At 39.9% G+C, this 143,286-nt stretch overlaps 3 protein-coding genes across 11 annotated transcripts; 2 read left to right on the forward strand and 1 right to left on the reverse strand.

Annotated features, from left to right (window-relative positions):
- The first annotated feature begins 659 nt into the window (after positions 1-659).
- Positions 660-87,363, forward strand: BLTP1 (bridge-like lipid transfer protein family member 1). 9 transcript variants are annotated; one of them, XM_058837435.1, is made up of 87 exons: positions 660-749; positions 8,240-8,369; positions 11,077-11,193; positions 12,574-12,652; positions 13,284-13,348; positions 16,469-16,655; positions 17,734-17,815; positions 18,503-18,696; positions 20,937-21,016; positions 21,427-21,577; positions 23,154-23,310; positions 24,076-24,154; positions 24,440-24,531; positions 25,387-25,504; positions 26,271-26,426; positions 26,833-26,930; positions 27,918-28,096; positions 28,252-28,358; positions 30,346-30,554; positions 32,996-33,223; positions 33,784-33,921; positions 34,180-34,356; positions 36,005-36,133; positions 36,300-36,419; positions 38,017-38,294; positions 38,398-38,648; positions 39,087-39,345; positions 39,744-40,587; positions 41,383-41,453; positions 41,958-42,131; positions 42,421-42,541; positions 43,377-43,523; positions 43,872-43,999; positions 44,113-44,315; positions 45,712-45,909; positions 46,543-46,754; positions 46,994-47,145; positions 48,022-48,172; positions 48,899-49,051; positions 50,289-50,529; positions 51,159-51,307; positions 51,738-51,957; positions 52,612-52,770; positions 53,752-53,927; positions 54,019-54,194; positions 54,811-55,517; positions 56,720-56,947; positions 57,316-57,409; positions 58,418-58,468; positions 61,302-61,508; positions 61,620-61,858; positions 62,424-62,668; positions 63,196-63,301; positions 65,252-65,349; positions 65,456-65,641; positions 66,279-66,447; positions 66,947-67,158; positions 67,799-67,997; positions 68,598-68,657; positions 69,514-69,740; positions 70,215-70,415; positions 70,618-70,748; positions 71,601-71,724; positions 71,882-71,991; positions 72,667-72,757; positions 73,371-73,433; positions 74,971-75,215; positions 75,812-76,027; positions 76,134-76,314; positions 77,175-77,367; positions 79,255-79,416; positions 79,519-79,658; positions 79,802-80,003; positions 80,179-80,382; positions 80,498-80,677; positions 81,106-81,243; positions 81,505-81,765; positions 82,171-82,321; positions 82,604-82,761; positions 82,882-83,074; positions 83,270-83,487; positions 83,679-83,930; positions 84,482-84,685; positions 84,922-85,116; positions 85,553-85,687; positions 86,129-86,294; positions 86,649-87,363. In XM_058837435.1, exons 2-87 carry the CDS (start codon positions 8,273-8,275, stop codon positions 86,863-86,865), a joined length of 15,261 nt encoding a protein of 5,086 aa, XP_058693418.1. In that variant the 5' UTR covers positions 660-749; positions 8,240-8,272; the 3' UTR covers positions 86,866-87,363. The 9 variants fall into 9 exon arrangements, with proteins under 9 accessions (XP_058693418.1, XP_058693420.1, XP_058693424.1 ...); XM_058837437.1 differs by having other exon boundaries at positions 81,508-81,765; XM_058837441.1 differs by having other exon boundaries at positions 77,175-77,271.
- Positions 87,364-88,320: 957 nt separating this feature from the next.
- ADAD1 (adenosine deaminase domain containing 1) lies at positions 88,321-96,066 on the forward strand. The gene is made up of 11 exons (XM_058837713.1): positions 88,321-88,507; positions 89,376-89,549; positions 89,969-90,136; positions 90,651-90,725; positions 91,221-91,343; positions 91,465-91,588; positions 91,780-91,917; positions 92,688-92,914; positions 93,415-93,652; positions 94,072-94,204; positions 94,337-96,066. Exons 1-11 carry the CDS (start codon positions 88,321-88,323, stop codon positions 94,448-94,450), a joined length of 1,701 nt encoding a protein of 566 aa, XP_058693696.1. The 3' UTR covers positions 94,451-96,066.
- Positions 96,067-132,157: 36,091 nt separating this feature from the next.
- Positions 132,158-137,023, reverse strand: IL21 (interleukin 21). The gene is made up of 5 exons (XM_058837733.1): positions 136,877-137,023; positions 136,717-136,752; positions 132,766-132,903; positions 132,275-132,355; positions 132,158-132,172 (listed from the first exon to the last, which is right to left on the reverse strand). The coding sequence occupies exons 1-5, from the start codon at positions 137,021-137,023 to the stop codon at positions 132,158-132,160; spliced, it is 417 nt and encodes a 138-aa protein (XP_058693716.1).
- Between the last annotated feature and the right edge of the window lie 6,263 nt (positions 137,024-143,286).

A 143,286-nucleotide genomic window follows, 5' to 3' on the forward strand; every position in this document is an offset into this window, starting at 1 on the left:
CATCCTCCCTGGGCGATTCTAAAGAAATGTGTGTACTTATATTTGGCTACACCGGGCAGTCAAGCCACAGCCACACGTGTTCAAAAACGTCTGGAAATTCACATTTTTAATCTCGTTTCGGGGGGACAGCTTCCTTCACCTGCTTCGGAGGGCACAAACAACGGGCGGGAAAACGAACAGCCCCTTACCGGGCGGCTCGACCAACAAACCCCTCCGGTGCCTCGCAGTTAAACGCTGCGAGGACAAGGGCGAGCGGCAGGTGCCGCGGGCGCGCAGGCGCTCGCTCCGCCAGCCGCCGGCGGGCGGGCAGCGCCCCTTCTCCCGAGGTAACGGGCACCCAGCCGCGCCGGGGGCGGTATCCATTAGCGGGACTCCAACTTCGGGCCCCTGTGCCCGCCGGCCCCGCAAGGTATCGGCTCCGGCCACGCCCGCGGGGCCAAGCGCGCCGCGCACATCTGGCGGCTCCAGCTGTGCCCGCGCCTGCGCGCGCCGCGGAGGGGCGGGCGCGGCTCCCGCACACACACACGGGGCAGGCGCCGCCCCTCGCCATTGGCGGAGCGGCGCCTCGGTCCCGCCTCCTCGGGGGGCGGACGGCTCCGCCATTGGCTGCGCGGGACGGCGGCGCCTCTCGGTTGGCTGCGGAGGCGCCGTGGGCGGGGCCGCGCCTTCACCGTGAGGTGCGGGAGGGCCCCGGCCGCCGCCGCCGCCGGTTCCGGGTCCGCGGGGAAGAAGCCGCGGAGGGCGATGGCGTAAGTGAGGGGAGGGAGCCGGGAGCGGGCTGCGCTCCGCTTCCCGCTGGGATGGGCCCGGCGCGCAGGGGTCGGCCCCGCCGCTCGCCCTGGGCCTGCCGGGAACACGCAGCCGCCCCCGCGCCGGGAGGAGCCGCGGTTCGGCGCGGGGCTCCGCCGGGCCGGGACGGGGAGGAGGCCTGGTGCCTACCCCTCCGCCCCGGAGGGCGGTGTGGTGACCCCCGGGTGCTGGTTCCGCCGTGCTTCCCGTGGTGCCGGCCGCTCCACGGGGGAGCGGTGCCAGGAGAAGCCCCTCCGGTGTCGGGGATTCCGTGTTTTCCCTTTGGCGTGGGTTAACGCCGTGCAGAAGGGTGTGAGGCCAGGGGGCGGGAGCACAGGCGCCTCCGCTTGTGTTTGGCCTGCGAGGGAAGTTTCTCTGTGCTGGTCCCCGGGCGGTGAAAGGCGATCTCTGCCAGTGCCTCTGGTCCTGAGAGGGTTTGAGACACACACAGGGATTTAACAGGACTTGCACCTGCTTTTTGGTGCGTCTGAAGCTGTAGTGGTAATGATACGTAATGATGTTTTGATAATGCGTTTGCACTTCGCATTATCAATAAAAAACCCGATGTAGTTACATTACGGATCTAATTAATACATAACATAACACTGATACCGTGGAGGTGTGTTTTAGAGGTGGCCATGTAGCAAATATCCCAATCACAATCTCTGTCTGGACTGGTTTTCCCATCCTAAGACACATCTCCACAGCAGCCTTCACCCAACTTTGTGAAAACTTCCCAAGCTGGTAGTTTGCTGCAGCGTGTAACTTTATATTCCATTAGCTTAATATTGAAAAGGCCACAGTTGTTGCCACGTGAGTTCTTCTGTTGTGTCACTTAATCCAGTAATTCTGCTTTTCTGGCTTGTTCTTTTAATTGTGGCAATGTAAGGTTTTTTTCCTGCCCTCTGCTTTTTATTTGTAGTGACCAGCTAAACAATGGGGCCAGAAATTTTGGCAACTGAAAAGAAAAACTGGCGTGGAGGAGGGAGTATTCCTCTTGTTTGTAAAAGTATGTTAATAGGTTATTCAAACAGCCATTGATAAAAGCAGTATTGAGCGTCCAGTTAGGCAGTTGGCTCTGAATGGATGTTCGGGGATGTTCGTTTAGGAACATGGCCTGAGTTTTGCACATTCTGACAGTGTTCATGAGTAGGTTTTTTTGTAGTGGATTGTCTGGGCTCATTGTGTGAAGGTATGGACGCATTTAGGGAGATCTCTTATCCTCGTGCATGGCGTGCTGAAGTCACTCACCCTTTTGGGAATGCTGTTAGAGAACTTTGGCATGTGAAATGTGCATCAGCTGCTGTTTGGTGATTGCTCTTTTGCATCGTTTTATCCCGTGGGAAATAGGCAAGAGGTTTATGCTTTTGGTTAGCAGTGTGCAGAGTTACCTTGTGTTTACTGTGACACGTAATACCTTCTGCTAGTAACTTCTTATCTCCTCACATAACTTGTTCTAGCACTTGTTACTGCATCAAAATCTTTGTTGTGACTGGTCTGGTGTGAACCTGTAGGTAGTTCCCTTAAGGATGGAGGTATTTGTAGCTACAAGACTGACTCTTAGTTTGATTGATGGCAAAGACTTCCCCTTTCCTCAAATTGTGGTGATGTGTCAGAGGAGAAATTTAGAGGAAGTATACTTCTAGAAAAATTCATAGGTATGGAGTAGATTACTTAGTTTCATAGAGTATTTCAAAGGTACAGTGCTGTGCTCAAATTAAAAAAAGGGAGGAAAAGAAGAAGTTATTGCCTTGTTGTTAAGACCAACAACAAAGGCCCCAAAGGCAATAATTTTATTTTTCTCTCTAAGCTGAGGAGTGTGCATGAGGGAAATCCTTACTTATTTCTACTTCTGTGAGCCTTTAGGTTCTGTTTTTTGTGGGTTTTGGGGTTTGTTTTTTTGGTTTTGTCCTTTCTTTCCTCTTCAGTATCAAAGCCTGGCAGTGTGAGCAGGAAAAGAACCAGCTCTCCTGAAGAAGTCTGGGAGGCAAGGTTAAGCAGTATTTTTTTACTTTTTAAAAGGTAAATTAAAAACCATCCCAATCAGGGATTCCTAGGCTAGCAGTGGTGTGTTGGTTGCCATAGCAGGAGTTTGTCTTTTATCTTTTCTGCTGGAAAACTCATGTCATGTACTATTAAAAATAGATAAATAAAAGATACCACTTGTGCTGTGAATCTCTACCTCATTGGGTAGGCTATTGTGAGAATGATTTTTATCTTGTATCCTACCGTTTCTTTGAGCATGCTTTAATTCTGATTTAAATGGTTTTGAAGCAGACCTGTTATTTACTAAGCTACTGTAGTGCAAATTTTGTTTGACTAAGGCTGTCCATACACCGGCTCAACCAGGTGTGGCTCTGCTGGGCTCTGCTTTCAATGCAGCTGCTTCTGCTGGGGATTGTAGCAGGATTTCATTAGTGTAATTAAAGCTCTAGTTTATTTTGTTTACAGTTTACCGCTAGTGGGACTTCAAGCGCTGGCAGACAGGGCAGAAAGCAGACCTGAATCTTTGCTGATTTTTTGCAAAAAAACTCAGACCTGCTAATTTTAATTTGGTACCAGCTATGAAGGCGATGCAATTTATCCCGTGGCAGAATTGCTCTGTGGCTGCTGTCACTTCCCTTGGTTTTTTTGTGTGGGCTTGTTGGGTTTTTTTTTGAGAACAACCTTCCTTCTCTTCCTTCCTCTTCCCTTTGCTTGTTGACTGAAGAGTAGCTGAATTTCCTAAGCTGTGCTGGGATGGGTTTGAAGTGTTTGACCTAGCTGGAGAGTTTTGGGACAGGCGCCAAGGTTGGCAGCTTTTTGTTTTGTGAGATGTGTTTAATGTGCCTCTGGGTGCTGACAGTGTAAGAGTATCCTGAGAGGAAAATTGTGTCTATGTTTGTGAGCCTCCTTTATAATATCATTTACTTATCTAAACCTCTGATTTCACAGCAGGAGTGCTGCAGACCCTTTGAAAGGCAGTGATGGAGTGGGTAATGCAAAAATGCCTTTTCTTTCCCTTAAGGAACTGCCTTAGGTCTGTCTTCTTTTTTGAGATGAGGCATCCAGACATGTTATGTACATCCATTTATTGAGACATGGGGGACTTGCCTCCTGTCATTTAATGTGTCACTTTGGGTGTAATCATCACTCCACCAATTACTAATTGCTGTAGAAGCTGGGAGTGTCCTCAGAAGGATAGTTAACCTCTGATAACACAAATTTAACATAAACTCGATAAGCACGTGATTTCTGTGAAGATCTGAGGGATATGTCTGTCAAATTTAAACTCCTGATTTATTCCCCCCATGAATTCCAGAAGTAATAAGGGAATTGGCCATGTCAATTATTTCCCTACCCACTTCATGACCATATAAAAGTATTTCTTCTCAATATGAAATGCCTACTTTTCCCCCCACCTTTGGACACCCTTTTTATTCAGCTGTTTCTACAGGGGCGTGCCAGGAAAATGACTTTACAAAGGATGTGATAAACAGACATCTATTTTTCTTTCTCCTCTTCTTGCCCAGCTCAAGACCCACATCACCTTAATGCTCCCAGGCACTGAGTGAAACATTTGTTGCCTTTGTGCCCATCTGTAGGTGCAGGACAGACCTTTTACAGGTGGGTGCAGCTGTCCCTGCCAAGTGGCTGCACTCTGGTCACCGAGTTTCTGGTTTCTCTCCTGCCAGCTCTTGCATATATGCATGCCTCCTGTAAATTTTTAATGACTTAGCTCAAGCAGAGGTTTGTTCTTGGTGTTGAGTTAATTTGCCAGGCTGAGGTTAAAACGAGTTTACCTATCTGATGTGATTGAAATGAGTTTATAGAGGTTAGGAGCAGCTGCTTTTGAGTATTTGGCTTTTTAGGGATGGAATATTTGCAGTGAAAATTGGATCGGGTTTGTAATACTGGAAGCAGGCTGAAAATTAAGTGCCTCCCCCCAGGATTTTAACTTCCCTTGCATCTTTTTGGTACTGTGAAGAATGGATTATGTGTGACACAAGAAATTAAAATTCACTTTTTAAAGTCTGTTAAGTATGTGTTTTTGCTATAAAGACAGCCTGGCTGACTACAAGGTGCAACTTCACAGTAAAATCGAACCCTCATACCTTTAAGGCAGTCCAGTGTCTCCCTTGAGCTTGCTAAGTGCTCCAAACACGCACAACCTGAAAAGCAGGCCCCTAGTATTTCAGTATGGGCATCATAAATAAGGGATTTGGCCTTTATCTCTTCTTGCTTCAGATATTAATTTGGAGAAAGATGACTACTCGACACCCTAAAGGGCTGCTGTGAAGATAAAATACGAGTATCATTGTTCTGTCACCTCAGTGCCACAGAATACTCCTCTTCTCCTGTCTTCTTCCCAGGAGAAAGCTAATACATTTTTTATTTATTAATGTGGTATGTGGTAAATGAGAGCCACAAGTGACATAATGAATAGTAAAAATGTGTTTAAAAAATAAGGCAGGGGGGAAAAGCAAATAAATCCAAACACTTAGGGTTTTGGACTATATTTCAGCGTGCTGACTGAGCTGTTCATCACAGAACAACAGAGACCTTGAGAAAAGATGATAAATAAATGCAGAGATACGAATGTGAAGTTCTGGGTTTCTGTTCCTCTTTGTTATATTTTCTGATGTGTTTTTTGCATGATTGGCAAGAGTCAATTTCACACCTTCCAGTCTTGTCATTCCAAGAGTAGCTCCTGGTAGAGTTTACTTCAGAGAATACAGTAGGCAGTATGAAGGAGCATTCCCGGCTCAGCAGCCTATGGATGACTGTTCCTGGAGAGCTCAACCATTCGCTCTGATGGCAAAGTTGAGTTTGCACGCAGGAGTAAATGTAGCAGAGTGTGGGCAGTGAGAGGCCTGGGGAATTCACACCTATGGTTACAGTGTATAGGGCTTGGCAGAGGAAGGCTGAGAGGTCCAGGGCTTAAACCAATGGCTACATTGTATAGGGGGTGGAAGGTGCGGGTCTGGGGACCCAAAGAAATGCTGGATACTGAAAGTAGCAAATATTTGTTCTGAAAAGATTGCATCTCTTCCTCTGAGCAGTCTTGATGGTCTGGGTCCATTGCTGCTTCATCCTCTGGACCTTATAAATGCACGGGGACATTATGAGCAGTGTGTACTCCTTAATTCTCTGCTTGTATCCCCATTCTATTACAGTAATTCATAATCTGAGTGGATTAAGGACCTGATTCCTCTGAGAGGTGTGTTGAGAGTTCACATCCAGGGCAGGTGTTGCTACTGCCTGGTTTTGGGTGATTATGCTTTTATTGCCAGTATCCTCCCTCAAGGAACTTGATCAAGGGCAAAGACTTACCCTAATGAAAAAAAAAACAAAAAACCACCAACAAAAAAATCGTTGGGCCAGAATGTTAAAGGATCATCTTTGAAGCTCAGATATCTTGTATTGACACATGATGAGTGATGGAGAATTCCTGAATTTATTTGCATGCAGGTAGAAAATGTATCCCAGAAAAAAAATTGAAAGTATGTCCAGTTTATGGTTATGGATAGTGATGACAAAAAAAAAATGATGAACACTATTTAAGTAGCTATGTGTCAAGACTCAATGATTTCAGTCTCCAAGTTGTCTTGCCACAGTCCTATTTAATGATTTTTAATCATGTCTTAGTATAATGTAATTTTGGATGATAATTTCTTAGGAAAAAGCCATGGTTCGCTTCCTTGGCAAGATAAATATTGGTGGTTGAGGCAATAGAATGACAGTCCTCACCTATTGACAACTTTTCCATGGTAGCCTTGGTCACAACAGAGTGACCCTGTTGCCCCTTGGTGAGAAAGGGAGAGAACAAGTTCTTCCATCCTTTTATGCTGGAAGTGTTGATTTGGCTTTCTCTCTTTACCCTGTGATTCAGGGGTTAAAGGCTCCTGGAGGCTGCCTGCAGAGGCATCATCTGCCTCATCATACAAGCTGACATGTGCCTTTTTTATTAGGGTACTTTTGATGTCTTAAAGCAAATCACAGTGCCATTATGGGATTTAATTTGCTGTTCTAAAGTCCCTTCTGAAGCAACAGCTCCTTTCTTAGTCTGTGTACATGTGTGTGATGTTTACTCCTCTTATTCCTCCCCTCGTAAGGGAGTAAGTTGGTAGCTTTTTTTGTCATCCCTGCTGGAAACTGGTGTTGGTTCACTGTGTTTCTTTGTTGTTTCTTTTTTGTTTCTTTTATTCTGTGTCCTGCTTTCATGTTCTTCCCTCTGCATTCCATTCCTTCTTGCAGAAGGGGTAATGGACAAATTATGAACACTTATTCTTGGGACTGTACTCCTGTTGTAGTTCTAAACACAGGCTGTTGGTTCAGCAGGGTACAACAGGAGAAACAAGTGCATTAAAGGCAGCTTTTTTCCAACTTCTTCCAGTTAAAATAATGATAGTAGTTTCAGTATTAAAGGAAAAAACAGATGAATTGCTACATTTATTGCTAACATTTGCAAATACCGACAATTCCAAAGCTGTTATGCTGCTGAAAAACTAAGGACTCATCAATATGAGTTTTATGTTCTAAAGCTCTTGATGGAGAAACCAGCAGAGACTTTGTAAGAGAGGGCAATAAAGTCTACTCATTTTTTGAAGGTTGAATACTGTCAGGAAGACAGGCTGCCAGGAGCTGGAAGGTGTTAGAAAATAAAAAAAGAAGCAGAATTAATGCTTCTTTTTTTGTAAGAAGATTTGACAGATAAGGTCCAAGGGAGAAGACTTCAAATAAAACCAATGCAACAAAAATACTGCTGTGTAATTACAGATGTTGCTGAGTTGAGCAACTCCCTGCTAATCACATTTAATTAATATAACCCAGTTGCAAGGTGATTTATGGGTGATTTAAAGAAGTCAGAAGAGGTCAGGACTGGTTTTCTGTTCTCTATAACAGATCAACCAGGTAGTCAGTTTTTACAGAATGATGCAAATCAATCCTTAAACAGAATTAATGGATACAGGAGGTTTTGGGAATTTTCTGTAACTGCTTGAAGTGTCTCCTTTGGCCTTTTCTTCTGCAAGGGCAGGGGTTTAATCTTGTTGCATTTTTGCATGTTAGTAAGCTTAATACAGCCTTATTTTAACTTGTATGTTCAGTTGCCTTTTGACTTACTGCTGTTGCACAACAGTTTTAGACATTTATTTGCTTTTGTATGCTGTAGAGGGCATTCAGGGTACTAAATTTGGAGAGCATATTTTGGTATTTTGTTGATATGTAGTTTGTTTGGGGCAGTCATGTGCCTGGAAACTGTTCCAGCAGAGATGAGTGGAAGCGTTTCTGGAGCTCTGGAGTAGAAGAGGTAACTGAGAATCATGAAGATGTTATTGAAGAAATAAAACAAGTACATTTGTATTTGTGTTAAACAGACTGCTGGAGATGATTCAAGATGGTACATAGTCCATTTTTTCCTGTCCATGTTACTGATTTTGATTTTGAAATGGTTTTCTTTTTCCTTCAGTTCTATAGGTGCTGATGCAAAAACAGTGTAGCAATGGATCAAAGAAAAAATGATAGTTTTGTCCCAAGTATCACGCAGCTGGAAGACTTCCTGACAGAACATGACTCTAACGTGGTTTGGCTGTTAGTAGGTAAGGTTAACTCTTCTGTTTTGGTTCTTTTATGATACCATAACAAAGGATTAGCATGACAGTCAGCTACAATAACTTCCTTATGCCAGTATGTGCCTACCTGCCATTTAATCTGGTGTAGTTTGGAAAGTGATCTAAGGACTACTGTGTTTAATGACACAGCTTCCAGACTGAATTGTGTGCCACAATGAGCCTTTAAGCCAAGCTTTCATTTAATCATTTTCAAGCTGGATTTGTAAACATGCCTGATTTAGTTATGCTGATTTATTTATTTTTTTTAATAGCACTAGTGCTATTGCTTATATTGGTGTAGGTATTATTATTTTCTGAATCTATAAACAAGCGAATCAAGGACAGGAAAATAAATATGAAGTTGTATTCAGGTCCACATAAGAATACTGAAAGTGTGCAATGAATTCAGACTTTTCCAAAGGTAGCTAATGCCTGCTTTCCAGCCTTGACTCTTGGACTTGGAGTGAGGGGCAACACAGGATCAACTTTATTTTTTCACTTTCACTTCTGATAAGTTAAAGCAGTCTGTTGGCTATTGACATACTAGAATTATTTTTCAGTAGGCCAAATTAAATAGAAAGGACATAGATAAATTATTTGAGGGTGCTTACTTTTTGTTATTTATTTCACTTCTAATGTGTCGAAATGGAAAGTTTGTGCTCAACATAGATTTCTCAGTGTAGTCAAGATGAAAATAGGGGAAGTCGGTGGTAGTAGCTCATGGTAAAACGTGGGACAGATGCAAATAGATCTGAAAATTTTGGTTTCAAAAGCTTTGACTTGTTTTCTGTTATGAAGTTTGGCTAGAAACACATTTGAATGATTGAGTTTATTAACTGACTCAGTTTCAACCAGCCTTTCCTCCTTTGCTTTTATCTACTGACCTATGGCATTCTATTATAATGGACCATAAAAAGATATCAGTAGTTTCCTATCCTGAATGCTGAAACAACCAACTACTGGTCTCAGTAAAAGGTGATGAATTCCAGAAATGAACATGCTCCTCAAAGAGCTGTTGCTCACTTCTGGAATAATTTCTAAAAGTCACATGCAGTAAGACTTCGGAGATGCAATTTCCAAAACTTGGTTTCAATGAATAGGCTTGAAAACATAAGAGTATAATAATGAAATTAATGAAGTTTGTGGGATTTGGTGTAATCTAGTGCTGAAGGCAATGGATCAGGACTGGAAACTGCACTGGTTTCCCAATTTTTCTCAGAACGTTTCACCTGAAGAGGGCACCCTCTTGACTTGAGCCATCTAGCAGTGTCTAGTGGAACTTGAACCTCAAATTAAGCTTTATGGACCCTCAGAGTAAGGGTCCCCCACCTTTCTCCCTCCCCACAGGGCACCAGCTGTGAGGAGCTTACTCACCTGAAAGTGGGGGAGGTGAACACTGTCCTTGGAGTGTGCCTGCCCTCAATGCCAGCTGGAGTTTCTTTCCTGGGATGTAGCCTCCACCCTCCCTGCTCTTTCCTGTGTGATCACCTACACAGATTTGGTTTGTTTAATGTGTCAAGCAGCTTATTGTCCAAGGGTATGAGCTGCTTGAATTTTGGTCACACTGGATCCATTTCCAGAAAGGAAAGGACAAAAGTCATGGGAGCCATTTTCACTTTCTCTTTCAACGAAGTTTTGTTATGAAGCACAGTTGAGTATCCAGCTGAAAAAAATTAAAGGGACAGTGGAAGAACAGACTTTTTTTTGTATTTTTTTTTTTTTTTTTTGAGTAATCACCTGAACTCTCTTCAAAGTGAAGGTGTCATGCTCCTATGCCAGTCTGCACTTCAGCATTTCCATAAAAGTTTTCCATTTTTAACATAAATGAAAAACTTCTGTTACAAGGTTCAGGTTTTTTTCCCTACTCTGCTTTGGGTGAAACAGAATGGTAATTATCAGTAAGGTGAATTGGAAGTAGTCCATTCCTTGGCATTACCATTCCTTTTGGGTTTGTCCTTCTGGAAGCTTAGAGAACCCTTGTAATTAGAATCAGGTTACTAGCTCTTAATCAACTAAAGTAAAAATTACTTTGGGGATTAGCAGACCTAATTAAAAAAAAAAAAAAAAAAAAGTGTTTCTCATTGGATTGCTATTTCCTTTTTTCCCTATCAAATTCCATGCTTGAACTGTTGAGATATTTTTGCTAACCCAAGGGCTGCTACGTTTCTCTCAGGATGTAGTATCGTAGGAAATGGTTTCATGTATGATGTTTCCTGTGATAATATGTGAAAGACTGGAAATTTAAGTTACAGTTCACAATTTGGAGAAAAGTAGGGAAGGGATGTAGTATGACTTGGGTGGTGTTGGGGTTTTTTAGGGTGTTCTGAAATAAATGTCCCTGTGGGACAATGCATGTTACAATTCAGTCTATAAAATCTAACTTCTCAGATGATAAGTGATGTAATGAAATAATGTGGTCCTCTGGGAGGACAGGTTTTTTTTTTTACTGGGGAATGGAAGAGCACTGAACAGCCTATATTTTTCTGGCCTTCCTATTTCCCCTTTTTTTCCCCCATCTCTTCACACCCTTCTCGCACCAACTCTCTAAAAACACCCATTGAAGTGTCCCATCAGTTTCAATATTTTTGGAAGAGCAGGAAGAACACTGCTATGCCTCATAGTCCTAATAGGTAAGGTTTTTATCTGGGTCAATGTACTTTAAAACATGCTTTAATTCACTGTAATCTTTCAACAGCAACAATATTGTCCTGTGGATGGATTATCTACCTAACTTACTATAATTCCCGGAACATTGGACTCATTTTAACGCTGGTTCTTAACAGATTATATAAACATGGCTACATCCATATTGGTAAGTTGTGATTAATGTAATGCCACTCTTTGCTGCTTTTTATCATACCTCAGTTTGCTAAAACCTTGAAGTAAACTCAGTGTTCCTTTGTTAAGGTGATTTGAAAACATTCAGTGGATTCAAAGCAGAGACTCAAGCCTTGAGTCCCTGTTCCAACACTGTCCTTGCTTTCTAAATAAGTTGTCAGAACAACTAACCACCGGTTGATCCATACTGGGACTATGATATGTAGAATTGATACTGGCTAGAACATTTTGCATCAAAATCCATTAACTTTTTATTAAAATATTTTAAACTTTTTTTCAATAAAACAGGTCAGTGCAAATCACTTGGGCACTCACCCACTTACAAAAATATCTGGTGCTGAGTCACAGAGGGCTGTAGCCTACAACCTCACTGATCACACTTTTAATTTTCTTTACTTGCTCCTCTGCCTTCCTCTGTCTGCTTCACAGAATAGCTATGACTTTAGTTCTGGGCTTTTTCCTGCAACTATACATCATAAACGTAGTGAAAACTTAAAACCAAAAAAAATCCCACTCACACTTGGCCTGCCAGAGACACCCTTGCAATTTATTTGCTTATGTCTTCAAGAATCTGAGAACTGTGTTCCAAACCATGTTCAAATCCAGCTTTTTTGAAGAGCAAAATAGATTAAATACTCACTGGCTGCTACACTTGATCTATAGGCTTTTATTAAAATTTATCTGTGAAATTGCCGTTGAGTAAGGCTAGCTGACATGGCTCAGCAAATATGTAGTATTCTTTATAAACCTCATCAGTAAGTAGAACATAATGTTAATTAAATCCCATGATTTACAGCTTGGTTTCAGTTGTTTACTGTTGATTTTTTTTTTCTTTTTTTTAAATTATGGTGTACTTAACTTTCTGTGTGTGAGGTGAAAAGCCTTAGGAAAAATTTGGGCTGTTGCATTACTTGCTGGTCTTTTCATACTTATTAATCCTTCTTGCTGTAAGCATAATTTGTCATAATAATTGGACCAAAATCCTTACAGCCATTTAAAATTTTTGAAAACAGTTCATCAGGAATCTTCGTTTCTCTGATTATGGTCTTGCACACAATGGCTTGAGACTGTAAATGTTCTAAGCAGCTTTTCTAACTCTCTTGAGCTTTGCAAGGCACCTGGATGTTTCTGAGTGACTCATGTGCCTCAGGGGCTTGATTGTTTTGTTGTGCCAAACTCAGCATCCTTTAGTTGTGTACTTTGTCTTCTGTGTTGTGAATCTCTGACTTCCCTTCTAAGGGAAAACTCAAGATACTCAGTTAACCCATTTCAGATAATTTAATGCTGTATTCTCTCTGTTCATAAAATCAAAAGCTTTAGGCTAATAAATATTTATTTTTTTTTATATAATTAGGTTCCTTTTCGTTCTCTGTGCTGTCTGGAAAAGTCATGGTGCGTGAAATCTATTTCATCACAGAGGACATGTCCATCAGGTACAAACATCCAAGGGAGTACCCCTTCTAAATAAGTATTTTAAATACAGGTCTAAATAGCACAAATCAAAATGTAGTTTTTCAAATGAGCAATTTATTTATAAATGTCAGACTGTCTCTTTTGGTGCTAGCATTTACCACTCCTACGTACTTGTGAGCTTGTTTGCTGCTTTAGCTTTATCATTTGGAAGTGAGAGCTGGATAAGATGGTAGTTGTCCTTAACATTTGTCAAATAAACAACTTTGGAATATGAAGGGTAACTTTTTTTATTTATGTCTTTGACTCCCTTGTGCTTCTGCTCTTAAATCTGGAAGCTTCATGTTGGCCAAGTAGTTGGCATGTATTTGCTGGGATTCAGAGGAATTTGTTTCGTGAACTGCACGCCAGCAAATAGTTTGTAGTTTTGATTCTTGCTATCAGATTTGGAAAGCCTTGAGGAGGCAGTGGATATGGGGTTTTATACAAGTTTCAGCTAAAGCAGGAATTGTGTTATACACTGTGTAATGTAATGCTTTGTGCTTTCATGTTGCTTGTACACTGCCTCAGCTGCAGATCTCTGCACAAACTGCATGTGGGATGTTGGATTGTCACTCTCTCAGCTTCTCTTTTATTCCAATTTATTTGATTCAGAATTCAAGATGGATTTATCATTTTTCGCTGGTGGAAGATGTACAACCCTAAGCAGAAGCAGCACGGTAGGTTTCAAAGTTTAAATTTTCAGGTAGCCTACAGGAACACACTTCCTTTGCACAATCACAGGCATTCAATTGCTTTGTAAATATGTACCTGAAGTACTCTGGATCCTCAGAAGGTATGGATTTGTTCACTGGTTGCAGAGTAGATGAAATAAATACAGGATTCATTATCGGGGACATGAACCCTTCTTGACCCAAACCATTCATTAATCTTAATAGTAGCTTTCGTTAGCAGGAGTCCAAGCATAATTGTCTCTGTATTGAAGTTGATAACTGTGATGAATAGAGATGTCTTATGTTCTGTAAGTGGCTTTAGTTTCTGGCTTTCAGTGAGTGTTGTGCTTGCAGTGTTTTAGGTAAAGTGTTATGGGAAGAGGTGTTCTTAATATTTGACAAGCCCATGTCTTGATGACATCTGTGGTTACAGAAGTGGGGAAGTGTGAAAAATTAATTTATTTTTCTTCCTTATCTCTGGCTGAAGATGGGTGATTAACACAGATGCAAGAGATGAATTGTATCTGCAGAAAACACAGTGAAAAAGTAGCCTAGGGCTGTATGCTTAATCATTTATAGGAGTAAAATCTTGTTGAATGGGACTTGGGTCCTGCCTCTTGTGACTTTTGGAGCTGTCACAGCTGCGTTGCTTATTCAAGGAGGTCCAGAAATGTTAGCTGTCTACAGCTGAGTACACTTATTAAGAGGGTCATTGAACTTTAGAGGGCTTTTTTTTCCTGTCCTTGCCTTTAGGAGTGGTTTCTGCTGGTGTGAAGCCTCTTAGACTTGTCAGCAAGTTCGTGGAGCTGTTGCTGTGTCAGTACGAGCTCAGCAGTGGCAGAAGTACGGCAGGCAAAATCAGTCAGGTGAATGTGAGACACAGCTCTGGGCAGTGATAGGAGTTTGGAAGAGCTGCTCATTTTTATTTACTGAGGCACTGCTCACCCTCTGAGGTGGTAGGGCACAATTCAAATTTGTTATGCCATGAAAACGTCATTCAAGAAATGGAACCTAGTCTTACAGTTAATTAGATATTTCCAACCAAAGGTTACTTTCCAGCAGGTTTTCATAGGATTGTCCTCATCTGCTAGTTAAAACATATTTCTCTAGTGGATCAGAGAATGAAAAAAGGAATTACATTTAATGCAGTGAAGATGGTTGCCTGTCCTTTATGGTGGCATTTTTGCTTTGCAATATTGCAAGGCTTTAAGGTTTCCTGCTGGCATTTAAAGCTACTTGATTAGTGGACTTCTAACAGAAGTTAGAGGTGTCCAGGTCTGACAACAAAGTAAGATGGCTAAAATACTCTTTAAATCATGCTGGGGCTTGAGGTTTTGTATATACTTGAGAAGTGGAAGTGGTTTAGGAACAAAAACTGGAGGATCATGTTGTGGACAGGGCACACCCTGATGACTTGGCTTAGGTGCCACAGCCCATTATCAATTTTCACATTGTGAAACAATCTGGTGGTTACTTACACATAACCTACATAAATGCTTCTTTGAATCATTTAGTGTCATAACATTCAGATTTGCTTGTCTCTTTTTCCTTGCCCTTTTTTCTTCTTTTTCAAAAGTGTTTTAGCCAACCAAATTGATGTGTGGAGGTCAAACCTTGGTTTTGTTGTTGGGAAGAAGAGATACTTGTCTCTTTAAATCTCCTTTAAAGAAATGAATAAGTACATATGATTTCATTTAGTAAATGAAGTCTAATGCTTGCATCCAGGAATTGAAAAATTACATTTATTTGTGTTCTTGATGCTACTGAGATCTCCCGGGTGAGCAATTGTGTGTCCCGATCTTTGTCCGTGTTATTCTTTGTCTGACTCTTATTGATGCAAGTTAAGGTTGGCAACAAATGGATTTGATGGTGCTTTTATGAAAACAGGAAGGAACTGAAGCTGGCTTATTAACTTTCCTGTCTCCTGATCAAGAAAACTGTGATGTCAGTGTGTTCTGGAAGCTTGCTTTCCATATGTATATATTTTTATAATTATATGGAAATACCTGGTACTGTAGGTGTGATGGGGAAAAAGTGGGTTGTTGTTGGGACAGTGTTGCAGAGATGTGTGATTTTGGGGGACAGATGAGTTTTTTATTAAATTGGGTGCACTTAATCAAGCAGATATCTCTAAACCTTGGATCTTGGGCATCTGCATTTCTTCTTTTGACCCTGACCACAAATGTTTGCTCTGAGTTTTAATTTCTCTTTTCTTTGGGAAATGCTGTCTTCAGTTTGTACCCCCTGAGTTACAGATTGGGGACTGCTGTAATAACCATTGATTCTTCAGCTGCCTGAAGTCTGTTTGACTTAGGAAGACCAGATGAGGTTTTTAGAGCAGCTCAGGTCTCTTGAGTCAATGTGTAATGGGCACTCTTTCAACTGGGTAATTAGGGGGAAGTGGTGTGAGCTTTTCCCTCACATTAACTGCATAATTAGGTCACACTTTCTGAGGCAAAAGTATGTCAAAGTATGTCACAGTCAGCTCTCTGTTTCATCAGCAGATGTTAAAATAGGTTTTAAGGATCAGAGAGCCAAGCTGATAGAACAGTTGAAATTTTAATTCAAAATTAATTTGACTGATTACACAAAATTAGTATGATCCTGTTAGTTCTGCATATTAATGTTTTCTGTTTCTCTGTGAGAGAGAGCTTTTTTCCACTTCAGGCATGCTGTACCAGGGAGCTTGGCTAGAAAACCATTTGGGTTTTGAGATTGAATTGATCTCAGTGATATCTGTGCTAAAAAGCAGAAATTTTCACTGATGCTTCTGGTCTATGCATAAAGAGGGGTATTTGTTTGTTTGTTTTCATACATGAGACTGAACAACTTCATTTACCATTTTGTGCAGTTTCTGGCTGGATTTATTTTTGCACTGTGACCTAGGGGTGAAATGCCTTTCAGATTTAATGTTTTGTATGCAGCTGTCTTATTTGCCAAGTTTTACTGATTTGCTTAGAATGCTTCAATTACTTTGTGGAGTTTTTTACTGCTTTTTAATATATACTTCAGCAGCTGTTCACTACTGTGTGGACTGGTTTTGCAAAATGTGCAAATTTGAGAAACTAAATATTCCACGGGAGTGTTGAAATAGAATTAGAACCTCTTTTCCTACTATTTGATTAGATCCAAAGGCAGAAACTCGACTGTATATTATGGTGAATGACTTTGAATTTCACGTGTACAACCGCTCTGAACTTTATGGACAACTTCAAGAACTGTTTGGCTTGGATCCCACAATAATTCCAGCAAAAAAAGATGATGAGAGAGCACAAGTGAATGGGAGGCAGAGAACACATGCCAATCTTGAAAGGTAAATAATTATTAATTTTGATATTTTGTTGATGCTTTGTTCTGCAAAGCGCTGAACTAATTGGGGAATGTTTTGTTAATGTGTGCTCTGGAGGCCAAACAAGGGAAGCATAGCTGAGAGAAATTGTACTGACAAGCCTGACAGTCTGAATATTTTCCCTTTCCTCAGATTTCTTACCAATAATAATTAAAAAACACAGCCCAACACACCAAGCAGTCTTGTTTAATGATCAGAGAGACAGGCTGAAAAATCTATTTCAAATACAGTGTGGAGAGGAAGCATGTGTTGAAGAGAATTATGCTGGCAGAATAATAGCGGTTTTGCTCAGTAGAAGTAACAGCTGCTCAAGACATTGAGAAGGCAAAATGTGAGGATCTGTATGGTCTTGTGTACAGCACACAAACTGTCTTCTGTTAATTCCTCTCTTTGGGGTATCCCAGAAAACATGGTGTGGAAATACAAGAAGTTTTACATGGCTTATGTGCAGTGCCGTCAGAGGTTCAACAATCAGCCTCTCTTTGGGCAGGACCACACCAGACTGATTTACTGTCATGAGCAGAGGAAATCTAATGAGATTTGAGTCCTGCCACTGCTGCTGGCCAGTGGGCAGCTGCAGGATGCTGTGGCAGTCCTGAGTTTGAGTAAGGGCTCTGCCTCCCAGCCAGTCTCATTGTGTTTTTATCTCAAGCCCTTATTGACAGGCACAGGAAGGATTTCTGCCTTTGAGGAGAATGTGTCTTGGGAAATGAAAAATCCCATGCCTCAACAGGAGTATTTAGAACAGGCCAAGATCCCATGAGGAAGATTTATTTAACTATTGCTCTGAGTTAAACAAGGCATGCCTGTTTCCTACCTGTGTCAGCACCAAGGTGTCAGCTGCATGTGCTTCCTGCTGTTCTCCCAGGCTTGGGAAGCCTGGAAAGTTGTCTGCTAGCAGGTCCTTTGCAGGAGGCACCTCCTCTGGTGAAGGAGTGTTCCCTGAGATTTGTGCCCTGAAGACCTCTAGTTGAAAAATTTGGTTGGTTCTTCTGCAGAAAAGACAAAATAATAACCCCCTTTTTTTCTTTTTTTAATGTAGTGTTAAAGTAAAAACAGAATCTCAAGACCCCTCTTCTTCATGGAGATCACTTATTCCGGTCATTAAAGTCAATGTGAGCACGGTGAGTGAAAATACCCTTATAAGGAAAATATTTATCAGTATTTGCTTAAAAATTACTCTTGCCATTTATTTTTCTTACACATTCTATTTAAAGTTTTTGTTTGCCTTCATGATTTAAAGAAGATAAAATTATGCCATGAGCATTCCTCTGACACAGTCACAAATCCTGCTGGTGCCCATGGAAACACATTTATGTTATAGCTTCTGGGAAATACTCTTGCCTTAGACTTAGTAATGATTTTCAGAGTATCACCAAGTAATTAAATTGTGGGTGTTGTACAGTATGGGGTGTGTTGGGGTTTTGGCAGGTGTTTGGGGTTGTTTTCCTTTTTTTTTTCCTTTGCATGTTTTAATAGCAGTATTTGGACATATTTTTTAAAATCTGAAGTTGCATCCCAAAACTACACTCCCCCCCTCAAAAAAACCCAAATTAACAACAGCATGAAAGAACCAGGAAAGCTGTTACTGAGGTAATAGAAGAAAAAATTCAGAGTTTAACAAATAAATATTTTTAGGTATGCACAGGTCATGGCCAGAACTTTTATCCATGTTTATTTTCACATAGCTGGTTCAACTGCATTATTGTAGGTAAATAAATACTTAAATGTAGGAGATCAGTGTAAATAGGTATTTAGATATAAGACATCAGTGATTACCTGTGAGTTACTGAGTTTGCTTTTTGGTTTAGGGTCGCTTGGCATTTGGGAATCACTATCAGCCACAAACACTTTGCATTAACTTTGATGATGCCTTTTTGACATACACCACAAAACCACCTTCAAGCCACCTCGATCAGTTCATGCACATCGTGAAGGGAAAATTGGAAAATGTTCGAGTCATGCTGGTTCCAAGTCCAAGATATGTTGGTCTTCAAAATGATGAGTAAGTTTGGGGTATTTTTGTATCCATATTATTTTATTATTTATTTTAAGAGCACAAAGAGGAGAATGTTTGTTGTGCTTCAGTGTCTTTATTTTACTCAGTTGCCGTTTATTACCTGAAGCTCTGAAGGTTTTTAATTTTGGATCTTGAACAAATTTCATTTATGGAGAAAAGCGCTGTTTTTTGTGTTATTTTGGGTTTGTATTTGTGTGTGTGTTCTGCTCTATTATTAAACATAGAATCATAGAATAGTTTGGGTTGGAAAGGTTTCTTTGAAGGCCATCTAGTTCAACCCCTCTGCAGTGAGCAGGGACATCTTCAAGCAGATCAGACTGCTCAGAGCCCCTTCCAGCCTGGCCTTGAATGTTTCCAGGAATGTGGCATCCTGTGTCCAAGGTCTGTTTTCCTTCTCTCAGGTACTAGAGCTGTAGCCAGGCTTTGCCAGCGCTAAATTTCTAGCTGAAATGCAAGGTTTAAAGTGTTGATTTCTGTAAAGCTGATTGATGGTTTAGGAAATACTGAAAAAACACCCAAACTGGGAAAAAGTTGTGTGATATTTCTAGAGGGGAAACCATGTTATCTTTTGAAGACAGATTGCTGATCCTTTTACCTCTGTGTATTCTGCATAAGTGAGGTTAGGCAGCTTGAAAAAACTGAAGTCAAACACAAGCCTGAGTGCTTGCATGAAGTAATAAAATAAACTGTACATAATTTGTACCTTAATTGGCTTTTTATCAGCCAAATGCTGCTGTTTGTAACATGCCTTTATGTTTTTCAAAGAACATTCGGTGGCTGTGTACAGAATCTTACTCTTCCAACATGACGACAAAGGAAATTTCTGCAACTAATATTGAAAACAAACAAGATTAAAACAAAATAGGATTAAGATACTCAAACTATTAGCTTTCCCTCCTGCTTCCTCTAAGTATTTGCCTTTTTATGCTCTTACCATCCCTGCAGTTCATGATGGCTGAAGGATGGCATCTGTGCACAAAATGTGCACTAATTTACTGGGCAAATTCAAATAATTGCCCAATTCACTGGCAGTGGAGAATGTTTGACTCTTTAGAGCCTGCCCTCTTATACTGCTTTGGCTTAAATTTTAAGTTGGGTGGTTTAACTTCACCTTGAAAACTGACATTTTGTACTGCAGACATCCATCTCAATACTTTTATCACTCTTTGCAAATAAGTCCTCTGAAATTCAAGGAAAGAGCAAAAAGTGGTGCTAGGTAAAAGAGGTCAAAGTAGAAGAAGTTTGGAGGCAGCAGGCTCAAGGTGGTAGTTCAGGATAGATATTAGGGAATACTTCAAAATGATAATAATAATAATCTCATTTTAATTTACTGCCATTATCTTGTTTGTTTTAAAGTATTTAATCTTTCACTGCTGTCATTACAGTCAAAGTAAACTTAGTTTCAAGGTTCCTGCTCTTTCGCTTTTGAAGAGTTTCTGGCAGTACATGATCTCTACATCTGCTGTCTTCCACCTTTTCTAAGGCTTCCTGCCTTTGAAAATGAGCTGTGATAAAATGGGCAATGTGCTCTAACAGGTCACACTCATAAACTGTCGTAGGAATTGTGTTTTTTTGTCAGGAAATGACAGTTTATGAAAGTGGCTGAGAAGCTGCAATAGTGTATTCTGCAGTAAAACCAGAATTATTAATATGTAAATTAACATGGAAAAGGGATTGTAATATACCAATTTTAAAGTGTTAGGAGAAATGTTTCATCTCTTAGTTTTATTACTTAGATCCTTTTATATTGAGGGAAGTGTTATTGAGGCAGAACAGCTTTTACTTTTCTATTTTTTTATTAACTAATGGTCTAATTACCAAAAGTCTTGTCCCTTTGGTGTAGAGGGCTATTTTAGTAAGAAAACAATTAGCAGGTGAAAGAACAATATAGGACAAGGAGAAAGGAACTCTTGACTGGAAGAAACACTGAAAGTAAAACTCCAGTGGTTACTTGTGGTTTAGAATATCTGAGAAATACCTTTGTGGAGAAGAACCTGGTATCTTTGTGCTTGAGTTTACTAAACTTTTAAGTTATTTAAAGTAATAGTTATAATAATAATAATAGCAACATCATGATCAAAGGTTTGGGGTTTTTTTCCCTCAAATAATTTTGCAAATCCATTTTGCATAATATGTTGTCTTTAAAGTAACTTGAATTCTTATAGATCTTAAATAATCTCAGCTTGTGGATTTTTACTCTTTATCTTTGCACTCTTTCCTTGCAGACCACCGAGGCTGATGGGTGAAGGTTTTGTTGTAATGCAGTCCAACGATGTTGATATCTATTACTATATGGATGAACCAGGTACAATCTGTTAAATACAAAGATAGTTTATTTTTATTTTTTTTTGATGGCAAAAAATCTTTATGCTGAGAGAATTAATGCAATGTTTTGGAGCCAATAGAAGTATCATAAATACGCTTTTGCTCTGACTGTCCTTAAAATGTTGCCTGAATCTTGAACAAGAACAACGCATTTCAGTAATGGTGTGTACAGGTGTAGGGTAGGTGGCAATTTTGGATTATTTTTGATCATATTTCTTGGCCTTCCACTGGAAGTCTGCCTTGAATTGTGTCTTCATATTTATATACTGTAGTGCTCTCCAATAAAACTGTCATCAGGACTCTTAATTGTCTTGTGCTTAAGCAAACATTTCTCATGCTAATTTGAAGCAGCTTCCTTTAAGGATGTGTTCATTATTTGATGTAATACAGGTCTCGTACCAGAGGAGACAGAGGAAAGTAATGATGGAGAAGCCAGCAACGAAGACAGCAAGTTACAGGACCTGCCACCATGCTGGGGTTTGGACATTGTGTGTGGAAAAGGGACAGACTTCAACTATGGGCCGTGGGCTGATAGGCAGAGGTATGACAGTGATTTACAGCTTTCATCTTAATATCCAGTACTGCTGAGAAAGCTTTCTCAAGTTTCCATTGTGTGATTGCTCAGACTTTTCTCATTTGTGTGTTTTGGGATAGACCAAGTCTGAAAGAAGAGTTTTGCCACAGTGGTTTAAGATTAGTAAATTCACTGGAGTTTATCATGTTTGCCTTCCAAAGTTGGGATTACTCTCGTTATAAAATTAATAGATTATGTTCCCTTTTTGTAAGCAAAGTATTTTTACGGTGTATTAAGTGTTACATACCCAAAGGTTTTAACTTGTTAATTGGTGATCTTTAGATTTATCAAGCTCCTGTTAGACTAATATGGGAATAAACTGCATATTGATGAGGAAATTTTAGGGAAGCAGAAATCTGGCTGTGAAAATAATGAGGGAGGAATAATTTATCCCTGCTTAACATAATCAGCTGCTTGATGTTATCTCCAAAGTATTTATTATCTAGTTACTTCAATACAAGATATTAGGCTAGAGTTCTACTCTTCTTCACTTGTCCCTGGGTGTTTTGCATGTGAGCATTTTTTGTGAAGACAATAGGATTGTTTAGAGAGTAAAGGACTATTAAGCAAAAGTGACATAATCAGTGCTTTCCCTCTTTTCCCCTGTTAATTACAGGCTTGTACTTGGCCTTCACTAGTCCTCCTGTGTAACTGTTATGATTTACTGTCTCTCAGGAGTGTGAGGACGGCAGCCCAAAGAGTAGTCATTAGATATGATAGTGCATTTAAGAGAAAATGTCGCTTTCTAGAACCCTTTGCTAGAAATATGAGGTCAGTGAATCATTAACGGTCCTTTTAATACTCCAAAGAAAGCTTGCCCAGTAATGGAGTGGTTTTTTCCATCTTAACTGGCTCAGTAGAAAGCAGGTGAGTGCAGAGTGCATAGAGTTCCTAGATAAATACTAGGAACACTTTTGTGTCTTGCTTTGAATAGATCATGGATGTCTGGAGACTTTTAAGCTGCTACAACAGCCAGGTGTTGGGTGCAAGAAGGAATTCCACTCCTTTGAGATCTATGCAAGCTCTGCTGTCTGTGCTTCAGCAGTCTTCTGTCTTGTGCTTCATCTTCATCTGTTGTGTTTCATGGCACATTCAGCTATAAATCTGTACATGTGTGGTTTCCATTCTGAGGTCCTAAAGTTTTGTATTGTCTTTATTTCTGGGCTTACATCAATTATTTAGGCAGAAACTGAAGAATAAATAGATGACTTCCTACTTTGCTTTTGCAGCAGATTTTGTAAACCAAGGATTAGAAATAAGAAGAAAAACATGGTTTGTTTGCCTTCTGAATTAAAATGTATGGCTTTTGTCTGAAAGTTAACTTTTTGCCATTGATGCTTTTGGAGGTTTCAATAATGAGTTGGAAGGCTCCCGTGATGAAGATTTTCAACGAACATTCTTCCTTATCACATCCACTGGTTCTCTAAAGACTCAGCTAAGAGGAATATAGTTAAATGAACCAAGTAAATGCATAAAAACGTATATATATTTCTTCTGTGAACCAAAAACAGCTCTTTTTTTTTTTCTTCTTCTTCTCCATTAGGGATTGCTTGTGGAAGTTTTTCTTCCCACCGGACTATCAAGTTATGAAAGTCTCAGAAATTGCTCAGCCTGGGAAACCAAGGCAGATCCTTGCTTTTGAACTGCGGATGAATATCATTGCAGATGCCACCATTGATTTGCTTTTTACCAAGAACAGGGTAAATAATGAAACCTTATCAAGAAATTAACTTTGTCTAGTGTGGTTGTACTGTGCTTTTTGATTGTGCACAGTTTGACTTGTCTTAGGTGTTTGTTCCAGAGCTGTGTTTTAAAAGCTGGGTGATTTTTGTCTTTGTTTTTTATAATTATGAGCAAACTCTTTAAAGAGAAATGTATTCTGAGAGGCATTATTTTAAGATGCTTTTAAGCTTTCAAGGTACATCTTAAAGCCTGCCAGCTCCTACAGTCTTGGGGCTTCATGATCTGGGTATGTCCTGTGCGATCTTACATTCTGATGAAGAATTTCACCATGATGAAAAAACAATTGCTTCTGATATTGAATGAAGGAATGACACTGGGGGGAACAAAACTTGTATGTGTAGGAATTTGGATTTTTCTTCTCCTTGTTGCTACTCTTCTAAATGGGATACAGCATCACTTCATTGTACACCTGTTCTGTTGTTTTGTGGTGGGTCTGAAAGGGTCAGAATTGTAGTGTCAGAAATGTGTAGTAGTCTGCCCTCCCAGGCCTTGGATCAGAGTATTTTATGCTCTTTCTCTAACTGGACTTCAGTCAGTATTTGTTCAGCCTAAAAACTGCGTTATTTTGTATCAATGCATATTGATAGTTCATTAGTGATTTTTCTGAAGGCAAGAAAGATTTTAATCAGCAGGTGCTTTAATCCAGGTGTGAATAATGACAGCCAGAGGCATAAATAAACCTAGAAATCACATTTGCACTGTTTTACTTTCTTGCAATGCAGGAAACAAACGCTGTACATGTAAATGTTGGTGCAGGATCCTATTTGGAAATAAATATTCCCATGACAGTGAGTGAAAATGGTGAGTTGAGGCTAAGGCTGGTTTGTTTCCCTACTGTTTTTCCTGGATAGTTGTCATAATTCCTGTGTGTGTGAATGTCTTTAAGTGTTTTTCCTTTACAATCTTGGGATGTATATTCCTAAGGAAAGGAACAAAAATACTTCCTTGTACAGTTCACTGCAAGATATTAAGGCAAATACCCATTAGAATACTTCTTGTGGAATGCTGAAATCACTGGTAAAAATTGTTTAAATACTGGTGTAACTCTTGTGTCTAAATGATCATTTGATAACTTTTGTTTGCCAGGCTATTCACCTACAATTAAAGGGCAGCTCCTCCACGTGGATGCCACCAGCAGCATGCAGTACAGGACTCTCTTGGAAGCAGAAATGCTGGCGGTAAGTGTGCATCAATAAGCACAAAGCTTAATTAATCAATCTCTAGAGGATTTTTACTAAAGAACATATTTATTTTTCTTTGGAGCAGTCTTTAGTTTCTTAATGCAGGAAAATGCCTTTTTAATGTGTTTTGCAAGACCTAAATATATAAGGCATTTATATATACCAATATAATAACAGTGCATGTGTGTAACCTTTAGTGACTTTAGAAGCACTAACTTGGTGTATAAATTATGGATTTACAAATGTTGCTTCATTTCTTATGTAGCCACATGTTCATACAGGCTTTGCCTTAATCAATTATTACACACACTAGCTCTGCTAAAGGATGTGTGTGCACAAGTACTTAAAAGCACTCCAGTGTGCTTGAACTACTTGAGACAGATTTGATACTGCATTATTCTTTTGTTTGCCTAATATTTCACTTCTGTAATTGTGTAGATTACCCTTCTTACTGGTTTTTAAATTATCTTGAGTTTTTTTACTGTGTGAATTTGAGCAATATATCAATGGTTGAAAAATATTCCGGGGGATTTTCCTTTGGTGTGTTGTGAAAAGTGATGCTTTTGGTGAAAGCGTTGCTTTTTAAATTGCTTTGTGCATCTACATCAGCATATGTATCTGAAATTCATAGTATTCCTTTCCAAATAAATGAATATACTAAGAGTTGACCTTCAAACACAGAAGGAGAGACAGAGATTAAATTATTAAGGAACTGGAAGGGCCTTCTGTTCATCTCAGCAGGAAAACAGTTTTAATTATTCAGTAGGGTACATACGTGAAAACTGCTGAGAGACAGGGTCGGGCATTGTTGTCTTTTCAGGTAATCCTGATGCTTTAATTTCTTGTCCACAGTTCCACATTAATGCCAGCTATCCCCGGATATGGAACATGCCACAGACATGGCAGTGCGAGCTGGAGGTTTATAAAGCAACCTATCATTTCATCTTTGCTCAGAAGAGCTTCTTTACAGGTAACCTCTTTGCTAAATAAATTACATGTCAAATATTCTTTCTTTGGGATTTCTTTTCAAATTTTGCTGAGCTGTGCAAGGTCAGGTTCTCTGATTTCACGTATTTAAGGCAACAAATTGTTTCTGAGGACAAAGTTCCTGATACCTATTCAAGAATGTTCAGCTACATGATACTCTTGCATTTAAGTAGAAACACAAATAATTTTATTCTCTAATATCTAAATAAATGTGATTTGCAGTTAAGTGATACTAAATTTATTTCTTACTAGAACTCTTACCACGGCTACTGATTTGCTTAATATTTATCATCCATGACGTTGATTTCTCTTGATATCTCTCTTTGCTTGTCTCATAAATACTTGGGCTTTGGATTCTGTCCCTGTGGCTGACAGATGATGAGGAAAAGTAATTTGCTCCTCAGGATTCTGGCTGTGAGGAAGAAGGCAATGCAAGGTGGTATAGCACCACCCAACTGTTGCTGGAAGCTCCAGCTGCAGTAATGGAAAGAATGCAGCCCCATCACTGCGGTGCTGCCTGGGCTAATTAGCCCTGCTGGGAGGAAGGTTTAATTAGTGCAGGCTTGGTGCCATGCTAATGAAGTTATCCCCTGAGCGAGGCCAGAGCTGTTGTCTGGGTAGTGCCACAGTGCCCAGTGTAATCTGCTGCTCTGGTCAGAGTAAACATCAACTTCTCCAACATGAACATCCTAAGAAATCACTCACCTGATAGCTGCTAACTCACCTTTTCTTCCTTGGTGTGGCTCTAGATTTGATCCAAGACTGGTCCAGTGACAGCGCACCTGATATTTTTTCATTTGTTCCATACATGTGGAACTTCAAAGTCATGTTCCATCAGTTTGAAATGATCTGGGCAGCGAATCAACACAATTGGATTGACTGTTCCACCAAACAACAGGAGAATGGTGAGATCACTTTTTTTTTAATTTGGAAGAAGTAGCATATACAACAAAAGTCATCCACAAAAGACTGTATATAAATACATGTAGAGAGAAAGTACTAGAATTACACCCAAAACCTGCTGAGTAAAGAAAAACACCAAGATATTATAGTTATTTTTATTGTTTGCCTGAGATTTCCTTGTGCTAAGTACAGTGTCTTTCTAGAAAGAACAAGCTGTAGGCAGTAAATACTTCCAGAATAATTGATTACTGTAATGTATTGCTCCAAGTACAGTGTAGTTAAATGGCAATATTCAGTGACATGAGTTCCTTCATATCTTTTCATAATTTCTACATGTATGTTTGATATTTCATCTAAGAACAAAATAGGGAGTAATTTTGACTAATTTTTTTTCCTTTTCCCTCCCAGTTTATCTAGCAGCGTGTGGAGAAACCCTGAACATTGTTTTTTCTCTGCCTTTCACTGACTTTGTTCCAACCACATGCAATACTAGATTCTCCTTAAGGGTAAGATCTTTTGTCTTGTAAGTGTGAGACAGCTCCCCTTACTTTCTTGAATCAGGAAATTTTGAATTAACTCTTTCCTGAAATAAAAATAGTCTTTTGCACTTCCAGTTCATAGAATTTTTCTTTAAGTAACCCAGAGGTAAATGGTTTCAGTTTTCTTGTGGGAAGCATTTAATCATAGGCTGTTTTAATTAATATACACACATATAAAGACAAAAATGAAAATATTTCTGAAAAATACAAACATGCATATGCTTCACACATACATGTAGATAGACATTCAGTATGTATATTTATTATATATACTTAAATTGTGTGCCAGTCTATGTGTTTTATCACTTGGAATTCTGTCCCTCTTTATTTATGAAATGTGAAAATCAAAGGTGGAATTGAATACTGCACTAGCTACTCCCAAACCATTTTGGAAAGCCATTTTCTAGATTTTTAAGAGATTCTGTAGCATTAATAATGATCACAAATTTTTTTTAACAGATGCAGATAATTCTTTGAATTACTGTACATTTTGTCTTCCTTAAAATAGAGGCTGTCTACTGCTGCTAAAAATAAAAAACTAGTTGATGGTGATGTTGCTAATTTGGTATCATTTGATAGGAAAGAAATCAATGTTTTATAGGTTTCTTTCTTTTTAAAGTGTGATTTAGTTGAGATGTGGAGTAAGCTTCGGTTAGTTATTTAATTATTTAATTTAATTTCTGCAGTATGGTTTGAACAACAGAAGAACAGGGATCTCCTGTTGCTCTCCAGTGTTTTATAGGTTGCTCTGGTTATGTGCAAGGTACTGGACTTGTAAATATCCAGAACTATAGAGCTCTTGGGATTGTACTAAAACTTGGGGGGAAACAGAATTCTTGTCTAATTTTGCCTGTAAAATGAGGATAATGGCACATACAAACATGAAAATAGCGTGAGCATTACGCATAAAGTGAATGCAAATTAACTGTCCTGTTGCTGATGTTTGATTTTTAGGGAGAAGATGTTGATCTTCATTTGTATCTGCCTGATTGCCATCCTAGTAAATATTCCCTTTTTATGCTGGTGAAGGATTGTCAGCCCAATAAAATAAATCCTGAGTCTTGTATTTCTGCGGAATGTCAAAGCGGTCAGAAAACGGGCAAGCCCAAATGGAGGAACATTACTCAAGAAGAGTGAGTTTAATGGACATATTTCTATATGTGTTTATATCTTTATGTTGACTCTTCTTACTTATTTCATTTGTGATTCATGAACTTTTGAAGTTGCTTTAAAGATACTTAAAGGAAGTATTGTGCTTGAAATAAAAGGGTGCTGTTTCCTTTGAAAGGGCTGGATGGGTTGAATGCTGGACCGTCCCAAGTGTTGTGTTTACAATTGACTACTCCTGGCACCCAATTTATCCTCAGAAGGCAGATGAGCAGTTAAAGCAATCCTGTAAGTGTCACTACCTTTTCCTTGTTAGCATGGGTCATTTGAGACTTTGCTGCTTCCATCTGCAGAAATGAACTTGGAACTGAATTGCAGTTTTATGTCTCAAGGGGATGTGTTGATCATTAGAATGCACTGGGATTGACTTAAAACCTGACAACATTCCATACTGCTGCATTTCAGGATGTGTCCCAGTTCCTTGTGTAAAAAAGAGGATGCTGTCTGCAGTTCACTTCTCCTTGTCCTTAACCAAGTGTATCTCTTAAATGGGTTGTTGCAAAAGTTAAAATATCACTCGGTATATTAAACATCAGTATATTAAATAGGAAGCCAAATATTTTTGGCCATATCGTGTTCTTTAGCTTTTCTAAGTTTTTTTCTTTTGGATGTTGTGATCTCATCTTATGATTTAAATGTTTAAATACATTATATATGAGATGTAATAATATTGTCTTCCTTTTATGGGTATCAAACTGAGATTTCATTGTTCACTGGTAAACTGAACCATCAGAAATGATTGTTGGACTGGTCAGTCAAATTCTAATATCTAAGAATTTATTTGAACTCTCTAAATACTTCTAGACAAATATCCTATAAGTGTGTGCTTGCAAAAAAAAAAGTTATAAACACAGATTAAAGTAAGTTAATTTAAATGCAGAGGGAGATATGTGGGAAGTTATGGGGTTACATAAAACTCTTTCAGGATGAGATTCTAGAAGCAGAACTGATGGAGATGTTAGAAGAATAATGAGGGCTAATTTGAAAGGTCCACAATCAGCAGGTGTTAGGAGACATGCTGGATGGCATTTTTAGGGTTTTAGTTCCAACAATTGACATCTAAAAGAGCTCTGATTTGCGAGGATGAGGCAGAAAAGGTGAGATTGATTTTGCAGATGCTCATTAAGTGCTCTTGTGAGACTGTCAGCTTGTGTCAAATGTGCATTCCTCTCATTCTGAGAACATTTCCTGCATTTGCAAGTTTGTACATACACAGGTAACTCATCTACAGCTTCCTCCAGTGATTAATTCAGCAGTCCACCTCACTCCCACTCCGTGATGCCGATGGAACCTGTTTGTTGCAGTAGCAACATCCGTATTTTGAGTCGGTCCATAAAACTCTGAGAAACGTTGCACTACAAAAGATGCAGTTTCCATAAAAAGTGGTCATCTCACTGCAGCATTTGGCTAATGTGTAACTCATAAAATAGTGTGCAAGCACTGAGCAAGAACTGTAATGGGGAGTTCAAGCCTTGGAGGTTTCTGGCTGCAGGTGTCTGTAGTTATGTACGTGCCAGTTCTTCCCGATAAATGGGCACCTGGAATCTTCCTCCGGCTGGAGCATCAATTTTTGATGGTTTCCCCACAGAGTTCTCTACTCCCCAGCAATCAGTTCACATCCCCAAAACCTTTCCAGTTACTCACTACATTCTCATTGCCTTTCCTCACTTAGGACAGACAGTTTTTTGGCTCTCTTGTTCCTATCTCCAAGTAGAAAGAAGGGGTAGGAAATAAGATTTGAATTTCCAAACTGTTTTGTGACCAGAGTAATTGAGTTGTTGGAGACAAAATTTTGGCCTACAGAGCTACTAGTTCAGAATAGATTTTTAGTACAGCTTTGCACTTTGCATGTTTATTCTTTCTTGTTTATCCTGCAGTAGCTGTGTGGTTGTGGGAAATCTGCTCTGCTGAAATGAAAGCATGTCCTTGTTTAACTTCAAAAGCAAGATAAATACACTAAATACTTTTTTCAGAACTTGAGGGATTGTTTTTCTCTTGCATAATTAACATTGACTAAAATATTCAATAGTTTCTTTTCTTCCCATAGTTACCAGAGATGAAAAACCAGTTCTGTACCATAGATACGCTAATGTAACTATACAAATTAGGTGCCAAAAGTTGTATATTTAATACACATTCCTGTTTGCTGAACTTTGTCCAACAGAGGCCTAAGTTGTAATCAAAATCTGTTTTCTACTCTTATTTTGCTCCCAAGTGTCAGAAATGGAAGAAACAATGTTATCTGTGCTAAGGCCGTCGCAGAAAACCACCGACAGTGTGATTTCATCTCCCACAGCTTCCACCCGCCTTCCCCTCGACCCCTCGGAGCTGCCCCCGGATAAGCTCCACGTGGAGCTGGAACTCTCCCCAGATTCCCAGATAACCCTGTATGGACCCTTGCTCAAAGCCTTTCTCTCCATAAAGGTAGGCAGAGGAGCACCACTCGTAAAATTTGTGGGTGGCCATTTGTAGGAAAAGGGAAGAATTAGTTCTGAAATGGAAAATTTGAATTCTGAAGAATATGTGAATTTGGACGGAAACTTTTGGTAGGCACTAGTTCTAGTTTAGAATTTCTTTGGTGATCTGGTATTGCTGGAATGAATGTTATTGTCACAGGCTTGGGAGAAGACTTCTTACATATCTATAAATATATATATATATATATATATATATATACACACCCATATCAGCATAATTCTTATTTCAAGAAATACTGCATGTTCTGGACATGTGCAGAAAATTTCTTCTTTCAATTTTCCACTAATAAAATAAAAAAATATTCCATGATTACAACTAGAGCTTATCTAAACTCCAATATTTATGCAGAGTTATACCAGAACCCATGCTTTTGGTACATTTTAAGTTCTGCAGTGTGTTGTTTTTCTTAATTAGATTCCATGACATTTCTGGAGTTAGGATCATGGAGGGGACTGGGGAAGGACATGAGAATAAGCTTAATTTGAAAAGCTTCTTTAGTAAATATTGGAGGAGGATTATGTGTCCTTTCCTTGACATTAATCTATTATGCTTTAGAATGTGTGTTTGGGTTTGTTTGTTTTCTTCTGTCTTCTCTTCCATAAGTAATTTTCTTTTTTAGGGTGTCTAAGTTTAATTCCTTCCCATCTCTCTCACCCTCCCTTGTGGTGATAAAAGCCAGGGCAGATGAATGTGTCCATTCTGTTTGACTAACAGTAAAATGCTTGGAGTTTGGTTGATTTTTGTGGTTGTTTTTTTCTTTGTGTGTGTGGTTTTGGGGTTTTGGATTTTTTTTTTGTGGGTTTTTGCTTGTTTATTTTTCTCTGAACATCTGTATCAACCTGTGCGGATCTAGGCTAAGGTAATGCTTCTGGAGCTGACATTTTGGAGCAGAGGTTGAGGAATTTTCTGAGACAGGTGATCAATATCAGGACTCACTGACACAGTAGTTTTCATTAATTTCTATAAGGTATAGCGTATAAGCAAGCAACAGCAGAAAATACTGGTTTGTAGAGTATAGGACTTGAATATATGCTCATTATTTTTTCATCTTGTTGATAAAATAAATAGGATTAAAATTAGGCCAGTACTGCATCTTGAAGACTTGATTTCTCCTGGTACAGAGCAAATGAATCCATGTTTGAATTGTTTATTGAACCCTCTTTTTGAAGCCCCTTAATTCATGAGGGAGCTCTGGCTTTTCAAGCAAAGCAGCACATTTTCAGTTCTTTTGCCTCTGAAGCTAAATGCAAACAGTACTACATTAGATCACTGATTCTATAATTATTTCATTTTTAGGTGCAGATTTCTCACAAAAAATTTAGCCTTTCTATTCTAATTCTCTAGAGAAATTTTAGATTAATAGCTTATTTATGAAAATGTGCATTTATTGCTCTTTTTAGCATTTTTGTGACTCTCTTTGGAACTTTTGGTCCAGCTGCGCTGGGACCATCTTTTGAAAGATTTCTAGCTGGGCTTTTTATGTTTCTTTTCCTGACTTGTGGTTGTTTTCAGTTTGTTTTCATTGATGTTTTTTTAATACATGGTGTAGAGATCCCTGGACACACATTGTCCGTGCAGCTTTCTTAAGGCTTCTAATCTTGGGTGGTGGTTTTTTGGTGTAGCACACCCTGCTAAGGGTTTACTGTCTGGAAATGAATGATTTATAGGTCCTGGCATTTGCAGCCGGAGTTGTCAGGAGTGACTTACTGGAGCTCCTACTGCTCCAGACCCTCTGCTGGGTCTGCCTTATTAAAAATCACTGTAAGAAAATTCTTCTTGAGAGTTTAGCTTTACTTTTAAGGGAGAAGATGTGATAAACTGCCAGAAACCTGATGGATTTTTTGTTTCCCAGTAGAATTTGGCAGCATTACTTTGGTCTCAGATGGTTGAAGAGGATTTTCTTAGACACAAGGTGGCTTTTAGACCCAAGCAAGAAATTTTTGACCTAATATTTTAGAAACATGCTTAAGACTTTTAATTTTGATGAAAAAAAAAAAGGTTTAGAGAATTGAATGAGGGTGACTTCCTGCAGGATGTGTGTTGTGTTCTTACTCTGTTCTGTTTCTTTAAAAGCACAAAATCAGTTTAAAAGTGTCAGTAATAATATTTCAGAACAGTTACTTGTGTTGCATGCATCTCAAATACCAGTATTGGGAGAACTACTGAGCTGCCTTCATTTTCTGTGAAGCACAGTGCCTATAAATTTTCAAGTTTAAGCTATCCAGCTTTCATAAAATGAAAGTATCTATGTTACTCTAGCTATAGATTATAGCTATACCACTTATTTTAGGGGGGATTAAAACCAGAAGATTTGATTTGTATTTCAGTTGATTGCCTGCATGTTTTTCATTTGTTCTCTGTATGATCATAACAATTCTTTTTCCTAGGAAAATTATTTTGGGGAAGATGACATGTACACTGATTTTGAAGAGGTCATTTCAAGCCCTGTTTTGTCCCTGTCAACATCCTCAAGCTCTGGCTGGACAGCTGTAGGAGTGGAAAATGACAAAAAAGAAAATGAAATTTCAGTCAAGCCCGTTCACCCTCTTACTTTACGCCCATGGGATATCACTGTGCTTGTTAATTTGTACAAAGTGCATGGGAGATTGCCAGTGGTAAGTACTTTATAATCATAAAAGAATTTTATTTTTTTTTTAAGTTTCATAATCTGGATCCATATTTAACTGCTTGCAACATTTAGTTGCTGTGGTGCTTACCAAAATGTGTAGATACTCTCTGCTGAAACTGTGGCTCTCTAACCAACTTTGGGACAGGATTTATTTTGCTTATCTGGGAGGCAGAACTGGATATTTTTTTTAATATGCTTGTTATTCTCAGAACTTGATTTGTGTGATATTTTTGATCAACCATTAGGATTTGTCTGCTGATTAGCGAATTTGTCTTCTAATGGTGCTGTCTGGTCTGTCCACCTCAGTTCTGAGGGAACCCCAGGAATAAAAAATCCAGATAAATCATGGGGTTCACCCAAATCTTTTTGAATTGCTGTTTATGCCGTTGTCAAAAGGTGTTTGAAGTTGCACAGGCTTCTTTTTGAGTATCCTCTTAGAGGAAAATCAGCATACTTCCTGCTCACAGGTTTGCAACTAACAGTAAAGTTTCAACTGTGTTATGTACTTTCAGCCTCTGAAATAGATGTGTTTATTTTCTATTTCAGCATTGCAGTCCAGATGGTCCAGAGTGCCCTACAGCTTTCTTGGAGAGGCTGTGTTTTGAGATGAAGAAAGGATTTAGAGAAACAATGCTTCAGCTTGTACTGTCTCCAGTGAATCTGTTTCTGAATGACAATTACCAGGTAGTCAGTCAGTGTTTGTGCAGCTGTATTGTGGAAGTTTTGTTGATTTTAAAATTCTTTTTTTGGTAGGAATTTTCCTGTTGTGCAAAGGTTTTATTGAGACTTACGAATCATAAGAAAATTCTGATGCATATTTTGTAAAAAATCTTTATTTTGTCCAGATTTTTTGGATATTTTATCAGTAAAATAAATAGGATTAAATTAGGCCAGTGTTGCATCTTTTCCAAGAATTTCTTCCCACTTCCTTGTCCTTGGCAGCGCCCTGCAGTGGACGAGGTGCTCCGGGAGGGTCACATCAGCCTGTCGGGCCTGCAGCTCCGTGCCCACGCCATGTTTTCTGCGGAAGGGCTGCCCCTGGGAAGCGACACTTTGGAATATGCCTGGCTGATAGATGTGCAGGCTGGAAGCCTCACAGCCAAAGTGACAGCACCACAGGTACCATCTAGAAACCACTCTGAAGTACTGAAGTATTCTTTTTCCTTCTAAAACTGGCGTAGCGTGGATTTGCATGATCTGTGCCTTAAGTAACCTTTACTTTACAGCTTTATAATCTATTTTGTTTCTGTAATTTCTGTAAAGTGACAGGAGATGCCAGATGAGCCATTCTCACAGTTATGTTTTAAAGCAGGAGGCAAAGGAGATGATTGGTGGGAGAATAGTATGGACAGGCCTCAGGAGTAGCTGCTCACTGCATAAATTCTGCTCCTTGGTCCCACTGGAACATAGTTTGCTTTCCCAGTATTGCACTTTGTTAGGTCAGTCTTAGCACTAAACCCTTTTAATTTTGCCATTTATGTCACATTTGTCTTTCCACCTAGGTGAATGGCTCCAAGTATACAACAGGGAGATGATTTTGATTTATTTCTCATAAAATAAATGCCAAATACCCTTTAGAAAAGGGTATTTAGCTTTGTCCAGTGCATTCTGAGGCACAAAAAAAGTACATAGATTCTATTTACTAGTTACTATTTGCTTTAATTATTTTTTAAGACACCTCTACATCTTCTTATTCCTCTAAAAATTGGTGTTATTTTGTAGGATTAAGCACATACTTCACTGGGAGACTTCTGCAGCAAATAAAATAAGGCATACAAGCAAGTTTAGTAAATATAAAGAATAGATGTTTTCTACATATACAGATATTTGTGGTGGTACTTCCCAAAATGCTGCCACTAATTTAGATGATCTGTAGGATTTGCTCCACTGCTCTATGGTTCAAAATTAAGCTTAGTTGATTCAAACTACTCCAAGGTTAAAGAACATTTCCTAAGGCTTAATGCAACTGAAGGTTTTTCTTCCCTTATAAAGCCGTTCTCAATTGTATGCATCATATAAGATTTTTTATTTTTTTTTAGATTGTCAGCACTTGAATTTGCTGTTTCAGGTTCACTGGCTTTTTTCCTTCCCTAATGTGATGTATTGCAAGAATTTGTCAAGAGACTACGCCGAATGGAGGAGGAGAGATTCTGTGCAGGACAGTCATAGCTAGATTAAATTCCATTCAAATTACTGCTGATTTTAAGTGCCCTTTCCTTTGGCAAGCCAAAGAAAACCCATTTCCCTCTCATAACAGAGACAGACAGTCATGAATCATTTCCTTTATGAGCGAGCTAACTATATAAAAGACTTAAATCAACAGTAGGCTAATTACTAGGTCTAGCAAGAATCAGCAGTGTTTTGTTGAGCCAGTTTCCTCCTGTGCTTTCTAAATGTTACTTTGTTGCTTTTATAGAAGCAAATCTGGCATTTAAATTATGAATGGTAATGAAGTACCTTGAGCTATTCTTTGTGATAAAGTTGGGGGAGCTCTGTCTTTACAATGAAGTTCCCAGCTGACTGTAAAGGCAAAAACTGCTGCCTTTTATTAAGAAATAATGTAGGAAATGGTTTAATGTCACTGTGCTTTTCTGTGAAGAAGTACAGACTTGCATGTTGTGGTGCATTCAAAAATAAAATGCAGGCCTGAGTAGCAGGAAGGTGCGGAGGCCTGCTCACATCCCAGCGCTTGGGGTTGTTCTCTGTCCTCCAAGGAACACCACAAGTCCATTTTTTGGTGATGGACTTGTGCTTTTTTTGCTTACAGCTCGCCTGTCTTCTGGAATGGGGGCAGACCTTTGTGTTCCATGTGGTGTGCCGGGAGTTTGAGCTGGAGAGGCCCAAATCCGTAATCCTGTGCCAGCACGGCATCGATCGCCGCTTTTGTGACCCAAAGGTACCTTTTCATCCGTCCCTACTGCTCAGTGGACATGCACAAGTTCTCTGGAACACTTCAGAAATCCACCCTTAATGTTACCAGAACATAAAAAAAAAAAGAATTGGCACAAATTAATAGATGTTTATGTATTTTTTTTTCCTTTATTCTTTCCCTTTTCCTTCAGACAAACTCTGTGCCTGGGCCATGCCCAACGTCGGATGACTTAAAGTACACGATGACACGCTTAGCCATGGATGGAGCAGATCTGTATGTGGTAGAACATGGCTGTGCCACCAACATCAAGGTAAAATATTTCTCTTAACAGCATTTAAAATACTTTGTCAATTTGTATTTTTTTGATAGAATATCTACCTGAATTGATGGCTGCTTGCATGCAATGGATTAAGCAGAATTTCTAAAACTTTTAAACGATAAAAGGTCATCATGGACTGGACCAGGAGTAGGTGAATTTGGCTTCTACTTAATAATTCCATTAATTATGTTGGCAAATGGTAAGGAGGCGTATATGTCTCCTATAATAAAAGTGGAAGCTGCAGGGTTGGTGTAAAATAATTGAGAACACCTCAGGCAATATAAATCTCAGTGTTTGTACCCGAGAGTTGATAAGAACTTGTGATGTGAATTATTAATTCAGCAAATGGAGATGATTGATGTGGATCATGTACAAGTCAATGCTGGAAAACTCACGATCCTCTGGTGAGAATTTAGATGTATCCTTGGTAGAGAAAGTAAAAGTGTTTTTGCCACTGCCTGACTGAATCCTCTGTTCAAAAAGGGCTGTGCAGAGAAGAGCTGTTATCCTACTGCACAACAGCAAAAAAAAGGAATAATTTACTCAGTGTAGCAAAATATAAGTTTGGATACAGTTGAGTTATGGTAACAACAGAAAAGAGGAAAACTGCCATGCTGACATAGCTGAGTAATAATTGTGCTGTTAGTTAATAAATGCAGTTTTAAATGGTAGACTTAAAATTAAAACTTTTGGGCACAGATTCACATTATGAGCTAGAATCTAACTAAAGGGCACTGGTAATTATTTTAAACATTTTTTTAATGACATGATATCTCATCATTTGAATGGCTTGCTGCCCTGTGGCAGTAAAAATATGTTTGAGCCTCCAAATTCTTTTGAATCCAATATTAAAAAGCACCATCATAAATATTAACAGCGTCTGCAGGCATAAATATGAATGGCAGTACTTTCAAAGGCAGCTTAATAACCTGAACCACTCTAGAAAATTATATCCTGAATGTGTTTCATTCAAATTAAAAATAAAAAGAAAAGAAAAAGAAAAGGTTTTCAGTAGTCCTTTATAATCTGTGACAGAGATGAGAAACAATAATATTAACCCTTTAGGTATCTCTTCTATGGCTGGGTTACCTTTCAGCTTTTCTTGATTTAGAGTTAGAAAACTTCCTCTGAAATTTCAGGTGCTTCATGGTGACATTTTGGAGAAAACTCAAGCTGTGCAGGAAACTTGATCCAGTGTGTTTAGATTATGTGAAGTTTGAAGACTAAACAAATTTGAAAGTTTCAGGTTTTTTGGGTTTTAGATGTCAGTGAAGAAGTTAATGATGTAAGTTTTTTAAAGTTTCATGACAGTGTCTATTGACAGTTGTTTTCTGTTTTGATCTGTTTACAAAGAGATGTTTCTTAGTAACTTTTTTATTTTCCTGTTATGTAAAAAGTGGCTGAGATTAATTTCTAAGCTTGCCTTCTCTTGTGCGTGTGCTGACCTGCATATAAAACTGCTTACCCCGAGAGAATTTTGCTGAGACCTTTTTGGGCTGCAGTATGTGATGTGTTAACTGGTTTAAGGCCACTCTTGCTTTGTTTCACTGACAAATAGCCAGAGTTCCTGTTTAAATCCTGTTTTCAGATGGGTGCCATACGCATTGCAAACTGCAACCTCCACAACCAGTCTGTCGGGGAAGGCGTCAGCGCTGCCATCCAGGACCTGCAGCTCAGGCAGTACGTCGAGCAGGTGAACAACTGCAGAACTGGCCTGCAGCCAATACTGAGGAGGGCATACTGGCTGGAAGCTGGCTCTGTCAACCTGGGCCTCATCACTGCTGACATTGCTTTAGCTGCAGATCATCCCTCTAAACACGAGGTGCAGAGGCATTTCTTGGAAACGCACGATAACCGAACCAAGAGGTGAGCGATGCGGTTGAGGGAGGTGCGTTTGAGAGGGATATTTGTTAATCTTGCTTTCAATGAGCTTCAGCATGGTCATGTTCTGCTCTTCTGCCTTTTGTAGGTTGTGGTTTCTGTGGCCTGATGATAATTTGAGAAACAAGAGAAGCAAGAACAAGTGTGGCTGTCTCGGAGGTTGTCGGTTCTTTGGTGGCACCTTAACGGGACTGGATTTTTTCAAACTTGAGGAACTGACACCTTCAAGCAGCTCTGCTTTCTCAAGCACAAGTGCAGAATCTGATATGTTTTATGGGCAGTCTTTACTGCAGCCAGGAGAATGGATAATTACTAAGGAGATTCCAAAAATTTTAGATGGTGAGAATGCACTGTACTATATTTTTACTCTATTTTTCCCAAAAGTATAATTTCTTAACGTTTTGCTATTTGTAGTGTTTATGAATCTGATTAATAACTACAACTGCTTGGGCTCTTGTGGCCTGACCCCTTCTAAGAGAAGACAGAGCTTGAGCAAGCTTTCATATGCTGGATTTTTATATTAGCATGCACCTCCTTTCTGAGCAGAAAGGACATTTTTGACTTGTTCTACTTATATAGGAAGGAGCCAACTGAGACAATCTGATGTTTTGCTGACATGATTTTACTAATTTTTGTCAGGACAACATGCTGGGATGTGCACGCATTTCAAAACCAGGGCTTTTATTTAATAATGATTTTTATTCCAGTACTCAGGGAAGAGTCCACTGCCATTGTGTTATCAGATACTCAGTTTTGCTTTTCCTTCCCTGATCCTAGGTAAAGCAAATGGTGTCAAAAGAAAAGATTGGGACTGCAGATCTGTGGGGATAGAAATGGAAAGGAAAGCACAACACCTGAGCCTCCAAGTGCCGCTGCGCTCCCACAGCTCCTCCTCCTCTTCGGAGGAAACAAGCAGCTCCAGTGCTGCCCTGCCCTTGCTTGCAGGGGAGAAGGACAGCCCCTCATCCACTGCTGAGGATCACCTGGGACAGAAGGAGTTCCTGCCCAGTGCAAAAAGGGAAGATGCTCATGGAAGGTCAGTACTCTTGTCTAGGTAGGCATGTAACTCAACTCTTGAATGCTCTGAGATGTAGCATGTAGTCTTTGATTCAGCAATTTTTCAAGTGTTAATGGTGCTGCTAATCCGTGTTTCCTAGTTTGACTGCTGATTTGGATCCCTGATAGGGAACGGTTACCTGAGGAAGGTAGAAAATCCAGCATGTAAAGACACCAGCACTTGCTGGTAAATGTTTGTTTTTACATCCTCTGTATGTAGACAAGTGGCAGAGTTCAGTATGTAACCAGTGTTACCAAAATAATGGCTATGCTAATAGAGAGTCACAGAATCACTGATGCATTTGACAGCTGCTACAGTGTAGGAAGAGAAGCATTTGTAAAGAAACAAGCAAGTGAAGTGTTTGTTTCCATTCCCAGTGCCACGGCAGAGGGTGCAGAGGGCCGGCCTGCTTCCCCTGGCCCCCAGGAGAGGCCTGTGGGCCAGTCTCCCATGAGGTCCCCGCTGAAGAGACAGGCGTCCGTTTGCTCCGCGCGGCTGGGCAGCACCAAGAGCCTGACGGCGGCGTTCTACGGGGACAAGCAGCCCGTCCCCGTGGGAGTGCAGTTCAGCAGCGACGTGTCCCGCAGCGACGAGAACGTCCTGGACTCCCCAAAGCAGAGGAGGAGCTTCGGCTCTTTCCCCTACACGCCATCAGCGGATTCAAACTCGTTCCACCAGTACCGCTCCATGGATTCCAGTATGTCCATGGCAGATAGCGAGGCTTATTTTTCAGCTGCGGAAGAGTTTGAGCCAATAAGCAGCGATGAAGGCCCGGGAACCTATCCAGGGAGGAAGAAGAGAAAAAAGCAAGCTCAGAAAACTGAATACAGCAGGGGATCAATTTATCACAGCGTGGAAGGACCCTTAACAAGCACAATCCATAGAGAAATCAGTCAAGATATGAAAACGTTGCCAATTAAGACTCATCCTTCCCAGGCTTCATTTGTTTCAGCTCTGGGAGGAGACGATGAGCACGTTGACAACATGTATGTCCTGGACTCTGAGAAGACTGTGGAACGTGAGCAAATCACTTCCCAGCAGCCTGTAATGGCATGTTACCAAAACTACCTGACGCAGTTCCAGGTGATCAACTGGTCAGTAAAGCATCCAACTAACAAAAGAACTTCCAAATCCTCATTGCATCGCCCTTTAGACCTCGACACCCCAACGAGTGAAGAAAGTTCCTCATCTTTTGAGCAACTCTCTGTCCCAACTTTTAAGGTATGGAAGATGGAGGAGTAAGAATTGAAAATAACTTAAAATGGCTTAGTACCATTTGTGTGAATAAGCTACAAGAAATTTGAAGTTTCTTAGCTTTTAGTTAAAATAAAGAGTACCTTGAATTTCTGACTTCAGGTTATTAGCTTGAGTGGCTGGAAGGTTGTGGGACAAAAAAAGGTGGAGTTAGAATTCTGTGGATGTGTGTTCTGCATTATCATTTTTGCAGTTAAGAATGCTGCCTGTTGAATGATATGCAGCTGGAGGACATTTGTGTGAGTTTCCTTTCCAACCCAAATGAACTGCAATAGCAACACATTTAATACTGATAAAGTATAATTCAGGTCCTCAGTGCTTTATTTCAAAATAAAATTGTGACTCAGATTTAGGAAAGTTTTTTTTTTTTTAAGGGACTTGAACATACATGCTTAAGGAAGGAGCTGAAATTAAATAAATGAAAAATAATGGAAATTACTTGATAGAAAAACAGGTGTTTGAAGTCTGGAATTGAATTTGTTATCATTTTGCAGAAAAGGTTTGTGTTGATGCAAACTTTATGTAGATTAGTATTTGCAGGGGTTTTTAAAAGCAGTAAATCAATGTTTATGTAAAAGCAATGTAATCTGATTTTTCAAGGAATTAAAAAAGCTAATCTGACAGTTCCTGGATCCTGTATTGGAGAATATGCTTCTAAGGGTTAAGAAAAACAGCTTTAAGGGGAGTTTTTTTAAAGATCCCTTTGGGGTTTTTATCATATATGGAAGGAATGTAATCAACTTCTTTGCACTTTTATCTTAGATTGTTAAACAGGGTCTCACAGCTAATTCATTACTGGACAGAGGCATGCAGCTTACAGGATCAACATCTAAGTAAGTTGAACACAACTTGACATTATTAGCACATTTTTCAAGAGTAGAATTTTCCTGGTACTCTCCTGAAATACTTTCGCCCCCGCTAACCCTTTCAAAATTTGATTTACAGCAGTAGTTTTTGGTGCCAGATCTATTTCAGAACAGATCATTCTATATTATGAAATATTTGGGTTTGGTCAAACAGAAAGTACACAGTGCAAGCATTAAATTATTTCACTTGTACGTTTTTCAAGATTACAAACGGTGATTTCCTTTAGATGAATTTGGAGGTGCTAATGGCAAGTGTCCATTTCATTGCCAGAAGCAGGACTTGAATCTAGGGAGGTCCTTATCCTGGAATTGTATTTTTGTACTTTCTAAGATATGTGGTAGAAGAAACTTATATTATGTGGATTTTGTTTAAAAATTATGTGGATTTTATTAAGAATTGAAATGATGCCAGAAGACTTTGGTATTTGTTTTCACAAAGCCTGATCATTGATGTGTGTTTGACCTGTTTAGCACACCTTACACTCCTTTGGATAAGAAATCTGCAGAGAATACAGATGATGAAACAATAACAGAGGAGTGGACGTTGGATCACCCGGTCTTCCAGACACGGACAACGGCAATCGTGGAAGTAAAAGGAACTGTGGATGTAGTTCTGACTCCTCTTGTAGCAGAGGCACTGGATAGGTAATTCTATTTTGATAAAATAAAAATTTAGACTAAAAATTATCTAAAATCACAGCTGTTCTGTTCAGCAAAGGCTTTGGTAAAAGGATTGAATAACGTGGGTGACGGAACAGCAGGGCCTGGTGCCCAGCGGATGTAATTCTGCATTTCCTATGAGGTGGCTGGAAGAATGGGAAGTGCCCTTTGTGTCAGTCAGTGCTTGTTTTTTCCTGTGTGTGTTCATTACACGTGGCTGATGGTGTGAAACTGGGAGTTTCAGTGGTCTCTTGTGGCTGTTTCCCCCTGGCAGGTACATCGAGGCCATGGTGCACTGTGCCAGCTCCCGGCACCCGGCAGCAATCGTGGATGACCTGCACTGCAAAGTCCTGAGGGATGCTGTGCAGAACAGCAAGACCAGCTTCTCAGAAAATGTGAGGAAGGAACAAGGGCAATCCTCATGGATTTGAGAGAACGCTCTATTCTGTGTCTTATGTATAAAATATTTTAACTGAATTTGGTGTTTTGAGATATAGTAGCTAAATGCTATATTGATTTGGAATGCATACTTACATGCATTTTCATAACTCAAAAATACATATTGTCTTTCACTGTCCAGAAATCTTTTACAGGATTGAAGGTCTGGAGTTTTTATTTATCCAAATTTACAGGATTTGGATGATGGTCTAGAGTAATTTACCTGAGATCAAATGACACATTATGTTCTGTGAAATTACTATAGCTGGTATTCTTAAGTTACCATTAGATTCATCTCAGTGAGATGTTATTTATTATTTTATAGTAGATGGGGAGAGTGGTGAAAGTGCCTGTGGGTTTTTTTGCAGTTCATCTGAGACCTTAAAAAATTAATTTAACTTAAAAAGAATTGCATGGCAGTTCTACAGAATTAGGTGTTCTTTCTGTCCAAGGTAATGACCATATTTATATTTTATGATTTCTTAGTCTTCACAGTGTGGTGGACACTAATAATTTGCTTTATAGTAAGTTGTTTTATATAACCTACGTGCGTAGAATTCAAACTTCCAGCTGAAGTCTGGTTGTTAAAGTTTATTGCAGAATGGCACTGCTGCCCTTACGGTTTTCAACCTACTGTACCGCTAAGTGCTGCAGCCCCTGTTCTGGAAATCGTGGTAAATTGCCTAAAATAAAGTCAGAATCTCTTTCTGCCTCAATGCTAATAAAATTTCCTGTTACTACTGAGCTCAGCAACTCTTGAGTTTGTGCTAATAAATTACTTTTCTCTTCAAGTTGTCTTCGAAGCAAGACATCAGAGGAACAAAAATCGACACCACCACAACAGGAATAACAAACCAGGGACCAGCACAGACCAATCTCTCACTTAAGCAAGATAATGTGACAATTAAAGGTCTTCAGGCCAATGTTACAGTTCCAAAGGTAGCAACTTTTTTTTTTAGCTTATCAGTAGGAAAGTGCCTCACGAAATTACCCTTATTTTGCATCCCTGTTTGTTCCCCTAAAGCTGAAGTGCAGCTGTGCATTTGTGCTAGTGAACTAAAGTTTTGAATATTTGAGCTGCTTAATTTTATGATGGTAAACATGCAGTACTTAAATATTAACTACCATAAGGGTAACTGGCTGCCATGTCTTTAAATTATGTTCTGGGTGTGATGGTTTTAGTTTTCTTTTCACTGAAAGTGTAAGACAAGGTTGTATCAGAAATCAGTGATTAATGTAACATGCTTTTCTAAATGTCTTTTCTCTTTGATGGATTTTTATGTACAGGTGAACCTGTGTTTACTTCAAGCATCTGTGGATGAATCCCCAGGAGTTTCTTCCAGCAAAACCGTGACCCACGTTTCCTTAGTAGCTTTGTGTTTTGATAGAATTGCTACTCAAGTTCGTATGAACAGGTAAGAATAGTACATGTCACTATTTGGCATAAACTTCAGACATATTTCATTTGGTTGTTTTTGTTTATCTTGAGATTTGCTTAATTGTTTTTTTCCTCCCTGATATTGAAAAGGGGTATAGTTGAAGAGCCTTCAAACAACGCAGAAACTGGGAGGAATTCTGTCACATTTGATCGCTACATCCAAACCAGCAAAATGCAGCCCCAGTCATCTGGCTCGCTGAGATCCAATTCTGGAGCAGAAAAAGGAAAAGAAATTGCTGCTAAGTTGAACATCCATCGTGTTCATGGACAGCTTAGAGGTCTTGATACAACAGGTACTAAACTTTAAAAAATTAAAATGTGGAAATTTCAATTTTAATAGAAGCAGTTACAGCTGGTTTTGATCTTGTAGTTTGGTTGGAGGTTTCTTACCAATGTGAATAAAAAGCAGCTTACACCCAGAGCTTTTGCAGACACTTGAAAAAGAAGTTTGGGATGAATTATTATTCCACAAAGTGCTAGATTTAAACTTAGGCAAACTAAAAGCTGTCAAGACAAACTTGAAAGCAGGTTGTGTGGCACGTGTGTGTTTCCCTGTAAATAATGACCCACACTGCTGGAATTTGAGGCCTGAGCTCCCTTCCTCCCAGCTGATCTCTTTTCAGCTACCATTTTTTGTCACCTTTTGCAGGGAATGAATTACACTTATTTGCTTTCTTACTCCTTTCTAACACTTTCTGTAATGTGCCTGTCATACCAGCAATTTCAGCATGACAGCCTGGAGATTTTTAGCTATAATGACTCTAAAGCTGAAAATGAGTTCTACCCAATTGACTTTTTTGTTGTTTGTGTTAAGGAAATGCCTTCAAGAAGCTATGAGTTCTGCTATAACTCCTGATCCTGGAAAAACTAACCAGGAAAAGATGACCAAAAGTTGAGGCCATTTTTGTTGAACTGCTTAGTTTTGACAGAATGTATACCAATTTTTACTCTGTTCCATAAGGAACAGGAGTCTTTAGACATGAGAAAGCACTGTGTAAAGCCAGGATGATTAAAAAATACACAATCAATAAATAAATAAACAACAGAAAATCCTACTGCTGTGCAAAGATGAGTGAGCAAATGAACTTGGAGGAAAACGAAACAGAGAAATTGTTACCTTCCTTTTTACTTAGCTATGGGTAGAATGTTAGCAGTAGTGCCCTGTGTCAGGTAATCTACAAACATTCAAGGGCACCACTTTTGGAGTTCTAACCAAGAAAAGCCATCATCTTCTGTTTAAAAGGTTTGAGAAGAGCCTTTCTAAGGATCTTAGCATTTCATGTTTACTTCAAAAGTGAATGCAGTTATAAATTGGAGGCAGAGAGTAAGGATTAGAAGGGCTATAAAGTGACTCAGCGTAGTTCTTTTCCTGAGGTATTTGACATTTAGGTATAAAAATTTAAAGATTTAAAATATTGCTCAGTGCTTGGATTTTTTCTCAAAGTTCAAAATTATCCTGCCCATATTAACACACCAGGAGCAAGGCTATTTTCCTGGTTTTTTGTACATATTTTTCTTGCTCATGCTTCAAGTTTAAACTTTTTCTTTCTTTTTTTTTTCTCCCCCTCCTGTTTGAGGAATACTCAAGGCCTAACTCCCCCCAAAACACTCTAAACTTCAGAGAGCTTTTGCAAGATGTAAAGTTTTCTCCATTTTGGAACAAAGTAGTAAATATGTTTATTTTCACAGATATTGGAACTTGTGCAATAACAGCCATTCCTTTTGGGAAATCAAAAGTTCTTTTTACTTTGGAAGAGTTGGATGAGTTTACTTTTGTGGATGAAACAGATCAACAAGCTGTTCCAGATGTAGCTCGAATTGGTCCTAGTCAAGAGAAGTGGGGTTGGATCATGTTTGAGTGTGGAATTGAAAATTTAACTATAAAAGGTAAAGCTTTTAAAGGCTGTGTATTATTTTATTTTATGAGATTACTGACAATTCTATTCTTAGGTCTTCTGGCTTAGCAATTATTTGGTTAGAACTTGTTGAATCTAGGTGATACTGAATAGTCCATGTCTGTGGTAAATAAATCTCATAGGTTATACCATAAAGACATTTTTAATTGTAAGTACCACTAATACTAAAGTGTGAAATAATTTCATATAAACTGGTTTCATCAGTTTCTGAACTTAAGGTTGAATTTGATGATTTCAGTGATCACTCAGTGATCGTTATCTACAGGAAGTACATTATAGAGCCAGAATTTTGCTCTGGGAGGGGAAAGCTAGCTACAAAAAGTAAAAAAAAAAACCCACAGTAAATGTGTTTTTTCTATCATCCAAGTTATTTTTCTTTTAGACAATAATATTTTAAAAGCCTTTATGTGAGTACTCTTCATCTGCTTGTGGTAAACCATGAGAAGCTCAAAATTGTAGTGATAAGCTGTTGCATAAAATGGTAATGCATCTTGTTTAACCAAAATCACGTGTATTTCTCTGCTTAAGTACAGATCTTTTCTATGGGGCATAACTTAGAACTGTTTATGTGCTGCCAACCTTTACAGTCTGGGTATTTTTACAGGGGGAAGACAGTCTGGGGCAGTGTTGTATAACACATTTGGAGTCATGGGTAAATCAAGAGACACTGAAAGAGGCGGATTGCTTGCATCAAACAACTCCTCAGATTCCCCCACTGGTAGTGGCTACAACACTGATGTGTCTGAAGATAACCTCCCTTGTGACAGAATCAGTCCCTCTTCAGATATTAATGGAAATTCCGTTTCAGATGAGCAGGTGTGTTCAAGCTGGGTAGAAATGACTGGTCACTTATCCTGTTTGCTTAGACACTAAACTTCCAGCTTTCTGCAGGGTCCTTTGGGAGGATTAGTGGACAGCATTAGGTTTTTTTTTCTTTACCTAAATGCCTATGAAAAAAAAAAAATTATGAGCATGTATGGTATGTTAGTGCCTTTGAGTGTAATAATTTTGGAAGACAATTTCCCTTCTAACTTCATGATTCCTTGTTTTTGAAGGATGAAGGAGTTGAATCAGATGATCTGAAAAAAGATATCCCCTTGATGCCTCCTCCCCCTGACTCCTGCAGCATGAAGTTGACAATCAAAGAAATTTGGTTTAGTTTTGCGGCTCCCACCAATGTGCGCTCCCCAGCCCATATATATTCAAGGTATATTTTTTTCCCTGTTTAGAAGAAAGAAAATGGTAGTTCTGCTTTGTTAAGTCACATTTGTATTGGGTAGGTTCTGAATGGAATTTCAATAATTTTTGAAGCTTCTTTGGAAATGATAATTTTGAATTTGTATATATCACAGTGAGACTTGCTTCACTTTTTTACTGTTGTAATTTTGGTGGAAGTGCTGCTTGAAAATTCTTAGTTAGATGTGATTAAAAGAAAAAAAAAAGGAAGAATAAAAAACCCAAATGAAACTAAAAGCCCTCACTAGCAACTTCTGGTGAGATGGAAATGTTTGAGGAAGAAAGGCAGGAGATGATGTTTGCTTTGAGTAGGTGAGGTGCTAGTGAAGAAAACAGCTCAGTGCTTTTGGTATTCAACCTGATATCATCCATGATCTGACTGCCATTGCGCTGTAAAGTTCAAGATGTGTCTTTCTAAGATTTGGTTTTTCAGATCGTTTATGTAGAATAAGCCAAATATTTCAGTCTGTCAGTATAGAGCCATAAACTAGAAAATACTCTATTACTCTTGCTTGAGCCCTTTAGCAAAAGTCCTTCATGACATATAACACTTCATGTGGGATTCAGTCAGTGATGAGAATTTCAAACTGTATGATTTCAGTAGGGAATACAAATGGGGAAAGGAAGGAATGGCAATAGCAAAAGTGAGAAGAATCATGAGTGTGTGAGTGAGTAAAACAAAAATTGCCTCAGGTACTTTTTTGCCAGCTCTTGTTTTCTGGGCAGTAAGTCTGTATTTATTACTTTGCATCAGTGTCCCACTGATTTGACTGTCGCTCGTAACAGCATCAGAAAATCCTGCTGCCGCTGCCTGTGAACACCCCTTTCTCTTTATTTGTCTCCACAGGCAGCTGAACCTCCTGAGCACAGCAACACCTGCAGTTGGTGCTTGGCTTGTTCCCATCGATCAAGTGAAGTCGTCATTAAATAAACTGGAAACGGAAGGAACCCTGCGAATCTGTGCTGTTATGGGGTGCATTATGACAGAAGCTCTAGAGGTAAATGACCTTTATAAAATCAATGAGCATATCAGAACAGGACAGTGTGATAGGTAACATGTAGCTTGTGGAATTCTGGATGTTTTCGCTGGCAAACTTAAGAGCATCTCTTGTGAGCATTTGGAATTGGTCACAAGAATTCACAAAAAGCTGTGCTTTTTGTACACAGCACTTCAGAGCTGCTACAGCAGCTGAGGAAGTCTCATTCCTCTTAGAGGAGCGCATCTCCAGGTAAAATAAGAGTAAGAAGTATGGCTATAGTGCTTAGTATATATTTTATCAAGTATTTTTGTTTGCTGTTGGTTTGATTGGCACTATCTAGTGGGAAGATTTTGATGTGATACCCACACTAAAATCCTGTCTTGCACAGTGAGATGGATGACCTAATAAACTAGGAATAAAGTGTTTCTTTGGAAATTGCAGCTGGCTTTGGTCCCTTAGTCCAGATGTAACTTCATAAGGCCTGCAATTTCAATCTAGGCTTTTCTGTTATTGCTTTATATAAATAATTATGCATCCAGAATGATTTTTCACATGCAGTATTTAAAGTTAGGTGGGTACCCATGAGGCAAATCTTTGTTGCAGAAAATCTTTGTTGCAAAAGTTTAAAATTCAAAGAAGTTCTAACAGGGGTTAGAAATTTGTTGTCTGATAGGTGAAATCTTGTCATTGATGCTCTGTTTGCAGGTATGTTCATATGTTGAAAATGTTTTTGTTTTAATCTAGAATAAAAGTGTACACTTCCCTCTGAGAAGCAAGTACAACAGGCTTACCAAAGTGGCTCGTTTCTTGCAAGAAAATCCTTCTTGTTTACTCTGTAATATATTGCACCATTACCTTCATCAAGCAAATTACTCCATTATTGAGGATGCCACTATGGTGAGTTACCCAGGAAAACTGGAAATATCTCAGTCCTTTAGTTTCAAACATGCCAATTCTAATGTCTTAAATTTGGCAACAGTTTGAGGGAGATTAACAAACAAGAAAATACAACCCAAACTCACATGCATCTTTAAAGTGATAAGTAGATATGGTTTCTCTCATTTAATTTTCTTTGACATCTGCTATTTTTGTTACGACCTGTATATATGCATAATGTTTATCAAAGTATTTTATTAGTAAATACATGAGATCATAAACAAAAAAGGCACAGCTTTAAAACTCTATATGGCTTTTTTATCAGGTTTCATTCCCTCTCTATCATATTTCAATGGCCTTTTTATAAGATTTCATTTTTCATGGTTTTAAAATTGAATAATTCTCAATTATTGAGGCAAGTGCATGAACTGGTTAGTTTATTCCAAATTCTCTCCTTGAAACTAGTTTTCATGTCTTCTAGAAACTGGGGTAATGCAGACAGTTTAAGGAAGGAACTAGAATTGTACAAACTTCAGGGTTTAGGAATCAAATGTTTTTCTTGATGCCTTTAGAATGTAAATGTCTAGATTGTAGTGGGAAATAGCTATTTGAACAAACATCAGGCATAAGGGAGGAGTGTTTACTCCTGATTTTGTGTCATTTTCATAATCCAATTCTACAGCTGTCAGATTTAAACACTTTGGTTTTCAGCATATTCAGCTGAGAGCCAGCGATCAGGAATAGCAGAGTTTGCGGCACAAATAGCACAGTTTGCTTTGTGGTCAAAATACCAAGCTTTTGTTTTCTTTAGGACAATTCAGTGATGTAATCAAAACAATCCCTATATTTAGCCTCAGATTTATGTTTCTAAAATACTGCTTATGAACAATGGAAAAAACAATCTTTTTAATGGAGTTTGTATGGAGTTGCTGTGAATCTTAGCCCATAGCTGAGAGCCTGATAAATACTCAAGTACTTTTAGCTTCATATTTAACAAACTGGCTTCCTGTTGTTTATTTTTGGCCCCTTGGGCTAGATCCTCAGGTCATGTAGATAAATGTATTTGCTGTGTTCAGTGAAGCTGTAATTTTTGTTTCTCAGCTCCTTGGCTTCTTGCTTGATGTCTTGTGGTTGCCAGCAAGTTTGTCATAAGCCCCTTAAGCACAGAGATTTAAGAGAGCTTTGACTCTTTCTGCCTTCCAGTTTGCTTCATTATGCTGTGATATGAATTTTTCTTATTTTTTTTTTTTATTTAAAGAGTGATGGCCTTCCTGCCTTAGTGACCTTAAAGAAAGGTCTGGTTGCCTTAGCAAGGCAGTGGATGAAGTTCATTGTGGTCACCCCAGCCTTTAAAGGAGTCAGCTTGCACAGACCAACCCAGCCAATGAAACTGCAGCCAAATGCCTGCCACGAGCATGAGGATGGCCTTGGACTGGACAATGGAGGGGGCCTTCAGAGTGACACGAGTGCTGATGGAGCAGAGTTTGAATTTGATGCAGGTATTTTTGTGTTATCATCTCCATAAAGATTCACAGGGACAAGCAGCTTCTCTCAGACATTTGTATCTTCCTTAGTTTTAATGCTTGACACATTACAGTCTCCTTTTTTAGAATTATCAGCTTCTTTTTTTGTATAACCTCCATTCTCAAGCTGCTGCTAACAATAATAATTATTGTATTCCAGTAATTAGTGCTTGTTCAGGGAAAAACAAAACAGGAGATCTCTCTTTCTTCACATTTTCTGTCTTGTTTTTTCCTGCACAAAATAAATCAACCTAATTATTTGCTACCTTTCAATTAAAAGCCAGGCAGCAGTTAGCACCTTTAAGAGAGCAAACACAAAGATGTTTGTGTGAGAAAGTGGTATGTAATCATAGAGTATAATGGAAATTTTTACCCCCTTCTCTCAAATACCTGATTTGATGAAGCAGAAACACTTGGATTATTAAACAGAACCCAGCAGACCCCTGTCTGAGGTGTTCTTATTTGTCTATAAATCAGACAGCACTGTGTAGGTGTGTGTCAGCACTTGGAAATTTGTGACTGCTTGTAGATAAATGTGCCTGATAATAGATCATCTTGGTTCTCCAAATATATCTGAATGAGGAAAACTGTTTGCTTGGCTGCAGCTACTGTGAGCGAGCACACGATGCTCCTGGAAGGAACAGCCAATCGCCCTCCCCCTGCCAGCGCCTCCTCTGGGCCCGTCACTGGTGCTGAGATCATGAGGAAGTTGTCCAAGACTCACACTCACAGCGATTCTGTGCTGAAAATAAAGGTGAGTGCACAGGGCTGGGCACCAGGGCAAAGGAGGTTGTAGCTGGCCTGTTCAGGAGCAGTTCTGTGGCTGCAGATGAATAAAGGCATGCAAAAGGTAACTAGAGCACATGGAAGGTCTGCTCCTGACCTCCCAAAAAGGATGCTCCAGCAGTTGGTCTGTATTCTACATCTATCCTTTTTTGTTTGTTTTGCCAGTTGACTGCATGTGCATCATTAAAGGATGCACCCTATCTTTTATAGCCTTTGATCTTTTATTTATGGCAGCAGAAACAAGGATTTAACTATCATGATATGAAGTCAAAGACTGGCAAAGCTCTCCAGTAACTTGTAGCAAAATATTATGTTCCAGCCTTATATTCAGACCAAATGCTGCTTTGTTTTTGCAGTTTCTACAGTACTTCATTAATTTATTTGTTTTCTGCTTGCAGGGCATCCATCCATATCATTCCTTGAGTTACACCAGTGGAGATACAGCTACGGATTCGCCAGTGCACGTTGGCCGCTCTGGAATGGGAGTCAGGGAAAGTCCAAGGAAGGAAAGTCTGCTCAGCTATCTCACTGGGAGCTTTCCTAGCTTGCACAATCTTTTGGAAGGGACTCCTCAAAGAAGTTCAACTGCAGTTAAAAGTAGTTCTTTAACAAGAACAGGTATGATGTAGCAAAAAAAAAAGTATGATGTCACATAAACAGATAGAATGTAGCATAATTTTCGAGTCTTTTTGAATGAATAAGGAAACAACCATTTTGTATTTGTTTTTTCTTGACCTTGTAAGTAGATTAAGAAGAGAGCTGGAACTCATATTTCAGTAATGTAGTTTGCATATGATAAATTGCGGATTTTTAGCAATTGTCTATTCAACAAATATTTTAAAAGCTTGAAACATTGAAGTGTTTATGGTCTGTATTGTTTTTCAGAGTGTATTGTTCTAAGTTTTCCTTTATATGTAAATTACATACCGTGTATGATACTGTATCTTCTCTGAAACCTCTCTCCTTCGCTGTCAGGGACTGAAATACTGTTCAGAAAAAAAGGTATTTTGGTTTCTTAATGACTCTTTTCCTCTAATTAATGGTAGAAATGAGCAAGTGCAAAGCCATGTGTAGTGCAACATCCATTAGTGCCATGTGTAACTTCTGTGGTAGCACCTGTAGTGCTGTTTGACACATAATTTAGTTCAATAAGCCTTGAGAATTAGGCTTACTTTTGTAGTAGATAGGTGTTGTCAGTGAAATCGTGCCATGTTCCTTGTTTCTGCTGACTTGGATGCAAGAAATGCTGAAGTTTCTGCTTTATCTGCACAGGAAATACCGTGGCCACAGACATGTTGTCTGAGCACCCTTTGCTGTCTGAGCCCTCCTCTGTGAGCTTCTATAACTGGATGTCCAATGCTGTGGGCAACAGGGGAAGCGTCGTACAGGAAAGTCCAGCCACCAAGTCTGGGCACAACAGCCTTCCAACAGGTATTGCTAATTTGCAGCTGAGTTCCAGGTGGTTCTGGGCTGGCTGTGCCTGTGTTTGCCACATTCTGACTGAAAGCAGTTGAGAGAGTGATTTATGTTCAACAGGACTTAATTGGTTCCAAGTATTACTTGTGAGACTTGCCAGCAACCTGGAAAATTAAAAGATGGGATTTAAGCAAAACTGTTGTTTTCTTTTGCCTCACCCCAGCTCTGAAAATTTAGCTTTTTCTTACATCTGGAACTATCAGCGTAGCTGCTGAAAGTTAAGCCATGAAATCATCTTCTGTGGCCAAGTTCCTTGGTTGTGTTGGCTATTTTTGATCTAATTTTCATATGCTTATTTTGTGATTTGTGCACTGGAATCCTTGCTCTTTCTCAGTTCAGTTTTGGGACTAAACATAAACATGTATTTTGGGAGTAACTTAGGAATGGGTTAACTGGTGTAAGGGAATGAAGAAAAAATACATTTCTGAAAGTGTTAGATGTATTAAAAACCAGATGTTTAACAATTTATTGCAGCTCATTTATTTTTCTTATTGGCCTGTCATCATTCCAACTTTTCAATGTGTGTCTTAATTTTCTTTTTCACTAATGCTGTACTTGAATCTTTTTTCTGTTAACACTCCTTCACCTGTGCTGTATTAATCTTAGGCAATAAGAAATTGTTTTAGTTTGTTTTTAATATTGAACCAATAGTCTGATCCTACAAATGTCATCGTGCTGTACATGTTGCTTAACTATTGTGGCTCCTGTGTGAACTGGAATGTGTTTCTCTGCAGAAAGACTCTTTCCAAATTTGAATTGGACAATCTCTACCTGTTCCAGCACTATCAGGCTTTCTTTCTCCTAAATGCCACCTTTGTGAGGTTGCAGACCTCACTGTGGCCTGTTTATCTATATAAATAATCTCGCTGAATTAATCGAGTCAGTGGTGGTGAGATTTGCTGTGGTGTTAGTGTTCCATGGGTATTTATTTTCCAGGTGTGGCACCCAATCTTCCTACTATTCCCTCTGCTTCAGACTTCAACACAGTTCTGTCCAGCGACCAGAACACCCTGGATGGCACCCACTCGCAGCACAGCACCAGCCAGGATGACATTGCAGGAGTAGAAGAGGGCAACCAGGGCTTTCCTGCAGTCCAGCTGGCAGATGCACAGGTAACTGGGCTTGCACATCACCAAATGGATGAGCAAGAGGGTGGAAATAACCCAGGCCTTCATAACCAAATGGGTGGGTTTTGTTTTGTAGGTTGTTTTCAAGCCTCTGCTAAGTTACACGGGAATTCAGTCGCAGGATGCGATGCCCCTGTGCTACAGGATGTACTTTGGAGAGTACCTCTCTTTCTCAGGAACTCTGGATTGCCTCAGAGCAGATATTGTAGATTCAGACACAGCAAAGGAAAGGAAAAGCAAGAGAGCCCGAAGGTATAATGAGAGATGTAAAAATATGTGTATTGGCTAAAGAACAGAAATTAGGCTTTTCATGTCCTGACAGATTTTCAAAGCACTTTCATCGGATAAGGAGCAACCCTTTTTTCTTCTAATCTTTCATTCTGTCTTCCTGCTAAAGTATTTTTTTTAATCTTCCTATGGAATGGTTTGGGAATTGTAACTGTTTGAATCTCTGCTGCTTTTGAAAATTGGAGACTGGGAAAGGGGGAGAGCTGGTGGGAATAATAGTGGGGGAATTTGAGTGGCTCTGAAATGGTGTTTAATAATTAATCCCATAAATAATAATGATGTGACTTTTTGTGAAAATGCTGAATCCTCCCCCAGACCAATTTTGTGCAGACCTTTAGGATATAATGGAATGATTGCATGCCAATCTAGGTTTCATAGAACTGGATGATTGCTATGTTAGTAGCACACAGTATGAAACTGTGAAAGTTCATTTTATTATATTTACAACTGTGGTAAAAAGGTGCTGTCCTAAGGGAAATAAAAGGCTGTGTTCAGTAAATTAGATGTAAGCTGTGTAAAAAACGTAGTTGACTCTCATAAAAAGCAACACAGTAGTGACTTGTACCTTTCCTTTCCTTAGGCAAGGAGCTGTCAATCTTCCTCCTCTGGAATTCAAACCAGCTTTGATGTTAGAGACTTTCAGCATTAGCGCTGTGGTGATGGAGAAATCCATGTGCACCCCTCACAACTCCACCAACGCCCTTTCCTTCCACGACTTGAACAAGCGCTATTACAACACCTTCCACTGCAATTTCACCATTTCCTGCCAGTCCATCAGCCAGCACGTGGACATGGCCCTGGTGCGGCTCATCCACCAGTTCAGCACCATGATTGATGACATCAAGGCCACGCAGACAGACATCAAACTGAGCAGGTACACGGCTGGCTCGGCCTCCCCGACCCCCACCTTCAAAACCCGCAAGCACAGGGACTTCCGCTCCTCGGATTTCAGCCGCAGCTCCCGGGGCAGCCTCAACGGAGGCACCAGGGTGAACAACACCAAGAGCAAGAGGACGAACAACGACAACAACAAGAAGGAGTCTCGCAACAAGAATTCCCTGGGGAGGTCGGAGCGAAGGACTTCCAAAGTGTCCAGGAAAGGCTCCAAAGATGTGGTTGACCACGTGACAATCCACATGGATGACTCCGACTCCATTACCGTGTCGGAACAGAGCGAGCCCTCTGCGGAGTGCTGGCAAAATATGTATAAGCTGCTGAACTTCTATTCACTCATTTCTGATCCAACTGGCATCTTAGAAAAGTCTTCTGAAACTTTTGGGCCAACAGGTAAGGTGGTTCATGAGCCCAAATAATAGAGTGTGCGCGCTTTTGTTTAAACGGGGCGTTCTGAAGCTTGGTCATGAGGTGGCTTTTGAGAGTCGCACACCCCATCTAACTTGGATCAGAGTGGCAAGTGGTGAGGATGGAGGTGAGCTTTGGATTGGTTCACCAAGATGATGCACAAAAGAAAAGCTTAACATTTCTCACTCATTTTGTAGTATGGATTGAGTTTGTTCCTCCTGAGGTGCTGTTTTGTGTTCAAGGGGCTGCTGAAAATGCTGCTTATTATCATTCGGTGAAAATATGCAAGCAATAAGCCAAAATAAAGCAAATAAATAAAAAAATAAGCAATACATAAGCCATTTAGAGGGAGACAATTCCTGCCTTGAGAATGACTGACAGTAGGAAAAAAAAATCTGTGAACTTTGTTGTGGGAACAGGAAAGGTGAAATACTGATTTTTGCGAAGTCCCACAAAAGTTACAGGTGTTTGGGTCATAATTTCACCTAAAATCTTGAGATCTGGTGTAATTATTGCTATTTCCAATGTATTTCAGCACAGCAGAGTAAATATGAGAGCTGTCTTAGTATCATTCTTTTTGTTGCTGAATTTAAGTTGCTGTAAATATGCGGGGGATGGTATAGTTGCTCTATAGCTATATAGCTTTGGATTTCTTTTAAGTAAAGAATGAAATCTAAGGAAGTCTCAAATGAGAACTTTTTTTAAATAGATGCCAGTATCTTTCATGCACAGAATATCATATCCACAGTTCCAATATCTGCAGAAAATGTAAATTTTCTTACATTATTTTTAGCTTCCTGAGCATTGAAAAGGAAACCTTGCTCATCCAAAACAGAAATATAAGAACCTTTGCCTGTGGGATGATCAAAAAATAAATGGGACAACTGGAAACTGTCAGGGCATTTTTCTGGTACAACAATAAAATCAGATCATTGCAAATATTTATATAAGGTACATAGGAGCATATCTAGGAGTAATAATGAAACCACATCCTTCATTATTGTCTTCACTGTGTCTTGGATTTGGTTCAGTTGCAAATGTCTTGGGGTGGAGTGCGCAAGGCACAGATAATTTTCCTGAAGAGTTTTCTTGACATGAAAGATACGTGATCCATGGTTTGAAATAAATGGGATATGCCTAGGATTTATTATAAACAAAGCCTTGAATAACTGCTGGTGTTTGTGTAGGTGTTCGAAGCCCCACGGAGCCTGCCTGCAGGGTGGTGTTTGAGAACGAGCAGGACAACGGGCGGAAGCGCAGCCTGGTGACCTCGGAGCCGCAGCACGTGACCCTCATCGTCTTTGGGATAGGGATGGTGAACAGAACCCACCTGGAGGCTGACATTGGCGGCCTCACCATGGAATCAGAGCTGAAGAGGATCCACGGCAGCTTCACCCTGAAAGAGAAAATGAAAGGTGGGATGAGCTAAAAGCATTCTCTGTAATTGAATTCCCTGGCAGCTTCACATGTGCATGTGCAGTGTGTGTGTACATAATATAATAATATTCAACAAGTTCTTTTAAAAAACTATTACTAGGATGCTGAAGGATTATAAAAGGATGCAAGATTTTCAGAAAGTGCCATGGAGGGAATCCTCTTAGAAGACAGTCACTCATTTTCAAGAGATTTCTTCCTGTCACAATTTATAGCTGGCATCACTTAATGTGACTGCTAAAGCTGTAATTTTTCAGATTTTTTCCTGTTGCAATATTTTTAAAAGCAGTAGACATATCTTTAATATTTTACTGACTGAAATGCTGTTAAATATATTTTCTTCCTAAAGATGTGCTACATCAAAAGATGACTGAGACATGTGCCACTGCTCACATTGGAGGTGTCAATATTGTCCTGCTGGAGGGAATTACCCCAAATATCCAGTAAGTAGGAAGTTTCACAATGTAAAATTGTTTAAGTGCATAGAAGTGGCATGAGTTGTGTGTTTACTCTCTTGTGCTTCTAATTGATTTTTGAAACTTGTAGGTTCAAGCCATATGAGATTTGTAGGGGGTGGTTAATCTACTGATGCTGATTATTCCTGTTTAAGATCTATTGTGTTTCTTTAATAGATGTGTTTTTCAACTCATGATGCATCATTCTTTGTTCTCTCCTCTTATTTTTACAGTTCTAATATCCCTTCTCTAGCCCTTATATAACTGACACAACCTGACAGGGGAGGGGGAGAGAACCACGTCTTGTGCATGAACATTGTCAGTCACTTGCTCAGCATCCACATCCTTCTGGCTTTTTTTATTTCTGCCAGGTTCACAGACTCAGAAAGCCCATGTATTATTTTAAGTTGTTCCCAGCTGCATCTCTTTCTGTTTGAGTTTCAGAATGAGCTGAACCACAGTTCTTTGTAGCACAGATCACCCTCACACAGTTTGGGTGTTAGCTGGGTAACCCTCAGTATGTGGACTGGTCTTTAGAACAACACAACCCTTGTAGAAAGGGGCTAAACAATGTCACTTGAGTTTCTCTCCCCTCTTAATTCCTGGGTAGTTCAGAGGATGCTACATAGAAATTAAAATATACAGAATTATATAATTTCCTCAGCAAAATTGCTTCCAATAAGTTTGTTTCAGAGGGATAAATGAAAGTTCCAACCTGACAGTCACGAAGGGTTTCTGAATGTGACTGAACCTCTTCATGTCTGCTTTACATGTAGGGAGGGTACAAAAGGAAAGGGGAAAAATAATGATAAATCTTAAAAACAACAAGAGCAAAGAACAAACATGAGCAAAACCTAAACCTTCAGCTTGGTAATTTTGAAAGTAAATGTCATATTGTGGGTTACAAGTAATTAACTGACTAATTTTGCATGACTGTTTATTCTTTATTTGCTTTGTTTTTGTTTTTCTTGCTTTCTCTTCAATCTTCATCTGTAGACTGGAGGATTTTCCTACATCTCCTACAAGCACAGCCAAACAAGAGTTTCTGTATGTCATATTATTATGTTTAATAGTCTTGCAATTAACTCTGTGTTGTGTAGCTAATGGCTGCATTTCTACTGTGTGTGATTGTGGAGGCAGATGTTGCTTGAACACATCTGGTATTACCTAGATAAACTTTTTTTAATGAAGCCTGCTAAATATCTGCCTTTAAAAAGCCCTTGTCAATGTTGGCAGTATAGTTTCAGCAGCTTCTATTGCACTGCACTCCCTACTGTAATGTTAGAATGTTTTCACTGGCCCTTAGGTTCTTTAGATCTGCTCCTGTACTTATTTTTATGAGCTGAAATACTGTTGATAAATGTTAGGGAACACAGAGGTGAGGTTTGCTTTGGAACTGCTGTGCTTGGAGTGATAGTTGTGCTGTCATCATGAGCAGGGCCATTCCTTTTTGTCTTTATTTCCCGGTGTGCTGGTTTAACTCCCAGACATGCTGAAGGTCTGTGTGTGTGGGTGCAGGTCTTCTCTCTCACAGTGCCTGTTTATTCAGTGTTGTGGAAATACAGGATTAATTTTAAAATGTCCTTAGAGCTCTGGAAGGAGAGGTGATGGACTGTAAAACTGCAAGTGACGTAGGGAAAATAATGGGGTTTGTGTTCCTTTTTGTCTGGTAGCAGCATTAAACCAGCGCATCACAGAGTTGTTGTATTTGCTGCCTTATGATGTGGTCAACAAAAGTACAAATGATTAAAAGGACTGGATAAATCTGTGTATGATAGGTCTTGTGGTGAGTCATGAACATGATACAGCTCTTGGCTTAGAAAGTAAATTCCTTGTGGCTGGAATTAAGGGAAGGATCCCTTCACTTACACCTCAGGTATCTGCTGCTGCCTGAGTTTTCAGCTGACTCGGTGCAGTAGTTCCTGTGTGTTACGGGCCTCCTGGTGGCTTTTTCCCCCCCACACTTTTAACAACATTCCCAAAAATCTGTTGAGTGCTGGCCTTGTAGTCAGTTCTTTAGTGGGACAAAGACCTTTTGTCACAAATTTGTCTGGAGAGCGATGATTTATGGTATTGATGTGAGAATATAGAATTCTTACTGGAAGCATTACTGGTATGTAACTTAAATAATGATTAATGACTTTAATGAGATACAACCAGATGCATTACAGGCACATCACTGTAGGTAAGCAAACTGCAGCTTTTTAATAATAAATGGATAGCCAGACAGTCGTTCCACATTTCATTCTGTCATGGAAGTAGGTTTTTTGTAGGCAAACAGCAGTGAAATTAATTTGTTGCATGAAATATGGAGAAAAGCACACTTAATTTTGCTGAGGTTTTATTCTGCTGCAACAGATATACTGGTGTAATACATTTTTAATTAAGGAAATGTTTAAAATGGATTGAATGCAGTAGTATTTTGTTTTATAGATGGAGATGGAAATGTGTTGTTGATTGGCTTCACAACAGATGAGTCAGAATGGTAGCAGGGAGAGAGTAGGAAATGGGCAAACATCAAGAGAAATAATTATCTTTTTCTTATAAAGAGGTGAATTAAAACGATTCTGGCCCTTTCTTAAGTAATGCTTATTTGTATAATGGTTTTCTGAAAATTGTTGTGAACTGTTTCCTCCTTCATCATGTATTTTGAAATAATTTCTACTTGACAGTCTGCCCTAAAATATTAATTCTTAACTGCTTTAGGTGACTTGCATTTCTTGCATAGTTATGAAAATCCGAGAATGTCCCTTGAGCTTCAGTCAATTAATTTGCTGTTGATAGGCCAGTGGTTGCCTTAGAGTGCTGTGTATTTCTTGATTATAAGCAGAAGGGTGATGTCTTTGTTTGTTTGTATTTCCACATCTGGGTTGCTTTGGGCTTGCTGATATTTTAACATAAGAATAAGAAGAGACATTACTTAGAGAGTGGAGTTCATAGAATATTGTATCTTCCACCATGAGACCAAACTGTCTAGAAACAATTTAAATAGGATACAAAAAGTGTTTTAGCTATACCCCTTGAAATATAGTATTTGAGAAACTTGCATTGAATGTTGCAATTTTATAGTCTATTTTTCAGCCATTTTAGCTGATGTATTGTATCCTACAATTTCATTTACAACTACATTTCCTTCTCTTTGAGACTGTAATTCTGTGTTGGCTGCATAATATACTTCCATTGGGTAACCCTCCAGGAATTGACCATAGAAACATTAATGTGTTACCACAATACATTTTTTAGTAGGAGTTTAATGAATTCTGCTATGCCAAAATTCTGTTAGGACGTCAAAAATTGCCAGCTTTGTGCAGTTACAGTTTTATCTTGGGTAACCATTATGAACCATATCCTCCTCAACATTAAAATAAGGTTTAGATGATGCATTTTGGAATAATATGTTTGAATTAAACATCAGTATTAATTCACAAGTTCATCTATCACATGCTGTGTACTTACTGTTAAGTATTTCCTCCAATGACCTATTTGGATGCAAAACTCAGATTTGACTTTTGACCAAAAGGGTGATTGAAGATTATTCCTGAACAGGAGTTGAAATGGAAGGCTCTTTTTTTGTTTCTGTGTGTGCAAATTTGTCTGTCTATGTGCAGCCTGGTGTGTGTGCACTGAAATGACCCTTACTTTAGGAAAGAATAGCAGTTTTTAGCAGGTATTTTTGCCATGCATGATGTGTAGTTCCCTTAAGTGTAGCGTAGTTGTTTGTGGCATGTAGTGAGTGCATCTGTGTGTAAAGTGAAAGAAAAAGGAACGTGGGTGTAGTTGACAAACGATATTGCTTCAAAATTCAGCTACCACTTCAAAACTCAGTTTAACCTACAACTGGAAGGGCATGCAAGTGACTGCTGTTCCCTTTTGCTGTCAGAACCGTGGTGAAGTGCAGCATTGCCAAATCCCAGGCCCTGTACAGTGCCCAGAGGGGGTTGAAAACCAACAACGCGGCCGTGGTGAAGGTGGGAGCCATCAGCATCAACATCCCGCAGCACCCGGCCACGCTGCACAGCATGATGGTGCGCAGCTCCCACCAGCTCTCCAAGCAGATCTCTGACCTCATCCGGCAGCCCTCCACCGCGTGAGTGCTCCCAAATCCCTCCCCCTTCCAGGATTTTGCCACCCTGGGTTTCTGTGGGACAGCCAGGCGGATTAACGGGAAGGGTTTCCCGCTCTTTGTCTTGGCCCACAGGCCCCAGCCAGCCAAAGAGGATGTGGCGACTCCTCTGCCCTCGGAGAAGACGCCAACGAGCATCAATCAAACGCCGGTTGAAACCAATGAATTCCCACAGCTGCCAGAGGGCTTGGAAAAGAAGCCCATAGTGCTGAAGTTCAGTGCCATGATAGATGGGATTGCTATTGGAGCAGCGCTCCTGCCATCCCTGAAGGCAGAATACAAGATGGGAAGGATGAGGAGTCATGGGATGACAGGTAACAAACAGTTCCCTGGAACTTTACAAACATTACTGCTTTTAGTTTGGCCTTCCTATAAGCATCCAAAAGCACTCAGTGTTTCTGTTGAGTTATAGCTAGAGCTTTGAATCTGTTGCCATCAGGTTGTATTTTTTTTTAATGTGGGCCCATATAGAGAATTTTCACTGTGGCTGTTACACAATGCCCAGAATGCAAGATATGTATACGTTCATATGTAGCATCCTCCCAGGAAGCTTCCCTCTGGCTGCTAAAATCTGTTTATGATCCTTGATTAATTAAACTTTAATTTGTAATGCTACTTGAGAATAGTCTTACAAGGCCTCAGTACACTCGAGGTGGTTTGTATGATTCCCTTCTCAATCTTGCTACTGTGGAGTCTTCGTTCTCTTTAGAAATTAAGGCAACCCAGAATCATGTGGGTGGATACTTATAGTTCTTTAGGTCTGTGCGCTTCAATAACATTTTAAACATTTCAGGTTCTTTTATTGTTCAAAAGTTGTTCTTAAATTTAAGGATAAATAAGAGATTCTTTTCCCAGTTCATACCTTCCTTCCTTTTACAGGTGCCCAAACCAGATTTAATTTTGAGCTTCCAAACCACAGACTCCGCTTCACTTCAAAAGTTTCTGCCACTGACATGTCAACCATTCCTCCTTCGGCCAGTCTCAACCTGCCTCCTGTCACCATGTCAGGGAAATATGTCATGGAAGAGCACGACACTTACTCTGACCAGATCTGGAGCATTGATGAGCTCCCTGCCAAGCAAGGCTACTACCTGCAGGGAAACTACCTGCGCTGTGTGGCTGAGGTAGGTCTTGAAGGCTGCAGTCATCTTTGATAACTTATTTCCCTTCTGTTACAATTCCTTACATATCTTCACATTTTTTAAACTATCTGCCTCCTCCAGAACTCTCAGGTTTACAGGTTGAATCCAAATACTGAAAAACTGGAAGATCATTTTATTGTTTTATAGCTGGTTGCTGGGGTTTGGTGTTTTTTGTGATTAGGCAGCTCCTTAAGTGCAGTAATGACATAACATAGAACCTTAATGATATGAAATTTTCTGCTCAACACAGAGTGTTCTGTTCACAAGTTCTACTTGTGTGCCAATTTCCATAGTTAATTTTCCCAGAGAGAAAAGTGATGCTGCTTAAAAGAAACCTACCTGCTGGGGAAAAGTGGAACATTTCTACTAACTAATTCTTTAGTCAGAAAAATAGACATTGTTTGTAATTGAGAATTCTGATGTTTGCAGCTAAAAAAAAGCAAAAACCACCACTAAAAATCCACTGTTTTTAAAACTAAGATTTGTTTTCAAATGTTCTGTTTCTTCAGGTTGGCTCCTTTGAACATAATCTCACGACTGACCTTTTAAACCATTTAGTGTTTGTGCAAAAAGTGTTCATGAAGGAAGTAAATGAGGTCATACAGAAGGTTTCAGGTAAGCAGAACACTTAAAAGCAGTTTTAAGTAAGATCCTCAGTCCTTGTTTGACAGCTCTCAGGACCAGCTCTTTAATTTCACAGATACCCTCATTTCACCTCTAGCAGTGCAAGCAGCAGCAGGAAGCAGAGCTGGACTTCGAAATAATAACAGAGGCTCTGGAAATTATTCTAGGTCTATCATAAGCAGGATTTTTATTGGGAAGTAGGATTGTTTGGTATTCTGGACATCAGCCTCTGTGTCTCTCCATGGTGTGACCTTGGCTGGGTTACTTTATTCACTTTGCTTGATTTGAACATTTTTTGAGTTATCATAAAAGGCAGTTACAGAAATGCAGCTGATTTTGAGTGGAAAGATTCATCAACAGCTGGAAACATCACGAGGAAAGAAAGAATAAAAAGTGGTCTGTGTGTACATCTACCTCCTTTCGTGGCCCTCTGTGTGTGTGTGTGAGATATATGTTCAGATATACAAATATTCAGATATACAAATGCTATAAAAGAACAGTTCAGGTCCATGTGATGTGGACTGCCCTCGAGGCACTTAGAAAATGCAGTGGAGAAAATGGAAAATGTCAAATTCCCTGAAGGCTTACAAAAAACACCATGATATTTGTTTCAGCCAAAATATATTAGTATTGGGTAGTAAGAAAATGTTTAGGTAAAGAATAAATCTTCTGACAGCTGTCATTATTCTATTAGAGTATTTTTTGTTTGTAGAGGAGCATACAGTGCTGAACTAGACTCTGCATTTCAATCTGCCTGGCATTTTTATGTGAGGAATTTATTACCAGTGCTGGTTCTCTGCTTTTCCAGACTGTAAATTTGTATTGCAAGTCGCAGCCTGATGGTTTTTGAAATGTGACTGTTGCCTTCCGTATTGGGCTAATTCAGCAGGGATATGGTCAGGTCAGCAATCCGTGGGTCTGGATGCTCAGAGCAGAACAATGGGGGCAGAAATTGGCTTGGTCCCTCTGGCTTGGAGCGAAGTAATTTCTTAAATGGCTTGAAAATACCAATTAGTGTGATGTGCTACAGTGTATTTTCTAATTACGGTTTGCGTTGCACCAAAGTATTGCTTGCATATTATCCTTTCATAAAAACTGTGTGAGTACCAATTACTGAAGGTGAAGTTGCACAGATTGAGAGCTAGTTAATGAACAGAGCAGTCCATAATAATTGCATCTAGAAGTTAAAGGCAGTGTTGATTAAAAGAAAATTATCCAGATACAAAATGGAGTGATAAAAATTTATTGTGGATTGGGTTGTTTTTGAATCTGTGTTTTAACTGCCTGTTCTTACCACCAAATAACTGTAATTACATCATTTGGCATATTTAGAGAGAATTAATGGCTTAGCCTTTTTCAGCAGTAAGCTCTTTCTATAAACTAAGTTGGGATGTAGATAAATATCAAGGGTTGCTTTTAAAACCAGGGTTGCTTCTTCAAGGGTACATAACTCAGGATGAAATGTGCCAGGATGAGGAAGTAAGCCCAAAAATAAAATAATTGCAGAATACCCTTTCCTCCTCTCATGGAAAAATACCGATATAATTTCAATTCCTCATTTTCATGGAATTTGCATAGTATTTGGTCAAGTGTTAAATTTGGATTGTCAGATAAGTAGATAAGAGATACATTGGTGCAGGGAAAAATAACACCTTTTTTTTGAAAAGTAGGTGTCACTCCTTACAGGTTTTGAGAGTTCCTGAGGAAAGTTTAACAGGAGGGAGACACATGCCTCTTTTCCTTAATTTTTAGTGGAGAGATATTAATTATATGTCAGTAGATGAATTTGCACTGATATCTTCAATACTCATTTGTTTTTATAAAGCTTCAAGCAGTCAAATGTTTAAAATGAGGCTTAATTCATGGTCACCTTTTTATATGTATCGGTTTTAAAATGTTTTCTTTGGTGAAACTGTGACTGTGCATATTTAATGTTTGTAGGAGGGGAGCAGCCAATACCTCTTTGGAATGAACATGATGGTACAACAGATGGAGATAAACCAAAAATTCTCCTTTACTCATTGAGCCTGCAGTTCAAGGTAATCTGATGATGACAAAACAGTGGTAGTTGGTTGGTTTTACTTTGTTTTCTCATTGTGTCTCTGAACCAGAAGCTCATAACTTTGTACCTTCCTTATCCATTAGGGAATTCAGGTGACAGCTACAACTCCCTCAATGCGTGCTGTGAGGTTTGAAACGGGGCTGATAGAGCTTGAGCTCTCCAACAGACTGCAAACCAAAGCAATGCCTGGAAGTAGCAGCTACCTCAAACTGTTTGGAAAATGCCAGGTGGATTTGAATCTGGCACTGGGACAGATTGTTAAACATCAGGTTAGTGCTCAAAATCTTTGCATGTAATGTTCTTAATAATGTATGATTAAAAAACTACATAATCAAGCCAAGAGACTGTTGTACAGTGCTGGGTTTTTGTTTGTTTGGGTTTTTTCTTCCACACGCTATTAATATCTTGAAACTTCTTAGCCCCTTAGCAGGGTAATAGCCTTTCTACTGAGTCAGACTCAAAATGTTTGTTGATATTGATACAATTTTTAGAATATTTGAATGAAAGAAAAAGATCAGAGGAGATCCAAACTTTGCTAGACCTACATTTTGACCTAGTTTGTCTGCTGGTACCTGGAACCACTCATTCTAGGACATGAAAGTGTTTTGTGATGCCTAGAAACAGACAAATACAAATCTTAGGACCTATAAATCATCTGTCACAGTAGAGGATCTGGATGTATAAATAGCTACATAAGTTAACAATTTATGATAAATAAAATAATGCTGTGATCAGAATTTAATGGAAGAATATTGAAGATCCTCATCGGGACTTTGGCTAGAGGAGAAAAAGAGGAAAGGACACAACTTGTTTTAATTTTTTATTTTGTCAAATGCAGTGATTTGGGGTTTTTTTTTCTTCCCATTCCCATCCCTGAACTCTTCCCATTTTTTTGAACATTTTAAGGTTTATGAAGAAGCTGGCTCAGATTTCCATCAAGTTGCCTATTTCAAGACAAGAATTGGATTAAGAAATGCTCTCAGAGAAGAAATCAGTGGCTCATCAGACAGGGAAGCTGTGCTCATTACTCTGAACAGACCCATTGTTTTTGCCCAGCCCGTGGCCTTTGACAGAGGTATTGTAGATACAATTGCTACAAATTCGTGTTCATACTGAGGAAGAGATATTTTTTTTTTCTCAAAAGGCTTGTTTATTCAAAACTCAATACATTTCATGTTAAGTAGCTGAGAAATTTGGGAGATCTCTGCCTTGCCAACAGATTGATAATTCTGTCATCAGACATGGAAATTCCATATGTTGAGGTGATTAGTTTTCAGATGGGTTTGGAGGAAGTTGCTGTTGTAAATACTCACAGATGAATAATGCTGAAAACAGCAGGGCTTCCTCTATTTTAATGTATTAACTCTGATGGTAAATGATCAGGTTTGTCCACCTTGTCCTTTGAAGCATGAGCCTGATCACTGCATCCTGAATGTGTGTGTCCATTGTTATACATCCTCTGACTCAAAATAATGGAGGAGCTGTAAAAAGGAAAAAGAAAATTATTTAGTGAACATGGATTGCTTTTCTTAAAATGTTGATTTTAATTAAGCATTTTTGGTTTCCTCATCAAGCTGTGCTATTCTGGCTGAACTACAAGGCAGCATATGACAACTGGAATGAACAGAGAATGGCTTTACATAAAGATATTCATATGGCCACGAAAGAAGTGGTGGATATGCTGCCTGGAATCCAGCAAACTTCTGCACAGGCCTTTGGGACCCTCTTCCTTCAGCTGACTGTCAATGACTTAGGAATTTGCCTGCCCATCACAAACACACCCCAGGTAAGCAAAAGTGTGACTACTGGAAATCTGTTAAAACACCAATTTGCGTGTAGTACATATACAGGAACCAGGTGATACATGTTTCAAAAGAGGTCTAGTTTTATAAAAGGAAATATTTGGGCTTTTTTAAAGGGAAATATAATTATAGATGTTCATATGGGGAGGTAGAAATTAATCAGTCAATCTGTACACTTAAGATAGTATATAGTGGTACACATCAAAATAAACACTAAAAAAATCACATAAAATTGAAAGCTACCTTTTGTCATTGTTTAATCAAGTCATCTGTCATCTTCCTTGGAAAAAGACAATTGATCCTGGGCTTGTGTTGTGTGGTCATGGGGCCATATGGATTATAGCCCTTGATCAAACATGGATTTTTGTTCCTTTTCCAGATGAACTTGACACCCGCTGCTCTCATAAATTTCTAATGTAGGCATTGCATTTAGGAAACAGCAATGTGAGGCATTGTAGGGGCAGAGGTGATGCTTTTGAAACTCTCTGCAAAGAAGCAAAAATACAAAGAGATAGGAGCAGGGGATCAGTTAATAGGGAAAGATAAATGGCATTTAGTAAATGTACGATATCACTTTGGCATTGCAGTTACCAGTAAATTCTCCTTTGTGATTTTATTTTCCAGTCTAACCACTCTGCAGATCTCGACACTGGCTCTGCTTTAGTCCTGACTATTGAAAGCACACTCATCACTGCCTGCTCCTCAGAGTCTTTAGTTAGCAAAGGTCATTTTAAAAACTTCTGCATCCGCTTTGCTGATGGCTTTGAGACAAGCTGGGATGACTGGAAACCAGAAATAAGAGGAGATCTAGTCATGAATGCATGTAAGTGGGGGTGATCTCATACTGGACAAGAGTATTTCAGATAAAAATCCACTTTTGCCCTTCCCATTGACTTGAATAACAGCTGAGCTTTCCCAAAAAACCTGAAAAAAAGGACTTTGGCCTTTTGAAGGCAAAATTATATGGACTTAAGAGGTTATATTCCTTCGTTGTTGTTTTCCTTTATTAATAAATTTTGCTGCTTTATATATCATTGTAATAATTTAAGCTCTGTCTGACAGATGTTGGAAGAGTTGGATGCATTGCTTTTATAAAATTTCATAAGATCCCAGTAACTTTTAATAGTCTAATATAGAATATTTATATATAGAATGGTGAAAATTCTAAAATTTGTATGGGATTTTAAGTTGATCCAATACATATATATATTTTTACAGAATACATATTTAGAATTTTGTATGTTACCAAATTAGGTTCACCTTACTAAATAAGAAAAGCCTTTCACTGGGAAGTAAAACTAGAACTCCTATTATTCTTTAATTATGGCAGGCAGGAGACTGAGGGTGGGATTGGGAAGGGCTGGTCTAAAGCAACTTTTACTGGCTGCTTAATCAGTGCATTTGCTTTGTATGCTTCATGTAGGTGTAGTGCCAGATGGTACCTATGAAGTGTGTTCTAGGACAACAGGACAAGCTGCAGCAGGTAATGTGCTTGTTTCAATAAATCAAGTCCTACAAAAGAAAAGCATTCATAAAACATGAAATTTAAGTCCTTTAACTGTGTTTTAATTTAATTGGGTGGAGGAGAGTCAGCCATAGTTGCCATAACACTAATGTCATCCCATTGCTTCCTGTCCTACTAAATCTTCCTCATGCTGAGGCTTTGCACCCTGAGCTGCCATCCCTCTCTCTCCTCTCCCAGAAAAGGCTTCTCTTTTTCCCAAATTCCCTCTCTGCCTGGTCAAAGTAGTCTGGACCTACTCCAGAGCTTTCAGAAGTAGCTGTCAGTCTCTGTACTGGTCATACTTCCATCTAGAAAGAAAACCATTATCTTGTGTAGTCATGCTTAGAGCAAGGTCGGTATCTGGATGCTGAAAAGTGGCACTCAGAAAAATCCTGGGCAGACAGGATATTTACTAGGCACACAGCACATATAATATAACATTTTCCAGCATCATTGTTCAAGCCTTGAATAAATAGGTCAGCATTTGTACATGCAGAAAGACATGTTCTATGTTTCTTGCTGTTAGAAATTCTGTTTTGGAATAGTGTACTTGCCTGCATTTGTATGAGCTGAAGCTTGAGATGCTCTTTACTCGATCTGAGGGGAATGTGTTTTCATTATGTCTGCCTGTGTTGTATCACTTGTTAATAAAATACTGTGAAGTATTTTCATCAAGCATTTCCATTGTGGAATGTGTTTTTCTCAGAATGGGAAGAAAAGACACTTCTGTGTAAGACAAACACTGTCTTGGCTAAGGAGTACCTAATTCACTGTGAGGGATTTTTTAAAAGAGGAAAACCTGTTTAAACTGATTTTTTAATCTTTTTTAACACAGAAAGTAGTAGTGCTGGAACATGGACACTGAATGTGTTGTGGAAGATGTGTGGTATTGATGTCCACATGGATCCAAACATTGGGAAAAGACTGAATGCTTTGGGCAACACTCTCACTACATTGACAGGAGAGGAAGATATTGATGACATTGCTGACCTCAACTCTGTGAACATAGCTGACCTTTCAGATGAGGATGAAGTTGACACCATGTCTCCTACTATACATGCAGTAAGTGAATCCACCAAAGTAAGTGTTACTAATTGGAAAAAGTCTTCCGTCAAATGGAAAGGTTTTAGTCTTGAGTCCAGCATGCGAGTCTTTATAGCTCATACAAGTCTTGTTGCAAAATCAGAAACATTTATGTGTGTGTTTTCTAGCTCTATATTTCAAAAGCATCAAGTTGCAGATCATATTTCTACTGGTATTATGTGGAAATACTGATCTGGATTTGAAAACATGGAGGGGACATAGCACTCAGGTACCCCAACTGTAAAAGCTGTGGCTTTCTTCTAGGTTTTTTCCACAGGAGAGTAAGTTACTAACAGGAAAAAATTTAAAAAAAACCTACTTCTACTCAATATGCTGCTGACTTTGCTTTTTGGTTTTCTACAAAACCATTTTAACAGCTGTTCCTTAATGTCTCTTGCCTGCTGACAGTGGAAACATTATCCCAGCCCACTAATGCTCCTGTTTGTTGTTCAGAAATCAGGTGGAGGTTCCTTGGGTGGAGATGCACGCAAGCTCACATTTGGGCAGCGGATTGTAAATCACCTGCTGGGTTTGAGCCCCCCAACCCACCGATACTCTGTTCCTGTAGAATATCTCTTGGGCTCAGCGAAGCGGGATTTGCTCCAGCCTAGCAGAGCACATATGAAAGCAGGCAGATCCTGCTCATGGGGACATGTATGTAGTAGTTACAGTGTGTATAACTGAATGATGGGCTTTCGATCACTGCAAGAAATCCAATCAGCTGCCTATTCACATGAATTGATTCTTTTGCATGCACTAGTCCAAATCTGAAGGTGTGAAATTCACTTTGCCTGTTCACAATGTACTGATGACCAATTTTTGATGAAGGCTTTAATGAAATGTTTATTTTAAACAGGAGATCGTTGATCATCGGCGGCAGGGAGCTTCCAGTATCCAAACTGGAGAACAGCGAGGAAGGAAATTCTTGAAGCGTTTGGTTGATATTAGAGAGCTCAATGAGCAAGCGAAAGTCATTGATGACTTAAAGTAAGTGTGGTTTGCTTTATGTTCTTATCATAGATCTTGTGGCACTGTTATGGTTAAGTGCAAGTCATTGCCTTTATTTAAAAATAAAAGATTGTCCTTTTGGATTCCAAAAGCAAAGGCTATATGTGCAAGTATTCTCTCACATCTCTCTGGTTGCTCCTTAAGTGTCAGATTAGTCTTTATTTTTCTGACTCTGCATTTTAATGACTGATTTATAGTGTTTTCCTATTAATTCATGTTCCAGCTTGATTTATTTTCAGGCTGATTACTTTAGCAAAATATATTAGTTTGAAACTGTAATAAGCTAAGGAAGAAGAAAAACATTTAAATTTACTTTTTTTTTGCATCTTGTACATTATGTTTTCAAGATAAAACTTGAAAACTTGCTTACACTTTACTTGAGAAAATCATTAAGAAAAAATTATTTCATATTTCCTGAATTTCATCTGACCTTCTGTGTATTTTATTAAGAGTATTTTCAAGCCAGGTTTTTTTGGCTTGTTTGGGCTTTTTTCCCCCTTTTCCCCGAGACAGAGTTACTATAAATGGATCTGTCTGGGATGGGAATACAGAGGTTGGTAGTTGCACGTTAAATTATGAAAAGGGATGCATGTTTTACTGTTTGTACTTAAAATTAAATTGCTGTCACCATTCAGAGGGAAATTCTATCTGAAATTACGATCTTAGGTTAAATGTTTGTTTTCATACTTCTGTGCCTATATTTGGCACTGGTCCTAAGTATTGGGACAAAAGAGAAAATGGGATAATTCCCAGGGATAGCATTCTTACAACACAGGTTTTTGAAACTGGAAATAATGTCTGTGAGATAACTCAACCATGCTTTATCTCCAGGAAATTAGGTGCAAGTGAAGGGACCATAAACCAAGAAATTCAACGCTATCAGCAGCTGGAGTCAGTGGCTGTGAACGACATCCGCAGGGACGTCCGCAAAAAGCTCCGTAGATCCAGCATGAGGGTGAGCAAGATTAAGCTTCCTTGAGAATATTGTAGCACTTAATGTCCCAAAAACCCTTTTACTTTGCTGGCACACCCATGTACAGCAGCATTTTAGCTTGCCAGAGTTTTTTCTCTGTGCTCTCAGTTGTTGCATTTCAATATTATTTCTGGTTTAGGCTGCCTCCTTGAAAGACAAGTGGGGTCTGAGCTACAAACCCAGCTACAGCCGATCTAAGAGCATTTCAGCATCAGGGAGGCCACCTCTGAAGAGAATGGACAGAACAAGGTGAGCCTGTGGGAATCTGTGATAGCCACAACAGCACATGGAACAGGGGAAATGTTGGACTTTGGCCTGAAGAGTCCTTTTGCCACAGGCAGCAGCTGTTTGTGGTGGAACTGGATAGGAGAAGGTCATTTTGCAAGGCAGGCATGTTCTAAAAAGCATTTTTTCTCATTTTTCTGAAACCTCTGAGAAGATTTCACTTCTCCAGCAACTTGGGGTTTTCTACAGGATCAAGTTTTCAGAACATATTGAAGAAATATATATAAGGATTATATATATAGTGTAATCTTGTTTTGTACACCTGATTTACAATCATCTGCTTTTTCAAAGGGCTGTTGTAATGAGAAGAAGAAAGGGAGATGCTTTTTCATATGTGAATAATTGTCCCATGTGGCAGATTACAAATAGCTTGTTTTTCTGCAATTTCTGCATGTTGACCCAGGATTGAAAAGCTTGCATAGAGAAATTAGCAGAGATAGAATACAAGTCACATGCAGCTTCTCTTTTCTCCTCCCCCTCCTTCCTTTTCACGTACCCAAGTGCTTCAATTGTGATTTTATATATTATTCTCTAAAAAATGATAAGTATGACCTTATATTTGTGTAGCTAAATGTTTTCATGACCCTAAAATCCTGTAGTACAACTCAAGAAGCTCTTTTGGTTCTGTTTTGCTTGCAGCTCCCGACTGGGAGACAGTGAAGACCTCCCAGATATCCGTGTGGATGCTGCATCCCCTGGGCCAAGAGTAACCTTCAACATACAAGATTCTGTAAGAATTCCTTTATATGTCATATAATTGTATTTCCTGTGCCATTTGGTCACCAATTCATGAGATAATTATATCCAGGCAAACCTGAATTGGGTCTGCTTCTGGTGCCGTTTGCATCAAATTACAGATGTGTTTTTGGAATATAGACTCATTTCACTAGAAAACAGATGTATTTTGGTTCCTTGGCACAGAAATTAATTGACTTATAAGAGAAAAATATTTTAAAATGGCTTGATTTGTTTTTTAGGTTCACACAGTAGTAATTTTCTTGGTATTTTTGTCAGCGGTGTGCAAAAAATCACTTAGGTTTTTTTTTGGTGTTTGGATATATTTAGAGTTTTGGAAATGGGTATTAGTCAGTTTGCTATAGCTCTACAGATGTATCTTCCTCAGTGTTTGAAATGGATTGTTGAACTGGTTTGGGGTTGGGTTTTTTTTGTTTTGTTTTGGTTTTGTTTTTTCTTTTTTGTTCTTTTGGGATTTTTCTTTTTTTTCCTTTTGTTTTTTTTCTTTTGTTTTTTTGGTATGTTTTCTCATTTTTATAATGTTCATTTTGCATGCCTGAGATTATTGTAATTGTTTTAATTTCTATATTTTTTTCATTTCTATTAAGTTGAATCAAATAGCTTTGGGGATTGCACAACAATCCAGCTGTCCAGGGGAAGGGTATTTTCAGGTATTTCTGAGCAGAAACAAGTATTCTTTGCCAGAGAACTAATTTATCTCATAGGGAGCTGCTTTTCAATATTTCATCTCTTTTGCACTCAGCTAAACAGAATGTATATCGAGCTTGAAAATATTTAAGTATGTAAACTAAGCAGAGGAATGTGATTTATTGTTGATGAACAACAATCAAAGTGCTTCTACACCCTTATGTAGATTTAAAACTTCTTGTAAAATGAATTACTGGCTTTTTGCTTAAAAATTGAGCAAGGCTGATGTAAAGTGACCCAAGTCTAGCTTTGAAATGTGCTTTAGAGGATGATTTCAGTGTGTGCCTTCACCTGTTACACTGTGTTCTGATGTAACGGCAATCAACACTGGTGGTACAAAATAATTACCAGGTGGGAGGACATCTTCTCACACTCTTAGTTCTGTTAAAATTCTTACATTTAACGTGGAACAAGACATTTTCAAATAATAGCAAGTAGGCAATGTTCCAAAACTTAACATTCTGAGAACAAGCAGAGTTTTTAAATTGCTTTCAAAACCATGTTTAGAGAAAAAAGTATTTTTCTTAAAAAAATAAATATTAATCAAGCAAAGCCAAAATTCAAAACAAGTCAAGAAAGGCAAAACTAAACAAACAAACAAATAAACCAAACAAGAGACAGTAATGTATTTTTTCTTCCTTCTAACTCTCCTCATGCTCCCAGGAAATAAATTCCTATTTCTGAGAGAATGGTGGAAATGATACCTGGGAATGTACTTTGCACATTTAAATATGTTCACATTTAAAAGCTACCCTACCTATTGTTGTTGTTATGTAAAAGCCTAGTTAGCTTAGGTTTTGTTGGCATAGCAAAATACTATCAATCACTTAGAGGTATCAAATGTTGAATGTTTTTAAAAAAATACATTTTCCTGACATCATACCTGTTGTGCAGCAGAGCTCTAATTTGAATTTGCAGACAACTGTGTAGCTCAGTGACACTGCATAGGAAGTGCTGGTGTTTAACACTTGTAGGTGCTTTTCATAAGCATTTTAAGAATTCAATGTTGGAAAATTGTTTGTGGCATGATTTCTGTGAGAAGCAGGAGGCTCCTTTAGGATGTTTGGTTCCATGCTCGGGCCGGGATGCCCAGGGACCGGTGCTGTACATTCTGTGTAGTGCCCTGCATGCCCTCACTAATGCTTCCTGCAAGTCGTGGGCACTTGGGCTGCCTTCTGTCCTCCTCTTTCAAAATAGTTGTTAAATTTAAATGAAATGTTTCCTTTCCTTCTAAATTGGTAAGAGCATGATGAGTCTTTGTCTACCAGGCTGAGCTCAATCACTAGGCAATGGCAAAGATCTCCCCGCCAAGCTTTCATTCCCTTCTTTTTCATAATCCCTCTTGCAATTCCTTTACCTGCTCTCTCCGTGTTATGAGGAACTCAGAAGTGAGAGTTTCTCATAACACTCTTGCTTCTTTATTTCCAGATCTACCTACTGCATTCTCGGTGGAAATCATATCTGTGGAAATTTACTATCTTTTTGTCTTTTCACAATCAGTTTCCAGAGGAGACAGAAATGGACCTTTTGTCCGTAACTATTGATGGTCCCTCCCATTACTCATCTACTAGTGAAGGCTCATGCTCGGTATTTGGTTCACCCAAAACTCCAGTTGTCTTCTCACCCGGCATTCCCTTCCAGCCTGAAGAGGGACGCCGGGATGACAGCTTATCCTCCAGCAGCGAGGACTCGGAGAAGGAGGATGACCATGAAAGGGAGAGGACCTATTATTATAGGAAACCACCGTAAGTAAACGGTCCTGAGGAACAACACAGAAATTGAGAAGACACCTGAATATACTTTCAGTACTTTCAGTACTCTCAAACTTGAAATATTGAATTCAAAGCTACAAATTCTGTTGCTGATGAGGTACTGAATATGCTCAAGTGTGTGTGTGGAAGGCAGGTGAGGTTGTGTTCACTGGAGGTGACTGTGTGGGAAGGAGGGATCCTGATTGGAAAAGGAGGTAACTTAGAGATTCCAGGGCTTGGAACAGAATAAAAGAACTTGGAAAGTGAGGTTTTTGAGGCAAAGAACAGGGTGTAATTCCAGAAACTGCATGTAATACTTAGAAATATGGGAGGTATTGTGTCTATATATTTTTGTTCCTTTTTTGATGGAGAATTTAAGAAAAGCTCAGTTTTTTGTACTACCCTATATTGAGAAATGTAACATGTTAATGCAAGGTGTGTCACTGTACTGCTGCATATCAGATAAGGCCTTTTCCAAAAAGGTTTTCATAAAATTATACACTAAGTGTGGACATAGTTTGGGAATGCCTTGTAGCCCCTGCTGAGGTAAATGTCCTGCTGATACCTGGCCCCCACCTGTGCCTGTGCAGGAGCACTTCTCGCAAGAAAGCCACGGGCTTTGCTGCTGTGCACCAGCTGTTCACGGAGCGCTGGCCAACTACACCCACCAACAGGAGTGTCACTGGCACCACCACGGAGAGAAACATCGACTTCGAGCTGGATATCAGGGTTGAAATTGATTGTGGGAAGTGTGTGCTGCACCCCACGATGCTCCAGCAAGAGCACGACGATATCAGTTTGCGAAGGTAAGAAATGTGTGCGTTAGTTCATTACCAGCGCCATAAGTTGCAATTGTACTGGCCCAGTGTGATGCAGGAAATTACTTTAATAACCTGAGTGTATTTATTTCAGGAGCTATGATCGGAGTTCCAGGAGTCTGGATCAGGAGTCCCCTTCAAAAAAGAAGAAATTTCAAACTAATTATGCATCTACTACTCACTTACTTGCTGGCAAGAAAGTGCCGTCATCTCTGCAGACAAAATCCAGTGATGTGGAAACAACAGTGTTTTATATTCCTGGGGTGGATGTTAAGGTAAAATGAAGGGATAAATCAATGTTTTCTCTCCCAACAGTCAAACTGTGCACTCCCTTGGTTTTTTAATCATTGTTTCTGTATCCTAGCATGAAAAGGTCTCAACACAAATGTCCTTGTATTTTGCAATTTGAAATCCTAATGGAGTAAGAATAGGGAAAAAACCTGTCACTACTGAAGGAAAACTTCAGTTGAGGCAATGCCATAAATCAAATGCTCCTCACTTGATACAGCTTGGCTTTTCTAGTCTTTCAGTGTGGAAAGACTATGTGTGTCCATGTCCAGTATTCCAGGCTGTCTTCAGGGATAACAGTTATACCTCAGGTCCTGCCTGTTGCTTTTAATCAAATTCAGGAGTAACTAAACATCCTCTACAACTTCTGTTATGTTCTGTGTTCTCAGTAATAGCTTACTGTGCACTTAGAGGAGGTGTGAACTCCTGGAATATCTTACTTTGATTTTTTTATGCCAGTTTCTGTATGCCTGTGTTTAGTAGTGGAACAGTGCCACCACACATTAAGACAGAAAGGAGGCTGTGAGCACAGGTGGCACAGGATGCATGTGATGTAACAGAGAGAGAAAGAAGCTTTAAACAGTGTTCCTAAATAATGTATTTCCTCTGATTCTCTGTGTTTTGTTGAATTTTTTAATGATTTATTAATTTATCTATATTTAATTTTTTTACTGAGTTTTCAGTTCTTTTTGTATATAGGATGTGAATTGGAATTTAGTGTACCTGGCAGTGACATTTCTGTAAACAATGAGAAGAAATGAGTTTTAGAGGGAAGAAGTGACACCAAATGACTGTACAGAAATTGAGTTCTTCGTGTGAAGTAACTTGATCTTGCTTTGCTTTCCAGTTGCACTACAACTCCAAGACTCTAAAGACTGAATCACCAAACACTTCTCGAGGATCCTCCTTGCCACGCACCCTTTCCAAAGAGTCCAAGCTGTATGGTATGAAAGATACTGCCACATCTCCTCCTCTCTCTAGCACTATCCACAGCAAGACTAACACCTTACTTCCTCCCCAACCCCCACCCATCCCATCAGGTACTTATAGACAAACTTTCTGAACCTTTCATGTATATATTTTTCCTTGGTGTAATCTACTGCCTTTAGATCTGACTACATACACCTTACCTGGAGCACTGTGTTTATCCAGGCTTGACTTTACTGCACAAACCTGACCCCAGAAGCAAGAGTGCACTTGATAAAGCTGCATTTTCAGACATTGTTTGCCAAACCAATCTCAGTAATATTTTTGTCACAGTCACCATATCCCAGTGTTGGGCTGTCACTGCCTTCTCCCAGTTTTCACTTAACAAAAGAATGTCAGAAAGCAAAGGGTAAATATCTGTAAATATCTCTCCCATTGAAGGCCTTTAAATAGACATGATTTGGAGTAAGATGAGCTCTATGCAAGCTTTGTTTTGTCTCCAGTGATTCCTGTTTTCAAGCAGCAGGCTGTTGCTACCTCATGTCAGATCCAGAGGCATGTAGATCGCATCTCCAATTTCTGAGGCTTTCACTCTTCTCTCCTTTGGCTTTTTAATATTGCTTAAAACACAAAGCCAAAATTTTGTCACAATTGATGATCAAGCAAAATGAATAGCTGGAGCTTGTGCTTGTGGGTTTTGCCTTATAAAATCACCAGAGATGCTGGGAGAGAACAGTGAAATGGGGATACCTTCCTCAATTCTCATGCTGTTGAACCATTAGCTCTTACTCCTTTAGGTGGCCATCCTCTTTATGATTACCAGATGTTGTGTAGTGGTTTATGCTACTTCACTTTTGTTCTCTACTCAATCTTCTTTCTAATCTTTGTCTTTAAGTTCTTCCCACATTATGTCCAGGTACTGAGTCCTGCTGGTTGAATGTCTGTAAGCTCTGCATTTGGTGTGGAAATTGCACTTTGTATGATAATATAAATGCCTCCCCAGGATTAGAGATTTGGTTGTAATTGCTTCATTTCTTTAAAAGTTGTATTTCTATAAGTATTTATTAGTCCTGAGTGGTTTTGAAACACTTTCATTGTTGTTTATACTATTTATTTTTTTTAATAGTACTTTTCCCCTGGAAACCACTCCTCTGGAATGGAGACCAACTTGTATTCTCTTTGGTTTCCAGTAAAAGTAAGATGGGACAATGTAGTCAGAAACATTTGCACAGAATGAAAAGTCAATGCTTTCTTTTTTTTTTTTTCCTAGCAAATGTAAGGCTTTTTAATCTCTGTTATAGTAGTTAATTTTTATATTTCTATTGGAGAATTTTAAATCTATGTCTGCATTGGTGTATATTCATTCTAATAGCTATATTGCATAGAGACAGTAAGTGAGCTGGTATTAATATCATCTTTGCACGTTGATATTTTGATGAGCATGGATTCAAGACTTCTCTTTCACAAATTTACAAGAAAGTAACCTTTTTATTGGTTTATACTCTGGCTAGTTCCAAGCTTTCAAAAATTATGGTTTAGAATCTTAAGTCATTCTCTGCATAAATATAGTAGGACTTGCCATTTACAAGTGTAATTTTTTGAAGTATTTTCTTTATTTAAACTGACATTCTTTCCAGACTTGTGCATTTGTTTTTCCTAATACCATTTTCATTTCCAGTCAGCTGCAGTTCCTTTGCACTGGGAGAAGAGCTGTCTGTGTTTGCTTTCAGTGCTATTTTCTAAAAAGTGAGGTGTCGACAATGACAACAGAGTGCTTGGTTGAGAACATGAGCAATGGAATTAATACAATTAAGCCTTACAGACAAATGGTTATTTTGGCAAAGTGAAAACTTAATGACTTAATTTCTTCTAGCAGACCTGATCTAGAGCTCTTCAGATGATAGAGAAAATTAGAGGGCACAGCTTGATAAGTTATGAAATGTCTTCTAATGTTTATCAGTGGTATTACCTTAGACAAATGTATCTTTTCAATGTTGCAGCCAAAGGGAAAGGAAGTGGTGGAGTGAAAACGGCTAAGCTCTACGCGTGGGTTGCGCTCCAGTCACTGCCAGAGGAGATGGTGATCAGCCCCTGCCTCCTGGACTTCCTGGAGAAAGCCCTTGAAACCATTCCCATCACACCCATTGAAAGGAATTACACAGGTCAGTTGCATCGTTGTATTCTGGCACTCTGCTTTTTTTTGGAATTGAGCTGCTTTTCCCTTCAAATTCCACTTTTTAATGAGTTCTTGTACTTGTTAAAAGCTGTTAGCTCCCAGGATGAAGACATGGGGCAGTTTGATATACAAGATCCCTTAGAAGAGTCCACAACATCCCTCGTATCATCCTCAACATCAGCATATTCCTCCTTCCCTGTAGATGTGGTGGTTTATGTACGAGTCCAGGTGAGGTTTTAACCCAACACTAAGGGTAGTAACTTGCTTTAGTCAAGCTGTCTTTTAAACAATCCATGCTTCTAAGTTTGATTTTTAAAGAATAAAAATTCAAGTGTCCCTTCTGAATGCTTTATTTTCTTTCTGTCTCTCAGCCCTCTCAAATCAAGTTCAGCTGCTTGCCGGTATCCAGAGTTGAATGTATGCTGAAGTTGCCTTCCTTGGATCTTGTTTTCTCTTCCAACCGAGGAGAACTGGAGACTTTAGGCACAACATACCCATCAGAAAGTGTGTCCATTGGTGGCAATACTTCACAGAGCAGCTCAAAGAATTCAGCTAGCAAATCTGGAGCACCAGGTAACGTGTATGAATGTTGATTCTATACACAGAATATTTAAGCTTTATTGCTGCTAGAGGGCATAATTTGAAGTGTATTTGGTCTGTTTAATACTGCTGTTAACATTCAGTATTATTTCATGTTTGAAAATGCTTTTAAAATCTGATTTGTTTTGCCCCCCAAAAATGACTCCAGGTTCATCGCCTGGCCTCGGCAGCCCTCTGGGCAGGACGAGGCACAGCAGCAGTCAGTCGGATCTGACGACTTCCAGCAGCAGCTCTTCAGGCCTGAGCTTTACTGCCTGCATGTCTGACTTCTCCCTTTACGTGTTCCATCCCTACGGAGCTGGAAAACAAAAATCAGCTGTGACTGTGCTAACCCCTGGATCGGGAGCCTTGGGTACGGAATAAGGTTTTGTTTGTTTTTATGAACATTATTCAGGTGTGGCACGGGTTTCTGAACTGCAGCTTTGAAAGGATCACAGAAGATGAAAATGTTGCCTTCCTGCTTCCAGGGAACGTGGATGAGGAGCCAACTTCGGTCACTGGCCGGAAGGACTCCTTGAGCATCAACCTGGAGTTTGTCAAAGTCAGCCTGTCACGGATCAGGCGTTCGGGAGGCTCCTCCTTTTTTGAGAGTCAGTCTGCGAGCAAAGCTACCAGCAAGATAGACACCACATTGATCAACATATCTGGTAAATGCTTCTTTCATTTTGATCCCAGCTAATTAGAGAACTGCTGTTCCAGTGATGGACTTTACTCTTGGCAGCTTTTTTTTTGTGTAAGATCTATGTACTTATTTTCTGCACCTGCACATGAGATCCTGACTAAATGGGCAAACAACAGGATGGTTGTGATTGATCTGCCACTAAAATCTTCCCGTGAGGAGTCTGAGGCACATCCAACACAAGCAGGACTCAACATAATCTGTATTCTTGGGTTCTAGCATGTCTTTATGAAATGCATTTGTATCTAATGCTGGGACTTGGAGAAACAGCAACACCTCAGTAAACTATTTTTTCATAACAGCAGAGACAATACTAGTAGGTGAAAGAGAATTTGACTTGGTTACCAAGACCTGTTATTACTGGGAATTTACAGCTGTGTGCATGTGCTTTTTCAGCTGTCTGTGACATAGGATCTGCTTCTTTCAAATACGACATGCGCCGCCTCAGTGAGATCCTGGCTTTTCCCAGGGCTTGGTACAGGAGAAGCATTGCCAGAAGGCTTTTCCTGGGTGATCAGACAATAAATCTGCCAGGTAGGAGACTGCTGCTTATCACAAAAAAACTTGTTACACAAAGGATTACAGTAGGAATTTTTAAAGTATTTATTACCCTTGTCATATTATTGAATAGATGTAAATATATTATTATTTACTCCATATGCAGTCACTCAGAGATGTTTGATAGGAAATGAAATACATTTGGACACTCTCCCAATTCTTCTTAGTATACACAAGGATGTGGTTAGACACAAATGAAACAGTTTTTCTGTATTTCCTGTGTTGCTTTTTCTCCAGTAGCATCAGGCCCTGGCACCCCAGATTCAATTGAAGGAGTAAGCCAGCACCTTTCTCCTGAATCCTCAAGGAAAGCATACTGTAGGACATGGGAGCAGCCCTGCCAGTCTGCTTCCTTCACTCACATGGCACAGTCACCCAATGTTTTCAGTGAGCACAGTGCCAGCAGCAGTATGTCACCTGGGACAGCATGTCACAGCCTCAAATCTCCAGCTGTCACAAGGTCCAGGAGCGTCTCTGACTCCTCAGTGCCTCAGAGAGGTGAGTAGATAATGACATTTTATTTTTTTTAATAAAGTATTTCCATCAGTTGAATGAAAGAAGTATGTCATTACCACTTCGAAAATATTCTTTTCCATAGTGCCTGGCACTGGGGAGTCAATGGCCCAGAGAAGGGAAAATGCCTAAAAGGGATGAATGAAAGTTGTTAGCATATTATCCATAAAATTTCACTATCTGTGTGTGTACAGTGAGTCAATTTCTATGACAACTAATGCAAATCCTCTAGTTCTCACTTATCTTCTCTCATGGTTTTGTGCTCTTTAAATATTGTGCTTGTCAGTCCTTTTGTAATATTCACAATGGATATATTCTGCCAGTTTTTCTTAGCATGTGGAATAATTTAAATTGAAATTTTTGTCTACTTTTTTTTTTTTTCCTGTTTAGATACTCTCTCAAAAACATCAACTCCATTTAATAAGTCAAATAAAGCTGGAAGCCAGCAAGGAACACCCTGGGAAACACTGGTTGTGTTTGCTATGAACCTAAAACAATTAAATGTTCAAATGAATATGAGCAATGTAATGGGCAATACTACGTAAGTATAAACTATGATCAAGCATTATTTTAACAACTGGTGCTGTTTTGGGGGCAAAAACCCAATTTTTTCCTCACAGACTGTTAACAGTCTGTTGCCTTTTTGCTTTAAAATCCTACCCTTTTCAGTTTTGAATTGCAAGTACCCTCATGAATATTGTAGTTGCTTAATCCTGAAGTCACATATGCCTAAACCATGTTATTTACTGCTTTCCAGTAGATAGTACTCAGTTTCTCTTTTGACAACCTGCAAAGTTGTTATCTATTTTCACCTCTGTTCTAGGTGGACCACCAGCGGTTTGAAAAGCCAGGGCCGTCTGTCTGTGGGAAGTAGCAGAGATCGGGAAATCAGCATGTCTGTGGGCTTGGGAAGATCCCAGCTTGACTCCAGAGGGGGAGTTGTTGGAGGTACCATAGATGTTAACACCCTGGAGATGGTGGGTAAGTTGGAAATCCTCCTGCTGTTAGCATATGATCCAGTCAGTAAAGGTGACATCACTGGAAAAACTGACTTTGATCTCTTTAATTCCGTATTTCTGTATTGCCTTGGTTCTATTTCAGCTCATATTTCTGAACACCCAAACCAACAGCCCAATCATAAAATTGAAATCACTATGGGTTCTACTGAAGCACGTGTTGACTATATGGGATCCAGTATCCTAATGGGAATCTTCAGTAATGCTGATCTTAAACTGCAGGATGAATGGAAGATTAATCTGTATAATAATCTGGATTCGAGCATGACTGATAAAAGGTAATAATATTTCCTGTGTTTAAAATGTATGATGTTTGATAATGTCAAATGTCTTCTGTCCACTACTGCTAACCAGCAATGTAAGTGTCTGCTAAAATGCAGAGGGTTCATTGTTTGGTTATGTTTTTGGGGTTTTTTTAGTTGTCAGTAGGAAATATATTAACTTCCAATTTTCTTGCTGTTTTTAATATCTAGTGAGATATTTGTCCATGGGGACTTGAAATGGGATATCTTCCAAGTGATGATTTCAAGGTCAACTACACCAGACCTGATAAAAATAGGAATGAAACTCCAGGAGTTCTTCACTCAGCAGTTTGATACAAGCAAGCGAGCTCTGTCCACCTGGGGGCCTGTTCCTTATCTCCCTCCCAAGACAATGGCAAACAACCTAGAGAAAACCTCACACGAGCAATGTAAGCGCAACCCCAAACCAACATCTTCCCCAAATTAAAATGTTTTAATTGCAAAAATTACCTAGGAGACGGTGTCAGTGAAATAGATAAGAAAATATCACTCATAATTCCATGTTTTACTAAAAATACAAATACAGAAATAATTGCTGGCATATCTTGCCTGAGATTTGTTGTTCATGTTTGCTCTGCAGTGTTGGATGCAGCCCATCATCGCCACTGGCCAGGAGTTCTGAAGGTGGTATCTGGGTGCCACATATCCCTGTTCCAGATGCCACTGCCAGAAGATGGCATGCAATTTGGAGGATCCATGAGCCTGCATGGGAACCATATGACCCTGGCTTGTTTTCATGGACCTAATTTCCGTTCAAAATCATGGGCCTTATTTCACCTGGAAGAACCCAATATTGCATTTTGGACTGAAGCCCAGAAAGTTTTGGAAGATGGTAATTTAAACTGTTTACTCATTTCTTCAATTTTCTTTAAATGAGTTTTTAATGATGTTATTACATAAGAAGAAATCAAAGGAAAATTTATTTTCTTTGTCTGAATCAAGAATATTTCCCAAAAATATATCACTTATCTAAAAATAATCTGTTCCCTCCACATCTTTACCACAATTTGCTTTATCTGTGGAATAATGCAAAGTACATTTTCAAATGTACTGGATATGTTCCTGATGATGAGCCTATCAAGTGGATGCCTGGCTTTTTAATTATGTGTGTGCATATTTGTTCTTTCTAGCTGCATGATGAATTTTGAAGATCTTATTGCTCATATTTGTCTTAATACTGTGAAATTTTATTGTCTGTGGTTACTGAGTATTTAATTTCTCTGTTGTTTGCAAGCTTTATACCAGCTTTTATTCCACTGGCACACTAATTATTCATATTAAATACATGTAGAAGAATGAGAGAAAATTCCACTACTCTCACTAAGCTGCTTTTACCTTTTTTTTTTCCTCTCCCACTCCACGGTGCCCACACTTTCAATGCAGGTACCAGTGAACACTCCACGTACATTGTGCAAACCCTGGACTTTCATTTGGGCCATAACACCATGGTCACCAAGCCCTGTGGGGCCCTGGAAAGCCCCATGGCCACCATCACAAAGATAACGCGGCGCCGCCACGAAAATCCCCCCCATGGAGTTGCCAGTGTGAAGGAGTGGTTCAACTACGTGACAGCCACGAGGAACGAAGGTTCGAGTCAGGTTCATTCAGTCTGGGGATTGATCTGCTTGTAGATGGAGCTGTTGAAAAGCTGCTAAATCTCAAGTGTATAAACAGCAAATTTGATTGACCTTTTCTAGCCATACTTTTGGGAGCAGAATAAAAGACAAAAATCTTCTCAGTAATCATACAGCAGCAGTTTTACAAGTGACTCTTCTTAATTTTTTTGCCTTGTTGTGATGTAACCTGTCCCATTGTTCCTGTAGAGTTGAACCTGCTTCGGAATGTTGATGCCAACAACCCAGAGAGCAGCACGACAGTGAAAAGCTCAAGCTTGTTAAGTGGCTTCAGGGGTGGCTCCAGTTACAACCATGAAACTGAAACCATTTTTGCATTGCCAAGGATGCAGCTGGATTTCAAATCTATTCATGTTCAAGAGCCCCAGGAGCCTTCATTACAAGGTGCAGTAAAACATAATTAGTTATTTTTTTTTCTTAGTCAAAAACGATTTCTCATCAATTAGGAGTTAAATGCAAAGATAGTGTGCTGATAAGAGGATTTAATCTGAGAATTGCTGCAGATCTGCAAGAAAAGATAGTTTTTTGTAGTAAAATGTAGAGGGAATTATTTTGAGAGAGTGGAGATCTAGTGCAGACACTGGTCACTATAAAAGAAAACTTGCTAAGAGAAATTAATATGAACATTTCAGCTACATTGGCTGTTTTCATAGGGTTGGTTTCCTTATATTTACTGAAATGTTAACTCTGGTGCTTCCTCTCAAGAGCTGTTGGTTCAATGAAAGAAATACTATTTTTAAATTATCTGCATTCAAATTCTAGGAACTTTCAGACTTACTGTATGTACTTGTGTATTAATACTATTTTTATCTGACTGTAGATACAAATGTTAAACCCAAGGTGGAATGCAGTGTAGTAACTGAATTTACAGACCACATCTGTGTGACTATGGATGCTGAACTGATCATGTTTCTGCATGACTTGGTGTCTGCTTACCTAAAAGAAAAAGAAAAAGGTGAGTTGTCATTCATGAAGTAACACTTGTCTGACAATCTTTTGCATTCATTTGACAATAAATACTGTAAGTCATAATCATGCTCCTATTTTGATACCTGTTGTTTAACTTTCTCTTCATAAGACAGTACAGGCAGATGAAAATTTCTAGAGAGCTTTCTTGTTGTTATTGCAATGCTTTCATCAGTGGAGCCCTTTCAAGACATGCATTTTTCTGATTTCAGAATTATTTATTTTTCTACCTCAGTATGTTCAGTTGCAGCATTTAAATCTGGCATGTCCATTCTTAAGCAATATGTGATCTTTTGCAGAAATTCTGGAAACATCAGGTAGTTCTCTTTTTGCTGAGACTTGTGCTTTTGTTTTATTTAAACTGTGTACAAACAGAATCCAAGTGAGCTGCTCGTGACTGACTGGCGTTTCTCCTCTCTCCCTTTTGCAGCAATTTTTCCTCCTCGCATTTTGGCTGCTCGTCCAGGGCAGAAGAACTCTGTTGGTGTCCTTGAGGACAGCTCCACTGACAAAGAGGCAGAGGAAAGCATTACCTACACTACAGTTGACTGGAGGGAGTTTATGTGCAATACTTGGCATTTGGAACCCACGCTCAGGTAGGAAGCACCTTTAGATGCAGTCTCTTTGGCTATGTATTAATTTTTGGATTAGAATTTATGCAGATTAAAGGCATTGTCAGAGGCTCTTCTGAATTAGGATGCAGTTCAATATCAATTCAACTCATTGATATCAGTCAGGTTTGTCACCTCCTTAAGCATACTCTTCCTTCGAGAGGATGTTCTATTGATCATCTTGAGCTTATCTGTCTAAATTGAGTTCAAAACAATGCCTGTTAGATTTAAGCTGGTCACAAGCAACACTGGCGAAAATGGATTTTTTTTGTAAATACAAATACCTGTTTCCTGTATTTATTTTTTTGAGACTGAGATGTCTATTTATTGCTTTTTTAGATTAATATCCTGGACTGGGAGAAAAATTGATCCTGTTGGTGTTGACTACATCCTCCAAAAGCTGGGCTTTCACCACGCAAGGACTACCATCCCTAAGTGGCTGCAGCGTGGTGTCATGGATCCTTTGGACAAAGTTTTGTCAGTCCTTATAAAGAAACTTGGTACTGCACTACAAGATGAAAAGGAAAAGAAAGGAAAAGACAAAGAAGAATATTAAAAGTACAATGTGACAACCCTAACTCCATTTGATTTTATCAAAGTGTTTTATTATATTTTAAGAACTTAAATATGGTTTAAAGAGAAACCTAACAGCTTTTTGCTACTCTATTTAAAACTTACATTGTGAGTAACTGTTTACTGTGGTACTTGATACCATTCTGTATTTGAAGTTATTGCATGATTATGATGATGATGATGACCAATGTATATTCTGGGAAGGAATAGCTGGAACACTGTAAATCTGCTCCTCAGCGTCCATTTTATGATGTGCAATATGATCCTGCATCTTTACAATACTTGCAGATTAACTGTGAATTTTCTTAAAATTTTACTTGCCATAACACAAACCCCTTGTTGATGTGACCAGTAATTGATTTGTCAATGTAGACTGGTGTAAATTATATATATATATATAACTTATGAAACTGTGATTGCCTTAGTGCTAAAAATCATGAAGTTTATTACACTTGTAATAAAATTTAACTACTGTACAGGACCCTTTTTTTGTATTGATCAAGGAAGCTGAACAAGAAGAAGAGAGTGTAACTTTGCAGAGTGTGATTTAAATGAGGTGAAGCCCAGAGGCCAGGGGCTCGAGAAGCAGCCGCAAGGCGGGGAAGCGCCGCCCCGACCAAGAAGCGGGGACGCGGCGCTTTCGCTGGGATGGGGGAAGCGGCTGCTCCCGGTCAGTGCTTCACCGGCTTCGGCTGCCGCCCCTGCCCGCTGGGAGCGGCCCGAGAAGGCGAGCAGGGGGCCGGGAAGCCCTATGGAAGCCGAGCTGACCGCATAGGGACGAAAGCGGGCGGCGGCCTCCCTGCCCCAGCTGCTCCCTCGGCTCCTCCCTCAGCCGCGGCTTCGCGCCTCGGCCGCGCCCCTCAGCAAAGGGCGGGAAGGGCTCTGAGGGGCCGGCCCCGGCTCTGAAGGCCCGGCGGGCAGAGGCGTCAGAGCTGCTCGGCTCTTGGAGGGCGTCGCCTCAGGGCGGCTCGCAGCTCCCCGGCTCCTCCACCCTCGTGTGGCCTCGGGCGTGCTCCGTCCGCCCGCGGGGTGTGAGCGCTGAGGAGCCCTCCACAGCAGGGCGAGCGCAGCAGGTGCAGGTAATAAACCCTTCAACTCCAGCGTCATCTCTTTTTGGAAACTGGAGAGGGATGAGCTTCGCTGCTTGGGCTCTCCTCACTCCCTCAAGAGTGGCTTGAGGAGTTGGTGTGTCCTCCGAGGGGCAGAGCTGCGTTCCGCATGAGGGGATGTGGTTTAATAAAAGGGAGAGGTGGCCGCCCTCCGGGAAAGGACACCGGGTCTGGCTTCTGCCCCTGCCCTGGGTGACTTGTTCCTGGTGTTCTTGTGAAATAGCTTGACCTAAGAGAACTGCAGTGGGTTTGGGCTTTTTTTTTTTTTTTTTGCAGGGCGTCTTTACTACTGGCAGCCTTGGTGCTGAGTTTCCTTAGGTCGGTCGGAAATGGCGAGCAGCAATGGCTGCTTTGAGGGTGCAGCAATGTTCACCTTCAACCTTGCACCTGAAAAGATTTTACCAGCGGAGGTTCTCGGACAGCCAATTGCAAAGGATCTCTCCGAGCCCGTGACTGCAAGGCTGAATCCTCTACTTTCTATGAGGTGCAGTGAACCCGGGGTGATAAAAAATCCAGGTATAGTTCGCAGTTTATATGCCGGGATTGGCTGTTCATGCTGTCAAAAGTAACTTTGCTTTTTCTTATCTAACTTTGCTGTATTTTGTTACATGACTTCTTTAGCATCTCCTTAAGCTTGTCCCTTCTCTTCTAAAGTCTTTTTGTGCTGGAAGTTACCCATTTGCTGTACGGTGACCTGTGGAGTCTGCAGCATTACCTAATTATAAAATTCAAGTTAAACATTAAAAGTACTGCAGATTGACAAAATACAGAATATGTTCTGCTGCATGATTTTTCGTAAATAACGTCGTGTATGGTTTTAACTGCAGTTTGAGGTGTCCCAGGATGTATTTTGAATTGTGTCACTTTGAAGTAGTTGTGTTGAGGTTAAGGCATTTAAAAAGTGAGGATTTATTTTAGTTCTTGGCTGGGAAGTGGTTGTTCTTGGGTATATCACACCCCTGAAGCTGATGATTTTATCTATCCAGTGGTTACTGAAACTCTTAAAGTGTCTTAAAACAGCGAGTCCCACTGCTGCACAGCTTTGTGTGGAAAAAACTCAGGTTCCACTGCCTGGTATCTGCCATGAGCAACTTTGATGTTATTGTTGATTTACAAGGGGGGGATATGTGTTGTATTTTTTTAAATACCTGTCTGTGTTCAGAGATTACTGGATTTACTACAAGTAAAAGTAAAGTAAAACTGATGCTTTTAAAATAGTATGTACACACCATTTTGGAATTGCTGTTGTTGCTAATGTAGGGTTCAGTACAAAGCAGTAATGCTCTACAGTAAACTTTGGTTTGCTTTTTTAAGAAGCATCTGAAAAGCATCTATTGCAAGTTCTTTTATTGTGAGTTCAGCTCTCTCCTTAATTTCGTTTAAGGACCTTTTCTTTTTAAAGGAGCAGACGAGACTACATTTTCAGCCCTTCCCTCACAGAAAGACCTGGATTTGATTGAAAGATACAAACAGGGAATAATAAACCCAGTGTCTGCCTTGCATCTGTTTGCCAAAATACACCACCTGCAGCTTGAATTGAAAGAAACGAGTGTGGCAGGTAAATACTTCTGCTACCAAATTCAGTAGTATTTGCTTATCCTTGAGGTTATCTGAGTTGATTTGATGGTGCTGATGCAGCTGAAACTTTTTTGCTGCTGGTTGCACTACCCCCACATATGTTGGGGTTTGGCTGCCCTTTTGTTGCCTTCACAGCTGTTTCTTGTGATGAGGTGCTACAGAAGTAGATCAGGTGAATTTTGTTTAATTACTGCTGTTACCAGAACTTTGTGAAGACTGCTTGAAGCAAAAGCCACCAAAATTTTTTGGGGAGGTGAGGGGGTAAGAGCCGTACTTTGCCAGAATTGCCTTTTTATCTTGTATTTGTTCTAGGAATTAGTATAAGGATGTAAAGCTATGGATGATGTGCCTTAAAATAATTTCACTGATTGCATCTGCTTTTTTTCTTCTCCTTTAAAGGCGATGTCATAAGGCCTTATTTTGCCTTTTGTGCTGTGATAAATGGTGTTTGCTACAAGACTGGGCTGGGAAAGAACAAGAAGGAATCGAAGTTAAATGCAGCTAAACTGGCTCTTGCTGAGCTACTTAACTTGGAAAGTACAGGGGAAAAGGCTTTTGAAGATTCAGGTAAATATTGTAACAACACCTAATTGAACCTTGAAATGGTTGGCTTAACAGTGTATTAGGCAAAATATCTGGTTTTATTAAATCAGTATCAGCGTGTGTCAGGTTTTTTGAATCCTTGGGGAAAATCTGTGGTTTGGTTCTGAAACTTTTTTATTTTTGTCATTTGTGTATTAACAAATATATATATAGCTGATGCCAGGAATACTAAAGGAATTAATTTGTTGCTGTGGCACTTGATTTGCTACTCATTAGGTACAGCAGCATGAAGTACATCTCAAGTGGGTTTCAATTTTGATGACTAAAAGGGTTCCCCACTGAGATACTGCTTTCAACAGAGATCAGTTGCTATAATATTTTATCTTCTTCTGAGTTTTGCTGTCTGAACGTTGGAAGCTTACGAGGACTTTAGAATCAGAAGATAAAATTAATAGAGAATTAGAAAGTTCGACTTGCTGGAAATAGTGTGAAATTCATGCTTAGAAATAAGGAATGTCCATCCCACTGTAAAATGTTGTTAAATTCTTAGATTTTCCCTGTGTTCCTGCTGAGCTTCGACCTCCAGCAAACTCTACTTGTGTTTCAAGGACTGGTAAGGAATGGTCTGTTTTTCCCTCTGTTGGTTCAAATTGCCCAGCAAATAGTTTATTTTTAAAATTTTTCATCTTTTAATACATTGTGATCTCTATGTTGTTACTGTGGTTTTAAATGTTTTTGAAGGCTTTAAGAACTAGTATTACTAGGCTGGTTCTACAAAAGGACACAACTTCAGTAAATTGCTTGGATTCAGTAAATTGCTTGAATTTCTATCACCAGTCCAGGTAATAGAAATAGAAGCAGGATTCTCTGTCCTTGCTTGAGCCAGTGTAGAGTAGGTGATCAAACTTGGGCTATAGCTGTTGTTAATATGATGGGTGATAAAAGCATCAAGGTGTTCTTGAGCTTTATTTAATCCTGAGGATCTTCAGAATCCTGAAAGTACGTGTGGTTGTGCTTACACCATGCATTCAGGGTTATAATCTGGCAAGTCTCTTTTTTTCCCCTACCTGTGAATTTGTGTCTTGATGGATTCTGTTGTTTCATTTAGGAGGAGAACATATCTATCAAAAGTTCTCACAAATGCTTGAGGAAGTGTTCAACCGCCTGACTGCCCAACACGCTGAGTACCAAAGCTGTGGCAGTTCCCTGGCTGCCTTCATCATTGAAAAGGGCAAGTCTGGTTTGACTGTCAATTTTGGGGAGTGGGAAACCTGTTCCCACAGAGCACTGAGAGCGTGGGAGCAGCTTGGTGGGCACAGGGCAGGTGACCCTACCACCGTCTCTGGTTTTAGGTGGGCAGCATGAAGTGGTAGCTCTGGGGACAGGAGAATGCAACTACAGCCGGCGCTTCGAGTCCTGTGGGAGGCTCCTGCACGACAGCCATGCCATTGTCACTGCCAGGCGTTCCCTGCTCAGGTGAGAATGTCCCTGCAAATCCTTCCCTTGCAGCCAGTTTGTTGCAGTTTCACTTCTGCACTTGAATTTCATGGCTGTATGAACTGATAAATAATACATAATAATGTAAACGTCTATCTACATTGCATTGTGTAAAATACAATTTATTTTTCTTTTAGATATTTGTACAGGCATCTTTTGCTGTTCTATAACAAAAATCCAGCCAAGGCAGAGAGATCCATATTTTGCACAGTACCAGGCTCGAAGCTGCTTACCTTCAAGCAGAATATAACCCTCTCTCTCTACATGAACCAGCTTCCTAAAGGAACTGCTCAGTTAAAATCAGAGGTGTAAGTACTGTGGCATTTCCCAAGGTAGAGTGAAGATTAATTATTATCTCGTTTTGGGAATATTAACGTACAGGGTGTTAGTGATAAATATGAGATACAGCTTAATGTGATGATACAAAAACGTCTACATGGGTTATAGGATGAGCTTTTGTTTGTTACAGACAATAACCCCCTTCCCAGGACACTGTTAAAATATATTAAATCATGAATTTAACCACTGAGCAAGTGGATGTAGTGACTCAGTGCCATCCTGTGCACTACAAGATTGGAGTACAAAAAGCCTTGAATTGAAACAAAAGACTCGGCTTTGATGTCTTACCCCTTTGTAACTAAGGGGAAAAACTGTTCTGCTTCAGAACAACCAGTGGTTTGTCTCCCTTATGTGTTGTATCTTGTAGTTGAAATATTTTGAATCACAGTGTGAGATGCATTTTAAAGGAGATTTTAAGAACCTTACAGCTGTTTTTTCACGAGTAACTTCTGTTACAGTTCGAGTAGACAAAAAGTGACAGCTTGTTTGCAGCTGTTCTTTTTAATGTGTGCACGACTGGTGGCTAAGATTAGATCAAGTGGCTGTTTCCTATTTAAATACTGATTTCAGTTTTCTAGGCACTCAGTCTGGTATTTCTAAGAATTGCAGACACTGAAGATAATACAAGGCCTAGATCTACTGATGATTATTTTTTGAGAAACAGCATTGAGGTGCCACTTGCTGTAATCTCTGGTCAGAGAGCTTTCTCACTGAAATCCATTCTCTTGTCCTGCTGTAGGCATCTCGGTCCCCAGTCTCTATCTGCTTACGAAGCCAGTGAAGAGCTGAGTCTGCACGTTGCTCTCGAAGGCAGGATTTACCTGGCTGTTTGCTGTCCCCCCAAGACTGTCAGAGTGAGCAGCATGTCAGCTGGTGACAAGCTGACCAAGTGGGAGGTGGTTGGTCTTCAGGGAGCCTTGCTGAGCCACTTCATTGAACCCGTGTACATCAGCAACATTCTTGTGGGTACGTTCAGTGCAAGGTCCAGGTGAGGGGTTTGTGTGTTTTCATATTACAGTTTGGTTGCATTTTATAGAGTATGAACTAAGCCACAAACTCTTTGAAGAATTCCAGAGTTGTTCCTTGAGATGCAGTGGACCAGAGTGTATTTATTTAGTAGGCAGTCAGAAATGCTGTTGGATGTGAGGTAATGTGGGAAAACTCCTCAGCATGTTTTTATTCTGAAAGGTTGAAGTTCTATTTTGGTGGTGTCTTCTGCAGGGAACATGAAGAGTTGATGAAAAACAGTGGTTCAAGAAAAGCATCCAATGAAAATAATAGTGCCTCTGGAGAAGAAAGTGGGAAATCATTTTTGTTCTGTGAATTGAATCTTGGAACTGATCTTCACAAACATGTGTTTTATGTGAAAAAAACGACTATAATAGATTAAGAACGCAGAAATGTCTGCATTTTTAGCTTCTTAATTTGATGTACTTGTATGTGACTGATCTTGTCCTGTTTACTAGGAAGTGGAACTTGTAAGGATACAAAAGGACTGGACATAACCATAAAGCAGCGTCTTGATGATGAACTTATTTCAAAGCTTCCCGTGCCTTACCTGGTCAACAGATCTCATATTTACTTGGTGAAAGCTGCACTGCCAGTCCAAACAGACTTGAACCAGTGGTCACTTAGCTTGAATTGGACATTGTCAGATGCATCCCTGGAAGTTGTGGATGGATTAAGCGGGAAAACCACTGAAAGGTCCACATTTATCTTCATTTTGTTGGAAATAATGGGTTTGTGCTGGTTTATTGGGAGTATTCAGTTCTTAACCATGAGAGAAGTTCTCTCCTGTGTTAGCTGAAAGCATCCTGTGATTAGGTGAAGTTTTAGAGATCTTGTAAGCTTACAGTGAGATACCAAGACACCAAACAGAACAGTTCTCTGATTGGAGATATCTGTAGTCCATTGCCTGTAGTAGTAAAAATGTTTTCGCTTTCACAATGCATACAACTAATTAGGATTGTAATTGGGGTGGATTCTAATTGAGATGAATTCCAGCGTGATGGCATTCACAGAGTGTTAGGAGGGAGGGAAGAAGCCCCTGTAACGATCAGAGCAGTCTCCCTGTAGCGAGTTTGTTCCCGAGTTCCATCCCTGTTTCCCCGCTCTGCCCGCAGCTCCCCGTTCCGCAGCGGCAGCTGCCTGGCCAGCCGTCTGTGCAAGGCTGCCATGTTCAGCCGCTTCAGGATGCTCGCCGGGGAAGCAGGACGGGGTGATCTGCTCCAGTTTGCAACATACCACGAGGCAAAGGTGAGCTGGCACAGGGAGAGGTGTCATTTTTTACAGTGTTCGTGCTTATTACCTGTTTGGTGGTAAAGAACGCAGATCTCTGTAACCGTAATTCTTGAGATTTTTCAAGGTTCTTCCGTTTTCTTTTTTTAGATTAAATCTCAGTTGTACCAAGAAGCTAAAAGCTTGCTGCAGAGCTACTTAGAGCAACACAGCTACGGATCGTGGATTGTGAAGTCTCCACATATTGAACAGTTCAGTGATTGATGGCGTTGGATTGAATGTTAAGTTGGTTTGAACAATCTGTTTCAGTAAATATAGTTCTGAGAAGTAAAATGTTAAGTTCGTAGTTACAGGAAGAAAACAATTCCAGTACTGCTTCTTGTCAGTTTAAATGCCGTTATTAACCACCTGTAACAGTTCAGTCTTTTTCTAAAATGGATGTTTTCTCATAGGTGGGAGTATCCAAGAGCTTTGTAAATCTTTGTTCTGCTTTGCCCACCAACGGTACCTCATTTCAGCTTGCTGACCCTGACTCCTACAAATCCCCACCCTGTGGAGTTAACATGGTTTTTTTCCTGATAGTTTCAGGATTTTTGTATATTGATTTCTTATTCTTTGTGCCTTTCTCTTAACTTTAAATAAGGACAAGAATTCAGTAAAAACTGTATTTCATTTCTTTAAAAAACAAGCATACCTCTGTGAGAGGTTTTCAGGAAAGAAAAAAAGAAATGGGCAGTCTGTGCTTTATCTGTAGGTATCTGTCCTTTGCTTGAGAGTTTTGTTTAGTGTCAATTTGCCAAGTGGCTTATAGTTTGTGTTGTTTGTGCTAGAAGAATTAAAAAATAATTTTTGTACTTATGAACATGAAACCTGGAATGAACCAGCTGTTACTCAACTGTTGTGTGACAATCACTGGTTCTGGTAGTGGGTTTAAAGCATTATGCGGGCATCAGAGCTGTAAATAAGAAAATAATGCAGTGTAGTAGAAAAGTCACCAGAAACAAGGTTTTTTCAGCTTTTGTGGTTTGCCTCAAACCCTATCAATGTTAATGCTCTTGGATGAGTTGGGCTCCTGCACCCTCAGCTGACTTCATCGCTGCACTGACAAGTCCTAGTGAAATTGTCTGCATATGCAGTAACTGGAAAATGGTGCCTGTCACAAGGGAATTTACTTCCAAGCATTGGAAAGTAGGGACTTGACTTCCAAGGATTGTTCTGGTAAGAACACAGTAGCATTTGGCAGGGTGTTAAGTGCCGTGTTTGGAGTTGGTGTGGTGGTGTGAACACTGGTGTGTGCAAGCTAGACAGTACACTTGGATTATGTTCCATGATTTCTGTAAATCATGCAAGAGTGGGGAGTTATGCAGTGTTCTCATACATCAGGAATTGTGAGCATAGTGCTGTAGTCATGTAACCTTCTCAGCGTTAGAGGAGTCACCAAGAAGTTCCTCCTCCTCGTTGGTTTTTTTCCCTAATCCGTTCTTCCAGCTGATATGCAGAGTCTTCTGTGGGGATAAACTTACGCTGATTTACAAGTTGTTGAAACTCGCTGACTCGGTCCTTGACCTTGTTTTTTGACTAATGTGCTCTCTTGTTTTCTGTTACTGTCCCTTAACTTCAGAGGGTTGTGTAGTGGTGTTTGGTTTATTGTGGCACATGTTCCACAGACTGCTTGTTCCATGTTATGTTTTCTAAGAATGCTCAGTAATGGCTGTTGTATTCCAGGCTAGAGCAAAGTGTTGCCTTTTGCCTTTTTGCAGGGGTGTTAAAAGTTCAATAAAGGTCCTTGACAACGTGTTAGCCTTGCCTGCATACACACAGATGCTGGGAAGTGATACACCTGTCAAATCTGACATACACATTGCATACCACACGTGTGTTTGCACTCTATGCACTTCTGGATTTTTGTGTTTTGTGTGGACTGAGTCTTCTGCTGAGATATCGGCACCGAGGTGTTTCCTGTAGTTGACCCAGAGGCCTTAAATATTTTCAAGTACTGAGCTTTTTCTGTGTGCTTCAGCCATTTTATTAATTGAACAACAAACTGAAATTCATGGAACTTAGGCACTGCCTTAAGAAGCGAGAGGTTTGTTAGTGAGAGGGATGTGTCTGGCTGGACGTGATCTCTGTGTCCTTGAGCAATAACTTGATGGCACCAGTGTAGGTCCACTTCTTTTATCTGGATTGTTCTTGGATTAAGTATCAGCATATGCAGCAAGCACTAAGCTAGTAAATGGGGAAGCATGGTGATGCTGTGTCCACATTTTTCCTTGGCTATGTCAGTAATCCCAAAATCTATGATCCTACAAGCTTGAGAGAGGCAAGAGAGCTGCAGTTCCAGTGCTGAGGCTGAAGCTGTATTCCCAGCAGGTCCATGCACATGGAGCAGGTGTGCATCCTACAGATGTGGCATGGAGCAGACAGAGGCAGGTGAGCACCAGCGGCAGCCTGTGGGCTGAGCTCAGCCTGTCCCCTCCCTGCTTGAGAAGAACTCAGCTCCAGGGGGAAGAACGGATGTGCATATGGATATGGGTGGTGTTTGGGGCTGTTCTTTACACTTCCTGGAGCTCTACCTGACTCACACAGGTGGAGTGACACACAGTGACCTTTAGGAAAGCTATTTCTAATTCTGTGCCCCCACTGAGGCTCTCCAAACCACATGCTGGTCTCTCTACTTCCCTGTTTCTACCTTCAGCTCCCTTTTGCAGTGGGATGGAGAAGAAAATTGGAAGCAGAAAGGCAAAAGCCATGGAGTTGAGATAAGAACAATTTACTGAAACAACAGTGGTTCACATGGGGGTAAAAAACCCCAATAATTAATAGATGATAGTGAACAGCTTCCTCCACCATTTTCTGAACCAGAAGGAACTCCTCCCTGGAAGAGGATCCCTTTCCTCCATCCCTGGTAATGATGTAAGGTGATAGAGAATGACCTTTGCATCTTAGCTCTGCCCTCTCCTGGATACTGCAGAAACTTAACCGTAACCTGGGTGGAACCAGAACATTATTCATCCTTCTTATATATGAACACAGGTCCCGTTTCCCAGTCCCAGTCAGTGGCTCTCCCCCCAGGATGCCAGTTGAGTTAATTTAGTCCATCATTTGGGTTCTATCCATTCTAGATTTACACATAATACAGACAATATTGCACAGTTCAACATTACAAACTGTTCTCACCCAGAAATCAAATCCCATTCAGGTACAAATTGTGTTTCCCCATCTCTGCATTGCCCACCCCATCTTCCCCTGGGTTTTGGGGCAAAAACAATCCCACAGATGTGGTTTTGCCTCTGCTTGAGGCAGGACTAATCCACTGAATAATGTTGTCATGCATTGTATCGTGCCACACCACGTCTCAGACTTCATATGTACACATGTCAGATGCCTGTCACATAAATGTCACATGCCACATATCATGTCATATGCATGTCATGGCACATGCCATACATCTTCATTTTATACTAGAGCTGTGCAATCAAGCAGGAGAAGGCAGCTCAGGAAATCAAATTTTATAATTATTTTAAGGGGTTCTGTGCTTGTTTTCCCAACTTAAAGGGAGAAGATATGTCTAGTCAAGTTCACCTTGTTATGCATTTTTTGGATGCTTTTAACAACACCCTTTAAAGATGTCTTTTAAAGCTTGGACAAATACAGAAGCTGATCCTGCAGATGGTGTTTAAGAATGTGGACCTATCTATAATTAGATGTAGATTTGACAGACATAACTGTGTGTAGCACAAGCACCTTCCTCACACCTCAGCTAGCAATTTGTGTCAGCAGTCTTTATACAAGTATTGCTTTGAAAAAGGGTCTTGAACTTCTTGCTGGAGGTGCTACATGGAGAACAAGGCAGCCTGAACATGTTTTGAAAATCCACAGCGGATCATGGCTACTGTGCAAAAGTGATGTGATCCCCAAAACTAGAGTCAGGACAGGCAAAGTCTTCTCTTTCCATGAGTGTAAACCTGCAGCTGTCTCAGAATAGCCCAACTCCAAAGCAGTTTGTACAGACCAAATGCCAAAAAAAGTGTGTGTAATTTCACATTGCTTGTTTTTGTGACATTGTTATTGAGCTCCAACCTTGCCTTATGAATTGGGTGAGTATCTCTTTACCCTCTTTTCCTGCTTTCTGAACAATTTTACTGCTCCTGCCTTACCTAATGCTTATTGTTTAGGGACTTGGGAAATGTGTTGGTTATTCCACGTGGGATGTCCAGCTGCACAGACTGACTCCAGGGTAGGTTTTATCCAACTGCCAAAGTTGAGGGCTCCTGTGCTGAAGGATATGATAAAGGAAGCCTCACTCACTGAGAGAATTTTGTTTAATGAAAGCTGCTCCTTTGCCCTCTCTCTGGTTGCTGAGAGCTGGGACAGCACTGCAGACGAATGTCTGAGCTGATACTGGAAGAGGTTTGTTTGCAAAGCCATGTGTTGTGTGTGATGCTGTTTCTTTCTGCATGCTGCATTTAAGAGTTTTTGGAGTAAGAAGGAATCTGTAAAGAGAAGGATTTTTCTACAAAGACTGACAAGGTAGAAGGAATTCTTACACTGAACTTTCTTGCCTGTTTTCTCGTCTTCTGTGTCCTACTGTGTTCAAGTGTTTTTGTTTTTACTGTGATCGGATTTGAGGAGAGGGTGGAGCTTATCTGTTTGTGGCTGAGGTGACTGACTATTTACTTTCCTGAGTCCTTGTGGGTGGGGGCAGAGCACTCCTTCACCGTGGGAAGAGGAGTAGAGAAACAGTCTGCAGTGCTGTAAGTATTTTCCCAGTTTTGGCAGAAAGCTGTCATTAACGCCTGTTTTCTCTTTGCAGCATGTGAGGAAACTGCTGGGTTTTCCATTGTTAGTCTGGTTTTAAGTGTAAGGTGAAGTACTCCATACCACACCCACCAGGAAAGCACATCAAAGTCTAAAAGATAGCTGTTGTAGTAGGCTCACTTTCATCAGTTAGAGCCTGCCTTGTCTTGACTTGGGGCTTTTATCATAAAAAATGCTCTTTCACTGTTTCTTTGTCACTACTGAGTTCATCTGCTGTTGGGAGTAAGGACATTTCTGAGGTTTCCCAGGAAGACTTCTGACAATGCAGTCTGTTCACATGGATTTACACCTTAATCTTCAATTTCATGTCAGTTTTGTTGTTCTGGGACCTCAGTTACCTGCACTGTTGTTATTTCAGATGTATTACTGTTTTCATAATGCTTCCCTGTCCCTGAAGAATTTTGAGAACTGCAAATTTTGCTTACACCAGTGAGAAAAATGTGTCCTGCAGGAAGCTTGTGTAGCAAAGTAGGTACAGATCAGGAAAAAAGGAGTTTCTTTTTTGAGGGGAAGCAATTTGGTGCTCTATACCTTGTGATGTGTGCCAGTGTAAACTGGCATTTTATATTGCTTAAAAAAGGCTATCTGCAGGTGTCTTCCTTTGAGTCTGGTACCTGCACACTTGCATGGTGCTGAGTACTTCATTGGGGCTTTTTGTGTGTTTTTTAAAAAACTGAGTATTAAGTCACCCATAAAAAGGACGGTGTCACAACAAAGAAGACTCTAGACATGATTTTTACATGTCCATGACATTTATTAAATACAGTCTACAAATAACTTTCAATAGCTTTTTCAATAAATAGTTTTCTCAGGCTGTTGACAAAGTGACAACGAATGAGTTTTCCAAAGAATGTTGAGCCCCTAGGGCTTACAGAAAGAATCAAGTGTGATCTTAGACTCTCTCACCACCCACATTAAGAACATTCAGTGGTCTCAAAATGGACAGCAAGCTAGTAGTATGCCACATGGCAAAAATATATAAATTACTCAGAATTAAATATTTCAATAAATAATGCAGCAGTAAAAATAAAAATGGTTATACAATTTCTGTCAGCATGGATTGCAGGAAGTTGGTCATTTCCTGGTGGAATTCAGGAAACTTTTTCTTCTCATTGGATTCACACTTCTTGCACGTCGGGTTTGAGAAATCAGGATCCTGCAATACAGAGAATTTTATTGATTGGTGAAAACTTTCTTGCCTAGCTTTTTTCTCAGCTAGCTTTGCTGGTTTTAACAATGATACATCAACTTCTGTAAAGATTTTCCTTTAACAAAAACCAGCCCTTAATATTGGTAGCCTGGAGAGTACTTCTAAAATGCTACAAGGATCTCTAGGCTATGGACTTCTAGCAGTACATCAGGGTGTGCTACATGCATCCCTTGGCCCTCCAGCCATAAGCTTCTGGCACAGTTTCCAAAGCCATTGCTATGTAAATTATTGTTATGCTCCTAAAAGCAAGCTTTTTGTCAGCGAAAGATGCTTTGCATGATTCAGCAAAGAAAATGTCGTATTTTGTTAAATGTTGGCTTATATAACCAGTAGGGCTCAAATCTATTTTACTGCATATTACCATGCAAATAGATATTTTCACAGAGTTTATCTTGGCAAATTTTTGTACAAAACCCTGTGTTTTCATGAGTTGATAACAGAGATCTTGATGCATGAACACGCTGATTCTGGCATGGTTTTTCACTAATGGTGAAACACTTCTTTCTTTTTATTTCCCTTATTTTGGTAACATTTGTAAAAGATTGAGTACCTCAAGATCCTCGAGATTCTTTTCGATATTTATAACATATTCCTTGTCCTTCTCTTCCACATCTTGTTTCAGGACCTTCAGTTCTTTCAGGAAACATGCTAGAGTTGTGTGGTTGCACTCCTAGAACAGTCAACAAAATTGTTATGTGTGTGACTTGTTTTCCTTGTTCCTGTTTTCAAATTCCCTGTTGTTTTTACCCTCATCTCAGGAACGGAGCTGTTTGTTTTCTGCAGTGTTCATTTGCTGCCCGCAAAGTTGTATTGGGGGATGTTACATGTGTCCTTAATCTTAATTTTGGAAAGTGGGTAACCTTTACAAGATGCTTGAAGTGTTGCAGTATCTCTTGGGGACAGAAAGCTGCAATATTTATTCCTGAGCCGAGCCTTACTTCTGGTTGCCATCTGAAAATTGTGGGTTAGCAAACAGGTGGCCTCTCCTAGAGGCGTCTTCAGTTGATGCACTTGGGTTGCTCTATCTAATGTCTGCGTCAGAGCTGGCTTTTGAACAGGGTAAATAACTTTATGCACCACTTTTTCAAGCTATTTCAGGCACTCACAAATATGTTACTGATCAGCCCCAAACATTTGCATTTAAGCCCTGGAGCTCTGAGATAGCCAGGTATAAATGCTGCCAGCACATGAGAAAAGGGACACAGGTAAGGAAGTGGTTGCAGAATCTGACTTAAAATCTGCACTGAAACAAAAGTGTTGTTAAGTGAGAAGTCTTCTGAATTAGAAACTTAGCAGAGGTTCAAAGCAGCTAACAGATAACTCATGTAAAGCTTTTAGCTACTTCCCAGTACTAAATAATTCATGCTCTTGTTTATTGGGCTGTTTACATGCTGAATGAAAGGTAGTACAAATCAGCAGCCTGTCTGCAGTAGAGCTGTGTTTGGAACACTGCACGCTGATGTGCTGTGTTTCAGAGAGAGGTGACCACAATGATGGTATTCTTGTGGGAATTCAGGTATTAACTCAGTGCCACACAATATGATTTACAGCTTATGTATCCAGAAGGGCTTGGTTAAGTTTTATTCATTAAGAGAATTAAGTAGAGCATAACTGAGTTTCATCAGTTAAGATACAGAATTGATGAGATCCAGAAAACTTACAACATCTTAAACAGAACCAACCAGTGGCTCTGCCTCTAGTTCAGATAAAATGTGGGCGATTTCATGTGGATACTGCTTTAATCTATTTCTAAGTCTGGTTTCATTCTCAGAATTGTCCCTGTGCTAGAATTAACAGTATTGCCTCCTGCAAATCTTATACCATCTTTAAGTTGTTCCCGAACCACTTTTTTCCTGTGAATTCAAGCACGTTTTAACCAGGATGAATATGAAGTATTCATTTTGTATTAGTTATTGCACAGAAGCACTGAGATAATATTGCATGTCAGCCTTTTAATGCTTGAGAATAAAAAGCAAAAGCAGAAGTTTCTTTAAGAAATTGCACTCCCCAAATTAAATTAAAACTGAACAGAAAATTCAAACTCACCCGTTTGTCATTCGGTGTGTAAAAGTCAAGAAAATTCTGTAGAGAAGTGGGGGGGGAAAAGTTAATTTTTCTGAAAAAATGGCATAGAAAAAAACATAGAAATGTATCTTCAGGTAGAAGAAAATCACCACTTACATTGTCGATGTCTTTCAGGAATGCTAAATCAATTATTGAAGCTTTAAGAAGTTGCTCTTTTTGAGCAGGTGATAGCTCAAGAGGTGCTCCATAAGCTGTAGTCATGAGAATTACTGCTGCAATACAGCCGAAGATGAGGACTTTGCACATCATGTCAGTGTTATCTGGGTGCCAATATTGGAGTTGCAATGGATGCTGAGAGCTGATAAGCTGTCATTAAGCTGTTTAGTGTATTTATACTCTTCTTTCTGAGGGGGGGAAAAATACGGGGGCGTCATGAAGAAGAGGTTTTATTACACATTTTTTCATATGTTCTACCTGTATGGCAAGAATCATTACTTTTATTTTTCCTCCCCTGATGACACTTTGGAATTTTTATCAACCAGGAGGGATTTTACCTACATTCACGGCTGTAAGAGAAGCCCACACTCAACTTTTGGCAGCCTCTCTTTGTGCTTCCTGCATGAAACACTTTTTCCCTGCTCTGTCCTACTCCCCCATAGAATAGGCCACAGAATGTACTCCTGCCATACAAAATGTCCTAAAGGTGTATAATTTAATCATTCCTTTAGTGAAGAAGAAGCCTTAGAATCTTAGTAATTGTTGATTAAACAACAGGAAGAAAGTTGGCTTCCTGTCTGAAGGTGGTTTTCTTACCTGTCATCTTTTGCAAAGGCATTGTAAGCTTAGGTGCCTAACTCAGTCTTTATAGCATCAAATTTGAAACATTTATGGAAAAAATCCAGCAGAATTCCTTGTCTGGGGAAGATAAACTATTCATTTCTATTGCCGTTTATGTTAAAGCTACTCTTCTCTCATTGTGTGCAACTTTCACTTTTCTGCAGCGTAGAATGAAAATGCACCACTGTAAAATGTTTACAGATTTTATTGCTGATACCTAGCCCACTGCATCTTCTGTATCACAGCACTGAAGTTGACAGTAGGCAGTCATTTGACACTGAACTCTGGCATAGCCAGTGTTATTAAATTGCTTTTCTTTTTTGCTTCATGTGTCCGTTGGCTGATTTTTTTGGGATGTAAGGTGTTTAAAATTCATGGTTTCCTTAATTTTGAGTGTAGTTCACTCATTTGAGCCATATACTCCCCCTCCTACCCAGCAGGTTCTGACATTATGTGAAACACACTTCTGGTCAGTGAATTCAGCTGCTGAAGCTGTGTGGAGTAAATTCTGGTTTGTACATTGCTGTTGTTTGAAGTTCTACAGCATTTCGGATGTGCAGAACTGGGTGGGTAACTATTTTCACCCACCATTGCATTATGGAAACCTACATTACATGTTCTGATCCTGCAGTCAGAGAGGATGTGGATCTGCTGGAAGTTGGTTAGAATACACTTTGGCTTAGATTAAATACAACCATTACTATAATTCTTTTTATTAGTGTGTGTCTGTCCCTTAATCATTAACTCAGTGCTAATTAGCAGTGCAATCCCGGCTCTAGAGAACATCTTAATTTCCTGGTTTAGAAACAATCATTTAATGTCTATGGTCATAAGCAAGTCCTAGTAGCTACTGGAGCTTGCAATATTGTAATATTTGTGCAGTTTCAAACTTTTTCTGGCACTTCCTATTTGTATCTTGTATTTATTCTTGGTAATTTGTAATGAGGTCAGCTGCTGAGCACTGGGTTGTCAACTTTTCTCCAGTTTCCTCCTGTTTTCTTTTTCAGGTCTCGGAGAACTTAGAAAAAAAAGAAAGCCTGAGCATTCTGTCAGAACTTTTCAGTAAGTTTGCAGCCGGGTCTGTACAATACCATGTACAAAATCGCAACTCTGGTTGTAGTCCAGATGTAATTGGAATCAGCTCTTCATCTGTTCATTCTTTTCAAAGACAAAAGAGGCTTGCACATCCAGGCAGCAGGATTGAATCTTAATATGCAGCATTTAATAAATTGTGCACAGGAGTTTGAGTGATTAATTTCTGATTAATATCGTGCTGCAGGATTTGTGGTCCAGCAGGAGAAAACAACGGATCTTGTTTTGGCCATTTTTATTGGATGTACCAGGTGAGCAAGAGATGGCTTGGAATGTATTGATGAGGTGAGAAACAGCAAACCCTCAGTTAATGTTAACACACAACTTGCTGTGCTGGTCAGATTTCAGTTATCATGCTCAGTCTTTGCTCATATTTATTACTGGGCAAGGAATTACTTGGGGTTTCATTCATTGATTTAATCCTCCCAGCTTCACCAGAGTTGATTGCATTTTAACAGGAAATTAAGTTACTCTTTTAAATTGTCCTGGAATCACAGGGGATAAAGTAGTGCTAGAAATGCTGAACTGGAAAAATCCTGCCTGTACAAAGTATTGGGGCCAGGTACCAGTGACCATGTCATACAGGGGGTTTTAATTTGGTTTTAATGCACTATTATGAAAGGTTAGTTGATTTATATATCATTTTATCTCCAAATTTAATATTGTTATGCTAAAATAATATATAAGAAAATATAAGATATAAGAAATTGCACCCTGCCTGAAATGCTTGAAGAAACACTTTAAAAGCCTTGCCTAAATTTTCAAGGAAGATTAATTAGCTGTAAACCACATATGTCTAAGGGAAACAATATTTGTGGGTCATGGATTTGGAAAGGGAGAAGCTTCTTATTTTAGTGGATTGTTTATACTTTTGGTAGTACTTGTGCCTAATTTAAAGAATAAGGGCTGATTTTCTGTTTTAGAAAGTGAGTAAAAGTAAATGACACACACTGACTAAACCCCTAATCTGTACAACTTCAAAGTCTGGAAAAGTTTTTACATAGGATCTGACTCCTCTCAGTTTAGACTAACTTGTACTTCTAATCTGAAATCTTGCTTTTTTTTTGTTTTGTTTTTTCCTTTTTTTTTGTTTTCTGCCCTTGCAAACCTGCTGACTGGTGAATTTTGGGGGCAGGTTGTAGTTTCATTGAGGCATTTGGCCTCAATGATGTTGTTGATCACGGTGCTTGCCTCCTTTCTCCATCGCCAGAACAAAGCAGTATTCAGCAGAAGTGAATGTCTTGGTTGGTACTTCAGTTCATGTGCAGGTTTTTTTCATACTCCTGTTACAGTACAGGATTACTGTCAGTAGAGTTACAGGAACCACAGCAGAGTTCAATACTGAAATGATGAAAGTGATAGCCAATTTTTGATCATGGTCTGTTGATTTAACACTTTCTAGCTGTGTTTCAGAGAATTTTGGGGGAACAGAGGTTCTGCTTGCAGATCTCATAATTCTAAGCAATAATCTGTAGAAAACAAACCTTTAATATTCATATTCTGCTCAATAGGGAGACTTGTGGAAACATGTTGAAGATTTGAATAAAGGATTGAATGACAGTTGGTTTTCATTTGATTTTGAGCTATCAAAAGGAGACATTTACCACTTTTCTTCTTCAGCCTTTTCTTAGTCTTTCTCATCTTTTTGATAGATGTTACAAGCAGAAGTTTACAGATAAATGCAGCGGATTCCCTAACGTATTTGTATTTAAATGCAGGAGTGAATAATGGATTTAGCTAGTTCCATATTGTCCCTGATCAGGGACACTGTTTCAGGAGAAAGTGCCAAAAAACCCCAGCCTCAAAGTGAGTAATTGTTAGAGTGAATTTTTCCTGCAAGGATGTCAGTGGGGATTTTTTTTTGAGAAGGAGTTTTGGTTTTGGAGGCTTGACTAAAATGACCTGGAAATAATTGACAATTGGGAATCTCTTCACAAAACCAATGTTTGATGTAATCTTTCATTGAAAGGACCAATATTAAGAGAGAATACTTTAAAAATAAAAAAATGTTCTAGTTATAAATAAGCCTTGGGGAAAGGAATTTGAATCTCTGCTTAGGAGCTATGTGACACACAAGTTCCATCTTTCTAAAAATCTTGCCTGTAATTGTTGAACAGGTGTGGATTTAGTTAAGGTATGGGGGGCCCTGATGTTTCCTGTCACTATAGTCTACTTGAAAATTACTTTTCAGGAAGTAATTTTACAAAGGTTATGAACTTTGGAAGTTAGTTTTTGTTTTCTGGTAAAATTTGAGATGATTCTAAGTCTGAATGAGAAGATCAATTACTGCAGAAGTTATGGCTGAATGCAATTGGGAAGGTTGATCAATAAAGGGTAAGGTTTAGGGCTGGATGGCATGCACATTAAGATGGTGTGCTGTGTTTACAGAAGAAATAGTTTAATTGTTGCAAGACTTCTGGGTGAACTTGAATGACTTCTTTTTTGTCTAGGAATAATCTATCTTCAGGAGGTTCAGCATATATTAACAAGGATGATTAATCCTGTTTACTCATGTTTTCCTTTTACATCCAAATGTACTTTTTGAGGCTGTCTCCACAGTGAAGTGTTGCCAAAACTTTTGTTGCCAACTTCATCTTAGTAGAATGTGCACCAAACCTGCTAAAAGTATTCTTGGTATACCCACAAAATAATACAAGTGTTAACCTCTGCTAGTTTTGGTTCACACTTCTCCTTAGGTGCAGAACTGTAGAGACCAATACAAATGCACTGCTGGTGAGGCACAAATCCGTGAGGGAAAGCAAAATGGAGGTGTCCTGAAAGGAGGAAGACAAATCAGAGCATCCTGGTCAGCTTAATAGGAGAAAGTGCTTTGTTGTGGCTGGAAAGAAACTGAGGCCTGTTGATTACTCTGAGTAGCTCAAATTAGAGCAATGATTGTTTTCATTTTGAAATGAGAAGTGAAGAGAAAGCCCGAAGGCAAGAGATTTCTGATTCAGTATTATTGTTTTGCAGTGGAAAAGAGGCTGGTACATACACTGACAAGCCAGGTTGTTGCCAAACTGTTCTCAGGGTCTGGATTTAAGAAATGTATGACAAAATGCAAGTTGAAATTGCCCTTCTGGGTCAAAAGGCCAGTGTCAGGTTACAACCATACAGGATGCTAACAGCCCACAAAGAACCGTATCTTTCCTTGCTGAATGCTGTGATAGTGAACGTGCTAAGCAGATGGCCTAGATTTGTCTCTAGATAGGGACAAAATGTGTTGAGGGACCCCCTCACCCTTAGTGCTGGCTGGCTCCCAGTTGTGCTCAGGCATTGTTATGACGTAGTTCCCATTCTCTCAAAGTTCCCTTTCTTGATTCCATTTTCCCTTTGCTCACTTTTCCTGCTTGCTTCAGACTGGCTGTGTGGAATTTACTGAGGAACAACAGGGGCTTGCCCACACTGCTTTGTTTTTCCCACCATTGTGCCCAAGATCACTGTGATATTCCTGTACTTCCTTGAACCACTCTTAGGACCCACAGAACAAATGTTTGGCAGGTTCCAAAGATCAGCCTACTGTGCCTTGGCATATTTTGATCCTGGATCCTGCTAGGTTTATTTGATGGTTTTACCTTTTGGTCCTGGTACTGGAAGAGATGATGAGTCTTCCTATCTACCTGTGCAGTGACACTCAAAATTAGGTGGAACTCTGTCCACAAAAATTGCCTCTTTTCTGGCTCTTCTTTACTGTGCTACTTGTTTGCTGAACAAAACAATGGAAATTTGATTGTGTTTGTTGCCCTTGCTTGAACTCTGGGAAGCTCTGCTCTTCTTTGGAAATGAGGGGACTGCAACCCTTTCCCTTCTTCACCAAAACCAATTAGAAGTTGCCATTTTTTTTTATTTTTGAGTCCCCACAGATATAATCAATACAAATGCAAATTTATTGTGATGACTACAAGGGCAAATTTCCATACTGGTGAGCTGGCATGATGTGAATTTGAACATAAAGCTGGAAAAAAAAATACCTTTTGATAGGAAAATCCTCTGTGTCAGTGGGATTCAGAGCTAAGTGGTGTTCCTGGTTCTTTCCCTTTTACTCATGTTGAAAATTTTATTAACATAGATGGGGGAGCCATCTTTGGTCCTAATGCAAATGTTGTAGTAGACAGGCTGAATTTCTCAAGTGTCTGTAATGCTTTGTTACTACTAAAATGACAGTTTTAAGAAGCTTTCATCTGTTCCTATTAGGCACAGCCATTCAGTATCTCTAGTTCATTCCAAAATGCTCAACACAAATGTTTCAGGTATAGAAAAATTATGTTCAGTTGATTTGGCACAAGAACATCAGTACAGGGATCAGAGCTAAATTTATACCCTGCTCAAGGTCTCAGTAATATGTGTGAGACATAATGAAATTCATGCAGTATGGTAAGAGAATATTTCATAATTTAAATCCTGCGGTGATTTTAGTAGTGCCTGCCCCTAGAGCTGCATGTCAGCCCCAGCCACGTCATGACCCCATAGCCAAGCGAGCCCCGCGTGTGCGTCACCCTCCCTCCTGCAGCTTGCTTTTCTCAGAAAGGAAATGCATTTGCGTGGGCTGCAGAGGAGATTGGGTGTTCTAACTCGCCTCTGATCTGGACGATTGGGGTAGCACCAGTGTCAGCTCCCGCCCAGCTCTCAGCCTCAGCGGAGAAATCAGACATTGCAGTGTGGTTCTTCTCTTTGGTGCCTAAAGAGCATCATGAAAGGCTCTGGAAAATCCATGGATTTTGGAAAAAGCAAGTTTTTCCAAGGTTGTGTTGGAATGGGAAGGGTAAGTTTCTGCAGCACTCAGCCAGTTAAGAAAAAGACTATTAGATTCCAAACCAGTGGAGACTTCCTGGGTGGCAGAATTGCAGGTGTGAAACACTTTAGGCCTAGAACATATTTTCTGTCTAAATGCATGCACCGTTACCGTTATTCACATTATAATAATGCCCAGCCATGGCCAGTCAAATCCAAATCCTGTCTGTTCACTGTACAAATGCAGGACAGAAGCTGCTGTCATGTTACATTGAACACACCACTGAGCAATTATGGGTAATAATCATTCTTAGAAGACTTGTGGTCAGGAGGATTAAGGTGTAAAGTCTTGCACATCAAGGTTTCCTGGAGTTTGGGAAAGATGCTTTTGCATTTCTGCAGCTCTGGAGGCAGCTTACAGCGAGTCAAGACTGAACAGCACAGTAGTAGAAAGAATATGACTGATTTTCACACTTGCTCTTCTGAAGCAATGGAAAGTACTCTGAGAAAAGTGGGCTAAAGTATCCAAATACTATAAAACCTTTTGGTCTGTGACCTCATCATATCTATTGCCATTTACTTTTACTCATTAATATTAAAAAGTGCAGGAAATAGAAACTTTGATCATGTAGTTAGAGGTTTCATAAGGGACCACAGTGATCTGATTAGAGTTTATACTCCTCTTTGGTTTCTTCAACCTTAATAGAATAGGAGAAGTCTATTAAACCACAGAGTACAAGTTTAAGTTACACAATTACAGTATGTAGTGAATGATTTGCTGCTTCAATTGTCAGATCCGAAGGTTAGTAGAACCTACTGTGGAAAGCGAGGTTGAAATTTTAGTGCTGAGTTCTCACTCCATCTCTGGACTTTCTTCATGACAAATTTGGCAATGGAAGCAAAAGCAATGGAGGAATTTGCTGGGGTATTGGTCTTCCCACCGTTATTCAAATTACTGTGCTTTTCATTTTCCATACCTCGCTGAAGGAAAGATTGACAGTGATTTATTGGTGGCAAGTGTGTCACAGCAACTTCAGTCATATATTCCATAACGAAATGCATGAGAGAGTAAGCATTTGGTCCCCCTGCGCTGTCCAGATCCCATTTTAAAAATTTGAGGAATATAAAGGGTTTGATATCAGTGAACAGGAGCCAGGAAGTCCCTGACTGTGTCATTTTGTGCCTATTTGATTTCAAAATTTTGAAGAAAAGCAGCGTTTGGATTTGGCGTAGCAGAAGTACAGCACATGAGAGAGGCTGGCTTCCAGGAGGTAGAGTGGGGACCAGCAAATGTGTGATCAGTGAGAAGTTCCCTTTCTAACACCAGTTAAACACCAGTTGTGGAACCAAGTATGGAAATGAGTGTGGTTTATTCTACTGTAATCACCTAATTATGCTGCTGGCCATGGAGTGACATTTGCCTCCAAATGCTAAGTTGTTGCTTTCTGGAAGGTGGGAGAGGAGGATGGGATGGACCAAAAAAACCACATATGGAAACAGGTAACATAAATTCCCCTTCCACCTGTGGACAGGGGAGAAGTGAAGGATTTCAATCTGATGCACTATGTAGCCCCTGAACATCACAGAATATCCTCAGTTGCAATGGACCCATCAGGATCAATTCTAACTCGTGGCCCTGCACAGGACATTCCCAAGAGTCACACTGAAAGAAATTGGCCAGGAGGCAAGACTCCTGTTTGATGCCTTTATTAGGATTCAGCTCTTGGGGTGGGGGGCCCGAGGGGTTGCTTGCACCACAGCCGTTCCCACACTGGCAGCTCCAGGGAGGAGGCACACTTCAGCTTTGCAGCACACACTGCAGAGCTGGGGCTTCCGTCCTCATGAGAGTAGCCAGGGGGCCTGATGTTCTGGCTCGTTGTCTAGGGTGATCAGTCCTTTCCAGTCCTCTTTAGGTCATGGTGATACAGGAAGATGGTTTCTAAGCAGGCTTAGGTGATGCAGGGAGATGATCTTTCATCGTAGCTTGCTAGAATATGTTTCCTTGTCCTTTTATTCCTCTGTTAGCTCGTTTTGGTGTCTTCCATGCCTTAATTTGCATATTACTTGGTTGCACAGCTTCCTGGGAGTTTCTTTGTTCTAGTGTGGCCCAGCTTCCATGGGAGTTGCCTCTGTGGCATACCTTTCTAATGGGTAGGTTTTATTAGTGTGGCCCAGCCCCCATGGGAGCAGCTTTGTTCCATAGCAGCAGGGAAGTAAGGGAAAGGGATAGAGGAGTGTCTCATAAAAACCTTTAAAACTCTTCAGAAACTGTTAAGTAATTAACATTACTAATAACCATCAGAGTAAACAAGGGGTACAACAAATAAGGTTTACAAACGGGATAAGAACATTAACTGTACATAACTAAACACAGTATTTTAACTGGGGTGGATTTCTTGAGAGATTTTATTCATGACAATTCCCCCCTCTATTTATTTGATCAGGTTTTTCAAGCCTCCATCAATTGATGGTTTATGGTTCTTGGGGGCATGATTATCTTAGCTTTTGGTATTGGTCATACATTTCTTGGGCTGTTTTATGGTCGGACTCTTGGGTTTCTAACGTCATGATTTTAGTTTGTTTCTGGCCAGCTATTTCTGGGATTTGGAGACTGGCTTGCACAGTTGATGTTATGGTCCATATTACACAGGGACGGAGACATGGTAAAAATAGAAGACTTAAAAAGGCACTAGCTGCAATGAAGGCTACTTTTTTCCACCACTCCTTTTTGAAGGACCAAAAATCATTCCACCAACTGGAATTTATTAAGAGGGTCCACTCTTGGGTGCCTACATATGAGATTTTTCTTCTTTCTCTAGAGATGTTTCTGATGACTTCACTCTTATCATCGATCTCCAGGCAGCACTCTGATGAGTTAAACTTTGCAGAAATTACTCCTTCATTAGCCAATAGGTAGTCTACAGATAGTCAAATTTGGTATACTACTGTTCTAGTTTGAGCCAATTGCTTGCTGTTGTGATCTAGGGCTAGAGCTGTTTTGTTGGACACCATTTCCAGCACTGCCTGGAGTCAGATAATTCTGTTTAACATGTAAATAGGAGTGCGATACCCCCAGGACCCATCCTGGGCCCAAGTGGCTGGCCCATAGGTCTTAATTATTTCCTCAGGAGTCCATATTTTACCTTTCCATGCCTGGGAACTCCCCATATCTATTATATTTCTTTCCTTTCAGCTTCCCTTTCTTAGATCATCATAAAGTGGGATCCCTAAGTTTGAGCCAGATTCCTTTGGTAAGAAAGAAGGCTTAATGATTCTTACTGTACAACTCCCCTCCCAGTCCCCTGTGAGGTGGGTATAGGCCATATTTCCACAGATCTAGAACAGATGTTCTGGAGCTGTCCAAAATGCATCTTTCAGTTCCATTGAGTATTCCCAATATTTGGATATTTCCCTAATTCCCCAAAAGGGATTTACCCCCTTTCCAGCACATTCATATAGTTGGTATCCTTCATGGAAAATGCACCCCTTTTCCTTTTTTCTAATTGACCAGTACTTGTTTGGTTCTCGAGAGACCCATTTTATACCTGAATCTTTTATCATTAAGTACCTCTTGCAAGCCATTTTTCCCACATAGGTTGTATATCCTTTTCCAGTCCTTTTTATACACTCTTCTCCAATTATCTTTGCCTTTAAGTCCCACTGTTCTCTTCTTCTCAGTCCCTTGGTTTGGAATTTAGGTTTTGTTAATTTCTATCTTAGAATATCTAGTGATCCTAAACCAGTCCCTTCCCAGGGCCAGACCTCAGACATCTGCGTGTTTCTGCACACCCAGCAATTGGTTAAATTCAACTCTCTACTAATTTTTTCAATCAGGTCTATAAATAAATTCTTTCCTAAAGGTTCATCCACCTCTTTTTTCTATACCATTAACTGTTTCTCTTCAGTTATGTCTCTTATTCCTTCATTTTCAAAGCAAAACCAAGTTTCTCCAACTGGACATTCCCTGAGCAGGCGTTGCCTAAATGTGGCTGTGTTTTTTGTGATCCAATAGGTTTTCCCATCTTCCCGGCATGTGTCCAACTGGGAACTGTCAAAGCAAGTGGGATTTATATTTGTATGGACTCTCATTAAGGATCCCAGATTCTCCCCATAATAAAGGGGTTGATAGCATTTTGTGCAGGGATTTTCCTTCCCTCTCACATAGACGAGAAGCAAGCTTAAGACCAATTTTACCAAGAGTCCGGTGTGAGCTCGTTTTCCTGCAGCAAACTTCATGGCTCACTTGTGTCCTTAGTCTCACCTGGTCTTGCCTCTTGGACAAGGTGTTTTTGTGGGGATGGCAGAGTCCTTTCTTATTATTCCCACTTTTTGGTAATTTTTGTAAGCTGTCAAGAAATGCTTGGTGGGAGAAGCTAATTTTTATAGTAGTATATAAACTTACAATAGGAACAATTAGCAACAGTAACAACAATTGTAGTACTCTATTAATAGCAATTTTAACTTCCATTACCACAGTCTCTTAGTCTCTTGCTGATACGTTTGTGTCTGTAAGTTCTTCAGTTCACCTTGGGATGTTTTTTGAGAGTTACTTTAAGGTTGATTGGATCTCTGGTGGCAATTCACTGAGAGGGAACCTTTGGTGATTCATCTGAGCTCAGTCATCAGGTGGGGATACCAGTCTTTTTACTCAGGTAATATGGGTCCAGCCTTGAGTTTTCACAGCGGTGTGGGATGTCAGCAGTACCTGGAATGGACCCTCAAATTTAGGGGTTAGTGGGGTGGTGTTCCAAGATTTTATTAAAACGCAGATTCCGGGATTATTTTGATGAACATCTACATCAAGGGGAGAAGTTTGGGGAAGATACCCTCTTTTCCTTAGACTTTCTAAGGTTTTGTTAATAGTTTTTAGATATGTGTGGGTTAAGGCCTCTCCTTCTAGATAGTCTGCTGTGCTGTATGGGGTGAGTAGAAAGGGTAGCCCAAACATCATTTCATAGGGAGACACCCCTATGTCTACTTGTGGTCTCGTGCGAATTCTCAGAAGGGCAAGCAGTAAGCACTTGAGCCAGCTTAGGTGGGTTTCTGTGATTAATTTAGTTATTACATTTTTTAAGCTCTTGTTCATCCGCTCTACCCTTCCAGAACTCTGGGTGTACCAAGGGGTATGAAGCCTCCATTTTATTCCCAAAGCCTCGATGATGCAATGTAGAGTTTGGGCAATAAAATGGGGACCTCTGTCGGAGTCGATGTTATTGACTAGACCATACCTGGGGATTATTTGTTCTAGTAATATTTTTACTACCACTTCGGCAGTTTCTCGTTTGGTGGGGAAAGCTTCAGCACAGTGAGTCAGATTAACTATTATCAGCAGGTACTTATAGCCCTGCACTGCAGGTATTTCAGTGAAGTCAATTTGTATATTTTGAAATGGTCTCAGAGCTAATTCTCTTCCCACAGGTATGGTCTTTCTCATGACCTTTTGATTTACCTTTTGGCAAATTACACATCCCTCAGTGACTGCCTTTGCTAGGTTATACACCCCCATGCATAAATTGTCTCTTAAGAAATGATCACACAGCCCCTGGGTTCCCCAGTGGGTGAGTCCATGGATTTCTTTTAAGATTTTTTGGGCTAAGGCCTTATTTAGGAATTTACGCCCATTGGATGTTATCCATTCTCCACATTCTCCCTGATGTAGGCCTAATTCTTTTATTGCTTTTAATTCTTTTTCTATAAAAATTTGCTTTGTTTTTTCCTTTTCCCCGTCTGCTGGTGTTTCATTTAATTTTAAGATTTTGGCTGAATCACCTGGATCTGTGGCTGCTTCTTTGGCCATCTGGTCGGCTAACTGATTTCCTTTCTTTTCCATCCCTTTTGATGCCCCTTTATATGTACAACAGCTATTTCTAAGGGTTTTGGTAAGGACCCTATTACTGATTTTATCAGTTCTTCATGTACTAAATTTTTTCCTTTTGAATTTAAATACCCACGTTCTTCCCAGATCTTTCCAAACGTATGGACTATACTAAAGGCATATTTCGAATCCAGGCAGATTGTTCCTCTATCCCCTTCTACTAGATCTAATCCTCTTTTTAGGGCATAAACCTCACAGCATTGAGCCGACCAGTTGGTTGGTAACTTTCCTTTTCCTACAGTATTTAGTTCTCCCTCTGTTACCGCCACTACTGCATAACCAGAGGCTCTTTTTCCATTTACCACCCTTGAAGACCCATCAGTGAATAAGGTCTTTCCATAAGATCTTTCCATTTGGGAGATCTTCAAGATCTTCCCTTATCCTGGTCTGATAATTTATGAGTGCTAAACAACTATGTTCTGTTTCATCTAGAGGGTAGCCTGAAAGAAACTGAGCGGGGTTCAGACATCGAGAGGTAACTATTTCCAAATCCTCAGTGTTCATTAGAATAATTTCATACTTTAATATTCTTGGGTCTGTTAACCATTGTTGGGCTTTCTGACTAAGTACTGTTTTTAGGTCATGGAATGTGTACACTTTAATCTTTCCTAGTAGGGTCAGGTTTTTTGCTTCTTCTATTAGGATGGCAGTTGCAGCAATTGCCTGAGGCAAGTGGGCCACCCCCTTTCAACAGGAGCTAATAATTTTGAAAGGTATGCTATGGGTTTTTTCTTCTCTCCCCATTCCTGAGTTAGTACACCATATGCGGTACCTGTCTCTGTGTTAACAAATAAATGAAACTCTTTCCGTGGTCTGGTAGGCTTAACACCGGTGCTGAAGATAGTTTGTTCTTTAAATCTTTTAGCTGTCCTTCATCTTCAGCTGTCCACTTGACTGGCTCAGGGTCTACTAGTTTTTCATAGAGAAATTTGACACTTTGCGTGTACTGATCTATTCATAATTTACAATAGCCGAATAATCCCAATAGTTTCCTTATGTCCCTCTTAATTTTTGGAGCAGGTGTGGACATCAGGCCAGCAATTCTCTCTGGGCTTAGTTTTTTAAATCCTTCTCCAGTCATGTGTCCTAAGTAAGTTACTTCTGATTGTACAAACTGTAATTTGTTCTGAGATACTTTCAGGCCTTTGGTACCTAAGAAATGTAGAAACAATTGTTCCAAAATACCTTCTAACGCTTGTCCAAGAAGATTAGGGGACTCAGTGAATCCCTGAGGTAAGCGTGTCCACCTCAGTTGCTGTTTCCTACCCCTCTTAGGGCACTCCCATTCAAAAGCAAACCAGTCCCTGCAATTTTCCGCTAAAGGACATGCCCAGAAGGCATCCTTTAGGTCAGCCATGGTAAACCATGCATGTGTTCTTGGTATTTTACTTAGCGTGGTATACGGGTTGGGCACTACTGGGTGTCTAGAAATAGTTCGTTTATTTATTTCTCTTAAATCTTGGACTAATTGATATTTTCCTTCTGCTATCTTTATTGCTAAGATGGGAGTGTTGTGTGGGGACATGCAGGGTTCTAGAATACCTTCAGCTAAGAGGTGTTCTATTACAGGTACTAGTCCTTGTTGTCCTTCTAAAGATATTGGGTACTGTTTTACTCGGACAGGGGGGCCCTCCTTCTGCATTTCCACCTGGATTGGTGGGATGTCCAAATAGCCGAATTTTCCTTCTTGGGCCCATACTTCCGGGTGTATCTCTTCTAAATCCTGAATGGCTAGCTTCATGGTCTGGACTACCATTTTTCCACCTTTAGGGATAACTCCTACACCTAATTGGACTTGTAAATCCCTGCCTAATAAGTGGCTTTCTAAATGAGGTAGATAAATTAAGTCTGCAAAACACTGCCTTGAATTCCCTTTTATTTCAATGCCTTCTGCTATGAAGGCTTTGAAAGGCGTTCCTTCTGCCCCTAATACGTCACAAATTCTTTCCCCAACTTTTATCCCTACTGGAAGCTTATTAATGCTTGATTGCTCTGCTCCTGTATCTACTAAAAACTCAAATTCTTCACTCTGGTGACCCACTTCAGAGTTTACCAAGCGCTTTTCATGATGGTCCATTGGGTCCCCCATTAGGTAGAGCCCTTGCCACCCCTAATCTCTATCTCTCTCTCCCTTTAGGATATTCTCTAGGGTGTCTTGTTCTTTTTCAATAGCTCGGTCCATTGCCAGTTTCCTACAGTCTCTTCTGAAATCCCCTTCTTCTTCACAGTAGTAGCACTTTTGGTCCTCCCTGACCCTTTTGGGGGTAACCCAAGGTGGTCTAGGTGCATTCCTACCCTGCTTTGGTGGAAGTCTTGTCTCATTTCCACTTGAGTGGTTTTTATCCACCTCCTTAGCCACAGCCACCATTATTCTCACCTTAGTTTTTGTTTTCTCCTCCTCTCTTCTCAGATACACCCTTAAAGCTTCCTTCAGTAATTCGTTCATTCCTTTCTCTTGCCAATCTTCCAATTTCTCTAACTTCCTCCTAATGTCTGGCCGAGATTTGGTGACAAATTGCACTTTTAATAACACTTGGCCCTCAGGACTATCAGGGTCAATGTTAGGATATAATTGAAAATTTCACCTTAGTCGGTTAAGCCAAGAGGCTGGTGTTTCATCTTTCTTTGAGTCCCATCAAATGCCAGTGTGGTGTTGTTTCCTCGAGGTACAGATTCTTTTATCCCTCTAACTATCAGAGATCAATAGCCTTCCATGTTTCTCCTCCCCTCTTCTTCGTTTGGGTCCCACCCGGGCTTCACTAGAGGTAGTTTACAATCCCCTGAAGGCCCCAGCCAGTTCTCCCTTTCCCAAATTCTCATGCCTGCAGCTCTGATTAACCTGAGCTCTTCTGGGTTAAAGAGCATGGTCAGGATTGAAATTAGTTCTCCCCAGGTATAGATATTTGGACCCAAGAACTGGTCTATTTGATTAGACATTCCTACTGGGTCTTCTACCAGATTTCCCAGTTCTTTCTTAAAACCTCGCACTTCAGAAGCTGTCAAGGGGACAGTCACAAAGCCAACTCCCCTAGCTACTCCTCCCATAGGAACTTCCCTAAGGGGAAAGATCTTTTCTACCTTTGAGATTTTAGATCGGGTATTGCAATATGGCCTCTCTGCTGGCTTTATACTAGAGGGAGAACTTGAAGAGGAGGTGGATAAACTTAATTCCCAATTAGGAGGAGGTAGTGGGAGAGTAGCAGGAGCAGGAGAGGAAGATGAACCCATAGCTGGAGACACAGGGAAGGGAATTGAGGAAGTTGGTAGAGGGGTTGAAGAGTGGGCTGAAGGTGTGACAGGTAGGGGCTTTGGATTTTGGGCACAGATGCTTACATTTGAGGCAGGAGATGGTGAAGGGATAGCCAGGGCTGGTGGAAGGTGTGTGGTTACAGTATTAGGTGGAGGTGGTAGCGGGGTCACCCCTGCTGGAAAAATAGAAGTTGCAGTTTTCAAGGACTGAGGGAATGGGGTTTCAGTGGAAGAAGCTGGGGAAGGACTCAAGGTGTTTATTTGGGTAATTGGGGAGGGGTGTGTAGGTAGAATTGCAGGGGGGTCTAGGAAAGGGATTTGGGGCATTGCTGGGTATACAGGGGGAGGAGGAAGATCGTCTAGGAGTCCATTTGCTCTGAACTTCTTTCTCTGACTCCTTTCCTTCTTTATCCCCTCTTTCTTGTTCTTGCTTCTTAAGTTTATACATCTTAACAGTCTCTTCTTTAGTGAGATCTCTTTCCCAACAAGCTGCATAGGATATTTGTTCTAAATTTGGGGTACCTTGACCCCTTAAATAGCGGTTAAGTAGGGAACAAACCCAGGGATCATTGGACCCATACCATGGCCACTCTGCTTGTAATTCTAGATTGGGCCAAACCTCTATGCAATAATGAATCACTAACTTTATCAGGGCCCTTTGTGGTATTAGATGTCTCCCATTTGTCTAACAATTGCCCCAGTGGACTGTTGAGAGGGATGTTCTTTTGCATTTTCCTCTTTTTCTGGGGTTTTACTTCCTTACTTATACACTTCCCCATCCTTGTGCCTCTACCCAACAAAAGAATTAAAGAGAGGAAAATTAATCTCTAATCAACACAAACTCGGTTCTTACTCTAGCAGGGTTCTATAGCCTGGATGATCTTGAAGCCTAGCCCCTCAATCCAGCTGCCTATAGTTCCCCTAGTTCTCTTTTGAGGGGTGGGTCCGATGGGGCTCTCCCTGGCCCCCTGCCCACCCTCGATCCGGGGTTGCCAGCCCCTTCTGAGAGTCTGGTCCCAACGGGGTAGCGTTCCCCCTCCCGGCACTCCCCTGCGCATGACTCACACCTGCCCCAGTCCTTATGTGCCCAGGCCTACTTGGGGTCTGCGGGTCATCACACCAAATTATATCCTCCACTCGACTGGAGTGTTCCCAAGGGAGACGCCAAACTCTCTTTATCCAATCGCTTCCCCTCGTTCCCGGCCAGCCCCCTCGCGGGAGTCTGGAACCGCGGTAGTAGAGGGTCCTCACTTGCTCCAGGGGTCTGAGCTGCCAGCCCCCGTCTCATTCACTCTCATGCTCACTCGTCTCCCTACTCCCACTGCCGGTCACTCACCAGTCTCTGACCAACGCTCCTTGGAGCTGATGTCCCAGGCTGGATCCTTGGTCCGTGATAGCCGATCTTCCCACGAAGGTCCAACAGGCACCGTGGCTGTTCCCACACTGGCAGCTCCAGGGAGGAGGCACACTTCAGCTTTGCAGCACACACTGCAGAGCTGGGGCTTCTGTCCTCATGAGAGTAGCCAGGGGGCCTGATGTTCTAGCTCATTGTCTAGGGTGATCAGTCCTTTCCAGTCCTCTTTAGGTCATGGTGATACAGGAAGATGGTTTCTAAGCAGGCTTAGGTGATGCACGGAGATGATCTTTCATCGTAGCTTGCTAGAATATGTTTCCTTGTCCTTTTATTCCTCTGTTAGCTCGTTTTGGTGTCTTCCATGCCTTAATTTGCATATTACTTGGTTGCACAGCTTCCTGGGAGTTTCTTTGTTCTAGTGTGGCCCAGCTTCCATGGGAGTTGCCTCTGTGGCATACCTTTCTAATGGGTAGGTTTTATTAGTGTGGCCCAGCCCCCATGGGAGCAGCTTTGTTCCATAGCAGCAGGGAAGTAAGGGAAAGGGATAGAGGAGTGTCTCATAAAAACCTTTAAAACTCTTCAGAAACTGTTAAGTAATTAACATTACTAATAACCATCAGAGTAAACAAGGGGTACAACAAATAAGGTTTACAAACGGGATAAGAACATTAACTGTACATAACTAAACACAGTATTTTAACTGGGGTGGATTTCTTGAGAGATTTTATTCATGACAACACCATGTACCTGAGAGTGTTGTCCAAACACTGCTTGAGCTCTGTGAAGCTTGGTGCTGTGACCCCTTCCCTGTTCCAGTGCCCAAGCACCCTCTGGGGGAAGAAGCTTTTCCTGATATCCAGCCTAACCCTCCCTGGTTCAGTTCATGCCATTTCTTCAAATCCTGTCCCTGGTCATTAGAGTGAAGGGATCAGCACCTGCCCCTCCACTGCCCTTCGTGAGGAAGCTGAAGACCTCAGTGAGGTGTCCCCTCAGTCTCCTCAAATACAAATAAATCTCTTGGACACTTGAGGATTTCCTGTAGGTAAACAAGAGGATTTCCTACACCTTAGGTGCTCAGTGCATGGATCTGCTACTGTGCATTATCACAACAATGAAAAAAAAGGAATTTTCAGTATATTGTTTTCAGATTTAGGTTACGAAAGAGAAGTGAACATGTAATTTTGTTATTATTACTAGAGGTTACTAGAACCTCTATTATTATTATTATTATATTATTATTATTATTACTATAGGTTACTAGAACACTGCTTTTATATTTATACTAAATTTATATAATTGCTTTTTACTGCAAAACATTCTCTTTTTTTGGCCAGTCTGACACAAGCCATTTGTGTCTGAACTGAGGTGTAAAGATTTGAGCCAGAAACTGAAATAAAGTACCAGGCTTTTGTCACTGGTTCCTAATCCCTGCTTTCCAGAAGCCTTTTCTGGTAATTAGCTTTCAGTGTAAAGTAGGAGGCTTTGATCAGCTTTTGAGTACCCCAGACAAAACTCTTCATATTTGCAGAAGGAAACGAAACATTATTACTGTGAAACATTTCCTATTCAAAGGAAATTTTAATGTTTTTTTGAAATTTGATTGTTTTGATGTTATATGGTCTTTATGTAATTTTTTTCATGTTTTGACATGAAGTTACCATCAGATTTTGAATCTTGCTCTTTCAAAGAGATTTAATGCTGATGGTTTCTTTGTGATCCTGTCAAGATGGAGTAATTGGTTATGGAGTATAATAATTAGCCATTGTTGGCATGAGCATCTGAAAATTGAAGTTTATTAACAGAATTCTATGTGGGTTTGGTGATCTTTTTTCCCTGTCTGGTGAGATGTTTTTTGTTTTGGAATTCTTAGTCAGTAAAGCACTTTATGGCTGAAAATTACTTCCCCTGATGAGGCAAGTCAATATACCCTTTGTAAAGGGGAGATTATATCAACTGATAATATTAGGCATTAAAATATCTTAAAAATACTAAGAATTTAAGAAAATGAGACTATTTGCTGCTGAATTAACTGAACAACTGTTTCCTAAAACAAAGAAGTAGAGGCAAGAAGAATATCTAATGGATAGAAGGAAGGAGTTTTTGGGAAGATGTCACTTCTTAGGATGCCAGCACCTAAGCATGACAAGAGGGTTCTCTGATTTTTAAAATCTAAGAATCCATTTCCTGTTTATTTAAGAGGTGTTAAATTGAGCCACTGAGTTTTATTGCATCCTACTACACTTGTCTTCCATTTTTGAAGGTGTAATAGCAAAACTGTTACTGTGATTTTTGCATAAAACATAAGAAGTGACTAGAAGTGGTCAAAAGTCATGTTGGAATAATTGTGGTTTGGATTTATGTGGAAAAGAACTCAGCTGCTGTGGAAAACAGAGTAGTAAGAGATGTACAGATTTTCCTGAGGCATGTTGTGACATCACTACGAAAGTTTGTGGTTGGTTGATTGTTTGCATTTACTCCCAAACCAAAAATGTCACTCTTTAGAAAACACTGATGGAGGCTTAAAAATTTGGGAAGAATTCCCTGCCTTTCCTCTTTTTAAATCTAACCTTGGGCTATGTTTCCAGATTCATGGAAGAGCCCAGTTATGTCAAGAAATTCTAGCTGATTAAGCACTAGAGGAAATGTAGAAATGGCACATAGTAGAAGTTTGGATCAGATTTCAGCTGGAGTTTCTCAGCTTGAATCTTTCAGCACTTAAAATTCTGTGCATTTGTCTGTGAAATAAGGGATCCTGGCTTATCTCACACTATTCAATATCTGTCATTTCAGGAGGTTGTTTAGGAAGTGCATATGCATATGGGTGGTGTGTAATGAAGGTTGCTCTAGTACAAGGGAAAGTATTTTTGGGTTTTTGTTTGGTTTTTTCCACATCTATAATCCTTTGAGAACCTGGTCTGGTGGAAGATGTCCCTCTCCATGGCAAGGGGTTTGAAACTAGATGATCTTCCAACCCAAAACATTCTGTGATTCTATGTTCCTTGGCTTAAACATCTATCTAAAATTTTGCTTGATTTTAAATACTTATTGTTGCAAATGTTATCTTCCAAAACTGATCTCCCAGTATCTCACAATGCAAAGCCTGTGTGATTGAGACATATTTCTCTTACAGCATGACAAAAAATAGCAATTCTGACCCCATTTCCTATCTTTTTAACAAAAAAAAAGTTAGGATACAGAATACCTCTTGTGGTATGGGTTATAATTTCATTATTAACAAATGTGATTCATTGTTAGAAAGTAGGGGTTTCCCCCTATGCTATATAATAGGTCCTTGCTTGTGGTAATTCAGGGTTTTCCCTCTCCTGGTTTTTTAGCTGGGTTATAGAGTCTTAATTCTTCCTGTTCTCCTAGATGACTGTATATTAATTTCTTCCTTTCTGCACAGTCCTGATGGGTTTTTGTAGGATTACCTAGAGTGGTAAAGTGTGACCTTCAGCAGGGCTGTGGTTCAGAGGCTCCCATGTTGTCATTCTGGCTATGACACTGCCTCCCCCGTGGCTGAGGAAGTTGCTGACTCTGCTTTAATCTTCATGAGTAAATGAGAGTGAAATTTCAGTGCTGCATTTTGCAGGAACTTGGTGCCTCCTTCTGAATAATCCTGTGTTAGTCCTGATCTCACAGAAACCAAGAACTGATTTGCATTGATTAATTTCTTCATTCTGATGTACAGCTTTGGAATGCTTACCTTGCACATCTGTCTCCTGCTTTTGGCTCATTTTTGTCCCCCCAATGGAATTGGTGATAAAATAATGCACTTTTGCTTAATAAAAGTAGGAAGGATGACATGTAGTTCTGAAATAACATGCTCATTTCCAGAGCATGTCTCCATTCCAAAAGTAATTTTATTACTTTATTCCAATTAACTCCTGCATTGCCATGTGGCTAAATGATTTTTCCCTAATGCTGGTTTCTGGATCCATGTAAAATTTTAGTTCTTTGTCTGGTATCTATGAAAATCTGTATATTTAGATTCTATGTTAAGAAAAACTGGGGCAATAGTATCTGAGACACTGTGTATTTTAGAATCTATCCCATAGAGCAGTATCATTACTGCCTCCAGAACTCTTAGCTGTGTGTGGCTAAACAAAAATGTCAAAAGGTTCCACTTAAGTGCCCAAGAAAAAATCAGAGTGAAATCAAGATGTGTGGCAGAAAAATTTCTGATGTTAAACAGGAAGCACAAATATTCAGCAGAAATATTAGCAGAAGCTTCATTAATAACTCTACAGAGGTATACATGTTCATTTTCTCACTCATTTTATCCTCAAGATTTATTATTTAATTTATGGGAAACTCAAACTATTTAAGCCACCTAATTTAATGTTTAAGCTGGAAGTCATGTAAGTGAAAAGAAATAATAATTTTTTTTTGTGTGTTTGCCAAACACCTGATAGAAGGAATATCAACCAGTCCTGTAGCCATGTAGCTTAGCCAATGTTAAAAAAAGAGTTGTATTTACTCTCTGACAACTCCAGTACTAATATTATCTGAAGTTTGTGCTGTTTATAGAGTTTCTTATTCTTGATGTTCTGTAATAATACCCAACTCCTGCATATCAGTGTTAATTGGACAATTAGTAGTAGTTTTCCTGTTTTCCACATGTAGAATTTGGACACAAAGATCTAAGTATTCATTTTAAATCTCTGTGTGCTTGGACATTCTCTGCACATCAGTAGAAGCAGAGATGGGAAAAAACCAAACCAACAAACAGCAAGTTTGAGATGGTTGTATTTGGGAAAACTCCAGACCTGCTATGCAGTGCCCTGAAAGTGAAAAGCATTTCCTTTGCTACTGTAGATAAAAGGATTGTGTGGGGCCTCTTGCACTGCAGCACTTGTGAGAAATCCTGAATTCTAAGTAGAAGTGAAAGGACTTTTACTTGTGTTCAGAAACTAAGTTGATGTTTTTTTTCCGTATGGAAAATGATTGAAAGTTTGTAAGGACAAAACAACAAAAGAAAAAAAATTCAGAGTAAGGGTATGAGTTGGCCTTGACTCAATGTTTTATTATATTTAAAAAGTACAGGTGCATTAGTCATATTCTCTGAAGGATTTCTTGTAAAAGAGCTTTGCTGTTTGTAAGCTTTTCCTGTGATTAATGTTTTAAAATAAAAGTGTTTTTTAAATTAGGTGAATTGGTACTTTGGAAATTGATAATTATGAAAACTGAAATTATCTGCTCCTGACTTTCAGGGACACTGAGTGCTGTGAGCAGTGTGCAGAGAGCTGTGCAGAGGAAGCCATTTCTGCCGAGGCTGGGCCAGTGTGTGGTTCTCAGGAAACCCCAGGAGGTGACACAGGACCTGTGGTGAGGCCCCATCTGCTGGTGCCTCCTCTGGCCGCTGCCTGTGGCTGTGTCAGCTATGAGGTGGAGCCTGTGTTCTCTTCGGGGTCACATTCCTCTGCTTTCACTGAAGATCTATTCTCACTGTTTAAATCTTGTAGGATAAGCTAGGAATTGAAACCCACACACTGCAAAATAAGGGAGAAGTACAGAGTAACAGGGAAGCTGGTTCCATGTTTATGTTGCAAAGCAGCTAAACCAAATCAAGACTGTGTAAATAATAACAAAAGGTGGGCCACTTCTAGTATGATTTTGAGTATCAAATCATAAGAGATCTGATCTCTCTCAGACTCCTGTTAAGGTTATGTGTTAGAAGCCATCAACATGGCCAGTTTTTAGTTGGTCACCATTTACAGCTGGAAGCTGTCAGAATAGCTTTTTATAAATAAGCAACATTCAAGGAGACCAACATAAAGAACTGGAATTTTAATCATATTTATGATGACAGTTAGAAAATAGCATTTTACAAGTGTATGGGGGCACATACCTGTCTTAAACGTAGTTAGTTTAAAATATGTTTGTCATACCTTTTAAGACGTGAATCATTGATCTTCACCTGAAAAACTGAGCATGAATTATCCAAAGCCATGTGACTGCTGATATCTGACTCTTTCTGCAGAGCAGTTTCACTGGAGTAAACTCATAGGGTTGGGGCTTTGTCTTGATGGAAAATAAGGAGATCTATGTGGCCTGGGAAAGCACCCTGGGTGCTTTTGATTGTGAAATGGGTTATTGATGGATCAATACTCATACAGAAACTTTCATTGAGGGAGAAGTTTTAAATGAGATTACTGTCCATCTTTGTTCTCCCGGTGACTTTTCAACCTACGGTTTCTTTCATTCCACAGAGGAATTTACTGTCTGCTGTGTACCTCTGCTGCTCTTCATCTGACCTTTATTGCTCTGCTGCCCACTGAGTTGTTCTTAAAGCCTAAAAAAGGCATATGTGTCAGACTGGGAAATTTGCTGGAGAATTGTCTCAAACACTGAGACAAATCATGTGAGAACCAGATAGAGCTAGCTAGAAACTATTTCCTCACCTCACAGAAGTGTCACTTTTTTAATTTTGACCTTTATTCCCCTCCGTGTCATTCTGAAATTATGTTGAAAACTTTAATCTGTTTTAATAAAGAAGAAGCAGCATTAAGTAAGAGTGAGACTGATCCATAGCCATCTCTGTAGGCACCTCCTCTGGTACCTTGGTGGAGTGTGTCCCATTGGACAATTCAAATCAAGCAGAGCAGGGTTTGGAGTTGAATTCCAGCAACCACTTCCTATCCCAAAAACCTGCACTCTGTTCTGCTCTTGTTTACACACTTTTGTTTGTAACAGAAATTCCATCCTGGACCTGAGAAATGGTTCTTGCTTAAACTTTAGTCAGACCGTTGCAGTGAAAGTTGTTAAGTTTCAATTTCAGCAGATTGTTGTCCTCCACTGGAAGAACTTGGGCTGAAAAATTCCCAGTCCAGTCTGCTTCTGAGTTTGCCTTGTACATCTTTTTAAGGGAAGTCTTCTGATGCAGAATAGTTATACTTTGTGAGGCCATGTTTTAAAAGGCAGAGAGTCTTGAGTCAGAACTGACCTGACCCAGAGCAAGTATGATTTGCCTCCTAACCCTTTCCCCCTGAAAAATATAACTATTGGCAACTGGTAGGGAGAAGAAGTGGGAATGGTTTAAGCCAACCCTGCCCAGTGCAACAGGTGAAAAAGGAGCTTGAGGCAGTGGGTTCCAGTATTTTGTTCTTCAATGCCATAAATAAATTCTTAATGCCAGGTCAGGTGTTTGGGAATTTGTAGTACACCTTTCCCATTACCTCCAGCTGTACCTGCTGCATTCCACGTGTTACCTGGTATTTGTTCAGCTCTTTGCAGGGTGAAAAACAGGAAAAGCAAAGAATTGATAAAAGTAAAATAGGGGGGCACTAGAGTGTAGCAGCTGCCTTACAGGATGTGTGGGACACCTGAGGGGAGAGGCAGTAAGTCCATAAGGAATGCTTGGAACTGTTGTTCATCTGCAGGTACTGGGTTAGCAATTTAGAAATGGGCCCAGTTCTCCATGCTGAAGGGAAGTGCAAATCTTCCAAGAATAGCACAAATCCTGTAAATTTTTTTGCTTGTTCTTTGTTTTTAGGTGATGCTTCTCCGAATGGTACCTCTGAGTGAAGGTGGCAGGATTTGCCAATGCTTTGTCCTGTCTGGTGTTAATGCAACACTTGTAAATGTCAGGCATAACTAAAGTGATTTCCCTGAAGGAGAGATAGAGGGTAGAAGGAAGGAGTAAAATGAATGAAGAGTAAATTGTTTGGGAAAGAACAGAATGTAGGAAGAAGTAGAAATTAAGTAGGTGGCATTTGAAGTGTGCCTGTGGAAGAGAACACAGAAATGGGAGCATTTTTTGGCAAGTCCCCTTTTTGAAATGTATTTCCCCACATTTGAGGGTTTGTAGATTAATTTCTTATGAGCTGAGCGGGGTCAGGAAGAGAAGGAAAGGGAAGATCTCCTTTCCTTTCTCAGCTGCCTGCTGCCCTCTTGTGCAGTGATCTGCTCTCTACACTGGTGTGTTTCCTAGCCATTCATAAAGGCAGTGATAAACTTGGAGCTGCTTCTCAGTTTGATGAAACGCTGTGTTTGCAGTGCTGACCTCAAACACTTCTCTCTTTCACCCCCTGCAGATCCTGTCCTCATATCAACTGGCACTGGCCTTGACCCCTTTGCCATTCATTGTCTCTATGTTTCTTAAGGATTTAAGGGACAATGGAGAGAGCTGCTCTGTCATAGTGTTTGTCTGATCTGTTATGATAAGCTTGATATGAAACCTGCTTAATCTCCTGCTACAGCGGTTTGTGATTGCTTCCCTCACTTCTTTGACTTCAAAGTGAAAATCTTTCTTTGTTGTCAGGATGTTCCCCTGTGGATGGTAAGGAAGTAAACTTTATATGGACCCACTAGCATGTTCAACTCTTTTTCCATTTTAATGGAATTGTGCAGCTGATGATCTTGCACCTTCTGAGTGTCTGAAAATTCCCTGATAACAGAAAGGAAGCTGGAGGAAGTGTAACAGGAGGAAGAAAGTGAACTGGGGTTGGGAGATCAATTGTGGGGAATTAGAATGGGAGGAAGATGGAAAACCAGGGGTGGGCATGGAGAGAGGACAGGAAACAGTAGAGAAATTTAATAATAAGGTCATCCTCAAAAAATGGAAAGAGGTAAAAGTGAGAGGAATGTTTATAAAGTCTAAAAAGAGCAGGAGAATTCCTGATAGGTTGTTGGACACTTAATGAAGGGACACACGAACACAGCTTCATTTGTACATCCTCTTGCAAAGGGAAATGAGCAGGTGAAGAGCCTAACTGGTGTGGTAAGGGATGCTTTTAAACATGGTCTCCATGATGTTACAACAGCAACACGATTGGACCTTCAGCTGTGTAAAGAGGAAAAAGGAGAACTTAAATGGGAAGTGGAGAATTTAGTTGTTATGTCTGTTGTGTATCTCAAAGCTCACTGTCACGACAGTGATACTCAGCTTGCTTCTTCTGTCTCGAACTGCTTTGAATTTCCACACTGCCATCAAAAGGTGGCAGTACAGCAATGGAGATGAGCAGCTTGGACACAGATGTTTGAGTAGGAAATGTTCTATTTCGCCTTTGCTCCTGTTACAACATGGGTGGTCAGCACAAGTTCAAAGCAGAGAACACTGTAGGGAAGTTTTGTAGCCACCTATTTGTAGTGAGAACTATTCCCTGAGGGTTTTCCCGCTGGGTGGAGGGATCCCTTCTGTCTTTGCACACAAGAAAACAGCAGGAATCACATAGGCTGGGATTCATCCAGAATAAACTGTTAGTCAAGTCTGACTCATCTCACTCGGTGAGATGCATAAATACTCAGGAACAATTTACCCCACTCCAAACCAGGTCTGTGATACAGGTGGCTGGAAAACCCACAGGGAATAGTTCTCACACAGATAACTACAAAAATACGTTTTTGAAGAAATGAGCAAGAGAAAATGGTATTAGCTAAAATTATTTAATATCACAGGCATATAAATTAATCAGACCACATAGTCCTTAGTACAAACATTCCCTTTACAGAAATGCAATAAATAATTAAATTAGATTAATCAATTGGTATAAAAATAAAGAATCCTCTCAGGAAAAGTAAATATTATACAAAATTGTATATACCATGCTAAAACACATCTCGAAGTGCCTACAAAGGGCACTTATGATCAAAATCATAAATATATTGTAAAGCCTCCCTGGGAGGTAATGAGCTTTTATGGCTTACGTGATGTACTCTGTTAATGAAACACACATTGTTTCTGCAGAGTGCACTTAGTACAAAGAGAGTTCATTTCATGAAAAGAAAGAAGTCAAGAGGGTGTACAACACATTTAGATTTGTGCTATCTGGTCCTTCCTCAGGTCACAGGTTCCTCCTGGGGCATCTTCATTTTTCCTTCTGCGAATGCTGTTGCAGAACAAGATGTGTTCTTGAACGCTGATTTGTCCTGCACAGATTTCCTATTCTTCATTAATCCTGTTCTTCAAATAGCACACCCTGAATAATGCACTCTGTCTTTGATCACTCTGACAAATCAAAGAGTGAAGACAAGGCCACACATCTTGTAAATCAAAGCATATTTGAAGTGCACAATTGCCCACAGTGCTTGTGCTGACACTGGCCAGAGGTGTGGTGTTGGCCAAAATCAGCTGTGCTGATTTTGTGATTAATATTCTCTATATGTAGCTGGACTGGTTTGTCCAATTATTTCAATTTTCAGCAAGGTCTCAGAGCAATTAACCCTCTAAAGTTACATTTGTTGCAGTTTCTCACTATTTTTTTGAATACGACAAGTGAGCATTTTAAATTAAGTTGTTCTGCAGGTACAAGAAATAACCTCAACTAATAAACAAGTATATTGTGTTTAAAGCAAGAAAAAAATAAGCTTTTTCACTATGTTTGGTGTGATAAAATCCATAGTTAAAAACAGTGAAGCAAGTCACTAAACAGAAATAGGTGCATTATTTACTGCCTCTCAGACAAAACCCAGGCATTGCTGCAGTGTAGGCAGGAGTACCTAGTTAGCTTATGACATTCCTGTAGGGAATTGCTTTTCATTCATAAAATGTCCATCCCAGGCACAAAAGTTCCTTCTCAAGGCTTTGTCATGATTGATAATAAATATATAATACACTATGTTGTGTTTATCAGGGCATGCTAATCCCATTTTGTCTGCGCAACAAGGATTTTAACAGGCTCTTTTAAAGAACACTGATTTCAATGCACTTAGCAATTTACTGGAAAAGACATTTACAGATAAAGAAATGTATACTGTATTCTTTGTACAAAAATAAAGCTCTTTCTCCAAAGCCCTGCACATGCAAATATTCCATGGGGTTGCATGCAAAGTGCTGGTTCATTGGTTGTCCTTCTAGGACTCACGTAAAAATGCACTTAATTAATGATAAAGCTGTTCAATTAAAACCCCTCCATAAAACTGCAGATGTAGAAACATCAGCAGGTATGCTGCAACTGCAGGACATGCTTCAAAGTTTTCCCAGTTGCTTTTATCCAAATTTGGAATGGAATTTTACCTGGCCTTTAAAATCTGTTGCAGTTACAGCAGCAGCTTTGCATAGTGCTTGCCAATTGGCGATGGAGGGACTTCATGGGTAGGTGAAACAAGAGAAACAGGGATAGAAGGTGCAGAGAGAATGTCATTTAAACTCAGTACTTTGATTACTTACATATGAGTGGTGGTTCTTTTTTAGAATGTGGATTCTGACGCAGAAATGTGGAAACATTGAGGTATGAGATAGGACATTACACAGAGGAAAAGCGGGTTTTGAAACAGAAAAGGAGAAGAAGACTTTCTAAATCAAAATGACCATCACCAGAAACAATGAGAGTTCACTTGGTTTGTTGTGTCCTGGGGATCTTCCTTCCTCTTTCAGATGTACATTTTTGAGGAGGTTCACATTTCAGGACAGTGAAAATGTGGAGGCAGCAAAGCTTTTTGTATTAGTTTTCCTTTAGGCCGATGACATTGGTAGGAATGGAAATATTTTTAATGCTACCTCATTATTTTTGGAGGTAACTAAGCCTGATATTTTCCATTGTAACACTAGATACAGTTTTCCAGTTTCCTCTCTCTACCACGTTTCTACTAAGTAGAGAGAAAATCAGATGAAAGGTTAATTTTTACTGGAAAGCTTTATGCTCTTTTCCAAGATCAGTTTCCTCATGTGGTGCTAATATCTGTTTGGGGTAGATTAGCAATTACTGCTCAGATGGAAGAACCCAGAAGTTTGGAATCCTTGCAAGCAGAATATGGTGGTATATAATTAAGCTGCCAAAATCAATATTAATTAATTTTAATTTCAATGGTATCTCTAGCCATAATTCCATGGAAATGTTCAGGATTCAGGAACTGTATAGAAAGGTTTCCACATAACAAAAAACTGGACAGATTTTTAAAGAAAAGATTGCAAATAAAAAAACTGTTAAAATTACTCAGGTGGAGGGGGGCACATTAAATGTACCTGAGAAATGGTACATGAATATGAGGGTAAATGCTGTTCTCTGAGAAGGAGCAGCATGCATTAGAGCTGTTTTGCTCAGAATAATCATCAATTACTCTATTTATTGGACACTTTGCAGTGGCTGTCACTCCTCTGCTGTATCTATCATGTTAAGCTGGGGCAGTGTAGATGAAATTCTATTTTCCAAAACGAGATTTCCCCCCAGAATCCTGTATCTTCACTTAGAGCATGTGGGTTACATCTCTTCCTACTGAATCCCATAGCAAATGTGCCATTAACTTCAAGATGTTAATCACAGCCATAGAGTATGATTTGTAAATGTTTTTTCCAGTCCTGAGAAGGCAGTTAAATGCAGGATATTTTTCCATAGTTAGCTAAGATGCAGTCTAAGAACTTATAAATAAAGCTCTGTGTGTGGTATTACTGTAAATAAGGAAATCAGTCCAAGCAGATTTCCTTTAAGGCTTCAAAGCCTCTGATAATTTTTCGGTTAATTTTCTTAAGAAAGTTGTAGAAATCTCTGCATGGGATTCAATTAAGATCAAAGCAAAAATACAAAAGTAACCGTCTCTTGTATTTCTAGTTCAGCAGAAGGGGGACAGTTAAGTCCCTTACAAGAGCCTATTTTTGTGAAATTAGAATTTAATTTTCCCTGTAAGGTGGGGCTAAAATCACTTGCAGAATAGCATCCATATCACAAATACTCATCCAAATAAGACTCCTAAATATTCTGGGAGAAGCTTTCACTTACCACACACAGAGAATACATCATAATAGCACTGGAAAGTATTTACATTTTTCACATCTTAAATATAACATAGTGTCTGCTTTAAAAATTAGATTTTCAGTAGCCTTCAGCTCTGGTGTGTCCTAGATTAGTTCTTGAATAGCTGTAAAAACAACACATTGTTAGTAAGGATGTAAAATAAGGAATATCTGTAATGGTTTGCAAAATGTCAAAAAAGCACCCAGGAGGAATGAACTCTGCTTACCATCTGCATTAGATTTGCAAAGCTCTTCAAAAATTCTTTGGGGGTTTTCTTCTCATAAGATTCACATGTATATTCACACTGCTGGAAGATAAAGAGAGTCATGCTACTTCTGAAGAGCACATCACAATCCTAAATCAAACCTCAAACTTTCTCACTGAAAAATCAAGAGGGTTGTAATCAGTGCCTTTGACACAAGCTTTTTCAAAAGTGAAGGAATTTAGTAATGACACCTTTCATTCACATTTTTGCAGTGATCCCTGTCCTTCTGCCAGCACATTGTGTGGTTCCCAAGTACACATGTGACTTTTTAGGGTCACAGGGAATGCTTCTTCCAAAACTGCAAAAATTGGACTTTTTACTTTCCAAAGTAATGATAGGCAGATTGATTTTTCTAACAGATTTTCTTTCTACAGTTCCCCATTGCAGGGGGCATCTGCTATGGAAAATAAGGAGGAATGATAACAATTATGAGCAGTGTGAGGAAATCCTACCTCTCCAGCATCTCTGCAGGTCAATTTGCTCACAATTCTAATGGCTTTGGTGAACTTTGCATTGTCTTGGCTGCTCGCTGGTTGTAGTTTCTGGATGCCCTTCTTGAAGCAGGTCACAGCTGTGTACAGACATGCCTCCTAGAGCAGAAGAAGGAACTGTTTTAAAGCCAATGTTGCAGTGCTTTTCCCTGCACATGTTAGATTGTGGTCCATGTGCAGAAGAAGGTATCCAGGATATTAACTGAGAATATTCAACTGTATCTTTTTTTTTTTAAAGATAGTTTTAGATATGCAGGTGATATTGAGGCTTTACTTTGGCTGTTCTTGCATAATTGCTTAAGTCTTTCCTAACAAAATGAATTCCACTTGGTATTAATCATGACAGCATTTGAAAGAAAATAATCCTGAAGATCAGATCAGTAGGTTTTCACCTGCTAAAGCACAAACATTTTATTTCTACAAAATTACAAATATCTCTCAGTGCTATGTATGGGAATATACTTTTTTTCTTCCTAATTTTTGTCCTCTTTCTAATAATGCCTAGTTAATAATTAGAATTGACATAGGACTGTGTATTTTCAAATGCTATTGGAATGTTCTAATATGATAGCATCAGAAATGATACAGAAACTATCCCTGAAACTAACCTAACCATCAACAGAGAAAGAAAAGCAATGTTTACTGAAGCCAATTTAAGTCGCTTTCTGTTTTCCAAAGATGGAAGCTGCTGATTACACATATTAAAAAGGCTCCAAAGCCATCATCCCTGTTTTGTACACCAAGTGCTACCCAAGATGAGTCTCGTCTGCCTCCTGAGATGTCACTGCAGTTTGCTGCTTGGGCAAGGACAAGGCAAGCCTTCATCAACGTTGCTTATAGCAAATTTTGCTAGCAACATTCTATGTTGGTCAGATAAAACATTTTATTTTCCTTAAAAGTCACACATTTATGCTTGTTTCAAGCATCCTTACCGTAACAGGTATTGCTTACTGGAAAAAAAAACACTACTCGTCTTTTAAAGAGATCGATTTTCCAGCTGAAACTGAAAACATTGTTGGTCTCATCCGTGCTGAGCTGAGAAACCAGCATTTCTCATCTGTGCTGCTTCTTCTGTTTTGCTGAGCTGTCACTTGGAGCTGAGGCAGCCAACTATCAGGGCACCGCAAGGGTTGTGGGGCCCAGCGTGTTGTCATGGGCTGAGCACTTTGGGGATGAGGCATGAAGGAGCACATCGCACTGGAGGTGTCTGAGGGAGGCTAGAATCATGTGAAATATTTGTATCACAGGCAGTTTCAGCAGTACTCTGCATCTGACTCAAACTGGCTCTACAGATGAGCCCGTAGAGCCCTTGCTTCCGGCATTAGTGATCGGCGGGGTGAGATACAGATCCGGGGCACATCAGCATCGTGACACTCAGTGACACTTCAGCTGCCAGTGCCAGCCACCAGCAAGAGAGCTCATGTGCCCTCCAGGGATCACCTCAGTCTTAACACTGCTTTTTCAGTCTCAGCCTGTTTTCCCTTGGATTGATGTCCTCTAACCTCCTCTCATTCAAAGGAAAGGATACTTCATTGTTGAGTATGGATGCTAGCTTTGGAGCAAGCTGCAGGCCCCACGGCCTGTCAGTCCTGCCTGAGAGCTAGCCTGGGAACTTCATAGGAGGATTTCAAAACAATCCTTAGAGACAGAAAACAACTGCCAGGTGCTGTTTGTCTGTTCCTGTGTTTTCCTTGCAGGAGAAAGTCGGGGGTGGTGAACCCCACTGACCAATGATGGTAATGCAGCACTTTACTAACCAATAAGAGTTTCCTTTCTGTACTTTCCACGAACTAGTCTATATAACATGGCTGTAGCAATAAACTAGAGATTCTCTCCTGTTCTGACTCCCTTGAGAGTCCTTGTCGTTCTTTTCCACCGTTCCTAATCAGAACGACAGTTGAGGTACAAGGAAATTGTGTGGGATTGAATTAGGGCTAACAGTCCACACAAAGGAACCTCAAGGAAGCCAAAACAGATAGGGATAAACCACCTAACTCTAAATGGTATAATAGGTTATTTTCTCATTGAATATTCAAGACCAAATGCAAATCTGGCATGAGCGGGTTATAATAAAAACAATTTCAAGTATTTTGGTGTTTGAAATGCAGTTATGTGAGCAATTTCTTATTGGATTGAGTTTCAGTAGGCTGTGATGGCACCTAATCACCCTGAGTGCTGCTTTGGGACACCGTGATATGTATTTGAGTCACCATGTAGGATGAAAAGCTTGTTGATTTGGTTGCTGGTGATTATTATTATTAGCACACTTTGGCTAAAAATGGTAATTTTTTTTTTACCAATGATAATAATAATAATTATTTTTTTTTTGCCAATAAAAAAAAATTACCAATAATTTTGGTAAAAAATGGCTTTTTTACGTGCTTTTCATCAGAAGCTGAACCCGTATCAACATAATACCTTCTAAATATGTGAATTCTCTGTCTTCTCTAGTATACAGAGGAGGCACTTAGGACCTCCCAGAATCAGACAGTAAAGCCCTAAGCTGCAAGTGAACTGTTGTTTTCCTTCCTGAGGTGAGCATGACTTTTTTTAAGAAAAAAACCCCAACAACATCATTAAGCAATTAGTCACCAGTTGTATTTGCTTAGTTTCAGAGGCAGCAGGAAATGCTGGAGTAAAATGACAGCTAATGATCTCCTCCTTTTCACTTTGACACCACAAGTTAGAAAGAATTTTAGAGGAAAAAGCCCAGCAATGAGTTTGTGCACTGCAGCTGGTTCTTGAAGCTCAAAGGAATGTAACTGGTTTGCTCATGCTTCTGTATATTTTTTGGCAAGTTAAACATGTGCCCAGCTATAAAGCCTAGGAGGAGACTAACCAAAACCTGTGTGAAATGAGGTGAGTTTCTTTCCTTTCTTCTTGTAGCTGCTTTGCAAGGGACTTTAGAATCCCGAGGAGATAAATTTTTAAGAACACCTACAGCTTTTATAGCATAGTAATGCATAGTAATCACTTTTATACATCAATCAGAATTGTTTGTACTACAAAATAGGACTCAAAAATTTAAGACAGCTGATAACACAAGTGTAATATTAGGTAACCACAGGTTGCTCTAGACCTCAGTTGCATGTTGAGGGATTATCAAAGTAGGATGCATTTACCCTCTAAGTTTTTATGACATGGTTTTACTGTGATTAGCATTTAAATTCACGGTGCATCCTGCACCCTACCACTTTTGAGAGTGCACAGACTTGGTGACTCACTGTATATAAAAAGATCTTAACCTTGGAAGATGCAAAATATCAGCACTAAGCAACGTATAAATAAGTATCTGTATTAAAAAGGGGTTCACAGGGTGCTGCTCTCGTTATTTTTAACTAGTTATAAGCTGAAGAGAATATTTGCAGGTGCAGTTTTGTCTTCCTGTTGGTAGCACAACCCCTGCAGAAACAGTTTCAGAGAGAGCAGTGTGACTGCACATGGGAGGAGGCACTCAGTGACATGGCCTTGCAGTGCCGCTCTGGCCATTTGGCTGCAGTGGGAGGCAAGGGGGGCAGCTCAGCCATGCTGGAGCTCATGGCAGCTGGAGGCACTTTCTCTCCAAATACCTGCACTCCCAAAAGCACTGCTGCTCATCTGGCTCTTGTATGAATCCTTACTCTTAGCACTATTTCTTAATAAAATGGAATATGTGTAACTCTGGATCTATTGGTGGGTTATGATACACATACAACGGCAAAATAGTAATTGCGATGCCAAAATATAAACACTTCTGCCATTAAATATCCAGAAAAAGGAACTTTTTAAACATATTTTCTTATTCAGTCTAGCTTGTGTTAAGAGTACTAGGTCAGAGATGTGAAAAAGAAGACATCTTCCATTTGTCAATGGAATAAACCAGTACAAAATCAAATTGATATAATTATGAAAAGAATGTTAAAGCAGTCTCACCACAGGGTTTTCTGGTGTATGCAGCAATTCAGCATCCTAAAATAAAACAAAAGTTAGAAAAGTTTTAACATTTGAAAGTGATGTCCCTCACAAAATATGTACTAAGCAATACATAATGCTTGAAAGTAATTTCAGTATTATGACAAATACCATCACTTACCTTATCTTTCACCATAGTTTCTAACTGTTTAATTTTCTGGTGAATCTGTCTGTATGTTACTGTTCTGGATCTCCTGCAGTCAGCATCTGCAGTCAGCACCATAGTGGAGCAGAAGAAAAACATGCAGAAAATAATTGTCCTGCTCATCCTGATGGGTTCTATTTAAAAATGTGCCAGGAGCAAAGTTGTGCTGTTCAAGTGTAACACTCCAGTTTGAGCTGTGCCCAGGTAAGGTCTGCACCTACCTATATATTGCTCCCTGCTGGAGATGGAGAACCCACCCATTTCAGTTTGGAAAGCTTTGTAGAATGGATTAATGAGTAACCCTTTTTTCTTTTCCACTGGTGCACGTATGCGAGCTTGTGCGTGGGGGGGCAGGGATTGGTGGAGTGAAAGAAAATGTGCCCCATCTGCACATTGGGCAGGAAAAAAAGAGAAAAGGGTGAATTCCCATTTTCACTTTGAGTCAAGAAATGAACGGACTAAAAAGTTGGTACTTAGAAACCACAGGCCTAAGTAAATAAAGATTCTGCATTTTTTTTCTGTGTCATACAGCGATGAATCTCTTCAGTCCATCTGCAGCTCTTCTGTACCATTCTGAAAAAAATATGTCAGGACTTATTTCAAATTTAAATATATTTATCCTATTTTATGGCTTCAAGGAATGTTTGTTAGTTGTTTCCTCCTGACATCTATGAACTGTGGCTTTTTCATTCTCAGCTTGGATTCTGTTAGAGCTGTGAGTAAAAGCTCATCTTAGCATTTAAACCAGCTGAAATTTGCTTTATATTTGCTTGGAACCAGTAGCAGATATATTAACAACATTGGAGGACATGTCCACTGGGAGTGAATGTTGCAGGGAGATACATTGTCCTGGGAGAGATTAATCCCTGAACACACCCATTACCAAGAGGGAGCAGTACTGGAAGAGCAGGGACTGAATCCTGGTGAGTCAGTCCCAAGGGACACTATTGCTTGTGGCAGTACTCCAGGCCTTGTGGCACACATTCAGTTACATCCTTCAGCAACTGAGAATTTCCTTGGGAATGTATAAGACTGTATGACAAACAAAAGTCTGTGCAAGCACTAGGGACATACTGGATTTCCAGCTCTTGGAATCAGTTGATTTTAAAATCACTGATATTGACATTTCATCACAAAGAGAGGAAAAATAAATTCGTTTTATGTATTATCATTATTTAATTGCTGTCAATACCATTAAAGCGTTCCCATGTGGAATTAGTAGAGTGCAGGTAAAATCACTTGGGCACTTGTGATGTTAAACTTGCAGTTAAAATCACATCACTTGTGATGAATACAAAGATGGTCATGTGTCTGTCAAATTTTTTCCTCTGAAGATTCCAAATGGCTTTAGGGATACTTTACACAATCTACACAGAGTTTGGACTGCAGTTGGATGTCTGGTAACCTATGTAATATTCTGACATCATATAAAATGCACCTGTATAAACCTGTCTGGTGGGTGAATCTGGGCTGTCAGGCTGGGTCACTTGTTCACTGTTCATTTAAAAATGAGTGTTTAAGATGGTGAGAGCTCTGTCTGACATACTCTAGCATGTTTCTTTTCTGTGTACAAATGATTATTTGCTCTATGCTGTTCATGTGCTTAAGTCATTTTTCACCACTCAGAAAATGAATAGCCTAAAGGAATAAATGTTATAGGTGTATGTGTAAATACACATAACTGCACTCAGACTCTTGTGCGTGCACACACAGAATCTCTCCTGGTGAAAGGAGTAGCTACTAACACCCAGTACTGAAGAAGAACTGAAACAAGAAAAAAATACTTTCTCCTACCACATAGTCTGAAATTTTATTTCTTGAAGAAAAGGTGGTGTGATGATTTCTGCCCCCCCCCCCCCCCCCCCACGGATGCTTCTTAAAATAATTTTAGATAAGCAGCATAGCTGCACTGTTAAGTACAGAGGATCTCAGTAAGTTTTATTTGAAATGTCTGTTAATTTACAGCTAGGGTTCATTAAAGGAAATCAACAGCATCTTTGGTTTGAGAAACCACATGGTGACCAATACTTGTTTTTATCCTCTCTCCCTCCATCCCCTTCCTGTGAAGCATTGTGAAATATTTTCTTTTATCTGTTGTCCGACACCTCCGTGAGGCTGCTGAGAACACAGAGAGATTATTTCTAATACTGGTGTTCTCTACACAAAGAGGGGACTTGGCTCTGCTCCTCTTTACCATAACTTTTCTGTAGATTGTTGCCTGGTAACATGGATGAATGTTCATTTATCCTCAATCCACTTTTTCATTTCCTACTGGAGGTGTTCATAGTAAAGAAACAGGCTGGTGATAATGTTTGCTTTTACTTCTTATTGTCAGTATTGCAGCTGTGAATTCTTTTGGGAACTTTCTTTGAGCCCGGTAGCACTGTCAGCCATTTATACATCTTTATTTGGTTGATGAATTTTTTAAAAGGACTCTTAATAGCTGTGGCATCTTGTGGTGATTGGCAGTGTTTCATGGAAAGAGATCACTGAAGTTTTTTGCTGCTCCAGACAACTTCAGAACCACTTAAAAACTTCAGTTAATGCCCAAGGTAACTCTTCATGCGTTTTCAGAATCACAGGGCTTGAAGGGGCAGGGACAAATCTCCACCAAAATCATGGGATGTGAGATGGCTCTGTCTGAGCTAATCCAGATTAAATCAGTTATATCCGAGATCAGTTTTAAAGCTGTTGGAGTAAATGAGAAGTTAAACAGTGGACATTTGACAATGTGGTAATTTGTGTTTGCATATCAGGTCTCTAAAGCTGCTGTATAGTCTTCTGTTTAGTGTCAGAGGCTGTAAGGCCACAAGAATTGTATCAAGGAAGCCATGCTTACAGAGAAAGTGAAATGCAAGGACAAAGGAGGATTTCCTCTGTTGTCTAGGCAGTGGAGAAAACTCCTTGATATCCCTGGTATCAGATAAGAGCAAGCAGCAGGTTTTTTCTATACGTCACTGCTCTCTTGTGGCTTAGGAACATGCTGAGTCAAACAATGACAGCCTCTCACACACTGTCGCCGGCCCGGCCCCGCAGGGATGGCTGGAAAGTGGAAATGTGAGAAACCTCCCGGGCCAGCCCTGCCGGGCCAGGTCTTCCTCTTTCCTCATCGCGACGGAGCCACCCAAGAGCTGCATGACTTCGACCCCGAAAGCCCGGTTCCCCCACCCACATTTTCCTTTACAGGAGAGCTGAATGGAGGCTTTTCCCATGGCTTAGTCATTGCTATGGTTCAGCCAAAAAAGTCTGAAATATACGGGGCTGCTTTCAAAGAATTTTTATAGCTTAGGTTTGTGAAATTTCATGTATGTACTATCTGTGACTTGGAGGGATTGTAGGAGACAAAGGGAGAGAGTTATGCTGGAAAATAGGAGACTAGGAAGAAGATTTCTGTAAAACAGATTTAGAAAAACTAGTCTTCAAAATATTTCTGACAGCTTTGCAAGTCAGTTCTGTGCCCTTGCAATCTTGTTTTCTTATTACAAGCTTTGGTATAATTCTTTGGTCTTTTAGCTTTGCTCTGTAAAGAGAAAACCTAACTCAGGAAAAAAATCTATTCTTGACTTGTATTTGCCATAAAAATCAAAGTAAGTATAACTCTGAATGTGGAGCCGCAGACACTAAAATATTAATAGGCAACAATATAAAACCATTTACATTCTCCATAATGTTTCTCCAGGGCTAGTTTGGAGCCAACTTCTTTCCCATCCTGCTCCTAGGTCAAGCAGTACTGCTTTATAGGCACAGTTTGATGTATTTGCGTCCTTACCAACTACTGATAACAAACTGTACTGAGGAAATATCCTGTCAACACCTAGAGCCTGAGACAAGCTTAGACCAGTCCTGCACAGAGCCAGATATTCAGAAGTGTCCTCTCATGGGCACATCCTTTTAAGTCTCCTTCAGAGCTGGAAGCAGCCTCCTACCTCCTGGGTCACAACTTTCTCTTCATGTAGGATGGAAGAAACCTCACTGGGTGACCAGTTGGAATCTTCTGCCACCACAGTCAGCCATATCATGCAGTTCCTTTCACATCTCAGCTAAAAACTCCTGAATAAGGCCTGAACATTTTGATCTCTGTAAGAGCTTAGAGTTGTGCCTGAGCTGTGTTCCAGCTTTCATAGAGAGCTTCATTCTTCTTTACAGTAGTGCTCGTAACCTTTCCCCACTACCAGAGGACAGCCACGTTCAGAAGACAAGGCAGCAGCTGACAGGATGTTTGGCTACCACAGTTCTCTTAAAAATTTGAGGGCAGAAAGGAGTTGTTCAGCTGAAAGCCACAAGTGGGGTGAGGTTGGGGCAAGTCATTGCTCCTGCTCTGTGTGGCAGCCAGGACTTCTGCTGCTCAGGGGTTTGATGCATGGCAGGTCTGCAGGTCTCCTTCAAGGATGGCCCACAGAGCACAGCCTTTCTGCCACAGGGCTGTTGTCTGTTTCCCAGCATTCCCAACACATTTCCCAGAGATTCCACTAAGAGAAAGGCCTACAGTGTGAAAAGCAGGGATGTGGTAGTGCTGAAACCCAACAGTGAGTGTCATGTTCATCCCAAATGCTGAGAAAGAAAAATCAGAAGAGAGACACAGAGGTGTTGGACAGGGAATGGAGGATGCAGAATGGCACAATGAAAAATGTTTCCTTTGTTCATTTGCTATTGTTAATGAGCAGAGGGAGCAAAAGGCACAAGAGAGTCACTTCTGTGCTGCAATATCAGTAGCATAAAACAAGTAACCTCCAAACCATTGCAGGCTCAAGATGGATGTGTCTGGTGCACAGTCTGGTACACAGGTTACTGCTCCACTGGCAGCTGGGGCTCCCTGTACCCTGACATGCCTTGCACGGTGATCAGCATGACACTACAGTTTGAGTTTTGATAACAGAATTAAAGGTTTGATGTTACAGGTTCTTTTGGAAATCACTCCCAGGTGAGGCTGCTGGGCTGGTGTGGGATCTCCACAGCAGAGCAGTTGTTCCCCTCTTACACAGTCTAAAGCTTATGGTAACTGAGGGGCTTTGGGCCCTTTTCCCTCCTCCAGCAGATCTACTCTGATTTGGCCTTATTAATACTTTCTACATAAAGTTATCTTCAACGTAAATGCAATTTTCTCCTTTTTATTATGGTTATTATTGGTAGAAGCAGATGACTGAATACCAGTTATTTCTGACTAGTTCTGCTTTCTGATTTTCAGGTACTACCAAAATATTACAGATTTTAGCCTCCTTCATCTATGTATATGTGTTTGCTGTTTATACTCAGTTTCTAATAGCATTATTTTTAATAATAGTGTTGATTCCAAATCTTACTAACTCAGTCACATTGTTTTCCTCCCCTTTGTTTTGTGTCTTCCCAGGGACAATGTCACATCTCATGGTTCTGGGGCACCTCTGGCACAGCAAGAAGTAGTGAGGACAGAGGAGCAGTGTGACACTGCACCAGAGGATGCCGTCTGCCTCCCTTTGGAGTGACTCCAAGTCCTTGCTTGCACACTAACTCCTCAGCTTGTCCTGAGCACTGCCACTGTGTGTGCTGCAGACCAGTGGATCAGACACCAGATGTGCTGTACTTCAGCTCCTGCAGCAGAGGAGAGAGAGGCTTTGGCATCACACTGCATAGCTGAAGGGAAGGCTGAGGCAGAAGCCACCTCTGCAGTTCTCAGGGTGTAGGAATGCAGGTGCTCTCTTCAGCAGCAAAACCATTTAAAGAAATTTCTACCTCAGGTCACTGCTACTCTGTGTCACAGTTTGTCACATTCTGAGGAGCCTCAGGTACAGGGCCTTGGGTCATTAAGGTGAAATCCCTGTTGCAAAGGCCTTGAGAGCTTGTTTGTTCAGCTTTGTTTTGATTGCAATCATTTCACTGTCAACCCTATTTTCTCCTTAGCACACCTGACAAATTTGCAAATAGAAATGAGTTGCCAGAATTCCAAAACTCCCCTTCTACTGGCTTTACTGTAGAACACAGCTGTGATCTCCTATGCAACAAATGCCTCCTTGGCATGCCAGGCTGAGGGGCCCAGCAGCTCCCACTCAGTGGCATCGTTCCAGGAACAGCAATTTGGTGCCAGTGCAGACAGCATTTCAAGATTCTGGCAATGATTTCATCATTTTATGGAAGGATGTTTAGGAGACTCTTAACTGTGTACCCTTGTCTACATTTAAGACTCTTGAAGGTATGATGGTATTATTCATGATTTGTTGTTACTTTTCAGGCAGTTATATCAATAAAAGCCCTGATGGAGAAGCAGCTATACTGGTCTAGAATTATCTTAAATGGGAGTACTGTTCTGTTTCTCATACATTAATTGCTCTGGTAATGAAATGCACTTAGTCATGACTTTTAACTTCATATATGGATTTGCTGTTTAATTGTTTACAGGAGGTTGAAGGATG

Source organism: Poecile atricapillus, chromosome 4, assembly GCF_030490865.1.
Source record: "Poecile atricapillus isolate bPoeAtr1 chromosome 4, bPoeAtr1.hap1, whole genome shotgun sequence".
In the NCBI taxonomy this organism is placed as follows: Eukaryota; Metazoa; Chordata; class Aves; order Passeriformes; family Paridae; genus Poecile; species Poecile atricapillus.

What these genes read in the sequence shown, in the direction of transcription:
- ADAD1 (XM_058837713.1), top strand. Translation starts at nt 88,321, where the DNA reads ATGGCGAGCAGCAATGGCTGCTTTGAGGGTGCAGCAATGTTCACCTTC. An exon ending in AAAGGCTTTTGAAGATTCAG is followed by an intron (nt 90,137 to 90,650) that starts GTAAATATTGTA and finishes TGTAAAATGTTG; the next exon opens with TTAAATTCTTAGATTTTCCC. An exon ending in TGCCTTCATCATTGAAAAGG is followed by an intron (nt 91,344 to 91,464) that starts GCAAGTCTGGTT and finishes CTCTGGTTTTAG; the next exon opens with GTGGGCAGCATGAAGTGGTA.
- BLTP1 (XM_058837435.1), top strand. Translation starts at nt 8,273, where the DNA reads ATGGATCAAAGAAAAAATGATAGTTTTGTCCCAAGTATCACGCAGCTG. An exon ending in CACCAAACAACAGGAGAATG is followed by an intron (nt 26,427 to 26,832) that starts GTGAGATCACTT and finishes TTTCCCTCCCAG; the next exon opens with TTTATCTAGCAGCGTGTGGA. An exon ending in CCTGAAAGAGAAAATGAAAG is followed by an intron (nt 56,948 to 57,315) that starts GTGGGATGAGCT and finishes TTCTTCCTAAAG; the next exon opens with ATGTGCTACATCAAAAGATG.
- IL21 (XM_058837733.1), bottom strand. Translation starts at nt 137,023, where the DNA reads ATGAGCAGGACAATTATTTTCTGCATGTTTTTCTTCTGCTCCACTATG. An exon ending in ATACACCAGAAAACCCTGTG is followed by an intron (nt 132,904 to 136,716) that starts GTGAGACTGCTT and finishes CTTCTGCTCTAG; the next exon opens with GAGGCATGTCTGTACACAGC. An exon ending in CCTGCAGAGATGCTGGAGAG is followed by an intron (nt 132,356 to 132,765) that starts GTAGGATTTCCT and finishes TTTATCTTCCAG; the next exon opens with CAGTGTGAATATACATGTGA.